The sequence below is a fragment of the Haemorhous mexicanus genome, chromosome 2, assembly GCF_027477595.1.
Source record: "Haemorhous mexicanus isolate bHaeMex1 chromosome 2, bHaeMex1.pri, whole genome shotgun sequence".
Classification (NCBI taxonomy): Eukaryota; Metazoa; Chordata; class Aves; order Passeriformes; family Fringillidae; genus Haemorhous; species Haemorhous mexicanus.
In genome coordinates, this window is record NC_082342.1 from 96,080,276 (window position 1) to 96,220,364 (window position 140,089).

Here is a 140,089-nt window from a genome sequence, read left to right on the forward strand (position 1 = left end):
GGTGCTGTGCAAGCCCTGCCCAGCAGTGGCTAACACATCCTGAGTTATCAACACTGCTTTAGCCATAGCCCCAAACTGGCAGCTAGAGAGAAAATTAACTCTACCCCAGCCAAAACAGCCCACCAAACTATGAATTTTTGAATTTAAACCAAAGCTGAAATTTCTTTCTGTTGCTTACAACCCTTTGAAAGAACGTAAGCAGGGCCCATGACTGTCTTCCCTGCCAAAGCCCACATCAATGTCACCTTTTGTTCCCAGGACTTCAGAGGATGGCTCGCCCCTCCTTTTTGCATGCTGCTTTGGGTTTTTGCAGGCATTCTCCTTTCCTCCAGCTTTTGAAACTTTTCAATGGAAACTTCATGGCCGTCAGTACAGGTTGCCCAACAACATATGTTGAAACCCCTTCCCTCAATGATGACTGTCTTACAGTGGGATAACCCTCTGCTCTGGCCTGATCCACACTTCCATTATAATTTGTCTCCCACAGAGATGTCAACAGGCCTCATTCAAGTCTCAGTCCCTCTCAAACTGCACAACTAGAATTTCCCTTCCAGAAAAGAAAGCAGAACTCCTGTTTTAGAATTAAACTCAAACCCTTGTTATTTTTATTATTATTGTTATTATTATTGTTATTATTATTGTTATCAATAGGTAAATAGATGCATATCCATTTGGATGGAGAAATCAGCACATCAGATATATTATTTTCCATTCAAATATGAAATATAAGTGTTGATATTTTAATACATATATTTTCCTACACTTTCCAGAAAGTGAATTTTTGGTTTCTTGGTTCTGTTTGTTTCTTGTGTTGCTCTGGTAAAATCCCCTCTGCTATCACCTTTTCCCCATCCTTTACACACACCAGAGGTTACACCACCAGCACTCCACTGACAAATCTTGTTGGAACAAGAAGCTGATCAATACAAGATTACAGAGAGCTCTGTTTCCATTTTGCAACATGGACCTGCTAGAGCTCTACTGCAAAGACTCATGTCCTAAACAACTTAGAGATGCCATAACATTACTCCTATTTCATTGCATTAAACCACAAATTATAAGTTAGGTTTCTATTCTGGTATTATTCAGCTCCTTCCAATGCAGTTTAACAGCTGGAAATGAGAAGGCAGCAGCTCCTTGTTACCAGGCAACTCTTCCCAACCACCAGCAGCTTGCCCCAGGGATCAGGGCTTGAGAGCTGCTCTGCAGTGACAGCTCTTCTCCCTTCCAAGCCCAGACTGATGCGTGGAGGCCGCTTCAGGGCAGAGTTCCCTCTAAGAGCTCAGAGCATTGGCAAGAGCTACATCTTGTTAAAACTCTGTTTTTGTCTCTCACTGTCCCGTCATATTGTGTTATACAGCTGGGAGTTTTTATTGCTTTGAGTTAATGAGAACAATAAAGAAACATCATGGTCTTCTGCTAAGAGGCCCTTTTCACAGTCAGCAATGAATATCAGTACTCTCCCTCCTGCCTTGGAGAGACAGATCCAACTCAAGTAATGTCTCAGCAACTCCACTTGTCATCTTGGTGTTTGTATTATTCCTAGCGAGGTTTTGTAGAATGTATTGTATGGGCTTATATTTGTTCTTATTGTTTTGCTGCAATATTCTTCTCCTCCTCATGTCATCCTTGAATTTATTTGCATTAATTTTAGGCTTTATTCGAGCAACTAAAACTCCCCTAGGACTCAAGCACATGTGAAACGCATAGGAATAGCAGCTATGATGACCTCATGGTATATTCATATACCAATGGCCTAATGAAACACCAATCCTGTCCACCAGCAATGTTTATGACATCCCTTACATCACTCAAAAGTTCATTCCTACTCACAATCTGGTTTGGGATTCAGGCTTGTTGAATTCTTGTCCTCAGTTTAAGTCAGAACCGGCTCTATCTGCTGACACTGCATTTTCTCTCAACATTTTCCTGACAATCACGCAGGTCGTGATAACTTATCCATCATCGGGGTGCCCATTATTTTAACTCAGCACACCTCCTCAGGGCCGAGGACATCAGAGAAAAGAGGAGAAGAAACATAAGTGTCCGTGTTGGTGCAATGCTCCAAAGCAAGGTTCAGTCGTCTCAGCTGCAGAGCATCCAGCAGGAAAGCTGATGGCCCTGAAGAGAAATTGGTCCCTTGCAAAGGCTGTTCCTCCGGTCATTCAGTTCAGCATACAGACATGGGCATGACTAGCACCTGAAGAAAAGAAGCTTTTCTCCTTCTCCCTCCAGCATAATGTATCACTGCCAGAAAATAAGGTTTGGATCCCTTATTGAAGAGAGACATTAAATGGAGAGTCTTTTATGAAATTTCTTTTTAAGTAAATGACATGTGTGAAAGATGAACAACATTTTTTCTACATCTCTCTCCATGCATTCAGCTCCACTTTTTACCCAAGTCTTTGATTCTCTCTCTAATCGACATCTACTTATTCTTTTCATCCATTTCATCATCACTAGAATTAAGCATATTTTGAAAGTTAATCCTTTTCTTCTTGGCTTAATATATGCCAATCACTCAAAAGACTTGTTCAGTATAAGGACACCTTTTCTGTGATTGTTTTTATTAGAAAATGTTAGAGTTGAGCACACCAGAGAAGAGGAATTTTATGCCATTTACATTATTAAAGACCTGTGGATGAAATTTCACATTCTCAGACAAAAATATTGGCCTGATCTAAACAAAGGCACTTGTTTGTGTGGCTCCATGAAGGACTTATATTTGGAAGAGGAGAAAGTAGTTCTTTGTATTTATCCCTGAATATGAAAATAGCCTGAATCCAAGCATGGCTTCTAATTGCTTTTCGTTGCGGTTTCTCATCCTTCTGACATTCTTTTTCATCACCACTTTCATTCTACATCAGTGTGTGTCTTGGAATAAGATTTCACATATGCATCAGTAACATCTTTCAGTGGAGCTGCATGACTATCCAGCATTACACTGAGTGCGTGGAAATGTTCTTAGAAGGCTTGCATCCCATTTTTGTTACCCTCCCACTTTCACTTCTCATCATCACAAATACTTTACAATTTTAATTTATTTTGACTCACTTAACAGCCAGGCATCAAATGAAGCTGATGTGTCCAAAACTCTGTTTTTAAAAAGGAAAGTGCAGGCTGTGCAAAAAGCCCCAGCTCATCTGCAGCAGTGGCACATTAGAAGGTCCAGATGGATCTACCAAATGGGTTTCCCAAGCAACAGGGATTGCATTGGTACCATGAAAGGTTCCTGTCTTGAAGTCTGGGTTCAATTCCTGCTGATGACAAAAAGAAATCTTAAATTTTTAGTGTGGGAACCCATACTTTGTCTAATTAACTGAAGCCCACCTGGTCAAGCTGCACACACTGCTACAGGAGCTTTTTCACCTTTGGGTGAAACAAAATTACAAATCCTCAGATCTTCAAAATGACACTGTTTCAGTGAGGAATTTTTATGTGATTTTTCCATACAAACAAGATGCGTGTGTGTGTGTGTGTGTGTGTGTGTGTGTGTGTGTGTGTGTGTGTGAAGACAGTAGGATATCTGGGATTCTAGTTTTTTTATATAAGTTACCTGCTAGGGGCATTCTAAAGTTATTTATGGTCTGTCTGCCCACAGTAGTTCCAGTTTGTGAGCTCCCTTCTTTGCCTTGTCACACGTGTTGAAAATTAAGGTATCTTTCAACCTCTACAAAATTCTTTTTTTAAATGGCAACATAAGGAGACGCTCGAGAGACATTTAGTGATGGCACAACAGGTGCTTAATCATCAAGCAAGAAATCTATTAGAACTGAATTTATTATCCTCAACTGGATAACAGACATGTGAAGGCAGGAGTGAGATAAAAGGAACTGGTGTTCCTCCACAATGAAGGTAAGTCCACAATCTAATGCTTGTATCCCAGAGGTACAGAGGTTGTTTCAAAACGGAGAAAAGCAAAGCTATTTTTTTAAAAAGGGAGTAAGAAGTAAAAAGCAGAGTCATATATTGAAGATCTTCTCCACAACATCATGTCACCATAAATCAACAGCCTCACTGGACTCCCTGCCTCCAGGTGCTTAGTGGTGACTCAGATTCACACAAAACAGACTCTTTGGTCCTGCACCCCCACCTCAACCCTTTGGTGTCCTGCAGAGGCATATAATAAACCAGGAGCTAGATGTCCTGTAGGCTCTGGCAGGAGGTCTGTGCTGTTGGTTGGTGCCATTCAGTCTGGGAGCTCACCTGAGGATGGCAGTGGCTGGTTCTGCCAGGAGTTTGCTCGCTGTCTGCATGCTGAAGAAGGAGTGCCACTGTCCAGGTAAGCAATTTGGTTTTGCTAGTGCCTAAAGACATTTTCAGTCACCATTTTAGCCTCTAATGAAAGGAAACCTCATTCACCTGAAACCAAGAGAGGCACAGAGAGAACAAGATGACAGTTCAAAAACTTCCTTGCCCTTGAAACATGCAGTTTATTTCCTGGCATCAGTCCGTGAATTATAGTTGACAACTAAGCAGCAAGTTCCAGATCTTAATGTGCTGAGTATGTTTGGCGTATGGCCAGCCTGTACTGCACTCAGGTCCAGGATCATGGAATCAGCTCTCTTACTCTCAGAGGGATTTTCTGATTAACTATGCTGCCTTCCATAATCATTTAATTTCTTAAATATTCTGATGTAATCTCATATCCTTCTACTCATAAAATACAAGCAAAAATAGGAATGACACTTTAGGAACACTTTCAAAAGAAAAAAAAAAACAGGAAATGAATGTGGAATGAGCATGTGAAACAGTCACTTGCTCTAAAATCTGAGATACCATGGGATGTGAGACAACTCATAGGACATATCTAACCAATTTTTCCTTGAGGTGAGAAAAGTGCTTTACACAGAAGAGAGGGTCCTTCAGAAGTCAAGAACATGCACCTCACAGTGTCCCTGGCTAGAAGACTGATAGAAGGAAGGAAGGACAGGCTTGGAAATCCCTTCCTCTTGTCCACAATGAATATATAGAATCATAGAATTATTTAGGTTGGGAAAAAACTCTACGTATCCCAGCACTTCAGGTCCACCACTGAATCATGTCCCCAAGTGCCACACCCACACATTTTTTGAACACTTCCAGAGATGATGATTCCGCTATTTCCCTGAGCAGCCTATGCCAAAGCCCGACTGTTCTTACCATGAAGAAACTTTTCTCAATATCCAGTCTAAATTTCCCCTGGCACAACTTGAGGCCATTTCTTCTTGTCTTGTGTTTTGTTAGCTGGGAGAAGAGACTGACCTGCACCTCACTACGACCTCCTTTCAGGTAGTTGTGGTTGTAGGTGCCCCCTGAGCCTCCTTTGCTCCAGGTTAAACACCCCCAGCCCCCTCAGCCACTCTTCATAAGACTGGTGCTCCAGACCCTTCACCTGCTCCATTGCCCTGCTTCTTCAACTCCAAAGTTGTGAGGCCTGTATACTCTTCTCAGGACATTTTAGTTTCATTCTGCAGTTTGGTGACTACAAATCGGTGGCAGGAATCTAAATGAACTTTGCTGAGTTAAACCTTCTGCTACACCTCTGCAGCTTGTCTACACACTACACTGGTTTCTTTTGGGATTAATTAAGGAAGAGAAAGCAAAGGACATCAGTTGGAATTTGGAGTAAGTGTCTCAAGGTCTGTGAACCAATGAACCACTTTTAGATTTTTGATCCTTAACAAACACCTTCTAGCTGTATTTTTAGTCACTTCTCTCAAAACTTGTTAGATTTGGTGCATATTTCTGGTTGGTGTCTAAAAACCAATGGAAACTAATCCTACAGATTCAGATTTATATTTGGAAACATCTGTGTCTAGATTACTCTAAAATCAAATGAGAGTCTAAAATGGGACATGCTGAGAGTACAAGCAGTTCATGTAACATTGTTTTAATATTTTCAGCATTATTTTTCTATGCAGTTTTTCATGTTCCCTAAGACATTACTGGGACAGCTGATACCAGATAACAAAAAACCCCCATGAATTCTGAAGAAAATTAAACTGCTACTTTATTCAACTCAGTGCTTAATTCTGCCTTAAAAGCTACCATGCCAGAAGAATGGAAGGTGGAAAATACAACTATTGAAGAGACTTCTGAGCTCACCAAAATCAGTGTTTGATGTCTGTGCCAAGTAACTTACTGGAAAATGTAAGAAATAATAGAACTGGTGAACTGAATGATGTGTTGGAGAAGAATCAGCATTGCATACCAAGAAGGATGTCTTGTTTTGCAAATCTATTTGAGATTCAAGGAATGATATTTATTTAGACAAGGATGGTTCTGATAATATTAGATACTTGGATTTTAAAAAAATTTTTGAGATGGTCTTTTACCATATGCTCTCAAAGTGTGATCATATGGGATAAACAGAAAAGAATAAAAAAAATGTGAAAGAAAGAAAACTCATCATTAGATTACACAATATAATGCAGTTTCCAGAACCCACAAAAATTTCTGCTGTTCAACATCTTCAGAAATTTTATGGAGAAGCTTAATGCCATGAGGTCAGTTGGCAGATAATACAAAATTCATCTGAACAGACAAATCTTAAACTGGTAATCAAGAATATCAGGAGACTTCTGGCAAAAAATCCCAACTTTTATCTTGGCTTAGTGAGTTGAATTTACTTGCTGAGAGGTCACATCAGTGACAAAGTTGTACAAAGATTGTACATCTGGGGATAAGGTGGAAGCTTAGAGGGAAGGCAGAGTGGGACAACCTGTTTTGGTAGCAAGAAGCTGTTCAGTTGGCTTGGCTGTATCACTTGATAACACTCTTCATGTGACAGGGTAATAAATGACAAGAAAAATTTAATATACAGATACACAAAGTGACACATCCATGAAAGACAGCCCTTACCTTCTGTATTCACTGGTAAATCTGCACTCAGGAAAGGCCTTTCCACTCAGGAAAGAGATCTCAGACCTCTCGTTCATGGCTCTGGGGAGAGAACAGGTCAAGATGTGACTCATGCAATGTTTGAATATAGTAAGAAAAAAACCAGAAGTAAGAAGGAAGCAGGACACTGTTGCTATAATATTGTATCTTGAATATTGCATGTAGTTTTGTCCACATTGTCTGAAAAGAAGTATAAATAGAAAACATGCAGGGCAGGATAAAAAGGTGGGGAATGGCTTCTGTTTGAGGGGCTCAGGCTGCAATCCCAGAGCAGACTATGGATTTACTGCTGTAATCCCACTCCACACCTCTTCATGCTGTCACTGAGCTGGTTCAGCACAGTAACCTGGTAAAACACACACACACACTCTCACACTCACACACACACTGACACACACACACACACACACTCTAAAAAACAGAAGAGTTTCCTGCCAGGTGACTGAGCTGAAATGGCACAGCCACATCTGTGGATGTGGGCAGGGGGATACACGACAGAGGGAGGAAAGTGGCAGCCAGTCCTAGGAAATCTCTGCCTGACAGCTGTAGCTTTGTAAACCATTTTGGCCAGCTCTGCTGATGAAATTAGGCCCAAGCTCCTTTGCCTGCAGCTACTCGCTGTCACCCCTGAAAGCCTCTCCCTTTTGGTGTTTGTGCAGCTGTTCAGCAGCTCAGTGGGGGAACTGATCTGAAACAAAATTAATCATTTTTGCTGGATTATTCTGATAGAGTTTGCAGCATGCTAGCACTAGAAACGGATGTGGCCAAAGGACAGGGAAAAGCAACAGGGACTGGAAGTACTGCTCCTTTGAGCAATGCTAGCTCTAAGGGGTTTGGAAACAAGTAAAAGACCAAAGCTCCACAGATCAGGAAAAAGGATGGTTCTGAAATCATGTGAGAGAGGTCTATAAACTGGTATGGTAGAAACAAATAGGGCATGATCATTCACTATTTCTTAGATTACAAAAATTCAATATCCTGTAAAATTATTAAGCACTGGATTTAAAACCAGTGAGAAAAAGTTCCTGTCTAGCCTTTGTGCAAATTTAAGACCTTCCCACCACTCCTGGAGGCCAGGTGTACCAACAGATCAAAAAGCTATTTGACAAATTCATAGAGAAGTGGTACATTTGTGGCTGCTAGGGTTGCAGTGGATTTCACCTGACAGCTTTTCCTCTGCACTTCAGGATCTGAAAACAGAAAGAAAAGGCCACTTAATGGTGTTTTTTATGTTTTTATACCTCTTACCTGTACCTCTACTATTGGCCATTGTCAGACAGAAGATACCAGCCTAGGGACATTTGCTTTGAATGAGGCTGGCTCTTCTGTTTTCACCTACTTTACTTCAACTATGTGATATGAATACATTGTTTACATTTGTCATGCTGTAATTGAAGTAATTATTGTGGAGATGCAAAGCCTGTATTAGATATACCTAAATAACAAAATAAAACCAAACAAGTTATTTTTCTGAAACAAATTATGTCACTGAAGCTTTCTCGAAGAATGGATAGACATGGTGTTACTGGAGCTATCTGTCACACTTAGCCTTTGACAGAGCAGCACAGATAAAAAGCACGGCTTTAAAGCAGTGGCACTAGATAGCCTAAGAGCACCTCTGAGCTCTTACCCCACAGCTCTAGGTTACAGCTAACAGGGTTTCCCACGGTGGAAGTGTCGGATGGACAAAGGACAGTAAAGCGTGGCTTACTGTGGCTTGCAACATGTTGGTAACAAAAGACATTAATCTCTTTCCTGGGGAGTTCATCCTAAAATACTAGAACAAACTGAGAATGCGTTTCTGACGAAAACCTATGCTGGTATGTGGGGAGAGCCCAAGTTTCTAATTTACGGCAGGACTGGGTTGGGTTTGGTGCCAGCTTCTCCCTTCCTAGTGATGAGCCCCGGAGCTATTAAAGAGATGTGCCTAGAGGTGAGGGCGCAGTCTCCCCGCCCGCTCCCCGCGTCCTACCGGCCGCCCATCGGCCCGACTGCCCGCGACCGCCCCCGCCGCTCGGCACGGCCGCTCCCGGGCGGCCGGGCAGGTACGCGGGGCCGGGCCGGGCGGCCGCTCCGCCGCGAGGTGTGTCCCTGAGCAGCGGCTCGGCGGTGCCTTGTGAGGATTGGGCAGGGCGGGCGAGCGGCTCCGCGGCTCCCCCGCCGGGCTCCGCCGCCGCGCTCCCGCAGTAGCAGCGCGCTCGCCGCCCGCGCCGCTCCCGCTCCCGCCGCTCCCGCCGCGCCGCCAGCGCCCGCCCCGGCCCCGGCCGCCGCCGCATCGTGATGCCGCATCCCGCGGCGCCCCTCGGGGCCGCCCTGCTGCTCGTCCTGCTGGCGGCGGACTCCTCGCAGAGTGAGTACCGCGGGGGGGTCCGTCCCTCCCGCACACGCCGCCGAGCATCCCCCGCCGCCCTGCGTGTGTGCGGGTGCGGGCTGTGCTGCCGGGGCGGGGTGGGGTGCGGGGGGATGCGCGGCTTCGCGGCCGCGGTGAGGGCGGTGGCGGGGTCAGGGGATGCGGGCGAGGGGCCGCGCTGAGGCCGCGGCGACCCACGGGCGGCGCCCTGAGCAGGGAGAGCGCTCGGTGCCCCTCGGAGGGGCGGTCTGGTGTGCGGGGTGGGGGTCGGGGGATCCGGGGCGATCAGGCGGGCTCAGCTGTTCACCGCTGCCTGCCCTTGCTCCTGCTCCTCTCCTCCTCCTCGTCCTGCTCCTGGCCTCCCAGCCGTGCTGCTGCGCGCCCCGGAAGCCGCCCAGTTCCTGCGGCAGAGGCAGCGGCGAGCCTACCAGATCTTCGAGGAGACCAAGCAAGGACACCTGGAGAGGGAGTGCGTGGAGGAGCACTGCAGCAAGGAGGAGGCCCGGGAGGTGTTTGAGAATGACCCAGAGACGGTAAGGACACAGAGCCGCCGCGGAGATTTGGGGGGGTTGTCCGGCTCTGCGCTCCCGCCCACCCTCTGTCCGCGGCTGGATGCCAGCTACCGGCACAGCTGGGAAAGGCATCTGGAGGAGGAGGACCCCGGGCCATTAGGTGAATGACTGGAAGACACACTGTGCTCAGCCTGCACAAGGGCAGTGCCAGGGCTGTCCAGTCAGGAGCGTGTCTATGAGTGTGGTCTGAGTGAGCAGCCCAGCCCTGGCACCGGCTGGCAGGACTGCCACTGGAGCATAGAAAGGTCCTGTTCACCCATGGTCCAAATCCAAGAAGCAAGACCAGTGCAGTGTAATGATGCAGACTGCTTCTCTGTCTGGATACCCTGCTCTTCCCTCCAGCTTCCCATCCCAGCTGTATTTAAAATCCCCTTAGTGCTGCAGCATATGTTGCAACTGGGCCTTCTCAGATGAATATCCTAACCACTCTTAAATCCGTGGGGGCCAATTCAACTTGGTCAGCATCTTGGAATCAGTAGGTTCAGGACCTGTCACTACAACAGCAGGAGGGCACACATATGGGAACGTGGTGCTGCTGCACTTCTAACACTGTGGATTCCAGTCTTACCAAGGCTGACTTTCACTTCAATCTTCTCTCTTTGAGCAGCAAGCAGATGCTTACTAAGCTTGGCTTACTCCTCCAGCCACTTTACACTTCCTCTCAACACTGTTTTGGGTAGGCTGTTCTCATTGCAAGGACTATCTGGCATTGATTTAGCAGTGGGAAGCGGATTTTCTTGGTGTTCAAACTGAAGCTCCGTTCTGCACAGCATGTTCCTGTTAATGGTATGATGCTCTAGGGAGAAGATAGGACAGAGGCAGGGAGAGAGAGAGAGAGAGAGAGAGTGAGCACGTGTGTGTGTACACAGAGGCACAAACCACAGGGAGGGGAGGGATTTAGCAGAGGAGATGTTTTATGCTTCAGTAAGACAAGTCTTGACACGTGTGCTTCATTGGCAGCCTCAGCACTGGATAGACAGTGCACAGTGCAGTAGCTTGCTGTCACAAGACAGTAGTGAGCACAGCAAAAGCAAAGTGATGTGGTTTTGACAGTCTTTATTTTCAAGATTAATATGGAACACTTGCCCAGGTGGTGTTTAATGTTGCACCTTTTATGTGTACGTGTAGTCACATCTGCAGGTAGTAGTGTTTGCTTCTGCTCTGCAAAAACTGAGCTCCTTCAGAATGTGGATAACTGTAATGGGGTGAGAGTGGCTGGCACAGCTACCCTATTTGTGTTGAGTAATATAACTTTAAACTCAATATAAATATTTATCACATAGCAGTGAGTACAGGGAAAACTACGATGAGTGTGATTTTGCAGCCTTTTGGAACAAAGGTGGTCTAAGGTCACTACTTTTACTAACTGGCTGCTGGCCAAGAAGGTAGCCAAAGGCGATGTATTGATAGATTAGTTTAAGGGTAGGATAGAGTACAAATATGTCAGGAGTTTTTAACAGTATTTGGTACTGATTTTGTAAATTGTAAAGAATACACAATTCTCCTACTGAAATGACAATAGTGAAATCATTTTGGTTTAAAATCTTTTCACATATAAATTCTTTAAGATAGCATTATACTTTCAGTGTGTTTTGTAGGACAATGCTGGCTTTCTGTTATTGCAAATGATTTTGATTTTTTGGTGCATTTCCTTTGCTATTGCTGCTAGGTTTCACTCTATTCTGAAAACATGAAGAGTGGCTAGATGGGCTTCTAGTGTCTGTGCCCCCTAACATGTCCTTCTACACCAGGACACTTAGATCTGCAGAGACATAAGGTCCTACCTTTTCTGAGACACAAACCTCCCAAGAGCTGTGAAGTTGCTTGTTATGTCCTACTCCTTGCATTACTTTGCTTCAATTTGATTGAGAAGCAAGTGTGCTGTAATATATCAAGGGGGATTTATGGCCCTTCCTCTCCCTTTTGCAATCAGTATGTGACGTGAAAGCAGCAGAGCTGTTCAGTAGCAGCTTTCTAATGCATGGTGGCAGAGGTTATGTATGTGGGCTGTTGCTGCTCTGCACTGGAAGACTTCACTGTTTTGTAGTGCATAGGTGACTGCTCTTTCAGCAATAACCGTGGATTTCATGGACAGAGTATTAATTCACAATGGAAGCATATTTTAAACAGTAGGGAGTTGTTGTGCTGTCATTTCACTGATGCTGTGTTGTACATCCAGTCTTAGTGACTGACAGAAGAAGGAAGGTAGTTGAGACAGACCTGACCTAGGAAAGCCAAAACCTGTTGTAAACAACACCAAGCTTTTTGAAGAATTACAGTAATTGCAGTCATGCTTCAGCGTATTGCCAGGCTGCAGCTGATCCGTGCTGGTAGAGTGAGCTTCTATTGACCAGGGAAATGAAGAGATTGCTGTTGACAGAAGATTCCTTGTAGTTTAGGAAGGATGAAATTTCTGCATGTGCCTGCTGAACCTGGTCCCATGGATTAACTCTTTAGGTTGTAGCAGAAAGAAGCAGCTACAGTACTTTTTGCCCTGTGCTAAGCTCTGAGGCTGTGGAGGCAAGCCATGACAAACGCAGCAGTGCAGTCTGCCCTGTTGCATCTCCCAGGTTTTATGCTTTAAGTCACCAGATGAGCATCTATGTGGGCATTTGGCTGTTTACTGTCCCACAGGAGCAATGGTCTTGCAGCCTTGACAACTGAAAGTTAGTTTCAGGTTAGTTGATCAATCTTGATGCTTCTCAGTTCAGCCTCGAGGAAGGGTTGTGATGTCAGACCAAAAGTGTTGTCCCTCTTCCCTTTTCCCCTCCATTAGATGCTAATGAATGAGTATGAGTCTTCCTTACCAACCTTGCCATTCTTGACTATGCTGTGGTTGTGGGAGGAGAATTTGAAGGCCTAATTTTAAGACCTATGACCTAAAGATGTGATAGGAAATTTCATTAACTGATTCAATAAAACAGTTCCAGAAGTTGAGGTAAGATGAAGCAAGGTTGTAACAGCTCATGTGATGCTTCCCATGCTTCCCATATCTTTATGCAGCCAATTGTAACATCTAGCCAAGAATTTTGTGGAAATATACCGATTTCCTGGACAGAGCAGTAAATGCAAAGACATGTCACATACCTATACCAGAGCACCCTTCTTCAGGGCCTTCCATTGTTTCAGTGATCAGCTTTCCATAACAACATCTGCAGGCAGTCAGCAGAAGATGCACATTCTCTGAAACCTGAATGTGGATTTTGCCACATGTGAGATTACTTACATCAGCTGCTAAGAATAGTGTATCAGGCGGGGCCCAGGAGCCATTCATGTGCAGGGCAGTGCAGCTTTTGTCTTTTATGTTACGGAAAATATAAATATCACCTCGCTCAGACTAGAGGAAGGAAGATCAATTGAAACATTTTTAGATTGTTTTGGTTTTTTTTTTTTAAGAGGCAGAACAAACTCAGTCTGTGCCACTTGTATGACTATACATGGTAAAAGCAAGTAGCCTGGATTAATGAGTCTTGCAGCCTACCTTTTTCATGAAGCTCATTATAGCATCCTTTAACATTGCTGCAGAATTCTGGGATGGTTCCTGTTTTGTAATTTCATTTTGTAATTTCATTATGCTAGAGGTGCCAAACAGAAAAATTAAAAGATAATATAGAGGTAAAAAAAAAAAAAAAAAAAAGGATGGAAAACATCTTGATGGGAGGTATGCAGGCTGTTTCTGAATGTGATCTATTCAAAATTCATGCTAGGTGTGATAGATGGGATGAAGTTGCAAAATATCTTGGATACAGAGATAAGAATGTTATCTTATTTAGGATGCTGACAAGGCCTTATAAAAGCAGCACTGCAGAAATATTTGACCTTGGTATGCAGTCAAGGTATTACAGCTTGTTAAGTGGCTGATAAACTGCTCTGGAATTTGGTTGACCCGTTCTAAAAAATCTGGTCATCCAAGCATGTAAAACAAAGGGCAGAAGGGAGTGTAGATCCTGATCTTCTTAGAAACATTTATTTCACTGAAGAAAAAAGTGTCCTTGTGCAAGGAGTTTCTCTGTTTTGAAAGGCTCAGCATAGGGAAGATGTTTGAATGCAGCCTCTTACCGTTTGGTACCACAGGACGGCATCTGTCCCTGCACATCTTGCTTGCTGTTGTTACTGCTGAAGAACTACTGCTCTTCCTGCAGCTCACCATAGAAATCGCTGTGCTGAATGCATTGAAAAGTGCTGGGCACACCAGAAACGCTGATGTAGGTCAGCCTGGCCACCTGTGTTTACTGTTTATGGATTTGGCCCTCGGTGGAGCACTGTGGAAAGCCAGCTGGTTTCCATGTGCGTGCAGAATGGACATCTGATTCATAGGCAGACACATGAAATTCTGGATTTTGAGGGACTTGCATCCAAAATGTTTTTTAAATCTACGGCTTGTCAGATACACAAAACACTGGCAGAGAATCACAGCATAACTTGGAGCTGTAGAGGAATCTACTCCACTGTCCCACTCATGGCAAGGGCAGCAGTGACACCAGACCAAGTTTCTGGGGGCTTTTAGCAATCTTGTCTTGAAAATTACTGATCCTAACAAAACATCCAGCAAGGTCAGCGTTCTTTCTGCTAGGCTGGGTTTATTGAGAAGCTGAAATGCAGATGAAGCAATTTATAGGGTGTGGTAAGGGTCAGTTTGGTTGGTTTTCAGTGTGTTGACGGCTCACTGGTTTTATTTTTTATGTGTTCCATAACATAACATGGTCTTGGTAACACAGATGAACTTCATCCATGGACTAGGGTCATCCAGACTTCATTCTGATCTTTTAGGAGACATGCTTGTCAGGCAATGTTTAGATGTTATTTCTAAGAATAACAAGGTAGACACACGCTTGTAAATATTAATCAGTAAAGTATGAAGGCATGTAGAGGGAGGAGAGGAGTTGCTGTGAGAGTAAAGCAGTGTAAGATTTCTTTTAGTAATTTAGTGAATGTTGTATAGTCTAGACATGGAAAATACTGATATCATCTTTAGATACAGATGTCATCATCCCTGTATAGACTATTCCTTTAATAACCAGACAAAAATCTGGTTTTATTTGCTGTGACAGTTCTTCTCAATATACTGATTTGTTTTGACATTTTGGCAGAGCATGGAGAAAGGGCTAGATTTATAGCTGTATAAATTTCTTTATCTCTTCTTGTTGGTGCAGAGAGAGAGAAAGAGTAATTGGAAAACTCTGTGCTGATGTTTTAACCTGCTTGGACTCAGTACATGTAAGAATGGATTCCCAGGCACAGTGATACCTCCTTAATAGCTTATGAGAAAGAAAATACAGGGATACGTAGACTTTTGTCCAGGAATGGGTTGAAGGAGAGAAAAAGGAAGTAAAAATCTGAGTGCCCAGTGTATGCCACGGTGGCATCCCAGCCTGCTGGGATGAGGTCTGTATGTCCATCAGGTGCACTCCCTTCCCCTTCTTTCCTTCTCCCTGTAGTTTGGTATAAAAGACAAGGGAGTTTTGTACCAAAATCCAGTGGGTCTAACTGATCTGCAAGGCAAAAGGATTGGGACTGTGGACCAGGATGCACCCATTGCCTTGCAGTACAGACACAGTATTTGTTGGCAGTGGTGGTGTTCAGTAGCAGGAGGGTGACAAAAATACTCCCTGCCTGCCTTAGGAGGCAGGTCAGGCATTTATTGGCTAAATGCTGCTTCATCAAAAGGTTTTGAGAAGGGTGAGTGAAGTTTGCCATTGGTGGAAGCAGACACAACTCCATCAACTCTACTGGACTCATACCTGCCTGATCTGTATCAGTTTCCACTCATGGGAGAGCAGCCCAAAAATTCAGAATAGACTTGGAAATACTGACACGCCACATCACAGACATAGAGCATGCTAAATGTCCTGTGTAGCAGGAGGGAAGGAGCAAGAGAAGACAAAAGGGACTAATATGCTGAGGGGCTGTTTGAAATTAGGGTGGAAAAAGATGCTAAGATTGACAGATTGAAGGGGGGGGTTTATACTGGTTTCAAGATGGGTGACAATGGAAAACGCAGATGAAGTTAGGATAAGTCAGTTTTCTAGAGCAGTACAATAGGTAGTAATAAGTACATGAGAACGGAAAAAAGTCAGTTAAAAATTAAGAAAACAGTTTTGTGGCCATTAACTCATTAAATTTTGTTTTTATTAAATTAAAAAGAAAATTACTGGGAATTAATATTTTTTTTTAGTGCAACTGCTTAAGAATCAGGTAAGAGAAACATTGAATGTGTATAAATTGGCAGCTGTGATTCGTGTGTGTTCCATACTCTGAGTGAGCTTAATGAATTACAAGCAGTAATTTTCCACTAAGTATGAAGAACAAGGATGGAAGCATGACCACAGATTTAGAAGAAAGTGAGACGGAGCAGAGCAGCAAGGTTTACTTCTCCCCTCACATTGCTTTTCAAGGTTTGGTTTCACACTGGGGATTCAGCCTCTAGTAGAGATAAGCAACTCCTTTGCCTGTTCTTTTCACCCTTCTTGCACAGCAATTTGGGGGACTGCATGGACCAATTAAAATAACTTAACCTAAAGAAAAGTAGTCTGCAGAGAAAAATGGTAATTTTGCAGCTGGATTGGTTCCCCATTCCAGTGGGGACTGGCACGGTGGAAAGGACAGCCTGAATTAGGATGGGAAGGCCAGGTGCTGGAAGAGAAAGAGAAATGGTTGTCACAGCTCAGCCTGTCAAAGCAATGAATGAACAACCAAGCCTTGGAGAATCTGATTGAAGTTTTTCAGCAGGCCTTCCTTCTGTATCTTTGCTTTAATCACAGTTTTGTTATGACTGCTGTTCTATAGGCTCCCCACATGTGTGTGAAATTTACTTATTGATGGGTTTGTGTTTTCTCCCTGTTCCTTTGAGCATCAGCAGTGGGAACTAGAAGAAGAGCAAAGTTGGGAAGTAAGGAGGATACCCAGAAAGGGGAACAAGTGTTGGTGTTGTCTTCACTCTACATACCTGCCAGGACAGAAGGGTACATAAATGAAGAGATAAAAAGAGAACTGGTCATGCTTGCACTGCACAGAATCACATGTTCCTGGAAAGCACCCATATTGGCTGATTCCTGGAACAGGGAGTTGTAGTTCAATTCCAGAAAATATTTAGGACATGAACAGAAAAGCAAAAGTTTCTTAATCATGAAAATAATGAACAGGGAAGTATGAGATCAGATTCTGTCACAAGGGCCTGGTATCATCTAAGATGTCACTTCCCTATTCCTTACTTGCCAGTGCCCTCTGAGTCTGAGTCCTTAAATGCCTTAATGTGATTGAGTGCTGCTAGTGTGAGTTGCAGCCTCTGCAGATTAAGCAAGATCCAAAGAACCAGTGTGATTACATTATAAGGAGGGGAAAAACTAATGTGTATGAAATGCCACAGAGCCCATGAGAGATCATAGATATTTAAATCATGTTTGATAGGATATATGACATGTTCTGTTTTAAATATGGCTAAAATAATTTCAGAGTAAATATAGATGGTTTTGGAGAGACAGCCTTTTACTTATGTTACATGTTTTGTCAGACACTGTTTTCCTTACTTTGACTAAACTGTCTGAGCAAGTGTTAGTTTACCACATACAAATACTGTAACTCTTGCAAAAGTAAAGATTCAAACAAGCAACATTGAGTGAGGTGACATTTGTCCTCAAATTGAGATCTTGCACATTATTGCAGCAGGAGGGAAAGTAGCTTTTCAGTTCTGAAGAGTGGAGGAAACCTCAAGGCATTTGTGATCAGATTTCTGTCAGAATAACTTAAAATCACATGCAACCAATTGGAATCACACTAAAAATTATTTTTGTTGAAGTATTTGGCACCAGTAATATCCATTTCACACTGTTTACTGTCTCTAGTCAAACCCTGCCTCAGGCCACCCATAGAAATCAAGTCTCCATGTCCCTTGCATCTTCACAAAATGTAAAGTCTCTGTCATATATGTGAACTTTTTTTTTTCTTTTGTTTCCTTTCAGCATTTTTTTTCTCCCCTTTAATTGTGCATTCCAATCATTGGTGGGTTTTCCTTATTGCAGAGAAACAGTTTTTGCTGAAGTGGCACCTCAGTAAGCTGTTGGGAAACAGCCTTGCTGTCCAGAACAGAGCAAAGGAAGTTATGACAATAGATGGGTTTTATTTCAGACTCGAGGATTCTGCAGGGGTACCAAGTGTCTATGGAAGATGTCATGCTGGAGAGTATAGTCTTGGATGCTTCTATTTTGGAAACTTCAACAACTTGGTGGAAGGGGCAGTCCCAGTCTCTGTGCACCTGAAAAGCTGGACAGTGTGAAGTGGATACTTGACAAATGGACAAAACAATCTAAAAACCACCCTTAGCAGCTGTAGCTTGGGTGGTAGGAGATGAGACTTGGAGGCTGCTTTTGGGCTGTAATGTGACCTACTTGCTTCTCTAATGCCTTGCTTGCCAAATTGTGGAGAGGAATTCTCTTTGCTCTTCATATGGAGAATACAGATTGCCACAAAGCACAGTAGGAAGCATATTACCCTGGCTGAGTGGTGGGTCCCTCATGGTGAGAAGGAAAGCTCATGCAGGCAGCATGGCATTCATTTGAGCACAAGTTCTGAAACTACTGATTCTACGTATTTGAAATTCTGCATTGCAGAACTGCTGCATGCCCTGATAGAGGAGGAAGGCCCATATTGTTCAGTGTGAGATTTGCTGTGCATCTAAAGTCTGGGGCTGAGTTTTAAAAAAAGGAGGAGGGTTCTCGAGCATCACTGAGATTTGCATTCTCAGTTGTAACAGTTGAAAACTAGCAAACACTGAGTCACAGCCACTTATGATTGGAAGCAGTGGTTTCTTCAAGGATAATGCAAGCCCATAGTGTGGAAACATGAAGAACATTTATAAATGAGGTCTGGCCATGCCCAAGGCAAACTTTCAGTCCTGAAGGAAAGAGGAAAAGGGAGAGTCATTATATGGAAATGAGGAAAGGGCATAATGTGGGAGTTGTTGCTACTCTCTTAGATGTAACTAGGTAACTAAGAAAGTGCTTTTTAGAAATCACTGTTGCTAACACAAGTCAGTGAAATGCTCCAGTGTTAGTGGCACTGCAGTCACAGAATTACGGACTGGTTGAGGTTGGCAGGCACCTCTGGAGGCCCTTTGGTCCATCCTCCTTGTCCAAAATGATGCACCAAGAGCCAAATGCACCAAGAGCCAGATGTCCAAAAACATGAGCAGCCTTCCTATAAACTACATCTTTTATTTGTGGCCTCTAGAGCTCAAACACGATTTTAGTAAGACTGCGTGCCTTACAGCCTTACCTGACCTGGTACTCCAGCAAAATAAACAGAAGCAGTAAGCAGGCCCTTTTTCCTGAGGTCTCCAGTGTTACCAATTACTTCAAAGTAAAGCAACAGTGAGAACATTTTCCTGGTGTTGACAGGGTCATTGTTATGTTTTCAGAAGGGCTATTTTTATACAGTGACTCATGTTAACGCCTGCTCTGATTTGGTGTTTTTCCATCTTCTCTGAAAACGCAGCAGGACTAATGCATGCCCTGTATAATTACAGTAACTTCTGGATTTTACCACAGTGGACTTCATGGAGTTGAAAACAGATGGTGACCCCATCCCAATGTAGGTTTCCTTTGGCAGGGAGGCTGACACAGGTGTTTCTGCCCCTTCCACTCCACAGCTGTGAATTCCTACCTCCATGTTGCTGTTCTCCTCTGTTGTTTCAATGAGAGGCATTGTGGGGGTGGTGCCAGTGAATCCATTCTTATCATTTGGAAGGAAAAAACTCAAATGTAAAAATGGACAGCCTGGACTTTTGGGAGGTCATTTGCTTGGGTTAGTTTTTTTGAAGACTGGTATCCAGACCAGGTGTTGTAGTAGCTGATTTATCAGGGTTATAGTAAGCTCCAGCTGCAGGTGGGAGAGGAACACCTTAGCCTCATGAACAGAATTCTTATGCCCATGCTTTGTGTCACTTTACCTTGAAATAAAAGCATGCACTCTCAGATCTTGTAACACTGTTGTGGAAGCAAATAATTGTATTTAATGCATCAGAAGACTTGCTTCCAGCATATACATATATTTGTGTGAAATGGGTGGGGGCCGTGGAGCTTAAATCTTTTCTGTTAAAGCACAGATCTGTCTCTTGGGCTGCAAGAGAAAGATCCCTGGAACTGAGCTGAAATAAGCAAGCCAGGACCTGCCTGGAGAGACTGGCCTGGTGCCCTGCTTTCCACCTCACCGAAAGGGTGGAGATGTGCAGATCTCAGGCACTTCCCAGTCTCTCCCGTTTCTTCCTCTTTACCTGAGATCTCTGCTGAGCTGTACTTTGGGTGGCACACGCTGTGTAACTCATGGGTGAGTTACAGCTCATACCACAAGTTTGACCTGTAGTGGCAGCAGATAAAAGATGTCATTTACAAAAGGACCGCTCATGTCACTAGGGCACCACAGGCTGCCAGTGCCTGCTGCCAGGCCCTTGGCTCTTGTGGCTTCTGCCATCCCAGCCATACTGGTTGATAGGTAGAAACCAGACAGACAGAAAGTTTGGTGGGTCACAAGGAGGAGAAGTGGAAATACATTTAAGTTTTCTTGGGGACAGTCACAGAGGTTGGAATTTTGAGGCTACATTTGGTGTTTGGTCTCTTGTGGAGGTTGGAGCTTCTGCAGCCTTTGTCTTCCTTCTGCCTGCCCTGGGGCATTACTACTGGACAGAAGGATTAGAGAGCTTGGTACTGCCAGTGTCTGTGCAGCAGCCTGTCCAGAGGATGTTTATGTCCAACATGTATGTGTTTATAGCTTTTTATTTAAAAAGCCAATTGCTCCTGCTTTTATTTTCAGCAGTAATTAGGAAGCAGATCTAAAGGGGAAGGGCTGACCACACTTGAATGTTGACCTTTTTCGTCAGAATCCAAGCTGAAAATTTAACACTTAGATAATTCTGTGGTGATTTTTGCCACCCTAGTGGTAACAGTTAAACAACTCCCTGTGTTTTGATCCTGTGAACGGTGTGTGACTTTCTGGATGGTGAGAAGTTTATTGTGCCTGAAATTGAAAGTGGCTTGTTGAGAAATCAGCAAAATAGTAACAGAGAATCTTTGCCAACAACTTCTTCGCAAGCCTCAAAACATTTCTCTTGGCATAGAATCCTGAAAACACAATTGAACACTTGTAGTAGAAAGATGAGTTGCACACTTTTAACAGGGACCTAACCCTGTGTAGGATTTGCATTTTCTCTGACATCTGGGGGTCATTAAGCCTTAGTACATCACAGAAGACTGAAAAGACATTGAAGAGCTGAGTGCTCACATGAGAAGTAATGTGTATCTGTATCAGGTTAGGCACTGCTTGAATTTTTAACCGAGAAAACTTCTCATCAGTGTTTTTTGAGAAGGGACTGCTGTTTAAGTAGGTTCCTTTTCTCAAGGTGTAAGGTCATTCTTCATCAATCTTTTCTCTGAATGTAAATGCATTGTCATTGTATTTACAGAAGCCAGGTGTAAGAAAAATTGAATATCGCGAAAAATGAAAAGTGAATCATACAAGAATGAGTGATGTTAGAGCCTGTGAGCACGTGTCTTTATTTGTAAACCTGGAGAAGTGCTGCTGATCAGCAAGTGCTTTGTATGACATAAGCAAATGAGAAAGGGAAAGAAGAGCTAAATTTCTAGTAATAGCCTCCTGTTTAAATCACTTGGCTACATACTTTGTGGAATGAAACTTGTGGTGGTACAATGCCTTGGAGTTTCACTTATCTGCTGTTCTACTGGCATTGAATCAATACACAGGCAGTCTGAGTTTGGAAGTTATGTTTACAAAAGTAAATTCTGTACCACTTTTCTAGTACTCAGCTCATTCATCAGAGGTCAAGGAGAAAATGCCTTTGCCACCACTGACATGGAGCAATTAGGCTGATAGCCATGAATATGAAAGCTCCTATTCATTGTCCTGTGAGTGCCAAAATAGTTGTTCTTGTCAGAGTCTGGATTATCCTGTTGGTGGTTAAATACATCTACACATTCTTGTGAAGTACATGGAACAAAGGGGAAATAATGAAAGAAATGTTTGGAATATTGTGCCCCTGTCTTTTTCTCCTCAAGTGCTTGTGGAAGTTCAGTTTGTGGTTATATATGGCATATGAGCACCCATCTGAATATTTAGACTGCTTAGATTTATTTTTATTTTGACTGCATTTTTATGACTTGTCTTTTCCAAACTAAACCTTAAAAAAAAAAGAGTGAGCAAGGACCATAGTGGGTTCTGAGCTCATCATTCTGATGACACATTTCAAGCTGAAGAAACATTTCAAAGCTCAGCCCCAAAAGATGCCAAGCATATCACTCTCATATCAGAATTGAAAATTAACAACAGTGTAAGCTGCTGCTTCTACTTCTTTGCTGATGCTCTCATAATTTAGGCTGAATATTTACATGGTGTATTTAAGTAACTGGAACACATTTGCCAGAAGCAATTGATTCTTCTGCTAAATGACAGCAGTGCCATTGATTGCACTGGACAGTCCAGATCAAACTGAACCATGGTGTGTGCCTGTCCCTGTTGTTTATACATGCCTGCATAGATTCAATCCAAACATCTGTAAAAAGAGGAGAAGATAAAATAGTTTCTTCTCTTGCACATTGTATAAACCAACTAAATTTTGTAGAATGCAGGGTATTTACTGTCCCAACCTCACTGAAGATAATGTTATATGGAAATTGCTCCTCTTGCATAAAAGAGAATTATACTGTCCATATGTTTTCATAATTAGCTGAGAAGTGGTTTATTTTAAAAAAAAAATTAAACACTGATACAATGCGTAAGTTTTTCCTCATTCAATGCCCCAATTGCCATTTTAACAGCACTTGAATTAATGACTTATATATTATGAAAAACAGCATGAAGGTGGAAAAAATTGCTTTTTTCCTGGCCATGAAGTTTTGTATTTTTTTAAGAATGTGATACAATTGTCAGCTTCAGCCAATCTCCCATTCTTCCATCCAGAAAAACTGCATTTTTCTGCTGTTTCCCTGTGTTGGTACAAGCAGTCATGTGGCTTGCCAGGCCTCACCAGGCTGACTATTCTAACATGCAAGGTTAGATTCACATCACAGCAGCACAATGATGCTGCTCTCACTGTATGGCTGCACTTTGTTGATGCAAAGTCGGGAGCAGTAATGCATGACCATGTAGCATGGGAGGAATGGCAATGCCCTTTGCAGACTGGTTTTAGAGAAATGGATGTTAATTTGCAAAGTGTCATTGCTCCCTTCTGTGAGCATCCAGGATGGGATGTGTGGTACAGCAATGGGTGCTGTTTGAGTTGTAGGGTGCTCCTTGCAAGAGCAAAAAGTACTTTTTCTAGTGCCTGTGGTGTTCAGGCCCATGTCCTGCATCAGCAGAATGCCTTCGAGGAGGCACAGGGTGACTGAATGGTCCTGTACTCTTCCCTCTAGGGTTTTGCCCCAGATTCCAATTCCTTCCCCTACCTCATGCCCTCAGCAGCAGCTTTATCTCTTGGAGGGTGTCTTCATGCCCAGTCACTGACCAGGTCCGCTGCCATCAAAAATACCTTGAGACAAACTAATGTTTCTTTGCTTTTCAAATTACAAAATACATGTTTAATACTGTGCTGCTTCTGGTTCTGAATAAAAGGAAATTAGGTGTTTGGAATTGTTAAACAATTGCCTTAGAAGACCACTAAAGTAGCAGCAGTTCTTAAATAGCATGAAAATAGAAGCAAATACAATTCAATAAATCTTTGCTTTTTTTGGTTTTCTCCCCTTCTACAGGAATATTTTTACCCGAAATACTTGGGTGAGTTGCAGCTTTTATTTCCACTTTGTGGGAGTGCTGGTATGTGCCTAACACTGGAGCTTGTCACAGCTGAAGTCTCTGCTAAGGAAAGGGATGGAAATCTGATTGCAGTAAACATGTATTGCTAATCTTAAGATAGACTTTATGTTCCTTATTGTACTTGGAGGTGTGTGTTTTTACTTATATGTACATTTGCAGACAGAGATGCTTTATGTGTTTTCTGCATGTTAAAATCTTGATGTTGCATGTATATCAGTGGCTTGCAGTGTTATGAAATAATTTGTAGTTTTCTACCTTTTTCCCTTTTTAATGAAGTTAGTTTTCAACTAATCTCCTTTTAAAAAGGAGATTCTTTTTTAAAGAGAAGAGGAAAAGGTTTCTTTTTAAAAAAGAAACAAGTGCCTGATTGAACTACTGGCTTATTCTATTGACTGTATCATAGTCGTGGCATTGTACTCTTTTCTATTTGTGTTAAAAATTATGTATTTAAGATCACAAATGCCACAGTGGGAGAAAAAAAAATGTACTTTTTAGATATTTTAAGAGGTTTAGATGGTCAAATTGGAGTAGCTACTACCATAGTTTTAGAATCCTAGTAGCATCTGGTTAAGTGATCATCTTCTTCAAATGGCTCTTAACTGTTGTACATCAAAGCTAAAAGATTTTAATGAACTTCAGAATTTCAAGGCATCTGGGAGATGATAATATTGCATAGATTTTGCATCCACCTTCCAAATCCTTGCAGGCCAGGTATCATTTTGCATGCTTTGAACAGCTGTCCTTCACCACTGCAACAATAACAATTTCATTTTCTGTTTTTCAGCTTGTATTCAGAAATATGGGTCGCCGTATATGAGAAATCCAGATTTCCTTACATGTGTTCATAGTAAGCACTTTTGGTTTTTATATTGTAGTTAAATGTTCTCTTATTCTACCTGAAGGTGTGGGACTAGCTCAGCCATTTCTGGTTTTGGTAGTATTTCAGTACTGGTCTTTCTATTTTCCAGGCTTAAGACTCCATACCACTAAACAAAATCTCTCCAGTTTTATAACCTAATGCCATCTTGCTGTCGTGTTTTAGTGCTTAGATATTTCATGATGCAAGTTTCTTCCCCAACAGTTTCCCAAAGTTTGAATAGTATGAGAAGCTAGAGGGACAAGAACTAGGAGATGCCATAAGGCTGTACACAATGTTTGGCCCTTTGTTTTCTATTCCCTTGAATACTAGCTTTGGCTCACCCCATTAAGGAACCTCAAGAAAAGTATAAAGTCAAACCAGGCTTGTCTCAGCCTTCTTAAGAGATCAGTTTCATGTATCATGTGACTATGCTTTGCATATTGCTGCCCTTAAAACCTCAAATCAGTTTGGAAGCCAAACTGATAACTTTGTTTTGAAGGCTTTTTTTTTTGTCCTTCACTAACACTAGAGAAGAAAATGTAATGAATTCTTCTAATACCTTTCTAGTTACCTTTAGTCAACTTTTTACATTTATAAACTGCATTAAAACAACCTTTTTAAAGACTGAATTCCAAGGTTAATAAGTGGTATGTGAAGAATTTCTCTCATATATTGCAGCAGTATCACTTATGGATGTTGAGTCCTTTGACCTGGGAATTCTCAGACCTGTGGTACCTGTGTTGGCTGCAGTATGCCAGCTAGTCCAAAGTGGGATGTGAGGCTGAATGCTTACATTTACTTGTGCACATGGCACAGCAAAGAGGCAGGAGTTTCTGCTGAAAATGGTGATATCAACTGGGAACACTTGTTCCAGACAGCTAATCAGGGTCTCAGAAATGAGAGTCTAAAGGGTAGTGATGAAAAAATCTGAAAAAATAAAAGCTGAATAATTGTTTTTAGGGATTTCTGCCCATTGCAGATGCAGCGGTTTGGAAAGAAAATGATAATATTTTCCCCCATTAAAATATTAACAGGTTTTTAAATGGCTGAGTTTTGGCTAGCCATCATCAATTCACAGGAGAAGTAACAGAGAAGGAGCCTGAAACGCGCTTGGAAGAGTGACAGGCTTCGTGCTTGGCCAGTTCCAGTGTGTCTCTTAATTTTTCACAGATGCTGCCAAAAGACTATGTAGCTCTATGGGTTTGCAAGACTCTTCTAAACTTTGTTTCTTAACAGCCTTTCTCCTCTGAAAACAAGGTAGTGGAATGTTCTTTTAACCTGGTGTATAAAGCTACTGAACAAGCTAAGGGCTGGAGGGTGATTGACTGCACAAGTTTGTACTGGAAATAAGGCAGAAATTTTAAGTATGACAGTGATTAGACAGGTTAGACAGAATATGTGAGGACTCCTAATTTCATAAACTCTTGAGATCAGGTTACAACTAGGACTCCCCTCCAGATTCAGAGGATTTGATACAGTGTGTAAATAGGTATTTCCATCATGGGCGCTTACATGAGCAGTATTCCCATCAGAGTTAGCAGAGAGTTACTCTCCTCTGGTTCTAGAGGGATTCCCCCAGCCAAACTGTGTCTGCTCTGAGGAGACCTGAGTCCCTCCACAGACTCTGGTTTTTGTACTATCTCCACTGGCTGCAATGAGTATTTATAATTGCTTTGCAGATTGGTGCTTACTTTACACATGGATACCGATACTTTCTCTGCATATCTGGATCTTCTTCTAAAAGAGATCCTTCAGGTCATCCAGGGATTAAGGATTTGGTTCTGCAAGGCTTTGGAAAGCTCTACAGGATTTTTGGGAAATGAAGCTACACATGGCCTTAAAAAACACCATGAGATCTTTGTTATATATGTGTGCCTGCTTTTTACTATTAAATTACTGAGTGTAATATTATTTGCAGCCTAGCATTTTATGAAGTTTCAATATGAACTAATTTTTTGGGTATCAAGAAATAAATTCACAGAAGAAAGTAAAGAACTGAAAGTGACAGTCAGTGGGCATAGGCAAAGTCTTGTTTCCATACAGATTTCAAAGATGAAATTGGTAGTTCTATTCTGTGTCTGCACTTAGGAGCTTCATAGGTGCTATCAGACACAGCTCAAAGCACATGAAGAGGTCATGCTCATCACTACTTTTAACAGCTTTGGTAAAATCTGTCATGTAAATGAAAGGAAACAAAAGTTCAGTTTTTTTCTTTTGCAATGGTTTCAATCAGGAGCACCTTCTATGAAGCCAGCAGAATAACACAACTGTGAAGCCACCAGAAGAGTATAAGAGTTTGTCTTATGTTCTCAAACTCTCGTGATAAGAGGGAGCAAACAATCAGCACAGTGCTGATGTGATAGAAATCTCCGTGGTTGATACCCATGGATTATACCCTGGGTTGTTACCCTGCAAGGCATGTCAGAATCCAGTTTGAGGGGAAGAATCAGAAACTTGTGGATATACCAGATAAACTGTGCATAACCCTGTTGACTGGATTTGCTTATCAAATGACTGGAAACACTGCCATATTTAGGAGGTTTGGTGTGTGCTGCTAAAAAAACCCAAAAAACTTGCCTTACTATACCTAAACCATTCTGTTTAATGCAAACATTCTGACCTGTCTAGGACAAGGAACATCCAGGACAGGCTTGCTCTATTGTGGCTCATTGCCACCTTAACCTGGCCTCTCCTTCCCCAGCTCCTCCCCCTCCAGCATGTGTCAGCTGGGCTGTGAATTACTGGGAGCTGTTCTGGCAGGTGGATGTTAAGACAGCCCATGTAGCTGTGTTTTGTGTGGCTGTGCCTTTGCCCCAGCTCTGCACATCTGGAAGGTTTTGTCTGAACATCAGGAAATGCTTTTTCATTGTGAGAGTGAAGCAGAACTGGCACAGGTTGCCCAGGGAGCTTGTGGAGTCACCATCCCTGGGATAGTCAAAAGCCTTCTGGCCATGGTCCTGAGCTGTAGGTGGCCCTGCCTGAGCAGGGAGGTGGCACAAGTGACCTCGGAGATGCCTGCCAACCTCAACCACCTGAGATTTCAATCCAAGTCAGTGCAAACAAAAGTGCTGTTCAGTGCTTTGGGAGACATCAAATGGAGCTGCTACTGCCTGCACTCCCAGAAGTGTTAAAGTTCTTCACAGCAGCTGGTCATGACAGTGACTTTCAGGATCACACAGAGGAAGCTAAGAAGAGACATGTAGCAGTATAATAATCCTGACAAAAGTAGGAGTCTTAACTCTTCTCAGTTTGAGAAGTCTGATGGGGCTGCTAATCTACAAACAGTTCCTCTCCTAATAGCCTCCCTGTCATGCTACAAAGACATGTTTAGAACATCAAGAGTCCATACTGGACTCAGCAGAACCAGTGCATGGAAACCAGTGCAGGTCTTCTCTGCTGCTGCTCATTTAGTGTGTACACACTGGGCACTTTGAAATGCTGAGAGGAGATATGAGAAAGGAAAGGCTCTTGAGCTTTTCAGTCTGCAGAATGAGCTCCTGCACTGTTCCTTCTGGTTAAAGTTGTGGAAACAGTTGACACATTCATGTTTTTGAAGACCACTGATCTAGAACACTGGTGTTAACAGGTTACTACTACATGATAGCTACCAACTCATTTTTTGTGGAAACAAGGGTGTTCTCTCATCCTTCCTTTAGCCACCTCTGTGAAGCACTGTCCCTGGGTGTTGTGCAGGTAAGTGGGTGGGCGAATTTGGACAGGTGACTGCAGTTGGTGAGTAGTTACATGATACTTTGAGATTCATTCCTTCAGTCATTCCCAAAGTGTGGTGACTTCTCCCCTGCTTCTTTCCAATGAGGAAACTCATTGTCAAATCCTGGAACTTGGCTTTAAAATCCCCATATGAGCATTGTGCCCTTTGTAAACTGGATTAATGGTTTGCTATTCTTTGGCTGTTGATATATGGGTATTTCTTTTTTATTTTCATTCTATGTAATAGAAAAGATCAATCAATAATGTCATTTAAAAACTTTTGCTAGCTAGAAATCTATCAGCCCTGGTAAGATCCTCAGTTTAACTGCCAAAGGTGATTGAAAAGAGTACCTATCCTTTCTTGAGTACTTGAGTTGATAGTACTTTTTTTTATTTTTCTCAAAAATTAGTGAGAGTAGAAAAATGAGCTACTTTAAGTTATTTCTTTCAAAATGTGTCCTTCAGATATGGGGGTGGTAGCTCACTCCCTTTTGCAATTAAGTGAATTCCACTGCATGTGCTGTGCAAAATTCCTGACACAGTTTGTTTGGCATGTGAGCACTAAGAATTAGCTGATGCTAATAAAAAATAAAATAAAATACTAATAAAATACTTGCCAGGTGCAAGTATTTTTGAGTGATTCCCCAATACTGTTTAAGCTTCCCATCTTCTAATGAGAGTGAAACACCTGGTTGTCAGTGACTTCAATGTATTGTTCTGTTTTGTTTTGGTTTTTTTATTCCTTGTGTAAATCAGATTTGCCAAACCAGTGTTCTCCCAATCCTTGTCACAAAGAAGGGACTGTCAAATGCGAGGATCTCAAGGGGGATTTCTATTGTGAATGCAAGCGTGGCTGGCAGGGAAAGATATGTGAAAAAGGTAATTTGGTTTCATTGTCCTTTATTCTTGTAACAAAGATATTTTTGCTTTTGCTGTATTCTCAAATGGTCACTGATACTGTGCTGCACAATTCAAAAGTCACAGAACTGAACCTAGGTTACACATTGTTCATGTTTTTACCCTTCTGGGAAGCAGGTAGTTTTTTCACATCTACATTTTTACATGACTCTAATGGAGCTCAGCTTGGTCTTGGCAAGGTAATCCAAGTAGCTATGGTCCAGCATTCTGCTCCACCCCTCTGAAAGTAGCAGGAGAAATAGAGTAGTAGTGGCTTTTCAAGCAGAGCTGCATCAGCTGCTGCTGTGAACCCTGGTGTAACACACCACAGACCACAGAGCCCGAGAAGCTGGCCCATCTTCCCATCTAGCATCCCTGCAGTGGGAACAATGACTTCCAGTTGGGAAGTTGAGGTTTGAGTCTGATGACACACAGATTGATAAAATTAGTCTGTGGAAGCCTCCTTGCTAGTCTGACCTTATTCCATGTCCACTTAATTCCACATATTCCATTGGTGTGTTTCCATCACCTCAAAAGAGAATTTCAGGCAGAAACTATTTGTGCAAGAAGTTCCAGCTGCCCACAGAGTTTTCTCTACAAGTTATCTTCCCTCCTCTTGTGTTCTGGTTTCTTTGGTTCTTTTTCTTCTGCCTGCAAGGCTTCCTGTCAGGGCCACTGCTTTTTTGCTTGCCAGTAGTAAGTAATGACTAGAAATTTTATTCAGCCAGTCCAGAATTGTGGCAACCAAGACAGCAGGAGATCCAAGCCTTTCCTTCTCATGTAAATATTGTGAAGAGTTTATAAGATCCCTCAAGCATCTTATTTAATCAATTCAGAAAGCAGACCAGTCAGTATCCAGTTGGCTTTGAGAGCTCAAACACTGATCAGTCTGAAGCATATTCCTTTTTTTTTTTATAAAATGCCATGACATGCTGTTCTACCCATCAGCTAGCTCTGGAGTCCCATAGACAAGCAGGACATAATGAGCAGGTAGGGTAGATTGAGGGTGAAACTCAGGCTCTGCTGGATTTTACAGGCTTTTGCTGTCAATTTCAGTGGGGCACACTAAGCTCCCAAATGTTCAGCAGGTGTAAACTTGGGACTTCCTCTGTTCTCATAAGTTCTGTAATAGTAACAATATAGTGTTCCTGTTTTATTTAAAGCTTTTGTCCTGAGCTTACTGGCCATAGCATAATTTTAGCACTTAATTATGATATAAAATACATAAGTAGTTTGCTTCTGCAAACAAGCTTCTTTGCCTCCACAGTGACTAAAGATACTTTTATGTATTCTCAGAGCTGTGAAGGAGATGCTATTCTGTTACAGATCCTTCTCTCTCCCCCCTTTTTTTTTTTTTTGTAAGTTAAACAAACTTGAGCTTATACGCATGAAGTGCTTGAACAAAATCTTTGTGCTTTTTGTTATCACTGTGTTGCATCTGTAATACTTTTCTTGTTTGGTCTTTCTCCTTCCCAACGCCTATTGCACTGTGACCCCGTAGATTATTTACAGATGTGAACAGCTGACTGTGACACTCTCTTTTGATGTAGATATCGATGAATGCAGAACGCAGAACGGCGGCTGTAACCAGCTCTGCCTCAACAAGCTGGGCAGCTACCGGTGCTCGTGCTACAGTGGTTATGCTCTTAAAGACAACAAAATATGTGAAGGTAAGCTTTGCTGGGACTCTCAGTTTGCTTCAGGGGGTTGCTTCATGAGTTGTGTCTGTATTTTGGAGAGCTGGGTTGCCCTGAGCAGTCCTGGTCTGCTCCCTAGCCCAGCAGAAACTTGCTGGTAGCTCCTCTTAGATTTGCTCCACTGGGGTGGTGCTGGGTGCTCCAGCCAGCCTACATGCCTGGGCTTGTCAGCAGTTGCACCATGATGCTCTCAAGAGCATAACAGAGGCGTGATTCACAGACGATTTGTGGCTTGGATTGTGCTAAATTGGTTTAGTGGATCAGTCCTCATATCCTGACACTGAGAGGAGGAAGCACTGGCCAGATGTGTTGTTATGATTCTTTCCAGTCTCACAGTGCTGCAGTATGTGAGCCATTTGTTTTTCTTTTGAGTGTTTCTTATTTTATTATTTTAGATTTGTATGTGTGCAGCAGCTAATGAATTCAGATAGATACAGATGGCTAAATTCACTGCAACTCAATATTAGTAGGTGTAGAAAGGCCCTAGTGAAGTTTGGCAGCTATTTTACATACCAGCTGAAAACAGAAAATAAGGACCTGAAGTTTCTGATTGAAATTGCCAAATGAATTTACATAACCAAAACTTAAGCAACTGAGATTTTAAAAGTGTTAAGAGACTGCATGCTGAGACAAACTCAGTAACTCAACAACAGGTGGCTGTTAAAGTTACATTCATCTTATGAAAAAGGTATATATGAAAATGAAAAAACAGGTATATATCTCTTAGAGATGGATGTGATGACATTTCTAAACAATTTGCATACATGGTATGAACAACTTATTAATGCTACCAGGAAAAAGAAAAAGAGCAAGATTTTGTTTCTCTGTCACTTCCACTCTAAAAAGTGATGACTGTATAAATTACATGGTTCCTAACGGGAGCAGCAACTTAGAAGAGCCAACTTCACTTTTGAATTGTCCTCTGGTGCCAGTCAGCATGGACAGGTGGCTGGCAAGGGGCTCACACATGTGCTTGTTTTCCTGTGTACGTTCATTTGTTCCATACCCTAGTACTGTCTCCTAGAGCTGCTATATAAGCATTCTGTAGCTTCAATATGTGACCTTCCAGCTGCTGAGATTACTGTCAGGTGTGGTTATTGATAGCTGAGATTTATCATTGCATTTTGACTTTTTAAATGTTTGCTACTGTCATTGTGGGCATACACACAAAAGTTCCCTCTTGTCTTGATTTGTAGGCTAAGCTACATGGGGTACTCAGCCAGTTCACTCATATGTGGGAAAATCAACAAGACTAATGAGTAACTGTAGTTTTAACACATACTAGAAAGCAAAAGTAAATATTAAACTCTCAGTACACTAGAAATGTTTTGTCAACACCAGGATTCTGCAGGGTATTAATTAACACATGAGGAAAACAGTCAGGTTTTTTTATGGACTTCCAGTTCCAGTTCATTGCCTGCCCTTATGGCAAAACCCCACGTCTCTCTGGCATGGTTTGTTCTCTGTGACAAATTGGGCTGCTTCAATTCTCCCTTGCCACTACAGACCAGCAGATTCAGATCTTAGCTTTGTAAATATATGAAAATGTATTGTTTGCCTGAGGACACAGAGCATTATTGGATAATATTCATGCTGCTGCTCCTAAGTTTCTGCCTGTTATTTTTTTAAACCTGCAATTTCAGTCCCCCAGGCTGGAGAGAGTGGGGCTTTTTGGTTTTGTGGTAGTTGTTTTGTTTTACAGTTTTTCTCCTGGTTCACCTTGCATTGCTTTTTCCAACAGTGGCTAATGGCTTAAGGTAAAAAAAAAACAACTGATTTTTGAAGCCTGAAGTCACTTCTTATAGCTAGTTTACCCTAAAAGTAGATTCCTAAAGATACTGTTTTTTTTCAGTTTGCAAAGTTATGCAGGGATCTCCTTGCCCTAAGGTCACTCTATGTGAACAGTGAAGTGATTATACTCCTCTGAAGTTGTGTTGTTTAATTGCTTGTTTTGCAGACATAGATGAATGCACAGCATCAGCACACATCTGTGGAGAAGCTCACTGCAAAAATTTAATAAGCTCATATGAGTGTCTTTGTGATGCAGGCTACCAGTACGATGATGTGAGAAAAACTTGTCAGGGTAAGCTCAAGAAATGTGTTGGCATTTATGGTATAATCTAAATCTGTAGAACCCCAGAAATTTATTTTCAGGCTTCAGTAAAAGCTTTTTTAATTTCTTTTTTAATCTTGCTTACACACTGGAGTTCTGTTCCCTTTCCCTAGTTAGGAGTGAGTTTGCAGTCTGCAGTCACCTTTGAGTTCATTGGGCTTGCTGTCATCTTTGAGTTCAGTGAGTTTGCAGTCACCTTTGATGACTTGAATCGAGTTGTACAAGCCAAAGTACAGAGACTTTTTGAAATTTCAGCAAGTGCAAGATCTGGTAAAAGCTCAGAAGCATCTGTGCATGTTGCTGTCTCTCTTCATAGGACAAGAAAAGTTACAAAGCAGTAGCTCTTTTTTCAAAACCTGTCTTGTGGTATTACTCTGAACTAGGAATTTAATATGTACTGGAACCATGCAGAGTTCTGCTGGCTGCACTGCCGCAAGCTTTCTCAACAGAGTAAGTTTTGGAAGTATTCCAAAACCATCATTGTTCCCTGCCTTTTGTCTAAGTTAACTCAAATCACACTCCAACCAGTCCTGTTGGGCATTAAGTGTTAAACTCTGCCTGAAGTGATCCCTGTGGGCTGTCACAGTTTGCTTTCCTGCATTTGTTTGCAAAGATAAAAAATAGCTGAAGAAAAAAAGAAAAGAAAACAGTGAATGAGAAACTCAGGTTTTATATGCAGTCCCTGACTGCAAGGGGCAGAAGCCAGTCACTACAGGCATAGCAGAAGGGGCCTGAAGGGAGGAAGTCTTGTCTAGAAGTTAAAGCCCAGGGCTCTGCTCCAGCAGACAAGTAGTTGAGTTCTGCTTCCAGCCTTCCCACTGACTTGCTATGTATCTTTGGGCAGCTGGAATCTGTCTGTGAAAATAGATTTCACAGAATAAGCTGAGTTGGAAAGGACCCACAAGGATCCAAGGATAGAATCTGACTCCCAGCCGTGCACAGCTCCATCGCCAACAGTCACATCATGTGCCCAAGGCCATTGTCCAAATGCTTCTTGAGCTCTGTCGGGCTTGGTGCTGTGACCACTTCCCTGGGGAGCCTGTTCCAGTGTCCAACCCCCCTCTGGGTGAAAAACCTTTTTCTAATATCCAACTTAAACCTCCCCTGACACAACTTCAGGCCATTCCCTCAGTTCTGTCATGTTTAAACAAACTCAGGGTTTTTATCTCTCTTCTTCGCTGGTCTTGTGTAGATATAGATGAATGCAAAGAAAAGCTCTGTGAACAGACCTGTGTCAACTCACCAGGGAGTTACACCTGTCATTGTGATGGCAGAGGGGGAGTGAAGCTTTCCCAGGACATGAATACGTGTGAGGTACGTCAGTGTTCATTGCTGTAACTGCAAGCAGACCTTTACTTCACAGCACTCTCTGATTCTCTTTCTCCTGTGTGAGGAGAATAAGCGCTCAGAAATGTGTTTTGATCATAGAACATCATCCCATGCGTGCCTTTTGCTGTTGGAAGGAGTGTTAAGTCCTTGCACCTGGGGAGGATGTTCAGCGGCACTCCTGTTATCAGGCTGCGCTTCAAAAGGAAACAACTGACGAGGTGAGGACAATTTAGAATGACAGTCAAATGCTCTAACTGGCTTTGGTGCATGCAAGGGAGTTGTTACAATAATAATTGACCCCGCATTCATCATTATCTGCTTGGATTATGAAGTCCTGTTAGGCTAAACATTACCTAAACCAGTAATTGAGAAAGGCAGCCTTGACCACAGAGCTGTTAGGATAATTACTGAAATATAGTATTGTATTCTTTATTCTTGATGATGTTTCAAAAGCTGTACTCACATCTTAAGGCTTTCAGGAGTGCATTAAAAGCTAGAATATTTTAACAGAGCTTTAGAGCTGCTAGAATTGATGCTATCTGTATGGAAAGTACTCTGTGGTTTTGAACTCTGCATAACTAATTTATTTCTTGGCACCTGTGCGGTCAGACTTGTGGCTGAGTTCGACTTTAGAACCTTTGATCCTGAAGGTATCCTTTTCTTTGCTGGAGGCCATCAAGACAGCACATGGATAGTGTTGGCTTTGCGCAAGGGCCGGCTGGAGCTGCAGCTGAAATACAGCGGGATCGGCCGCGTCACCAGCACCGGGCCGCTCATCAACCACGGCATGTGGCAAACGGTGAGCCCAGAGCCCTGCTGGGGTCTCACTCCTTCCTGGCCTGCTTGGGACGCACTCATCAAGTGCAGATGGACTCTGTGTATTCCTGGGAAAATGCTTTTCCAACCTGTCTATCTGTTAAATGCATGCCAGTATGTTATGCATTCCAAGGTGCAAATATTTTTCGTAAGAAATTGAATTATACTTTATATCCATTGTAATATACACCTCATCTCTAATTTGCACAACCAGAGCAACCACTTGCACAAGCAGTGCCTTTGAGATGCAGTAGGGCTAAGATGACTTCCCATCAGTTCAAGAAGATGCTCAGGGCTAGAAGTGAGTAAGAGGGAAGGAACTCTTTATCAATTCTTTTAAGAAAGTTTCCAAGTGTGTTTGGAGTGGGGGGATGTGGTTGCTTTTGTTTGTTTTTTCATTTGTTTAGTCACAGGCCTCAGATTTTCTGAGGCCTTGACAAATCTCTTATGCTACAGTATGCTTTTTATAAAGTCTTCAGGCCTGTTTATATACAAAACAGACTGATTCCCTTGTAAAGATATTGGGGTCTACTATATCAGGGAATTCCAAAAAAGGTTGGAAGAGCCCTCTAACACCATGAAGTCCAACTGTCAACTCAGCACTACCGCTGTAAACCCTAAAGCATCTTTTTATTGATACCATAATCCCAGCAATCTCATGAGATTGTAAGGATTGTAAGGGCTCCTGTTGTTTTTAGCACTCTCACAGAAGATCAGCTGGTGATTTTTGGGAGTGTTACAGTTGTTGCCACTTGTGCCAGGATCATGAAAAACATGTTGCAGTATGATCTAGACTAGATGAGCAGTTTATACATGCCTTCTCTCTTCTGCTTTTTCCTCTCCTTTTATTTTTTCTTACTTAATTAGTTCTTTTAACTTTTAAATTGATGTGCCTCTTGGGAAGTGGGTGGAAGTTCTCAGCTAACTCACATATGAGACAAATGCAGGTACTGGTAACTGTCAATCATTTTCTGGTTTACATTTTTTAGTATATAAAAGCTCCAAATTATGCATTAAAGAAATAAGCAAAGTGGGAAAAAAATGTTTCTAATTAATGAATGAAGAAGTCCTTGAATACATTCACTATCAAACACTGACATTTGGTAATGATTCCAGCAGATGGGGTGATGTTTGGTTCAGTTCCTTTAATGACAGTGAAACAATTTTAGATTCCACATGGAGAACTGTAGAGGTTCAGTGAAGCTGTAGATAAAATGTGTGACATGCTGTGTATCTTTACACATAGGAATAGCTTCAAGCCAGTTCTTACTGAATTTTATGGTAAGAGTTGTTCTGCTAATTTGAAATATGGCAATTGTAATTGCCTGCAAAGAGAGGATGGTGACAGAAGATGTGAAAAGCAGAGTGGATGCCACTGGAGTGACTTGGGAGTCACAAAAATCAGCAGTTGTCAAGCTAATTAATTTAATAGAGGAGCTAACATACTTGCCAAGTGCCTGACCTCATTATGAGATAATTACAAACTACCCCATATTAGTTTGAGGGGGACACAGCTGAAATGTATTTTCTTTTTTCAGGGAGAGAAGGCAGTGTGATGAAAGTGTCATGTTTAGCCAAGAATTAAATGTCTACTGCCAGCTATCGGTGTCAGGGCTCTTATCCCCTTGGTTAGGTACCATCCTAGCCAAGAAATTGCCTGGCAGGGTGGCTGCAGCAACGCACCCCACACATTTTCTGAGGGGTTGTGTAAATCCCCCAGAAACCCTTCCCCAAGGCTTTTTGGGACAGTGAAGACCAAGCTGTGGGTGCTGTGTGGGGCAGGTGGGCAGGAGCCACACTGATGGGGTGGAGGCAGAGGTGTCCCTGCAGCCAGGGGTGCTGCCCTGCCCGTGGGCTGAGATAGTATGGCACGAGTGGAGGAGAGAGCATCATGCACTGCTGCCATGGGAATGAACCTGGAGCAGGACAGTGGCCATAATTCTGGTAACTGTCTCCCAAAGTGAAACAGTGCAGTGCTGATATTGCCCCAAAGCAGAAGGATTACCCATGGATGAACAGCAGCAGGAAGAAGGAGCTTTTAGCTTTTAGTCTTCTGACTTCCTATTTTACACCTTTGAGATCTGGGACCTTGCCTGATTTGCTGGGGGGCTGTTGGTTTCTCCTTTCTCTGCTGTATTTTCCTATCTCTTGCTTTCACCCTAGAGATACTTGGCTCTCTTCTGCTTGACATGTAGTGTCACACACCTCTAAATGCCATTTAATCTATATGGCTGAGTGATACAACTGTAAATATGTTCCTACATTTTGTCCCCTCCTACAGTTCTCCATTTTTCTCTCTCTGGCATGGTTTTTGATTTAGGAAATCCTGTTTAAGGATTTCTTTTTTCCTGTCTCCTCTTATAAAACATGTAGCCACACATTTCATTTTGAGCATGAACTTGTGTGTGTACTTTGCAGCCTCACTCTCTATGAAACACAGCCCCAACAATCTTCAGATGTCACAGTCTAGGCTAAATGCAGTTGTGAGCTTTAGTCTGCCCTTCAGTATGCACAGAATCAAGCCCTTAGTTTTGGCTAGATCTTAACCAGAGGATATCTTAACTTTGGAGAGAACTTCATATGGGTTGTGAGAAAATAGCAATTTTACTATTTAACTTTCAGCAGATGGAAAAACAATGAGGTTTTTAAAAGCAAAAGATATGAAAAAGCACCAGCAGTGTTCTCATCTCTTGAGCATAAGTTGCATACTTTTACTGAAATACAATGGCATTTTCAAAACTTCAGGCCAATATTTCTATCTTGGTATTTTCTCTGGTGTTAATCCTTCCTAAAATATTTTGTAATGAGCATTGAACCAGCATTGAAAACACAAACAAGCAAACCTCAGGAAAGACTTTGAATGTGGTTATTTGTGTGTAATTCAGCTGGATGAAGTGGTACGTATGAAATGATGATAGTAGAGAATGCACTCGCCTTCTGTTTGTTTTGCATTTCCAAAAACAGTCATCATTTTGTCTTATTTTCAGTGTTCTGAGGACACAGTCTGGTTAGCAAAAATAATAACTTACCTGCACTGTTAAATGTCAGGGCTGAAAGTTAAGCAATCACAAGATTGGTATTTGGTTTTAACCCTGCAGCTGACTGTAGGTCTGTCCCTTTTCAGTGCTGTCCACTTGCTTTTCAGCAAACAGTGGACAGGCTGGCTATGTGCTGTGAGCTATCCAGGGCATGAATCCAAAACACAAAGCTGACTGCCCTTATGCCTAAGCATATGGGAACACTTAGCTATGAGAACTGTCCTCCTGAATGTCCCTAAGCCATGGTGGCAGGCAGCAGGTAGTTTCTCCTTGCCACAAGAGTAGGGAATTGGAGCAGGATGCTAACTACTGAAATGCTTCCTCTTTTGGTTTATATGTGGTGGTGGTGCACCAGCAATTAAGCTTTGACTATAAGAAGCAGGAGCTTAAACAGCCAGAGGACATTGTAAAGTAGGCAGAATGTAATTTCCCAACCTGGAATCTGTTGAGAATACCCACAGGGATTAACCCCTTGTCTTATGGAAGTTTTCACTGATTTCAGTTTGCTTGTATTAAAGATCAGATGCAGCTAAGAACTCAGAATTTTTTTTTTATTTATATGTTATTACTTGCTATACAATCTAATAAAATTTTAGGAGGCCCTGAATTCTGGTGGCCCTGTAAGTAGCAGTGTTTCTTCACAGGGTGGGCACTGCTGCAGCCAGCTTTTCCCAATTCCCATTTGCTCTGTGTCTGCCCAGTGTCTGTGCCAGGAGCAGGGAGATGCTCTGTGCCAGCTCCTTGTGGCACTCCACAGCCCAGAGCATTAGGGCAGTGGTGACCACGACACTGGGCAGAGGTGTCTGTTTGAGATTTTGGCTACACAGCCTCTGTAGCTCAGCCAGCTGGGCTGAGGCTGCCACAGCCTGTGGGCTTATGTTCCCACGCACTGAATGGGCTTCACAGCCATCCAATACTCAAAAAAATCTGTTGGAGACTGGCTGGTGTGTCTCCATGAAATGCAGTCTGTAGATGTAGGTGCTACTTTAAACCAGCAAGCTGCAGACAATAAATTCATGTCCTGTAGGATGTGGCACAGAGCAACACACCAGGTGGAAACAGTGTTGTAGCAGTATAAACCAGATTGTACTGGAATTCACAAGAGAAGAAAAAAGGTTCATGAGAGGAGGAAAGTCTGTGAATAATCTTTACTACTATCAAATTCACTTAATCTTGATTACTGAAGACTACAACCCAAAGGGAGTGCCCAGGTACAAACCTGCTCAACCCTGTCCTCCTTTATGTTACAGCCACAGAGCAAGAGCTCAGAATGGCTGATAAGAGCAATTTTGGGACTGCTAGTCAGAATACAGAGAGAAAGATGCTCAGGACCTGGCCTGCTAGCAGGGAGAGGGCAGGACATGTCTGAACATCCTCTGAAATTGATAATTGGTTTGTACAGCAGCTCACTGATGGAAGCAGCTTCTGGGTGTCCCAGGGAACAGAGCTGTACAGATGAAGAGTGAGTAGGTGGAGTATCTGTCATAGAGTGGGAAGAAGATTATGAAATAGTGGAGGTGTATTCCTTTCTTCTTTACAGAAGGATTGGGATTGTCTTCTACTACAGCCACAGAACACCCCACTGGTAGCAGGACCCATGTCCCAAGGCAGCAGAATCTTGGCTGCTGGTCAGTCTGGTGCATCAGCTTTGGGCTTCACCTTCCCTCCCTCCACAGAAGCTTTATAGTGCTTCTCTGTGCAGCCTGGTCATAATCAAAATGATGAAATCTTTTCGAAATTTCAGGTAATAGAATCTTCCTAGAAGTAGCTTTTCAGAGACATGGAGGGAAAACTTGCAGATGCTTTTTTGAGAGAAAAGTTATTGCCTATTACACATTTTTATTACCCTCTCAAAAATTCCATTCCGTGTTGTGCTTTTTGAAGAGGTTGATATTAAAAGACTGGGTCTGGGAGGCTTCTGCATTATCTTACACTGATCCAACAAAAGACATCTTGGTTGTCCTTCCAGCTTTTCCTTTCACATGCTGTATCAATAGGAAGTTTCTCATTGATAACTCATTATTGCATTTACATTTTGCATAAAGCAGCCTACAAAAGTCATGTATTTAATCCACTCACATTTTTCTGTAGCTGTTTTGAAGTAGGTGGAGTGTCTTCACCATTAAGGTTAATCACAGACTGCTTTCTAGAGTAGATTTACATACCAAGGTGGAATGTAACTTAAAAGGTGAACAAAAGAGGTTTGGGGACTGAAAATATTTCTTTATATTGGGGATTTCACTGAGGTCTGTCCTGTACCTGCAACTGCAGCTACTAAGTTCTATTCATACTTAATAACTCAGTTTGGAATTTTTCTTTTTCAGATCTCTGTTGAGGAACTTGAAAGAAATTTGATTATAAAGGTCAACAGGGATGCAGTTATGAAAATAGCTGTCTCAGGAAACCTGTTTACACTAGTCAAGGGAGTGTATCAGCTGAATTTGACAGTAGGAGGCATTCCTTTCAAAACAAAGGACCTGATTCTACCCGTAAGTATAGCATGATAACTTGTGTTCCTTTGCATGCCTGAAGGGCTTGAGATCATCTTCTCTTGGGATAATGTAGGTCCTTCCTGAGAGCTGTTCAACCTGCCCTGAAACAGGTGGAATTATCACCTTCTGGATACAGCTTTCTGTCCATTGACTATAGCAGAAGCCTAAGCCAGTAGCAAAGTTGAGTCTCCAGATTTTTGATTGGTAAGTTTGGGTGAGATGTATCCCACCTGCAGAGTTAGGGCACAGCAAAACTGGAGCACATGACTAAGTTCACAGTGGTCATGCTGGCTTGGAGAGCAGGAGTGGCCTGGGGAGGGGTCAGTGGGCACACTGCTGTGTGAGGGTGCCACTGCTACTAAGTCTGGAACCAACATTGGGGCACTCTTTGTGTTGTGACCAAAGTTTGTTCTTCACATGTAACAAATCACAATTTGCTGCATGTGTTTGCTGTGTCAGTATAGTGAGACCCAAGGAAAAACAGAAGCTTCTTTTTCTTTATTTCCTCCTAATTGAAGTAGATACAGCATATGAGTAAAAGTTAAGGCAGTCCTTGGGTAAGATTGGATGATTGCTGTGTTTCTGGAATAGCTGCTGCTCAGGCTGGTCTGAATGTCCACCACAAGCAGAGTTGGCACGTGTAAATCCAAATTTGCATCTATTTAGTCCTAAATTAGGTGACAAGCTTGTGGCTCTGTGACTGGGAGTGCAGCAGCTGAGCCTCTCAGCTCCTGTGCCTCACAAGAAATCATTCAGGGCCACTGCTTGTCAGAAACAGTAAGCCCAGGGTGTAGTCAGAATCTAGGATTGAGAGCCAGAAACTCCTCAGGTTTTTATCCTGGCTCAGACACTTAATTTTTTCTCTCCTTCACTTAGCTGGGGGTAGTGGTGCTGATTTAAAGACTTTGCAAGGAGCCTTCTCTTTACACACTGACTCACATTTTAATGCTGCCATTAGGTACAGGATAGCCTAACTAGAAGCTGGAAGGAATAAGGTGTATACAGAGTGGTGTGCCAGCCTTGTGGTGCAGGCACCTCTCCTTGAGCCAGAACCCAAAAACTGATACCATGATCAGCTCCAAGGTCTGTCTTGTGTGTGCTGCAGGCTGCTTGCAATGACAAAAAGGATTGGGATTTTCAGCCTTAAGTTAGCCTCCAGCATTTGCAATGCTGAATTATGGAGCTTTGGCTACAGAGCTCTAGAAATAAGTTGTATTAATGATGGGCAACACATAGAGGAGTTTACAGAACCAATACAACCAAACCAGCACCTGCACTAGCTAGTGCCCTTCTGGCCTATGGAGACAAGCTGAGCTCAGGGGAGTTTCCTGGGGAAATACTGACCACTCACTTGCTTGGGGTCACAGGATTGGGGTTGCTGCCTATTGGTTTGCATGTGCATAACAAATCAAAATTATTTCTACTGTTTAGTATGATAATATAACTCAGTATTCCTTTGCACACAATTCCTCTTGACTGAACAATCATCTGAGGCATAAGATGCTTCTTTATCTTCCCAGATAAACCCTCGGCTGGATGGTTGCATGCGGGCGTGGAACTGGCTGAATGGGGAGGACACCTCTATCCAAGAGACCATAAAGATGAATGAAAAGATGCAGTGCTTTGCTGTAGCAGGACGAGGCTCTTTCTATCCTGGCCGAGGTTTTGCTGTGTTCAATCTGACTTACAGTAAGTAGGCTGGGTTTTTTTTTATTTCTGACCTGTTGTCCTGCCATTAACCATACCTGCTTAATAAACAGTGTTAAAACTTAGGTGTATGCCAGACTCACTGTTGATTGATGCAGAAAAGATTAAACTTGTGGTTCTTGGTAAAGGAAGGCCTGTAAATCATAGTTCAGGCCAGTGCAAATATGCCCAGCAGGGATTAGGTTCTTTCTGTGTAGCTCCGGTAATACATTTCACAGCCAGACTGGCTCCAGCTCATCCTCAGCCTTAGAGGCTTTACATCTCTCTGTCAGCAGCTTAGGTGCTTCCAGTCCTTTACCATTGTTTCCTGCTCAACAGGGAGACCTGAAAGCCATACTGCTGTATCTTGAGATTATGATAGACGGAAAAATTAATATTGTCTATTGTCTTGGATTCACTTTTAATCATGGGGTGTCATTACTTACACTTGGACAAATGCAGTAAGCATATCTCTGATAGAAGCCAGTGAAATTGGCATACAGTAATAACAAGTTTCAAATCAAACTTGGACATCTCTGAGTCCATACGAATGTAGCACTCAGAAAAGCACCTTTTATTGCTCTATTATTGTGTTTGCTTATCTGTGTAATCAGCTATCAGTATTTCTGAACCCACGCAAATGCTGACCATCTATTTTGGTATGATGGGTAAGTTCTGCTCTGCAGGAGCCATCTGTTTAGTGTTATGTGGATTTTTCTGCTGTGCCATGGTAAATTAAGGAGTACTGTCATATTACTTAGCACATGGATTTAAAAGTTGCAAAGACAAGGCAGCATCTAAAATGCAGGTGAAGTGCAGATAAGGCTTCAGCACCTGCATTTTTTTCAAACAACCATTCTCTTTTCTTTTTTCTTTGCAGTGGTAAGCTCTATAAAGAATGGATTATTGTATTTCAAGATGTGGTGAACTAGCAAAGCTAATTGTACTGTGAAGGGAGGTTGCAGGAGGAGGTTGATATCTTCCTGCATTACCTTTTAAAATATTAGGGCACTGAGGCAGTGAGTAGATACCAGAAAATTTAATGCAGGGTTCAACAGGTGAAATAAAACATGCCATACTTCTGAGAGGTCAGTGATCAGGAAGAGTTTGAGTAGGGGATGAGTATTGAATGCTTATACAATTTTTGAGTTTAATACAGGCTTTCATAGAAATGTTTCCTGCATGTCAAATTTCAACTCAGATTTCTCAGTGATCTTGGGACAGATTGGTTCAAAAAAACTGGTTTTCAATCGACCTATCTTGCAGCAGTTCTTTGAATGTGTCAGATTGGCAGCCATGGGAATTTGACTAACTCTTTGTGATAAAAAGCTTTATGTTATCCTTTGACATTCTGAAAAGCAGCAGAATGCATACGGTAACAAGAGGAAACTGATGCCATTTTCTTGTCCAATTTTATGTTCAGGTGCTTTGGAATTATTTTTTTTTTTAATTAAAATAAATGTGGCAGTCCCTCCAGATGCTTATCTGCCTATGCTTTTCTCCAGGAAGAAATTGAACAGCTTACCCATTTGACACATTGTCCTTCTTTTTCTGCAGTGCAACCTTCTTCTGGAAATGAAACCAAGACAAATTGGGAAATTGAAGTAAATGCTGTAATTCAACCAGCAACAGATACTGGTGTGCTGTTTGCCCTAGTTACAGAAGAAGCATCCGTCCCTTTATCACTGTCTCTGATTGACTATCACTCTACAAAGAAACTGAAGCAACAGGTACAAACAAGTATTTTTGTAGAGAAGTTTCCTTGCTCTTTCCTGCTAACTGGAAGTCAATTTCAAAAACAGTTGTCAGGTTTGCTGCCTGCCTCATTATTTGTCCCACCTGTTCAGAGCACAGTCTGAAACAACAGTGCTTGCCCGAAGTTCTGCCTCTTACAGGTGTGTGTCAGATGCTCATAGGGAGCTTTTTGCAAATGTGGCCTAGGTAAAAGAACTGCTCTCTGGAATGCAGGCTTTTTTTTTTTTTTCCCAGGCACAGAAACTGTTTAGTGCCATAAACCAGGGATTTCCATTCTTGCTTATCAGTAACTGTCCGAAAATAGCCAAGAGACAGGCTTTAGGTGTGGGAAAGATGCTGGGAAAAGCCAGTCATGGTGGAGTGTTGAAGCTACTATTTAATGGCATTCATAACAAAGGGCTAAATTCTGGCATTTCACATGGGTAAACCAGGAAGGATTTCACTAAATCCCATGAGCCAATTTTCATTATAGTACAGCAGCTCCAGTTGGTTTGTCCCCAGTGCAATATAATGACTTCTGCAAGACCCACTAAGAACTCTCTCTGAGAAGACAGTTTCAAGAATTAGTCCCACCGGTTCATTGGTTTTTCATCTATGCAAATGAGCTTAGAACACAATCAGCAATAGTAATAAGCCTAATTCTCTGGAGGCTCTGCAAAATATTTGTAATAAAGGGCACATTGGGTTCATCTTGGTACCGGGTAAGTGTAGCTAGGTATTTTTCTGCTCATTGCCTGTTTTTCTTTCTTTCCCTTGCTGTTCAGTTTGTCATCGTGGCCTTGGAGAACACAGTTGTTTCCAGACTGGCAGTAAATCTCTGTGATAAAAAGGAACACTCTGTAGACGTCCTCCTCAAGAAAGATCACTTATCCCTGAGGGTAGATGGGGTAGCAGGAGAGAGTGAACTAAGCATCTCTGACTTGGAGGACAGTCTGTCCATCCTGGAGAGCTCTTTGCAGTCAACGAAGACATACGTGGGAGGATTGCCAGGTGAGCCTCCAGTTTTGTACCATGGGACACAGATTTCCAACTAGCTTTGCTGAGCTGGGAGTCAGGAAAACTGTTTCTGTTCAAGCTGTGAGAGTCCTTCTCTGTTTCTGCTTGAGCAGGCTTTGTCTGCAATGCATGAACGTAGTGGATCTGGGGTTGCACTTTCCTTGAATGATCGTGTCCTTCTGAGGGCAGCTGGAGGCAAAAATAGAAAGAGGAGGTTTTGCTTGTTCAACAATAAGAATGATTTAATCTGAAGGATTGCTGTAAACTGGGTTATTATCTTAAACCTGGTGAAATCCATAGGAGCTGGGCTACAGGTTCCTGCAGTGCTTCATTAATGTAATGAATCCATGGGAGCACTCCTTGAGGGGAGTACTAGGGCCTCAAGGTGTTTTGCCTGAAACTTGGGAAGCCCAGTGTGAGGATTCTCCCTGGAGAGGATGCTCTCTTTGAAGTGATCAGAGCATGACACAGTTAACTGACTGCCTCCCAGCAAGGGGCATGTGAGGCACAACCAAGGGGTTAACACCTTTTATAGTCTCTGGCTTTTCAGCAGCAACAGGGTTTCTTCTGGGAGGTCAGTCTGCTCCTCTCTTCTGAACCTGTAAGATCAAACTTTCTCTGAATCGTGAATTTTGGCCAGGTTTGGGAGTTTGTTTCTTGTTCTGCCTGAACAGGTTTATCAGTCCCTTCTGCTGAGAAATGCTATTAAAGGAACACTTATGTCTCTGATGCACATGATGCCAGCAGCTAAGCAAAATCTTGCCCTTACTTGCCCAAGCAAGGGAGAGGTACAAATGTTGGCCTCTTGTGAGGCACTGAAGCAGTCAGGCTGGAACAGGGTGGCTGAGGTGCCACATGTACTAGAATGCATGGTGGGGCTGTCCCCACCATGGGCAAGAGTTTACAGAGGATTTATGCTGATGATACAAATGGCTCCCAGTCACACCTGAAAGGGTGAGGCCACATACTCTGGGACATTCACACAGTGGCAGGAACAAGGCTGAAATCCCAAACATGGCATTTTCTACTCTCAGATTAAATTATCTAAGCTGGCCATTGCACAGGCAAGAGAGGTTGCCTGCTTTCTTTTAAGCTGCTCTCAGATGCACAATAGAGCTCAGAAAATCATCCCATTCTGTCAGTATCCCAGGTTCTCTGTGGTTTGCTTAGACTACCTGTGCTGGGTGCAGCCCTGGTTTGAATTTGCCAGAGCTAAGGGTGAGATACCATGGCTGTGGCACCTCAGGCTCAGCTGGCTGCTGTAGGTTTAGCTGCTATCCCCTCTTTGATCTGTTGTGCTTAGCAACTGGAATTTCTGCCAGCACTCTGCTTTTGCCATTGAGAGGAACCCGGCACTTGCATGAGAAACGCTGTCATCTGCCAAATAAATAAACATTTCAGCACTTCAGTTGGATTAATCACTCTGGGTTAAGTAACAATACCAAATGGTCAGATCTAAGTGAGTTTGGCTCATTCAGATTTTGAAAACATGACGTAGTTTTTAGTTTTTCCATGCTTCCATACCCTGTGGAAAAAACAGTATAGTGGTCAAACTTCATGTCTTTATTCCATTTGCCACAAAGAAAGAAAGAATTCTGGATCGAAATATGTATTAAGTCTGATCCTAAGCACAGCTAATGTTGCAGATGTGGAAGAAATACTACTTAGAGTTTCAACAGATAAGAGGAAACATGTAGACATTAATTACATTTTCTATAGGGTTTTCAGCTCTGGTGAATTCTTAATTATGTAATTTATGTGATGCATAGGTGATTTTTCAGAAAATATGCATTCTTCCAGGTGAAGAAACCTTTAAACTAGGCTTCCAAATTTTCACATGACCACATTTTGGACAGATCCATTTCTAGTCATAACAGAAAATGAAATATTTCACATAATTTACAATACGATGAAAAAAAAATTTAATTTCTTTTTAATCTCTTACAAATCCATCTGAAAGCCCACACTGTCTTTCAGTCAGCCCTGTGGCACAATTAACAGCAATCTGCTTTACTCCTTAGACGAGCCTTCAAGTTGTTAAGTCACAACTTCAACTCTTCTGACTCAAAATTTAGTTTACATTCATGTGAGATATTACGACAGAGATGCTGCGTTCCTTTAAGCAGTTTTCAGATAAACTTTGGTAAATGGGGAGGAATGGGAAATAGATAACATCACTAAATAAAGCAACTACCGAGCAATGGTAGCTCTCCCCCAGGAAGCTGAAGAGGTTTATAGTATTTCTTTGTGGCTTACAGATCTCCCACAAATGTTCTCTCTCCCACTCAGTCCTAGATTCTGTCTGAGCTGTGTCTGAGCACATCAGCCCTGCATATCTCCAGGCAGAACACTTTAAATTTCATATAATCTTGGGTCAACAGGACAACCTATTGTTCAAGTTGTCCTTGCTCCGATGTAAAGATAAGCGATTTATTTAGCTACCTGAATCACGGTGAAGTTAAATATTCTTTGAGGCATTCGTTATTTTCCATTGCACAACCAGTTTGATTGGGTCAGCTTTGGGTTGTAAATAAACTAAAGACCTTTGGGGAAAGGTAAAGGACAGAGCTCATGTAGATTTTCTTGTAGTTATGTTACTGTGTTGGGTTTTTGTTTTTTTTCAGTCAGTGTGTATATGATATTACAGAAGTTAGTAGTAAGATTGACTAATTTCCTCTAGTCTATTGGATTGGACTTAGTGTCTTCTTCCTTGCCATCTGTTTTCTGTCTCTGGTAAACTGATTAAAAGAACAGTGGATCTCCACAGTAAAAATTAGTCTCATTAGTCTGACCAATTCCACTGATGCATTCCAGCACCTTGCTGATGAAGGCCAGCAACCTTCCTGTGCTCATACACAGCAAAACTATGGTAAAGATGAGTCCAGCAAGTGGTAGAGGCAGCATATAGGAAGTGCTCTCCTGTCATAAAGTTCTTCCCATAATCTTTTGGAAGCTATTTTGAAGAGAAAGAGCATTAGAGGAAAGTCTAACATCTCTACCAATAACAAAGCAGAGGGTTCAGAGATGGAGGGGGGGAAACATGGGGCTGTGTGAGCACATTGTGCCACTGCAGTGAAGCCTTGCTGCTGTGCAGCACATGGTTCCATGGTTTCATCCAGTCTGGAGGCCTTGCAGAGGCACAGAGCAGCTGAGGAAGGGTTCAGCCTGGGAGAAGGGCTTTGGTGCACCAGAACAGATGGTGTTTTCCTCACGTCTGGGATTGTGCTCTTGCCTTCTGGCGAGGGGGCAGGGGGAGGTAGAAACGCCAGCATGGAAAGAGGTGAGCATGAACTCATGGAAGTGATAGCCATCTGAGCCCAGGCAGGGCAGGTGTTTATTTAAAGGCAGCTGTCAGAGATATTTATCTCCCCTTTCCGACAGACGTTCCTGTCACCTCCACTCCGGTCACCGCCTCCTACCACGGCTGCATGACCCTCAAGCTGAGCAACGCGGCACTGGACTTGGATGAGGCTCTCTACAAGCACAGTGACATCACCTCACATTCCTGTCCTCCAGTCCAGGAGGGTCAGTAGGTACCACTGCAATGAGAAAGTTTTATACTCAGAAACTTTCAGTGCTTTTCTTTTTTTAAAAGATATAAATTATTCAGATCTACCGCACTGCGTGTATAGTTTCTCTTAAACACTGAAGTTACGTAGAAGCTACTGATCCTTATGTCAGATTGATTATTGAAATACTCTTTGCTTTGAGGTTTAAAGGTTGTAATATATTTGTAAATAGTTCAGAAGACTAATATTAAATAAGTCAAAAGTACAGAATGTACTGAAAGTGAATACTATCTTTAGACTGCAAGAGACAGTTTCATCTGTAATGTGGGAAACCTGGTAATATATGAGTGTGGACTGGAAGAAAAATAATAATTCTGTATTATTTTTTATTACCAAACACTGCTTTCTGATTTGCAAAATATGAGAGAATAAAATATTTACATACCAGTTTTTAATTTACCTGTACTGAGATTATTCTGTATTCTGGTATTTGGAGACAGTGACTCAGACTGGGCCTGATCTGGAGGATACACTGGGAGAGGGTGGGGGAAAGGGGAAGGGCTGCTTTTGTTTGAGGAAATGGTGGCTGCTATTCTTACTACTAGAGCTTCTCTTTCTGGTACCACAGAAAAAAGATTCAGTTGTGACCTTTAGAAAAACTCTTGGTCAACAGAAAATGGAAAATTAAGTTGGATCAGCAGGAAACATTTAGAAGAAAAGACTCAAGAAGTTGAAAGCCATACAGTTTTTGTGTCAATAGCTGTTGGAGTAAATGATGAGGTGTTGAGAATTGGGGAATATTATCTGGTGATGACATATTTTTGCTGCTGCATTTTTAGGTTGGCTCATTCACTGTGAGCCTAGTGGGAGCAGAGAGGCTTGAGCTGAGAGAGTTAGCCAGGCTGAGCTGCATGAGGTGAGAATATCCGTGGGGGTTTTGTAGGAAAGGTTTTAGAGCCATAAAGTGTGTACAACTTTTCAGCTACCCTTCTGAAGTTGGGATGGGCTTTGCCTAGTCTCTCTTGAGTCACTTAAATCTTGTTTTGTTTGGTCCTTGTCTTGCATCAAATTAGTAAACTGAGTAATACTCGTATATGCTGTGGCACAAAATCCAAGTATTGGGTGGCTAAGGTTACAGCATCCTTCAGAGGATTAGCATGAAAAAGGTCTAATTCTACAAGGTCTTTTATAAATTATTCTTGGTCAGTCATGTTATGTTTTCCCTAAACAGATAAGGAGATAACACATTAGCCTAATAATCCTCATGTGCGGCAACATCTGCGACCAAACTGTGAAGATACAACTGTCCCAGAAGAAAAGAGGCAAGAAGGGGAAGACTATTCCAAGCATATTTTCTAGCAAGGATCCCTGCTTTACTTAGCAGAGAAGAGGAAGCTACTCTATTAGCCATTAGACGTGGCATCGTAGCTTCTTATCAAAAGTAAAACAATCAGCAGTAATGCAGTAGGGCAGAAAAAAACACTTTGGACCAACCTACTCATTTATACTTGGAGAAGGACCTACTGTCAGCTCTGACCAGACACAAGTTTGAAAGGAAATTTCCCACTAGACAGTAATTACTGACAGACCATGCATGGATAGGAAAAGCCAGGAGTAGTTCTATGTTTTTGCTTTTTTTTAGTTGAGCAAGGGAAACCACCTTGTTCCTGAAAGTGCTTAATGTTACCATGATTACTCTGGATCAATTTGTGATTCAGTATGGGGCTGTAGTTTGGGCTTGTGCTGGAAAAAAAGTTGATAACTCTGGGATGTTTTAGCTGTTACTGAGCTGGGCTTGCACAGTGTCAAGATTTTTTCTGTTTCTCACCCCACCAGTGAGGGGCCTGGGGATGCACAAGGAGTTGGGAGGGGACACAGCTGGGACAGCTGATCCCAAGTGACCAGAGGGCTATCCCACACCATGTGGCCTCATGATCAGCACACAAAGCTGGGGGACAAAAGGGGAAGGGGAGGGACACTTAGAGTGATGGTCTTTGTCTTCCCAAGTCACTGTTCCATGTGACGTTTCCCAGCTTTCCTGGAGATGTCTGAACACCTGCCTGCTCACGGGAAGTGGTGGATGAATTCCTTGCTCTGCTTTGCTGGTGTGTGTGGTTTTTCCTTTACCTATTAAACTGTCTCTATCTCAGCCCATGAGTTTTCTCACTTTTACCCTTCTGATTCTCTCCCCAGTCCCAGCAAGGGAGAATGAGTGAGTGGCTGCCTAGGGCTGGGCTGCCGGCTGGGTTTGGACCTCAAAAATCTCCCATCTTTTAGATTTGGAGTAACTCCACTGAAAAAAATTACAGATTCGGAAGATACCTATTTTTAAACCAAGAAGATGAAACAAGCCCTGCTTTCTGTTGTTCTTTTCAAATGAAACAACCTAGCAAAATAGCTTCATGTCTGGAATTTTGGTAAAATCTCTGTGGTAGTCCCCAAAAAACTACCGTGTGGTATAAATGAATCACAAACATGTCTGACTTTTGTGTTAATGTAAGAGACACTATTTATGTGGCCAGAATTATTTTGGGTCCTGGAAAGATGAATCCTGTGGTATGTTACAATACTCTGCAGTTCCACACTAAATGTCACGTGTACAAGAGCATTTAATTCTCTAACTCAGAGCAGAAGTTGCTCCCAAAGTTTGCATATGTGTGCATGTATGTGTAGATATTTTGCATAGACCACAATGCACCCTGACTCAAAATGTGGTTTAGAAGAGAAACTCCAAATTTCTCAGTCTGGAGAATGACAGAAGAGGTGGGAGGGCAAGGGGTGGGGGGGGCAGAATCTAAAGATGAATTTTTTTAATACTCTACTGCAGTACCATACTGGAGAAAGGTTTGGAAGAAGAGGTTGCTGCAATAAGCATTCCTTTATTCCTTCTCAGTCACTTGCTTCAGCCCAAGAGAAACATTGATTTCATCCTTGTTCAGTTAGTCTAGGTGTTCAACCCAAAAGAATCAAGTCTGTTCTGGACCTTGAGTCCTCAAAATGGACCCAGGTGGTTCCCCTGGTAGTATTCATAGCAAGTAAAAAGAAGTAAATGTGTAGCTTCACTTCATAATCAGAGTGACTGTGCTTTTCACAGCATGTACTTGCACAAGAACTAAGCATTTGGGATGTATTAAATTAATGCTTAAAACAAAACAAATTATCTCTTTTATGACTTCTCTTTTTCTCAGCCACGTTCGTATAACTCACCCTGTCAACAATACACATAAGACACCTCATCACTGGCCTGAAACTTTGCATCTCAGAAAAAGCTTAATTGAACAAAAGGTGGTTTTTATGATCCATATAAATTAATCTCTCTTCTTACTGAAGAGAGTACTGAATCTGCTTTTTATACACAGAGGTAAGACACATTAATTAACAGATATTTTTTGCAAGTTGCAAAGTGTTATGCAAAAGGATGCATAACACTTTTTCCATTTTAAGCAGGTCTGATGGTGTCTCTTCCTTTCAAAGGAAACTGTCAAGTAAGCTGGTTTTGTTTATTTAGTTTTTTTCAGTATCTTTATAATACAGAGCAGCTGCTTAAAATGTTAATGAGAAATACCTTCCATTCCCTGTTTTACTTTTTGGCATTTCAGGAAATTTCTAGAGCTTCATTGCTGTCTAGACTGTAAGATCTATGGAGCAAGCAGCACCAACACCCTTCCTGCAGGAACAAAATGCAGTGAAGGGATGCAGCATTTAGATGGGTTTTCATGCTGTTTGCAAGTACCCCTGTCCCAAAATATGGCAGGTGTGTGCCAAAAGGAATCCCAGCTAATGTGGTGCATGGTGAGGAGGCAGGGTGCAGACAACAGACATGGCTTTTTTCCTGTCAGTGGCACTGCCAAAGGTATTGTTGCCTAGCATTTGGATAAAATAAATACGTTAAAAAAGGAATTGAGCCCCTTCATTCCTTTCATCCTTTCATTCACTCTTTTTCAGTCATTGTGAAAGACCTGCATTAGGTCTTGGATTAACTTAAAAATAAATAAGAGGCATTTAACCTAAAATGGTTTTGCTTGTGGTGCTCTTTTGACTAGAAAAGAATTAATTTGAACACTAAAGTGTAGCCTAAAATACAGGCCTGGAAATGGTATTTTTAGTACATTAACATGACATTTTATTATGAAGACTAGACTGGCACAAAATTCAGCTAAAACAGTCCAAACAGAATTAGCCCTTCTATCTGAAACTTGAAAAGAGAAACTATTTGATAGAGTGCTTCTTCCTGTGTTCTTTTGTTTCCTTGCCTTCGAAATATACGCAGCCTTAGGATTGTATAAATATACACAGGGAACTTTATTGTAAAATAACTGCCACACTTTATTGGTACAACACTTTCACCAGAAGAGTTATTAAACACTACAAGCAAGCAGACTCTTGCTACCCAAAATTATTGACTCTGGGAGCTCCCAGCTATTCACTCAGACAACACAGGCTAAAACCCCTCAATACTGGTTCATGAAAGCAGAACACATATCTGGAATATTTTCTTCATTTTCCCTCTTGAAGAAAATCTATTCTGCAGTGGACTGGGAGGGAAACATCTCATGCTTACAGTAGCCAGAAAGTTCTACTACATCTGACTGCAGGCACACTGAGTGGTGACATGCCTGCCTTCACAGCTCCAGGGCTCTGCTCTGCTCACAGGGAGATGTGGGTACAAGCAGAGTGGCAGTAACACTCTGTGCTGGGCTCCTTTGGGAAATCTAGTGCCTGCAGAGCACAGTTTCCAGAAGTTTCTTCAAAACAAAATAAAAGCCTACCAGCTACTAAAATAATTTCTTCGTTCTATGGTGCATAAGGTGGAGGCTTTTCCCCAGGCAAGCAGTAAGTTGGTGTATAGAGGGCTGGAGCATTTGGGGGAAGACCATAGCTGGAGCTGGACTGAGATGGAGGCTGAGTTTCTTCTGATAAAGAAATGTCAGTAGATGATGTTCCTGGAAAATTGCTGGCAGGCTGTATCAGAAAAGGAAAAATAACTTCTTCAGTAAAGGATTACAACCCCATTGCAGCTTTGTGTTGTTTGCCATGTGTTACATAATAATGCCCATGATTAAACTTCTCATGCATTGCAGCACAACATTAACTTTAGTTCTAAAGCACCGGCTTAAGTGTAGCAATGATGGTGTCTAGTGAAACAAGAGATTCCATTTGTAACCCAAGTCATTTTTAATAGACATTGTGCAGACAGCTAGGCAATACTGCAGAACAGGAATTTCTGCAGGAAAAGATGCTTGGCTGCCTGGGTGAGGCACAGCACCTGACTGACTGATTAGGTTATGTGTAGCTGCTCCTCTCCAGGCCTCACTGTGAAATTTAAATTACCTCAGATGTAATTAATCTCAGTTATAATACTTGCATAATTATTTGCCAAATGCAGATTCCCCTTAAGAGAAAATTTTACAGGTGGGCACGTGTTTCCCTCTTTGGCAGTCAGCTATGATGGGGTTTTGCCTGAAAAAGGCACATAAAATAAATAGAGTTTGGGAAGCAGCCCATGTTCATAAACAAGCAGGGTTCATTAAAACAAAAGAATGCATGTAGGGAATAATATTCTGGATAAAATCCTACTACTGGTTTAAACCAAGTTTTGTCACTGATTTCCAGAGGGTGAGGATTTTACTCCTCATATGCCAGCACTTGCTATATGTGGGCTTCAACTGAAGAATTGGGCTCAGCTCCCCTCAAGTTCAGACTTTAAGTGAACTTAAAGTGACTGGAATTTAAAAACAAGAAAAAGTAATCACGGTTCTTTTTCAAGGGAAATGAAAAATCTGGGCAAGTGATGTTCCCTGCTGCTAAAAAAAATTAATAGCCACAATCTAGAAGGTCAGGACCAGGGCTGCCCTTGGTCAATGGCATCTCAGAGCTGTCCATCTCAGGGCTGGCAGACCCTATGCCAAGGTGTTTGCTTCCTCCATGGGGCTCCATGTGAGCAGGGGCTGCTGGGTCAAACCCTCCAGGCAAGGAGAATGTTGTCCTGCATTTGTACCACACTTAGTGAGTGAGAATGGGGAGATCCCAACAGGAAGGCTTGTTTATGCCCTTTAACTCTCTGAGGCAGTGCAGGTACACTGAGAGACCTGCTAGATACATCACCTCCAAACTTAGGTATTGTGGTTTTGGGTTGGCTTGGGGCTTTATTTATTTCAGAGTTGTTGCTTCCCTCCCCTCTCAATCTTCAACCACTGCTTCCATCTTTTTGCCTGGAATTGTTTCTGCAGTGAGTTCTCTCTAGCAGGAATAACTGGCACAACCCATAAGTGCTGTCATCACCACCAGTCCCTGCCCAGCTAATCGGGACCATTACCTGCCCAGCTGGCTGGCCTGTTACCAAGACCAGTTGTGGCTGAACTGTACCAGTAAGGGATGTATTATTTCGTTGACACATGTCACAGTAAACAAAAGAAATGCTGGTTACATCCTTTCCAAATGCATTTCTGCTATCACCATTTCTTTTTGCCATAGAGACTTTGCCTCTCTGGCAAGCATTTTTTCAGTGAGATACTGCATTCAGCAAAGGACCAGGAATGAATGTCATAAATCTTTAACCTGAGATAATCCACTAGTGACTCTAAAGGGTAGACCAGCTCAGTCAGGGTCTTCTACTCTCTGGACAGCTAAAACTTAATTCAATTCCCCACATCTAAGTGTGCAGCCCTTTTGGGATGCCATGGGATATCCCAGATGTCCCTACAGATGTGACCTGGGGACAATGGGACCTGAACCTGGACCCTCTCAGAGTAGCAGTAGGGAACAGGTGGCTACTTGATCTCATTATCAGGCAGTACTAGATCCCTACATGCCAACAGCCCCTGAGTTCAGTCAGATGAATCCCAGACTGGGATTAAGGATTTCAGCCATCTGAGCAGGGCTTGTGAAGGTCTGAATCCAACAGCTTGAAGCACTTAGATGGAACCTGAAGACCTCCAGCCCCATGGATTCAGCCCACAGCTCTCAAGCAGTGGAAGCAGATGACAGTTAAGCTTCTGGCTGTTCCTAATCATTCCTGCTTCCATTATTCACGATTTGTACCTCTGGATAAATTTATTATTTTTTAAAATTCATATACTGATGCAGAAATTACTTCTCTCCAAACTGCAACATAATGATCTCATACATACAGGGAGGTGGCTTGCTTTTACTTTTTGCCCCAGGAATAGAGTTAGATTTTCCTATTGTTTCTTACTAACCATCCCAGTGGATCCCAGTGTTTCTTACTAACCTCCTCTGACTTGGGGACCCCTCATGGTGTCTGCCACTGAATGTTACGAAAGTGAAGGAAGAGAAATGAACAGACTTATTTGAAAAAGTAGAAATCTAGGGAAAAAACGGTGTTTAACTTGGAGTACAGATAAGAATTTGGGGTAAATGCAATGTATTTCTGTTTCTCAGTGCACACAGGACTGAACAGTTACAATGGATCCTCATGACTACTTACATGAATCTTTTCAGCCTGATTTCATGTGCTTCTATTCCCTTCTCTCTCTACTCTTGGCAACTCTTACCTCATCAGCAGGTAAGAGTCCAAAAGACAACCAGAGAAATCCTGAAGTCTGAGAACAGACCAGAAAACTAGGCACAGACTAAGTCATCCCACAGACAAATCTGGGAGCTGGGGTCCAGCTAAGACCTACCTCTGCAGAGTTTGTACTGAGTAGCAGCTAATGCTTTTGTGATGGTGTGAGCAGGGTGTGTGTTTGTACTGTACCTGAAGAGGCAGTGGGTAGGAGGGATAGGTAGAAATTGTTGCTGCAGAAGGACAGAACCCCGCGTAGGTCAGGATCTGCTGGGCAGGATTGTACAGGATCTGAGGAGGAGGTGCAGCACTGAAGGCAATTTGGGACAGAGGTACCTGTTGAGCACACAAGACAACAATATATCAGTACAATGTAGAGGGGGCTGGAGCAGGAGCTGCTCCTAACACAAGCAACAAGACAATTTACCAGCTTTCTGCTTCCCAACACAATACCAGTAGTACAAAAACCAGCAGACAGAATGAGAGGAGGGTGTATCCGGAATGAATTTTCTGAGTAAAAATACACAGCTATTTTAATCTTCTTCCCTTGGAAAAAGGCTGCTGGTGCTTCCCTAGCAACAGTTACAGAAGCACTGGCAGGACTCCAGATCCGAGACACCCTGAAGTGCACAGCACACAGCTTTGGCTGCCTCTTCTTATTCATCCAGCACCAAACAACAAGTCCTTCACCATTTGCTGCTGACTCCTTCCAATAGCAACTATCTGATGCCCTCAAGTCTTTTTTCTCTGCTTTCCTACACAGATTTACCTAGATCTCCCTTTCCAGATGCTCTTCTTTCACAGCTCACTCTCACTTGGGAGTTTGCTGCTGGCTCTCCAGCATCATTCTCAATGTGCTTTCCTCATTCCTACTGCAGAAAATCCTTCTCTCATGGCTTTATTGGCATGTCTTTTAATTACAATGCAAAATGAAGTTTGAATGAAGAAGTAATAGCTCACATTAAACCAGCTAAAAAATCTTGGTCAGGAAGAAAGATCAAAAGCTGAATGTGAAAGAGGGTTTGTGTTAAACCCTAAAGCCCTGTGCTATATAACAATTTGTGGACAGCAGAGCAACAGAGCTTTGTGAAATATTTTCATGAGATAAATCCAGTGGTTTCTTTTATTTCCTTTGTTTTTGTTAGCATATTCCTCCACATGAGAGCATGGAATTTTCTTTTCACTGAAATAATAAAATATGGTAGTTGCCAGACAACTGCTGAAAGCAGCAGCCAGGATTTTTTTTTTTTTTTCACTTTCAAATTTATCAGTGGGAGATATAAACCACTGCATCCTCTGGAGACAGTGTGATATCTCTCTGTGACTGAGAATTGAGAAAGAGGTATATTAATTGTGTTTGTACATGGAAAACATCACCTAGGTCACTGATGTACCACATAAAGTTACTGTAAAATCTAGGCCTTAGTTTCCTGGAGAAATCTGGCATTTCAGGAGCTGGCATGGAGAAAGGCTGGGATCAAAGGCAGAGAGCTTATTTCATAGGAGAAGGCAAATCTCTCATCTTCAAGGCACCCTCCTCAAAACACTCTCATCTGCAAGGTACCCCCCACATTTCTACCTGCCCTGCTGGATGGATATGGTGGGGAAGAGACACTGCCTCAGGAGTAGGGAGGAGCAGGTAACCTGCTTGCTTCGGACCCAAAGGTTTGGGGCCAGTGCTCAGCCCAAGAGTGCACCCTTCCTCCCTCAGAGGAGGGATAAAATCAGATCCCTCTGACATAAATGAGTCAAGAAACTTTACCCACAGATGTGAAATATAGGTGCCTGTTCTGCATCTGTCACCAATTCTGGTGTGGGTCTCTTTGGGTGCTGCTGCGTGACCCCTTTGGCTTCTTCTCTTAAGAACCTCTCTCAGTCCTCTCACATTCCATCCACCCACAGAGCAATGCTCTCTAATTGCTAAGGATGAACATCTCATCAGTCCTAGAAGACAATTTTGGGGAGTCATCCATGCCACACCTACTAATTCAAAGCACCTTATTATCATGCTATCTGGTCTCAGCCCAGGGCCAGCAACAAGTTGTGGTTACTGAAGCTGGTTGGATGCTTTTATCAAGTATTCCAGTAATTACTCTGTGTTAAATTACCTAAAATACATGGGTGGGTTGAGACATTCTAAACTGCACCAACACCCAAGTCAAAGAGATAAGGAGCTATGAACTAGCCAGGGAGTGCTAACAGTGCCAGCTCACTCAGCTCACTGGCCTCACACAGACCTGCCAGAGCACTTATGTCTGACCTCCAGCTTCTTTTCACATCAGACTGCACCTGTAGTTGCATGAGTGCTAAGACATGAAGCTATGGCAAGTAGCTCAGTAATTAGGGGTTAATTTCCCTTTCCTTTTTAGAGCAGGGTGAAGGAAGAGGAGAGGGCATAAAGCAATGCTATTTAATCTGTTCAGATTCCTTTAAGGACTGCAAGAAGGAGACTAATTAAAACAAATTTTCAAAAGGTATCCCCTTCCCACCCCCCCCATCCTCCCCTCAGGACTATCAGTAGTTCAGATTAATGCAGCCCTAAACTCAGGGCAGGCAGATTCCTTGTCAAGGTGTGTCAGAAAAACATCCAGAAGTCATCAAATGATCACTGGGACAGGGAACGGAGTTTCTAGATTAACTCCTCATCAGCAAGTGAAATTTTCCATGTAATTCTTTACCTGCAACTTCTGTAAGAAATAATTACAGTGTGTTATCATTTTGGGTACCTCAACTACATCTCTTGATGCAATATCTTGATCTGCTTTTTTGTTAGAGGTGACTTTAAGGTAACTGCCTCCGTGTCCTATATCCAAGCACGCTGTAGATCTTAAAAGGAGATCAGGGGAACATGCCAGGATCTGCAGGGAATTTGTCACAAGAAAGAACAGCCGAAATAACCAAAACAACACTTTTTTTCTGTCCAGGAAATATGATGGGTTTAAAGGCAAGGGCACTGTTTTGCAAACTCTCCCCTTTGTAACATGGTTTGGCTGCCGGCATTCCCCAGAGATAAACATGATGTTTTTTGTTTGACTAGTCAGCCTGGCCTTGTGTTTTCTGGAAGTCAATCCCAAAGCAATGCTGTGAGGCATTTCAGGGGGCTTTGCAGTTCTCCCTGCAAAATGCCAGTGAGCATTTATGTGAGAAGGTGACATCTTAAAGCAAAATAAATAGTTCTCTCACATACTTAAGAGGTTTTTTTCCTCTTTTTATATCAGTCCCATACCCCTTTCTTTTCCTCTTCTATTTGATGTTTTCTTGGCCCCTGTCTTCCCTCAAGAGTTACTCCTTTTGTAAGGAAAAGGAGCAGCAGATTAGCAAATTATTTCTGGTACTAACTCAAAAGAACCCTGAGAAAGCACAGGCAGGAGCAAGGAGCGGTCATTGCATTTTGGATTGCTGCTTTAGTAAGGCTTTCACAAGCATAGCCGAGGTGACTGACACAAACTCATCTTTCCCTTGAACTATGACATCCTTTTCCTGCTCACACTCAGTGGAGACACTGAACAGCTTATTCAGATGAGGTTTTTAGCTGGAGCCCTGACAGACTCACTCCAGCTAAGCCTGGGGTCAAGCTGCACATCCACTGCTACTCTGATTTCCCTCCATGGTTTTATGCCACCCAGTCGGAGGACCCAGACCATGACCCAGGGTCTGCCTCCCAGCAAGGGAATGTGCCAGATCATGGAAACTGCAGTTCTCCCAGGAACATCTCCTTGGCTTGATGTTTCTCATGAGCAGTGCAGTGATAGCCCTGCAATGCACAGAGCTGTATCAAAGCATCAACCCAAGTCTCATGTAAGCTAAGTTTGAGCAAGACAGGTTAAGTGTACTCAGGCTGGCTCTCTGCATGCTTCCCACAGCTGCACTCACACCCATCTGCAAGGAAGAAGAAAACATTTAGGGGCACTAAGCTGCAGTGCTCTCCCAAAAACTTACTGTAGATGATAGCTGACTTCACTCCACATGCAACCTGCTCTTCCCCTCATTTCCCACTGTGGTTGTTTCTGGTCCCCTTCTGCTGCTCTCACAGGGAGGGGATGAATTAAGATGGGAAAACTGCTTTCTACTCCCTTAGGGCAGCTGCAAGTCTTCAGTGGCTGGCTGCAATCTGTTATCAATTCCTTGCAGGAGTCCCCTGCATAAAGGAGAGCTCAGCTGCACATTTCTTACATGAGATAGCTCAGGGCGCTTGTTTGGCTTAAGCTGGACAAAGGAAAATTTCCAGGAAATGTTGCAACTCTTAACAAGGGTGAATTTCAAGCAATTCACATGGCCCTGCTCTACTTTGAACATGGTTATAACCACCCAACATATGTTGCAAATAGTCTGGGCATGCTTCGTAAGAAATGCTGGTTGGTCAGACCTGTCAGGCCTGATGGCCTCCAGTCTGACTGGAGCTTTGGCTCTGACTGGGTGCCAGTTCTGAGTAGCCCCTTCCTGCCACTGTGCTCCCCTTCCTGTCCTGATGTACAGCTCATCTCTCTTGCCTGCTCTATCTCTCAGCTATCTTTCATGCCTTCTCTTGCCTTCTCTCTCTTTTTTTCATGGTACCCATCTTTCATTCAGTTTTCTCCTCTGCAACAGTGACCAGACACATCATGGATCTAAGATGCCCCATGCTGCTATCACACCTCCCTTTGGTTTCTGCATTTCACCTCCATCTCCATGCTTCTGCCCATTTAGTTCTACTACTCTCCTAGAGCCTACTGAATCATGAGCCCCTTGCTTGATCTTTAGGCATTGCTTTAGCAAACAGGGCCACTGACAGTAATAATCCCAGGAACAGCAACTTCACCCTTTAACACCAGGCAAATGAGGGACTTTGTTGGAGAATCCCTTTCACTGCACAGTCTCTTCTGAATGCTGTGGTGCACACAAGCACAGCACGGTGGTGTGGCACAGGGAGTAGTTAGAAGGCAGCATTCCTTAGTGAAACAAAAGAGGATGTTGAAGTGTCCTGAGCACACAACTGTTTAAATAAAAATTTAACTGGTACTTCAGAATTCATCCCTATTCTTAGGGAAAAGAACTACAAAAGGCTGAGCAGTCACACTTAGGACTTGACTTTTACATGTTAGCTACAAACTAGCATCCTCAGACTCCGTGCTGGCCCACACATTCAGTGATGAATTAGAAAGGAAAAACATATGCCACTAGGTGAATTGCCAACATTTGTTCACACTGTTGTGGTATTTTTCCTCCGTTCATGTATTTGACTGGGCTTGACCCACTTAGCTGTGAACAGCTGGCAAAAGCTTTGCCTAAAGGTATAAATCCATGAGAGAGGCTGAATTGTTAAGGGACAATGACTCAAAACATACCTCCATTTGTTGAGACCCCATTTGTTGAGACCCCAAGGCACTCAGCTGAGCTGGAGGAGGTGAACTTTTGGGTGTGTAATGGCCAAACCTCTGATCTGATAAGGCACAGGGTGAATGATGGGCTGTAAGTGAGATAGGAGCTGGATCCTGTGGAGATGGATTGTTCCCATTGTCATGCTAATTTCTGGTCTCTAGCACAAACCGCTGGGTTGTGGGTGTCCCCCTCCTCCCCCTGGGGAAGTACCAGGGAATTCAGGACATATGCCTGTGGTCTCAGTGTCTTTATTTCTACTGATGGGACAAAACTGACTCAGCTGCTGCTAGGATGGGCAGCTATGCTGTCTTAGAAGGTGTCAAAGATTCCTAAAGCATCCCATAATTCACATTATTGTGTCAAGCTCCCCACCTAGTAGGAGGTACCTGAGCATTCCCACCTGAACCAGAATGAATATAGACCCACTAGATGCTGTGTTCTGGGGATTTCTCTCCACCACCAGACAGATGTGGTCAGTGACCACCATCTTGACCAAGACTGCACAGCAACCAAGCCTTGTCTCTTGTGGGTGGTGAGATCCTCACACTCCTGTTCTCTCTATCTCTTTCCTTCTCCTTGTGTGTGTCCTTGGGTGATGTTGTTGCACTTTCACATTGCAATGCTTTAATCTTGTATTACTGTAGATAATAACCACCAAAACGGCTCCATAGCTGTTTTCCTTTGCAACCAAATTGCTTTATAATAAACCCTATATTGTTTATTTAAAAGCAGTGACATTTAGTATTTTTTCATTCTAATCTGCTCCAAGGGAGCTATTAACAAGAACCTGGGTTACGCTCTTGCTACCTTCTGCGGTGGCTCACATTCCAGACTCCCACAACACCCTGGAAACACATTTAAAGCATCTCCATTGTACATTTATACTTCCTTGGTCTTAATTTGCTAATGCCAACATGCAGAAAGCCCTCACATAAGGCAAAAGACTGTGAGTTTTACCATGTCTTTAAATGCCCCAAGAATGGCTGCTGTGATAATCCCCAGGAACAAGCCAATGATGTTGAGGACTGTGGAGGACCACAACAGTCTGTACAGGTGGAGCACATCCTGACAACTGCTCACACCAAGAAATTCGTAGTAGCTGGAGGACTGGTCTGAACTGAAAGAGAAGCAGAGACAATGTCACTGCAGTGGCAATGGTTTCGCACACAATACAGGATCTGACTCCTCCCTGCTTGCTTTCCTCTTTGGTGAAGTACTACACCCATGCTCCCACCAAAAAATGCTCAGAAGACCTGGAGAAAGCCCTGCTGAAAAACTGGCTCTTCTAAGGCCAGCATCAAATGCAATCCAACCCTAGTTTAGCTGATTGGTGGTGGTTACCAGCATGGACCCTTCTTTATTTTTTGTTCAGTGTCTCTAAACAGAGACATAATCTTGGTATAGGGAGACTGCCCTTTCTTATTTAGCTACCAGATAAAGCTTGCTTAGATTTGCTTTTTTTTCCCAACTCACCTAGAAATCTGCTGGCATCTCAAAAATTGGGGAAGGCAAGTTGCTTAAGCATTAATTCAGCTACAGGAAGGGAGATATTGCCACCAGCTACATTTGTTTATGGTGTCTGTGGTTCCAAATTAATGCAACACAGATAAAAGATGTCTTTACACTCAGGATTCTACTATCCAGAAATGTTTGTTCATATTTCTACACCACATTGGTTATTGTAAATCAGATGTGGTGAAGTTACACCTCATTGTCTTGCCAAAAGCCAGAAATATCCTACTGCAAAATTTGAAACCACAGGTTCCTGCAGTTCTTTCCAGTACCTACCTTAACTTGAGCCCACTAATGATCTTCTAGGGCAGCTATTTGAGTAGGAAAGATTGTTTTAAATGCCAAGCCTGTTTTTCCACTGTTAGGAAATTGCCAAATTGCCATCAAATTATGGTGGAAACCAGAAGTGGGCAGTTGGTGTTCACTCTTCTGTTCCCCCATCCCCAATGCATGTGTGGTTAGGGAAAGCTCTGCAGAGCAGTCCACAACATTTCTGGGAAGAACTAAGCCAGGCACAGTAACTTCTGGAAATATCCAATCAATGGCTTCAGATCATGGTTCTGGCACTGAAGAACCACTACTGTTGAGTTCACCTGGGCCCTGCCATGAGCCCATCTTAACTAAATAAACCTACAGCTTCAGCTGCCATGAGACTGGGGAAATTTGATTTACAATCCTGCCTTCATAGCAGTCTATTCTAGGCTGACAACAAATCACTTTGTGGGCCTGTGCCTCTTCCTACTTCTCTCTACCCATACTGTGAACTGGAATTGCCAAGTCTCCAGAGCAGCATGACTGCTTATTTATCCTGGATTTGTCCATGCCAGTGCCATAAGATCTTGCTGTCCACTGTAGAATGTTGACAATAGGAGAACACACACATTTAATATATCATTGGATAATGTCACAGCAGTGCGCAGTCCCAAGTGTTTCAGACAAACTCAATGTCTTAGAAAAATGGCACTGAGGATCTCCATCTGAAAGGGAAATATGCCTGATCTTTCCTTGTGGTTACTTTAAGCAACAGTTTCAGTCACTTTTTTTGACAACTGCTAATACTTTCACCCCTTTAACAGTCCTGTTCTTTTCTGTGTTGAGTTGGGCTGGTTGGTTCAGTGTTAACATGCAGGCATTAGCTGTGTACCACGGAAGGAAGCACTCTCACACACTGCATTGCAAACATGATATTCCATCATCTGTCTGTTATAGAAAAAATAGCAAAGTTGAGCATTCTCTTACTTTCCCACTTGTTTTGTACACCTCCATCATGCCCAGATTTAACATTTCTTACATAAGCAAAAGACTCTACAAAAGATTTTATTCCATTTCATAGACCTTCATTCACTTTGTGTCTCCCATATGCATAAATCACTTCCCTCTAGTCCCAAATGTTCTTTTACTTCTTTAGTTGAGATATCATCTGGCTAAAAGCTACCTTTACATGCAGAAGCCTTGTGTAGATGCTTGACTGCTCCCACCTTGTTTCCCAGCGCCTAAAATGTTATGTCTGGCATCACACTAGCCAAGTCCCACAGAGGACTGGGGTTATTCAGGGTTGCTAGCATGTGAAGAGGAGGCAAAATCAAAATAAAATAGATGTAGGAAGGAAGAAAGATGAGAAATACACAGGGGGGAAGAAGGAAAAGTGATTGTGGCTGAACTGTAGAGGATTGCAGAGGTTGCATGAAGAGTGCATGGTAAAATGATATACAAAAGCAGGTAGAGATAAGACAAGGGAGAATAGTTTTAAACAACAACAGGGAAGATTTAGATATCAGGAAGAAATTCCTCACTGTGAGGGTGGTGAGACACTGGAACAGATGGCCCAGAGAGGTTGTGGATGTCCCATTAGTGGAAGTGTTCAAGGCCAGATTGGATGAGGCTCTGAGCAGCCTGGTCCAGTGGAAGGTGTCCCAGCCCATGGCAGGGGACTTGGAACCAGATGGTCTTGAAGGTCCCTTCCAACCCAAATCATTCTGTGATTCTATGACAGTGAGATGTGCAAAGAGTGAGCCAAGCAGAAGATTCAGTAAATCTAATGGGGAAAATGCATTGCCAGACCAACAGTATATCTGAGCAGGGATATAACTGAGTGATCAGCTTTGATCACAGAGCAAAAAGCTTATGGACATATTCAAAGAAAAAGAAACTGAAATAATACAAACACCAATGAACAACTCGTGGCATACTTTGTGCTGGCATCAGGACTTCAGTTGCAGAGAAACTGGATTTCTCAGCCTACAAGCTCCTTGTGTTACTTCTTCAGGCCTTACCATCTACAAGTAAGGACAACCAACCACGAATTTCTCAGAGGCCACAGAATGCACACAGGTACTTACTTTTCACAGTTGTACAGATCACAGCAATAGCATGTGTTACTCTTCACTTTCAGCTGGCACCTGCTGTTTAAGGTATGACATGTAACCTGCCAAAAAAGCAGAAACTTACTTTTATGGTCAATGTTTCAGTGTTGTGTGAATCATCCTACTGTACTGACCACAAAAAAACCCAGCTACTACAACATTGTCAAGTTGTATTACCTGTTGTGCAGAAAGATCCTGAGATTCCAAAATTCATGAGTGGAAGCCAGAAGGCCACCCCTGAGCTCACAGGAGTCCTGAGTCTGAGGGCATTTGCACTATGGAGCCCAGAGCTCCCAGGGCTGCCAGAGTTTTCAAGCACTTTGCTGCATGGCCTGGTGCTATTCTGCTGAGACCCAGAGTGTGCAGCCAGGAGACTCAGATCTCTACAGCTGTGACAAGCTGACTGTGGGTCTGGAGAGATACACTACAGCAAACACTGAAGAGGATAAGAGAATCAGTCAATTATAGTGGGAAAATGGCAAGGGAGCCGATTTATCTGAACAGCTTCCAATAAATGGGAGCTCTCCCCTTTCAGTGAAACCCTCCTGAAGAAGGAAGTAATTATGAATAACAGCAAGAATAATCTTCAAACCCACAAACAAAATAATTCAGAAAAGATCCAAGCACTCCAGCAAATAAGTACCATTTATTGCATGCTCTTGAATTCAAAACTGAAAAGGTTTATTTATGTAAGAAAGAATTGCAGGGATGGACAGATGTTAGAACAGTAAAGGCAGGCACACGTAAGCCACTCTCCATCCAGACACAAAATCATTTTAATGACTTCTTAAGTATGGTAAGCATTAATCACTCCTATTTGGCACTACAGACCAATTGAAATACTTTATATATAAGGTTTTGGGGTTTTTTTCCCCCTGAGAATTTTAGCTTATTGACTATGAAATCCTGGAGAGCTATCAGGTTTTAAAAGCTAGCAGTCAGAAAATACATTCTTTCTATAGTTTTTATTTGATAGGAAAAAAATCTCTGTAACCACTGAGAACCACTTTGTTCACAAAATGCAATTAAAATATATTATTGAATGGAAAACTCCCCATAATGAAAAAGTAGAAGGAGCATGCTTAGGAATACATGCCTGCTTTTGACAAGTTTAGAAGACTCAGGCTAAGCTCTGGCTTAGCCACAAATGTGTTTCTCTATGGAATAGTGTCCACAAGATATGTTAAACTAGATGTTTCTCACTTCCTAAGTCCTGGGTCTGTGTATCCTTTTAGTATGAAAACTGTCACTGTTGATAAGTCTGTACTCCTCACGTGCTTGTTCCCAGCAAAAAGGAAAGCCTTAAACACACACACTCGGCAACAGAGCAAGTTCATCTCACAACTGGTCTCCAACTTGCTACACTTGTCCTTAGCAGGATTTGATCAAGCAGTGGAAGATGGGTGACAAAACTAATGTTAGAAGGAGATTAAAATGATTCCTTGGGATTGCTTTGCTGCTCAGGACAAGGCTGTACCTGTGGTTAGTGTCTCATACAAATCAGGTCTTCTAACCTAAAATGGAAGTACAGTCTCAGTCTAGGTTGCAATCTGGAAATGGAGCTCACAATTTGATACAGGCACATCCCACTTGTCACAAGGACATCTCACCCTGAGACAGGACCTTATTTCATCACCATTGCTCTATTGTGTCTGAACCTACTGGAGTGTAACCTAAGGGCTTTGCTGGCCTGAAGTCACATTCAGCTGCAGCTGTCAGCCTGAGCTGCAGTTGACTGCAGAAGAGGGGCACTTACTGTCACTGACAGCATCAGCTTAATCAAGGCAGTGACTGAACCATCCCAAATGGCTACTTCTCAAAGCAAGTTGAAAACCAGTCCTGGAGCACAGTGTGCTACCTCAGCCATTTTATGGGATGCCCTACACTTTTGCATTCAGTGGATCTTCAGACTTTGGTTTTGACCTCCTCTATACAGTGACAATGGCCCAGGATGTGCAGGGTTAAAGTACCCTTTTCCCCTTACACACACATGATTGGGATAGGAGGGCTTTATAAGATGGAATGGGCTGCTAAAAAGTGGTTCGTTCTGATGCATGGTTTGGGGACCACTTCCGTTAGGAAAAAAAAAGTAGTTTTTCTCTCTCCAAGCATTAATAAAGCCAGTCTGCCTATTTTAATGGAGAAGGCTAGAAGTACAAAACAGGGAGATCAGCATGACCTTAAACATGGGGTTTTTTGCTGCTTCTACACTACAAGGCACATATTATTGGCCAAGGAAGTTAATGTAGTTATCTATTTTTATCACTGCATTTTTAAAACATGCATAGAACAAGACACTCCTTTTTAGGAGAACAGTGAATAAACCAAAATAAACAAATTAGTGCGTAGTGTGAGCAAGGGTGGTGGAAACAGGCCGTTTGTGGGTGTTCTGCATGTCAAGACCTATTACTTCATTTCAGTGACCAGACACACAGCTTTTTCATGTCCTGGACATTTGTGATTTATTATCTCCTCAGCACCAATTGAAGATATGTCCTCCCGTCTTGGTAATTGCCAGTAAATCAAATTCTTTCTGCTTTGAGCAAAGAGAACTGAAACAGGCAGACCAAATGAGCTAAAGATCACTTACAGGTGAGAGATGTCAATCAAAAGGAAACTTGCAGTCAGTAAACAATCTGCTTTCCTAGTTAAGTGTCTGCCTGTCATGCAGAGCATGCCCTCTGCTCACTACCTGGCAACTTTTGGAAAAGCAAAAGCCAAGTATAAATGCTATGAATTCCTAACTCTGAATTAGTATACACTGACTCTAAATCAGTGAGAAACCAGACAAGAATGTTATTAGAAACTACCTACACTTCTAAAAGATACTCTGGTTTTTTTCCAGAATAGAGGAAGGAACTCTGGGTGGCCCAAGTTTAGACATTCCCAGAACCAGCAGAGCTGTGGAAAAGCATCTGGCCAGAAGCCTCAGTCTGGGGTCACCTGCAAGGAATTGTGGTCAGTGGGATGCCAACCACATTCTCATGACAGGAATCAGAAGCATTTCTCAGGCCATGTCTGAGTCTGAGTGTGGATGCACACTTTAGAAGAGGAAGGAGTAAATGTTACAGGAAAGGGTGTTGTCACACTTAAGAATTTTGTCTGGGTCGGTCTTTTACATGAGATCAGTGAAATATTTTTGCTATACATTTTCTGGAATCAACAGCAGGATGCCCTAGCAGCAAGATTTAAGGAGCTGCTTAACCTGCTAGTACACTTCACTAAGCTTTCTAGAAATATTAGTGGTATCATTCCCCATATGCCTTTTCCTTGCCATGGCAGGAATGGGTTCTTGAAAGTTATACCACTGTTTATCTGTTCTTCATTTCACTTTTCTATTCACTCCCACCAATTTACCGCAATAATAAAACAGGAAAAGAAACTAACTCTGGACTTCTCAGGAAGCTAACCATTTGGATATGGGCACTTTCCTGACCATGTTAATGTCACTGAGATAATAAAAATGCTGCACTCAAACTACTGATGTTCTTGACCTGTGCTGGATAAATAAAGAGATTTGAAGTATTCTGGATAATACAAATGGATTAATTTAGATATTTCCCATTCCACTTAGAGTCTACAAAGGCCTTCTTAGAAGAAGATGCCAATGTGACAAACACATTCCAGAGAGTTATTCTACAGCATGGATAGACTAGGAATCATTCCAACCCCAGAGTAAAGTACTGGATACAAACACTGATGACTCAAAACCTCACTGACTGTAGTGATTTTAAATCATCAGAAGCTTGGACAAGCAGAGAGTCACTTGTGGGAGAAAACAGTGGCATTTCTATCTACCCATGATCTACATGCACAAGCATGCTCTCAAACCTCTCCCTCACTCCTCCCCAGCACAGCAGAAATGAACACATGATGAGGTGAGTTTGTTTACCTCAGTCTGGTAGGCGTCATATAGGAATCCTATTCCACTTGAATAAAACTGGCATCTTTTGTTATACAGAGGTCTGGGTTCCTGTAAAGAGAAAAACAGCCAAAAAAGTGATTGGTTTGGAGGAAGTGGAAGGCACTATGTCCATGTCCCCATGCGGATGCTTACAGCTCTGTGCAGCTGAAGCAGTGCAGTCACTTGGGTAAAAGGCTCACACCCCCTGTGTTGACTTTCTTTCCTGAATAGCTCTCCTCGGGGTTACATTTTCCATCCTCATTCCACCTCTAAGATATGTGAGTATTATCTATTTTTCTCTAAAAGATATCACCTCTGGCATTTAACCACTTGATATCATTTAACCACACTCGATGTCAAATAGTACTGCTCTGACAATGGTCCAGTCATTCTTTTTCCTGGTGCAGTTTCTTACCTAAGAACCAAGATTTATTTTGCAGGTTGTTTTCAAGATACTGGACTTTCTTTTTAAAGAATTTCAACAATGTCCATGGTGAGAACAAAGTGAAATAGCTAATCGTTTGAGTATTCCACTTACAAAACACACTTCAAACCCCAGAAGTAAAACAAAGAATAATTAAGAAATTAAGGCATAAATAGAAAGCAATTTACATTGTTTGGTTTTGCCTTATTTTCCATTTATGCAGTTACATAAGATCCATTCACTGCTCATATTTCATATTTTGCTTGTAACAGTTCCCACAAACTGATATAAAGGAAGAACACAATGAAATATCCTTGGCCAGATGGAAAATGTGTGCTTCTGACCTTGGCAAAGAGCCACTTCGAAGCCTGGAGGGTGCATACCTCCGTCAGTTTCAGGACTAGACCATATTTGTTTTGGGAGGATTTGACAGCTTGAATCCTCTGTGATCCAATGTCTATCCCAAAGCAGTCTTGGAATTACTTATGTTTGCAAAAAAAAAAAAAAAAAAAAAAAAAAAAAAGACTTTTTCAACCTTCCATCACTTATCTAGTCCTGATCTGCGCCTTCAAAAGCATGAAGAGCTGGGAGCATGTGTCGATCTGTTGGAAGGTAGGAGGGCTCTGCAGAGAGACCTGGAATGGTTGGATGGATGGGCAGAGTCCAATGGGATGAAGTTTAATAAGTCCAAGTGCTAAGTCCTGCATTTCGGCCACAACAACCCCCTGCAATGTTACAGGCTGGGGAGGGTGTGGCTGGACAGTGCCCAGGTGGAAAAGGACCTGGGGGTACTGACAGCCGGCTGAACAGGAGCCAGCAGCGAGCCCTGGTGGCCAAGAAGGCCAAAGGCATCCTGGCCTGCATCAGGAATAGTGGGGCCAGCAGGGGCAGGGAGGTCATCCTTCCCCTGTACTGGGCCCTGGTGAGGCCACACTTTGAGTGCTGTGTCCAGTTCTGGCCCCTCAGTTTGGGAAGGACATTGAGACACTTGAGTGCATCCAGAGGAGAGCAGCAAGGTTGGTGAGGGGCTTGGAACACAAACCCTGTGAAAAACGACTGAGGGAGCTGGGGGTGTTTAGCTGGGAGAAAAGGAGACTCAGGGGTGGCCTTATCACTCTCTACAACTCCCTGAAAGGTGGCTGTAGTCAGGTGGGGGTTGGTCTCTTTCTCCAGGCAGCAGCTGACAGAACGAGAGGACACAGCCTAAAGCTGCACCAAGGGAAATACAGGTTGGCTAATAGGGAAAGTTTTTTACAGAAAGAGTGATAAAGCACTGGAATTGTGTGCCCAGAGGTGGTGGAATCATGATCCCTGGATGTGTTTAAAAGAAGACTGGATGTGGCACTTTGTACCATGGTTCAGCTAAGGTGTTTAGGGCATGGGTTGGACTCTATGATCTTGAAGGTCTCTTCCAACCTAGTGATTCTGTGATTCTGTAATCCTGTGGAAGCACACAAGTGCTCATTGCTCCTCAGTAAATCAGTCAGACCAGATCCGAGACAGAAGATGCAAATCCACTATCTGCCATCCCCTCTTTCCATGCCAACTTACAAGCAAAGGACTATTTAAGTTGTTAGCAGAAATCTTCGCTGATTAACTTACACTGCATTTTAAAGCTTTAAAATCCATCCAGGAATAACCCAGATTTTGCATAAAGATCTGCACTACTTCATCTCACAAGCAGAGTATTCTTTGCTTGTTGGATAATGAAGTGTGAACTGTATAAATCTGCTGATCCAAAATACATAATTAGTTAAAATGCAGAGCTAGGCAGGAATGCAGAGAGATCAATGAATAAAGCTTCTCCATCAGCTTGTTTGCCTTTCTGATTACTCCAGCAAACTTAAGCAAGTTTGGACACCAACTCTCAAGGGTTAGAGAAAGGTTAGCTTCCTGCATCCAAAAATATTTATTTATACTACACAAGTGTAAGGAAAAAAAGCTTCAGTAACTCTTCTTCTCAAGAGGAAAAGCAAATACCACACGAACAGCATGCCATGTCTTGAACTAGGTCAACATTCTTCCACAGTCCTGGGAAAGCATTAGCCTTTAGCCATGACTTCCAGGGACAGACCTGGTTGGGAGGTCTAAGTGAATTGCAGTTCATCTGCCAGAACAAGGAGCTGACAAGGAGAGGAGCTCTGCTAGACTTCATAGTCACAAGCAGGGAAAGAATGCTCAGGGATGTGAAGGTCAAGGGCAGCCTTGCCCCTAATGTTTTGTTGTAGTTCAGAATCTGGAGAGGATGGAGCAGGATTCCAACTCTGGTCTTGAAGAAAGGAGACTTTGGCTTATTCAGTGATACGTTTGGAAGACTCCTATGGGATACAGTCCTGGAAAGCAGCAAGCCCCAGGAAAGTGGGTTGATAGTCAAGGTTCATCTCCTCCAAATTGAGAAACAGTTCATCCCATCTAGCAGGAAATCAAGCAAAGGCAGCAAGAGGCCTGTGTGGATAAACAAGGAGTTCCAGAAGTAACTCATGCATAAAAAGGAAGTCAACAAGAAGCTCAATAAAGAGGAAATCACCAGGGAAGAAAAGAGAAAAATTATATGAGCATGCACAGACGGGGTTAGGAAAGCCAAAGCTCTCTTGGAATTCAGTCCAGCAAGGGTTGGAAAGGGCAGGAAGAAGGGCTTCTATTGGGTGTATTTGCAGCAACAGAGAAATCAGGAAAATATGTGCACATTACTGAATAAGGCAGGCAACAAAGTACAAAGACATGGTAAAGATCAAAGTATTCAGTGCCTTCTTTGCCTTGGTCTACAATGGAGACCAGTGGGAAAATCTGGTACAAGAAAGAATTACCCTTGCTAAAGGGGGATCAGTTTAGAGAACATGTAAGCAGACTGGGAGATACATCCTGTCTTCAAGGATGACAAGAAAGACAATCAAGGGAACTACACACTGATGGGAAGGGATGGAGCAAATAATCTTGGAAACAATTTCCAAACATCTCAAGGACATGAAGGTGATTTGGAGTAGTCAGCATGGATTTACAAAGGGAGAGTCATGTCTGAACCGCCTATTGACCTTCTACAAGGATGTGACTGGCTTGGTGGATGAGCGGAGCTTCTTGCTCACCTGCTTCTGGATCTTCATCTCCACTAATCCCTCCGTCAGTCTCTCATTCTCACAGATAAGCTGATGAAATAAGGGCTAAATAACTGGAGAGTGAGTTGGACTGAAAGCTGGCAGAACTTCTGAGGCCGTAGTGCTGGGAGAAGTGACATGAAGTCCAGATGGAGGTGACTTAATAGTTGTCTACTCCAGGGGTTAATGCTAGGATAATATTGTATAGCATCTCAATTACTGAACTGGGTGATGGGTAGAGGGCAGCCTCTGCTAGCTGGCAAATGATACAAAACTGAGATGAGTGGCTGAAACACCACAGGACAGTGTCATTATTCAGAGAGACCTGGGCTGGAGAAATGGCCCACAGGAACCTCAACAAGTTCAGTACAGGAAAATGTCAAATTCTTTACCCTGGGAGGAATAATGCCATGCACCAGAAAAGAGTGGGGCCTGACTGTCTGGAAAGCAGCTTTACAGAGGGTTCTGGTGGGTAGCAAGTTAAAAAAGAGCCAGCAATATGTCCTTGTGGCAAGAAAAGCCAGCAGTATTCATGACTGCATTACAAAGAGCACCACCAGCAGGACCAGGAAGTTGATCCTTCTTCTTAACACTGGTGAGACACTTCTGGAATACTGGGTAAAGTGCTGGGCTCCGCAGTATGAGAGACACCACGGACATGGCCTGTGAATTAACAGACTGGAATATCTGTCACAAGAGAAGCAGAGCTGGGACTGTTCAGCCTAGACAAGAGAAGGCTCCTGTGTACCTTATCAATATGAATCAATACTTGATGGAGAAGTGAAGAAGATGGAGCCACATTTCTCTCAGCAATGTCCAGAAAAATGACAAGATGCAGTGGCACAAAGTGAAATATGGGAAATCCCATTTAAACATAAGAAGAAACCTTTTTTATTCTGTGGGTGATTAAATACTGTAACAAGTTTCCCAGAGTGGTTATGGAGTCTCCATCCTTGGAGATACTCAAACTGGACACAGTTCTGAGCCACCTGTGCTAGCTGACACTGCTCTAAGCACAGGTGGTTGGATTAGAAATCTCTAGAGCTTCTGCCCATTCTCAGCAACTCTGATTTTGTTAAGAGGGTTGGTGTCTGTGTTAGGCTATGAGCAGACTAACGAGTTCTCTCAAATTATCATAGGTTATGAGTTCAGCACCTGGAAACAGATGCTCCCTGGCCTTACCTTCGGGGCATTCACATCTTGCTACAGATTGCTGATGAGTGACTCCACCACATCACACTATGAGGCTGTCTGACCCTGAATGCTAAGATACACCCCTCAGACACCTCTATATGTTATTAAAGGCAGTGAAAGAGCTGTCTAATCTGCCTCCATCAAGTAGAGGAAGATCCTCATTTTTGGCCCTGATCTCTTGGCTTACACAGTTTTTCTACCTGTTACACTTTCTTCCTCTTAAAAAATAAATTGGTCTGTTTATTAGTTTGGTCTTCAACGGAGAAGACAAGCACACTTTTCATCAAGGTGTGATGGTGACTGAAAGCAGCACTGTTTTCTGAGGAAAGAGGTGATTGATTAATCCATACCAGCTATTATGGCTTGATATTGCTGTGCAGCAAAAAGGTCAGAGCTCTGACTTGGAAGCAACCACAGTGAATACAGTTATTACATTTGCATGCACAATCATGGCAAACGAGTACGTTCCTTCATGCACCTAATTTTGAACAGCAAGCCTGCTGCACTAGTACAGCCAGTTTCCTGCATTCAGTCCATTCTCTAAATGCATCTCTATGTGCAATGAAATAAATGAGTGATGATCAAGAGTACAAAAATAACAAAGATAACATTGGCCTTGTCCAGACACCTACAGAATTTAACACCTAAAGCACACAGCTTTTAAGTAAAGGTACACTGGGGATGCCAAAATGTTGCATTGGTAAAAGCTTCCATTTTCATGTTACAGAGGTGCTGTGGTCTGTCTGTCTGTCTGCTAAGGTGTTTATATGAATAAGGCACCACATAGATAATAAAAATGCTTAAAAGTTCTCCAACAGTATGTCCCACCACATAAGCACCTGCTGGACTTCATAGAAGTGTCTATTACCAAAGGCAAAGGAGACATACTTTAAAGTTATAAAACTATTCCTGACAGACTGGTCTTAAAATGCTTCACATTGCTCATAACAGATTGTGTATGAATATAGTATAAACCTACCAGTCCTTGATTCTTCCTGATTCTACTGCTTATAGCAATAGTGGTTGAGATGGAGCTACTTTTAAATACTGTGTATGTGTGTGTATGTATATATATACATTTCATCTATGAAGAGTAACTTCAAAGTATATAGCAACAATATTCTTTTAAAGTGATTTAGTATCATTTGGTACCAAGAACTTCCTCAACCACTATTACTGAGACAGAGTTATGCAATACCTCCCACTAGTGTATAATATCAATATATAATACATAATGTATTCCCTTTGCTTCTTTCAGTAAATCCCTTTAAGTGGAAATGGGCAGGTGGGAAAGTTCTGTTGGTTAAAGCTCGGCTGATACACACAGAGGACAAAATATGTAGGCTAGTAAAGAGAGGAAGAATTCTCTATTAAAATGTTGTTGTATTCTTGGGTTTGTTTATTTATTGGTGCAGAAGAAAAATGGACGGGTTTTATTCAATCCTTCGGAGCACTGGAAAAGATGATATCTTAACTATGTTTCAGTGTGTTTGTGTACACCAGGCAGGTACAGTCAGAATGCCATCAAGCTAAGTTTAGAAAATTTTCAGATGTGTCAGAAAATCCCCCCAAAACCAGTATTTCCCTTTAATTTCAGACAAATCAGAACTGCTCAGCCTTGAACCCTACAAGGCAAACTGTAGTTTTCCCTCTTCTTGAATTTTTTATTTCAATAGTTTTCTAGTATGTGAATTAAAACCTGAGAGTGACAGACAGGCAAGAGGGAAGGCTTTATGCCAAGGAAGAGAAGATATGGTCCAAATATAGTGGGTTATGGTTTGGCTGATTGCTTTATTTTAAGGGCATACAATAGAAACCCCACATTGTCTTTGATGGTGGGAGCATTGCAGTAGTACATTTTTTGTGTAAGAAAAGTATTCTTTTAACAGTATCTTTGGTGGATTTGATAAAATGCCTGTGGAGAGGTTGAAGGGCTCTAGGATAAGGTATGAAAAGAAGCTTTTTCTACGCCAGTTTTTGTTTCCTTGGAGAACAGATATATTTTGGATAACATAGGGAAAATTCCATCTCCCTTATGTGTAAGCTCTTTCAGAAAATGGAGATATAGCTTAAACTGTATTAACTGAAATGTATGCCATACTTTACAAAACATGGCTAATAATTTATTGAAATAATTATACAGTGAGGGCTAATTTTTTCCAATTACAGTATTTATTTAGTCTTAGTTGCATCAAGAGAGGTGTAGATTGATCAGTGCCAGGGAATGTTCCCAGGGCTGAAATTCAAGCATCAAGCCCATTAAATTGTTAGAACTGTGCTGGTGATGGCTTTGGCCTGGGCAAACTATCTCTCTTCCAAAATATTTTCTGGGCATGGTTTGTAAATTAGTATGGGCCAAGAACCATTCCCAGTAAGTAATTTGGACATTGCCATTTACATTCCAAGAGACTTTGAGAGTGAAGACGTGGGTTTCACCATGCCAGTTGGCCTGGGGAGCAAGGAACCATCCTGGTCACATAAAAGAGATGAATATGGATAAAACTGAGGAGTCCAAACCCAGAATAATGTTTTCAGTGTCTCATTAGCGTCAAGTTTTAATTCTCTGTTTTCAGTTGTTTTCATCTACAGCAAACATAGCAATGAATAGGAGAGGGATAGCTGCCAAGATTTTTCAAGTTTAATCCTAAAAACAAACTGAAACATCACCCTTCAGTGCCAGCTCAACCTTGTGCCAACAGCTGGGTGTTCTGGAGATTATCATTCCCTTCAAGATCACACTCTCTGCTAACGTTCTCAAAACAGGCATGCAAATGTGAACAAATAGAAGTTATTAGTAATTAGCTTTGATGCTTCTCTGGGGGGCTAGATGGAGCACAGGTATCTGTGTCTGCCCCACACTGGCTGACAGCACATGGCACATGGGAGCATACAAACCTGAGAGCTTTCAGACCAAAGATAAAGAAGCTCCTAAAAGAAGGGGCCAACATGTTAGGAGCCTGGGAAAGCAGGCAGACAGGATCACTATCTGGGGCCCAAGCTAAAGTTGGTTGGATACTACCCTGTACAAACAATGAGAGGAAATGCTACAGGTCTTTTGTAATTCCTGTCTCCCTCTGACCAAGGGCTATTTCTCCATCTTTTTCAACAGCATTCCCAATGAGAAGGGTTTCTCCTGAGGAAGACTGCTAGAAAATCCTAGGGATTCACAGGAGTGATTAATACAAAAATTGCTTTCAATCACAAACAAATGAAATATGTCAATTTAAAAAAATTATGAACAGTTTCCATATTGGTTCTGGCCAGTTTGGTGTTAGGAACTTCTGAGTCCAAGGCCAGTATCATCAACACTGCAGTGAGGGGGTGTCAGCTTTGAAGAACAAAGCATTTTATAGCTCAGTTTGCTCCCAAGCCTTGTGACTCCCACATAGAGCACATGACCATTCCCCTCTAGAATCAGAAAAAAGGGTGGGTTTTTTTGAAAAGTGTTTTGAGCTTTTATTCATTGGCAGATAAACCTGCAATTCAGTTTTCAGTTTGTAATTTCTGAAGCAGAAATGTCTTTCATTTCAGAAAACAATTTATCTTGCAGTATTTCACTGTTTTGTGGAAAAAGAAGAAACAAAACCCCCTGAAATCTCCAAGTCCATATTTCCAATTATTGAACCCACATCAACTGCCAGAAAACTATTTAAAATAACAATTTAAAAACTGCTAGTTTCCTAAAGACCTGTATCTTCTCTTGTGTTGTTAAAGAATCTTTAACTATCTGGTAGTCCAACAGAGTGCCTTAGTCATAATTCATGAGATATAAATTTTTTGTATACATATAGTTACATACAGTTTGTTTTGTAAACTATTTGTTTACATATAGTTATTAACATAGTATTCCTCACATGCCTCACTAAAATTTATTTCTGTAACTAATACCATTATTTTCAAACCTTTCTATTTCAGACAGCAGCTGGGCAGAGAGGAAGAGAGGGGTCACTGTTCAGTGTGAGCCAGGGGCCTCTGGGCAGGACAGATCATGTGTTCCCACAGGAAATGCCTCCTTGGACAGGCCAGTGTCCTGGGCTGCCCACCACCACCATGGGGCTCAGTGGGCTTCTTTTCCCTCCCTTCAATAGCTGGGACAGCTCTTATGGGAGTGCCAGGCATCAGCTCCTGCCCTCTGCCAGGATGTGCTCTTTCAGTCAGTGCCAGGGATTCTGAACAGGCTGCCATTGCATCTCCACCTCTCTTATTTACAAAGAAATTCAACCCACATAATAAATTGGCTGTAAGCATTTGGCTGGCAGCTATCTGGAATGCTGTGGTTGCTATAAAACCTCAGGTTTAAAAACCATTGTGACCCTGAAAGGAAGTCCAGGTGCTAGAAAATAAAGTTATGGACATCATGGAGAGATGATTGAAAGACAGAAATTGTAGCTCAAAAACAAACAAAATTTTTTTTTTTTTTTTTAATTAAAGAAGTTGTGAAAATACAGTTATGGTAAAAAAATTAAAGGTACTACTGGATTAGGCAGTGTTAAGCTTACATTGAACTTGATCATCTTAAAGGCCTTTTCCAACCTAAATAATTCTACCATTCTACAATAATCCCTTCCTATTTCACCCTTTCACCACGCACTAAGACAGTTTTTTCTGGAATTATTAACATAGCCACCAAGGTCATAATCAGCTTTTGAATCCAAATGTGTCAGTTCAGTTTCACTTCATCAAGTGAGCCTCCAGGCCTTTCCATTTCTTCATTTCAGCTGTTTTCCTCCTCTGTGATACTAGTGATTGGTCCCTACTTTTTCTGATGTTTTGCTCTCTCGATACCATCATATTGACTACTGACATGGGAAGTCCTAGGCTGTCAGGGTGTGCACAGTGCATGCTGGGTGGGATTTGGAAGGGAGAATGCTAAAAAAAAAGTGAGCCATTTCTGGACTCCCACAGCCCTGTGTGAGTGCAGCAGCCCAGGTCTAAGGTCATGCCACTGCCAAGGGCTGCAATGGACCCAATAGGCAGGAGTAGAATGTTTTCAAATTTTTGGGTTTTTTTTTTTCAAAATGTATACAAAAATTAGGAAAGTATATTAAGAAACTTTAAGCCCTAGAATTAGGTTTTCAAGTGTTCTTTTTACCTAAGCTGCAGACATAGCTAGTGTGTGTTATTTCAGTTTCTACACATATTGCCCATGCCTTAGGAGTCAAGGGCTCCCAAACATACAGTTGATCAAACGCTTCAAAGCAAGGCAGTGAGACAGAGACATGCTTCTGTCCATGCCATACTACTACTGTAACTACAGCACTTTAGTGATCCCCTGGTGCAAATAATACATCCCCAGTGTTGTTTAAGCAATTCAGAGGCAGCCGCCAGGGTATCTGGTTACATTCTTTGGGTGAGGTCACACCATGAGAGCAATTCTGCTGCAGACTGCAGACAGCACTTACCCTTCCTGCACTTCTACATCTGCCTTGCATGAATTTAAGAGCTAATCTTCTTCCAGAAATGCTGCACTCCAGCCTAGAGACCCTGCCTATTTTGTCTGCTGTGCTGAAACAACCCAACTTCAGTGCTGAAAATAGGAAAGGCAGCTGGTGGGGCTTAAAACTTTACTGTCACAAACCAGATTTACTTCACATTTCCAGGGGTTCTTTTTAGAATTTCTATTTAATCTGAAAGACTGGATCCTACTGAGCCCTCTTCTCTTAATATTAGGTAGCAGCACATATTCATTTCAGGTCTTTCAAACCAGTAAATATTCAGAATACCTGTAAACTGCCATGGCTGAAAACCACACAAATTTGCTTCTGTCTCACTTTATACTTCCTCACTGATTTTTTTTTAATTTATACTTTGCAGTGGTAGCCTTAGTCTTACTCTTCTTTATTTTGGTGAGGTTTGTGCTCTTGTAGTACTGCTACAGTCAAAGGAAAAGCCTCCAGATGCTGGAGCTGCCCCATTGTTGGACAATGGGCACAGACAGAATACTTCCTGATGTGGACTGACAGGTCTGTTCTCAGATGGATACAGATCTATTAGGAGAGGTTAAGACCTCTTCAAACAGGTGATTTTCTCCCATGACTTTTGGCCACACTCTCTGTGGCACAAAGGTGGGAAGAAAGGCCTGTCAGCCTTCACAAGCGGGTGGAGTGTAGAGGAAGAGGCAAAAGAAATGGGAGCTGACCCCCCGGCACATTCCCAAAGAGGTTCAGTGCCTTCAGTGCCTTTGGCTGAGCAGGCTTAGGTGGTGGTAGGAAGGAAAGATGTTTGTGCAGAGCTGCTGAGTGACACAGCGCATGTCTGCTTGGGGGCTGCTGCTCTGGCTGCTCTGCGGATAAGGCCACCCAAGGGTCCAGTGAGGAAGCCTATTCCTGCTTAATACAGCAAATGCAAGCCTGGCTCTGCTTTTCTTTAGTCAAGCCTTGCTGGCCAGTGTCTCTCAGGATGAAGCTATAGACCCCATAACACCTGCAATAGCTATGTTGTGTAGTTAAAAACTTAGACTTACCACTGGCTTTTACGCAAGTTTTTAATGATGCAATTAGCTGATACTATTCAAGGCTGTAATTTTAGTTATTGCTTGATGCAGTTAGGTATTTAATTGCTTATTATAGCTGATTACTTCCATTGATTACATTACTTTGATTATAGGGTTTGTTATATGAACTGATTGCTCTGACTTGATTGTAATGATGTTGTGCCGTGTGAGTAATTAACGTTTCCACAAGAATGCAAGACCTGTTTATTCTGTTTCTGGTAATGTGACTCAAATACATGAAAAACTGCTCCATCTCCTTCGTATAGCCTTAATGCTATCAGAATATGTAAGAAATCACTGAACCACAGAATATTCTGAGTTGGAAGGGACCCACAAGGATCATCAAGTCCAACTCTTAAGTGAATAGAATGATCCCAAACAGGGATCAAACCTGCAACCTTGGCATTATGAGCACCATGATTTAACCAACTGCACTAATCTCATATAAATCTCTTAGTATACTACTGCAAGAAGTGTCATTTTGGAAGACATTAGCCTTTAGGCACCTGAAATACTGAATATCCTGCTGACTGAAATGTACAGGGGTTTAATTTATAATGTTCTTTTGTATTTGTTTTATAGCAAAGGGAAGGAAAAGAGGCTGCACTAAATACACCTAATTGAGCAATATATAAATATATTGAATATCTACATCTACAAATAAAATGCTGGAGGCTTAATAAACATTGGTTTTGTGTTGGTTTTAATTTTCAGAGCATGGCACAACATATCCCTACTATAATTTAATTAATGTATTAGGTATTGAGCAGAAAACAGACAGAAAGCAGGTGTTTATGCCCAGCAATTTGCCATGAAAAGTCCCTATCATTCCTGTAACAGGGAGACCCCCACTGCCACATGTCAGCCAGGCTGACAGGCCTCATCTAAATGGGAGGAACTGCAGGACTGGGACCCAAAATGTAAGAGAGGAAAAAGTCCATGAAAGAAACCTCAAGAGGAATAAAAAGACATGAGTTTCAAAAGTAAAACAGTCTAAACAATTAGTGAAATGGTTCATGAACGCCCAGACTGCTCAGGTACAATTTTTCCCATCTCCACTGGCTTGTCATTTTGAAGCTCACATGCATCTCAGAAGATCTTAGAAATGTTGAAATACATGGCACTCAGTGCTCCAGAGGCGAAAAAGTCACTGGATATACTGATGGCTGGGAATGTGGAGAGAACTGGCACAGAGCCATACAAGAAAACTCTAGGCTGATTAGTAAAAAAAAATTTCTTAAGTATGTTATCTTCTTGGAATTCATCATAAAAGACTAAATAAATATATTACATGTGTGAAGTTCCATAATCTAGCAGCAGTGATGCAACACATTTTAATAAGCTCTAAACAGAGCCATAAATAATCATAAATCAAAACTTTGTTGAATACCTGGGAACATACTTTCCATGGACAATATATGCAATTGAAAAATCATCCACCCACAGAGAGAGAAATTCTTGCTCTGTGATATGATTATTCATACTAATTGTGGTTTCTTCTTAAAGGTGAAGCAAATAAAACCTTTTGCTAGGGCATATTGCAGCATACTGAAACACCTTTCATTACACCCTTAATTTTAACTCTAGTAGAATTTAAGGACTTCAGATCCATGTGAATAAACAGTGCCTTTACTTTTTTCTTTTTTTTTTTTTTTTAACTCCACTAGTTTCTGCACTGGGCAACTGAAAACAATGTTTTTCCTTTGAGAAATGATGAAAAAACTATGAAGTATTTTTGCTTCAATCTGAAGTCTGCTGGTGGTTATTTTCGCTCCCTCTAAATGTCTGTGTAGAAGCTTTGATTTTTTTTCATAAAAAAGAAACATCTGTTGTTAGTCTAGAACCATTTCTGAGAATAGGAAACAATAAAGGAAATTATCTTCTGCAGGCAGCCCATCAGAGTGAGGTAGAATATGCTTTTCAGAACAGACTGCAGGCCCTTTGCCCCAGTCACCCACCTTTCTGAGGATTAAAGTGTAATTAACTTGCTTTGTACACTTTGCATAAATTCCATCATGGCCCGTGCTTTGCAAAGTCACAAAGTAAAGATGGAAGTAGAAAGTTAATCTCCCCTGACCCAAGCTGCTGTTCTGTATTGCTGAACAAGTTCCGCTGTCTCTGCCACTCACCTGGTTTTTGGGTGTATAGAAGCCACACAGATGCAGAAGACAATATCTATGTACAAATGTAGGCTATAAGCTGTGAGAACTAAAATACCAGTGTAATTTTAAATTTGGATCAAATCCTTCTCACTTTCTCATATTATTTCTTGCATTAATAATATGATTATTAATACCAGTAAAATGTATAGAATTTCCCTATCCTATTTCCTTATTTCTGGAGCTGATTTACAATATACTCAATGGAATTCATGCCTATCTAAGTACACTAGAAGCAAAGCTAAAATAAAATAATTTCATTTTCAGAGCCAAAGAGATTGGAAATGCCAGATTTGCTACAACCCCAATGCACTAAATATTCTGCCCAGTTGTACACTGACATCATGGTCTCTGTGCAACAGGATCATGCAATTAAATGGTAGTGGCATTTAACCATTAGCTTACAAATATTCAAATGCATGGGTCATTACCTTAACATTTTCCCACAGTACAAACTTTTTATTTTTAAATAAAAGAACAGTCTTCCTCCCTCCCTATTGCATGTAATTACAGTAAGATAGTCTTACTGCATCTTCACAGAACTCTTCCCCCAAAGCTGCCTTGCTGCAGTTTGAATGACCAAAGCAATAACATTAATGAGAGTTCTCAGTTTGGGCTGTTACATCTCAAAGAGAGAAGCCAATGGACCAGTGTTTATGTCAGGGGGCTTCGGAATCCTGGACCAATCCCTTGGTTTTGTCAGCAGTGAAGGCATTTGTTCTACAGTGGGCAGATGGGAAAGGAATTCGAACCCCTCTTTTCCCTTTTTATCAACAAGTGAGTTCCTCTTTGTTATCCAAACACAGTGTGTGTGCTGCTAATGGTTTAGACATTTCTGTTTGGTTGGCATAATACCAGCCCTTTTCCCTCAGGAGAACAAGTCGCAGCAGGAAAGGAAAAAAAAAGGATTTTAAAGAATCTGCAATTTGGCTAAACCTGAAAGGAATTTCAGGGATTTAAAAAAAAAAAAAAAAAGCTTTGTCCCTGCCAGTGTGAGAGGCTCTGCAAACTCAAGGGGGAATCATAAGAGGTTCTCCAAAAAAAAAAAAAAAAAAAAGCCATTATTTTTCTTACTGCAAAATAACTGGCAACCATAATGCATACTACCAGCTCCTCTGTAATGTCAGTATATTTGGGCTGTATACATAATACTTACCAGTCTGGAAACAGGGGAATATCAGATTGCAGATTTGTGGGTACAAAACCCCTACATCTGTGTTCTAGACCAGAAAACATTTGCAAGATGGCAGTTTTGGCAGTTTTGCTGACAAATCCCTGGATGCATCCAATATATTCAATATATATGTACTCATATATATATATATATATATATATATATATAAATATATTGAATGTATTCATCATTGAGTCGTCTTGTATGTTATCCAGTACATGAGGAAGAGTGGTTTTAGTAGAGATAGTTTTTAAGTTATGTTCATGTTAAAGATCGCATTTCCTCTGTTGATTTGAAGACCAGCAAACCTATATCAGAAATCTTGATAAAAAGTTTTCAAGTGTTTTTAATCTATCAAATCCTTAACATTTTCCAGCAGAGAACAGGTCCTGGCACCATACTGACAGGTTTAACAAGACGTAATAGAGTTTCTACCTGAATGGAAAAATAGTTCACAGGAGCCTTCCTTGAAGACCCTACTCTAGAATGAGCTCCTGAATAACAAAGCCTAAATAATTTCATCCCAATACATATGCTTCAAGTTCATAACCTCTGGATATGCTTCATAAGATTACATAAAAAGAAGTTTGGAATTTAGATATTTCAGTGATGTAGAATTATCCATTACCTCAAAAAAGCCGCTTCCATAATTCATTACTGTCAAAACCATGTCTGCTCCATGGTTTGAATCTCTTTAGCATTGACTTCAACTCACTGCATTTCTTTTGTTTTTGTGTCAGAGACTAAAAGCCCTCTGCTCTCAGAAAAATTTTGACTACACAGATACCTTAGAAAGGCCATGATCAATACACCTGTCAATCTTTTCTATGTTAAATAAAACAAACTCAGACTTCTGAGTACTTTTTCTAAAAGCTACCACTTCAGATTTCAGATTTTTCTCCTCCAAACTCTTTCCAAGTCAATCACATCTTTGGCAAAGCAACAAGAAACACCAGAGCTGGATTCAGTAATCTAGCAGTGGTCCCAGGTTATTCCTGTGTTGCCAAATAAAAACCAGAGACCAAACTCCACGCAGTCCCACCACTTTGCTCACACCAACACAGCTTAGCATTATATGTCTAGTTCAGATCTGGCTTCAAAATAGCTTGTGGGGGTGGTCTGAAACTCTTCTGTGATGTCAGTACCTTCTCTTCTACGAGATGTCCTTCTGACTTCTGTTGTGAGGCTTTTGGCTTATGCACCTCTGAACTAATTTACCTTTCACAGGTCTGGGCACTCCCAAGGTGTAATGTGCTTCACAGGGAAAATATATCTGAGTAAAGGGAACAAAAATGATAGTACAACAGGCTCCAAGCTCTTCAGGCCCTCCAGGAAAATCCTTTTCAAAGTATTTGCCCTTTGATTTAAAGTATAGTCAACAGCATTTGGATGTGTGAATGGGGTTGTCTTGCAGTACAAAAGAGATCTCTTGGCAGATGGGCTTAAGCTGGTTGCAAGAATCCTCCTTTGCTCCAACCCTTGAACTAAGCTCATAAAAAAGAATTAATCCCACCCTGTAAATGGCTGGTGCTCTAAGAATGCAATTTGTGCTTCAGTGTCAGATTCAAGGTCTAATACTAGAATTAACACTGTGGGATAGTTGACCATTGGCATCAAAATGTACTGGTTGCAAATTTAAGCATTCTGTATTTAGGAAGTTCACAATGAAACAACGCTTGGTGGACCATCAACATAAAAATCACTACTGAACTAGTGCTAGTTTTCAGTTAAAAATGTTTAGTACTTACTCTGCTAAAAGAAAAATACAATTGCAAAGCCTTTCAGAGAATCACAGTTTGGTTAGGAAGAGACCTTTAAAGCCCATCTTATAGCAATGAACATCTTCAGCCAGACCAGGCTGCTCAGAGTCCTGTCCAACCTGACCTTGAATGTTTCCAAGGATGGAGCACCTACCACCTCTCTGTGCAATCTGTTTCAGTGTTTTATCACCCTCATTGTAAAAAACTTTTTCCTTATATCTAACCAAAATCGACCCTCTTTTAGTTTAAAATCTTGTCCTATCACAACAGGCCCTGCTAAAAATTTTGTCCCTATCTTTCTTATAGGCCCCCTTTAGGTACTGGATGGCACCAGTCTGGTTTCCATGGAGCCTTCTCCTCTCCAGGCTAAACAACCCCAGCTATCTCAGCCTGTCTTCATAGGCATGGTGCTCCATCTCTCTGATCATCTTTGTGGCTCTTCTCTGGACTCGCTCCAAGGAATCCATGTCCTTTCTCTGTTGATGAGGATTCCACAGCTGAATGCAGCACTCCAGGCGGGGGTCTCACCCAAGCAGAGCAGAGGGGCAGATCACCTCTCCTGACCTGCTGGACGTGCTGCTTTTGATGCTTTTTATGGTGTATGCTATGCCATGCTATTACGTTAATGAGTCATACAGGATGGAAACAGAATTAAAAGTAATTAGGTGTAATTTTGTCCCATGTGGCAACACGGAGAACACAAAATGCATTTAGTGTTGTTCTCCAGAGAATCTACCTAATTTCATTCCAGTGAGAAATTATTCTTTGAGTTGTGTCAGACATGGAATAAAACTATTTGGTTTTTTCTTCAATGGGAAGGCCAACAGGCTTGATCAAAAGAGTTTCAAATGGCTTTTTAGAAGATCTGGCCTAGAGTGTGAAAGACTGTGGCCTGTGTTTTGTGCCATGGGCATATGATGCCATCCTGTAGTAAAATGCAGCAGTGGTCAGCAAAGCTGCCAGTCACCCCTGCTGCTGTCCTTGCCTGAGTGTCTGTAACCTGCATGAGAAGCTCCAGAGATGGGAAGGGGATTGACATCCTCTGTCACAGCACGTGCAACCACTGCCTGTGGCTGCCGGCTCCTGAGGGCACACACACAGCAGCACCAGCATCCTTGGGCCCAGGCCTCAGGGAGCAGCTGGGAGCGTGGAGGCCACTGCTGGGAGCCCACAGCCACTGCTGGGAGCCCTCAGCCACTGCTGGGAGCCCTCAGCCATGGCTGGGAACCTTCAGCCACTGCTGGGAGCGTGGAGGCCACTGCTGGGAGCCCTCAGCCCACTGCTAGGAGCCCACAGCCATGGCTGGGAACCTGGGAACCTTCAGCCACTGCCGGGAGCATGTAGGCCACTGCTGCGAGCGTGTAGGCCACTGCTGGGAGCCCTCAGCCACTGCTGGGAACCCTCAGCCATGGCTGGGAGCGTGTAGGCCACTGCTGGGAGCCCTCAGCCATGGCTGGGAACCCTCAGCCATGGCTGGGAGCGTGTAGGCCACTGCTAGGAGCGTGTAGGCCACTGCTGGGAGCCCTCAGCCCACTGCTGGGAGCCCTCAGCCACTGCTGGGAGCCCTCAGCCACTGCTGGGAGCCCTCAGCCACTGCTGGGAGCCCACAGCCACTGCTGGGAGCCACAATCCCTGCTGGGAGCCACAATCCCTGCTGGAAGCCCACAGCCACTGCTGGGAGCCCACAGCCACTGCGTGGCAGGGGTCTCTGCCAGGGAACCGCTCTTAACACAGAAATAAGCAGATCTTCATCACATAAAACGTGTTTATAATGTAGCTATTTGTTCACTAGGTTGGGGCTGCCAACTTTGCATTGCTTAATACAGCAGCTTTGGAGTTCTACCAATCAGAGCTCAATCTGCATGAGCATCCCCCAGATAAAAGACTCCATTTTCCCATTGCCTTGTCTCTGTGCTTCACAGAAAGTGAGTTTATATAATGCTCATCTTATCAAACAATATTTTGAGTTAACATTATAAAGAGAAAGCAAATATTTCAAGTTTAATTTCTAAACTCCCAAACCAGTAGGTAATTACCCAGCTGATGTACTTCAGCAGTCCACAAGCTGCACTTACACCATATGGGTGAAGATCCAAATCTAGGAATATTTCAGTATCCTCTAGTTCAGCTAAGTTCGTTCTCAGGTTCATTTCAGGGCTTAGCACCTGATGACATATTCTTTTTTAATTAATTCCTTAAGCCATCACTATCAAGAGGAAGAAACTAGGTCAGCTGAAAATTAAATTAAATCACTGTTACACAGAAGTGGCTTTGCAGAAGAGGAGAGGAACAACTTAACACTGCTTGGTTTGGTGTGCATTTTAGATGTCACAATGGACAAGCAACTCTGCCTTCCAGAGCACCCAGCTTTTCCTTCACAGAATTACAGAATAAACTCGGTTGGAAAAGGCAATTTCTTCACTTCATACCTGGATTTCTTGCGGTTGGCTATTTTAGGTTCCACCTGGAGCACAACTGCAAAGCTAAAGATCACGTGGCAATGGTCAAGGCTTGCAGTCATGAATAGGAGGTCATAGCTACTGCAGAGAACATGTACCTGTGGTGGGACAGGGCATCTCCATTTGTGGTAGGAGGATGTTGTTGAATGATCTCCAACAGAAAAACTGGACTATTCTCATGTGCTAAATAACAAAATGTCTCAAGCAAACACAAATGCACATAAATTCCTTTAATCACCATATTTTTCTGAAATAACATCACCGCACTTTAATTTCAACTTTGATTTATTTTTCTTGATTCTGGTTTGGTTGTTTTTTTCTTTTTAAGGTGAATTATATCTGCATTATTTCTTAAATAAGCTACTGCTATTTTAAATCAAGCTACATTTCCTTCAGTGTTTTTAACTTTATAAATGGTGTGATCCAGAGCTTTCTACAAAGCAAAGTAAGTCTTAAATAATTTAAGCATCTCTTTTCTGAAATATATCCATTTCCTAGAAGAATTTTTGTCAATTTCATGCCTTCTTGGGAAGGAAATAAAACAGAGGAAACTATTTTATTATTCTATTCACAGTTTTATAAAAGCAGGAGAAAATGTGCGACAATAATTGTCTCCATTCCACTGCAGGCACATTCTAAGAAAAATATGTAATTATGTGATTTGTCCTCTTCACATCCTTTCCAGCTTGAATGAAGCTAAAAATAAAACAAAAAAGGGGGACACATTTCTTATCCCAAACTGATATGAACGATGTTGTATTTGTAGTCAGTCTGAAGACTGCTTGGCTTCAGCTACCATTTCTCACAAAAAGTAGATGGCTTTAGTACATGCATCTGCTCTGACATGGCTGGAATTTGTCCTTTCCCTGACTGGAGGACAGTTTACTCCAACTCCTCAGCAGCTGTGCCCCAAAGGCAGTGGACAAAATGGCAACAGCACAACCCAGGTCTGAAAAAAGCTGGTACTGCCTGTAGGGAGCAGACTGAATGTGGTGTTGCTGCTCTTCCTGAAGGAAATGAGTTGTGATGCAAAGAGTATGTAACACAGTGGCAGTGACACCATAGTCTGCATGGCACATGTTCTTCTGATAAGGCCCCACCATTCCTGTAAATTAAATTGGGAGCACACTTACACTACTTAACCCTACAGACCTTCCCAGGTGTGTCAGTCAGAGAAACTTGGTAATGTACACCTTTACTTCACCTGATCCTACCAAGTTCCTTATTAGACAGAGGAGAATGAGTTGAAGTGAGTGTGATCATGCTGAAATGCAAATTAGTTTTCCAACAAATGGTGCTACTTAGTATTTCTTTGCTCTGTCATAGGTGAAGGAGACAGCAAGATACAGATATGACAAACAGAACTAAGCCCAAATGTAAACAACTGGTCATGGATTTCCATGAAGCCTGTCATGATGTGACTGAAGCAGGATCATGTTACCGGGTTGTACATCTCCAGCACTCCTGGGAGTGGATGGATGGTGACCAGCCCATTCCAACCTCCAGCTCTGCACAGGAGATGCAGTCATATCCAGTCACTGACTTGACCAGATATAGAACTGCACTCCAGACTGTAAGATGCTTTTTTCTTGGGTGGGTGCAATGACTTTGTGCCTTGGTGTTCTCCTACTGAAAACACCTAGAAAGGTGTGAGGTGCAATGGCTGTGTCTGTACTTGAGACTGAGCACACACTGTCCCCTGACACAGGACCTCACCTCAGAGAATGTGTCTATCCTCAGCACTGGGGGGCTGTGGCTGCACAGCTGCACTGCAGTTACAACATGTAAGACTGCACAAGTGCCATCTGAACATTTCCTAATGATCACATTAAAGCAGGACAGAAATAAGTCAGGTTCCTGGGAAATGACAGAATCACAGAATGCTCAAGGTTGGAAGATACCTTCAGGATCATGCAGCCCAACCATTAACCCTAAATTGCCCTTACACCATATTCCTAAGTGACACATCCAGATGCCTTTGTGGACTTCCAGAAATGGTGACTCTGCCATCTTCCTGGGCAACTTCCTCCAATGCTTAACTACTCTCTCAGTATCCAATCTGAACCTCCCCTGGCTCAAGTTAAAGCCAGTTCTTCTCAAACTTGCAAGTGGGTCATAGCAGAAGAGACTGACCTTCACCTCCCTGTAACTTCCTTTCAGATAAATAACCTCTGCTTCTCCAGACTAAACAACCCCAGTTGCCTCAGCCTCTCCAGAACAGGTCCAAAATTTCATCAAGGGTCACTGGTTTTCCAGGGCACAACCACTGAATGTTCTGGAGCAGGGAATCTAAATAGGAATTTGCTCTGCTCCTCTTTTAAGCAGCTCCCATGGAAAGGCTCCCTGGGCCTTTGCTAATCAGAGACACTTAAACCAGGCGTCATCCAGACCAGCTACAGGGTAAATCCAAGAAAAACCAGGCCACTTTGACATCCTGCAGGGTCTGTATACCACAAAACATGACTACAATCCAGAACATTTATCCATGCTCACATTGCACACCTCAGCTGTTTACACCAACAGATGTCTTTTGTCTTGTGCAATGCATATAAAGCTCTGAAACACACATTTGGTTTAAAGCCATCTTCAGTAACAGTAAAATATAAATCAGTTTTTAACTTTATGCTCCAGGTGATCTAAAGCCTAATTATTCTGAGGTATTTGCTAACAGAAATTCAATAGTCTCACTGATCCAAGTGGAGTTATGCTGCCCCTCAATGAACATAAGCAGAAAGATGAGCAGGCTCATGGTATTTCATAGCAGAGAGAGGCTCATATACTATCATGCTGTATTATTTAGCATACTACATCTGACCTCTAATGTCTGTTAACACATATGACTACTTACTTCCTGATGATTTTGGAAATCAAAGCTCAATTAAATCTAGGGTTTAGACTGATTTTTTAGGTATTCTATCACAAAAGATAGAACAGCAAACAACACATTTCTAACATATAAATTGTATATTCAAATCCCATCTGGTGATGGTGCTTCTCACTGGGTGCATTCCTTTTCTAAGCAGAAACACCTTTTAGCATGCCTTTCATGACATCATTTTACATCACCTTTTTATTTAGAATCTCCACCAAGAACTATCAAAAACCCTAACATACTGCTAAACATAAACCAAAAGAAAATACTTTCCTGCTAGAAATGGCCTAAATAATCAAAATTGAAAGATGACAAAATCACTGTACTTACTATGTGTCGTGCTGCGAACACTCCGTCAACTATTGCACAACAGAAGGCTGCTACAACACCAAAGCTGATAAACACAATGGAGGCCACCAACTGAGAAGAGAAAAACAGATTGAGCAATCTTTTCAGTATAATTCCTTAAGTAAAACAATTACACTAGTTTTTCTAATATTCTGAAACTATGGTTCCTGCTGCTGTAATTCACTTTAGATCAGTGAATTTAGATCAGGATGACAGTCGTACACTAGTAAAAAGGCAGAAATTCTTGATGCTGAGTTAACAGACCATCAAGCCTACTAGAAAAGTTTAAATCTTTCAAGAGAAAATTAGGTCAGCTGCAAGAGTTAAATTCAATGGTGATTTCTTCCAAATCAACTTAATAAAACAGCAGTGCTCCCGCAGGGACATGGTAAAAAGTCGTCTTCCAACAGGCTTACATAAATCTTTAGAGCTTTACTACATGGTAGTATTTCACATCAATAGATAAAGGCAGCTGTAGTAAGTTAATAACTAGCCTGTGAATGATCAGAAATCTTTTATCATCCCAAATAGCTTATGCCAAAACAAAATCAGAGATTCAGAGGACTGGTACCTGTGGAAGGGCTGGAGTGTGCTGCCTTGGCCCCCACCCTTGTTGGGGTTTCCAGCCTGGCCCTTAGTCTCAGAGTGGACAGAGCAGAGCACAGCAGAGCTCAGTGAGTGTCCCAGCTGCAGCACAGACAGCACAATGTCTTTATCAACCTACTAGCCATAGCTTCAGACCTCGTTCTGCCTCCCAAAGTGCTTCATTCATTAAGCACTATTAATTCTCTCTCAACAGGACTGCACATGGTGCATTGCTGGAGCACAGCTCAGGCACAAGCAGTGGTGGTATAGAGGCCTTGGTGGAAAAGGCTGTGCACTTTGGGTGTGCTGAGCCCCCTGCTCTCTGTGCTGCAGCTCTGACAGCAACTGCAGGGCTAGGACAACCCCAGACGCCATGAGCTCCTGCCCAATTCGCTCTGGAGAGAGCAACAAGACTTGGAAAAAATGTGGAATGCACTTCCACCAGGGACCAGTCAGTGTGCTGCTGGCACACACTTCTGAGGTGACACTGGCTTCTTCTGAGGTCACATCTGAAGGGTGCAGTGCTGTGAGCCAGGTGAGATGAAGCCCTGAAAGACCAACTGTACACTTGGCAAGGCACTCCCCTGGGTTTTCTAGCCCCAATGCCATCAGATGAGGGAGATAACCTGACAGTCCTTCCTCTCCCAGATTAAAGGATTTTGTGATGTTGAGGACTCTGCACCCTGAGTTTGAAGGAGTGAGTTCCTGCAGGTGAACCTGATATGCACTATCTGGCTATGCTTTTTAATGTAATGTAATGTATACTTCTCATGTCTCTGACATTTCTCAGGCAAAGTCCCAAGAGGAACCCTTTGAAACATCCTATATGTTGATTTTAATTTACAGTATTAAGTTATAGTTAATAACAACAACAGATTAAAAAAAAATCTTGAAAACTGACAGAACAGCATTCTTTTTTTGATAGGGCTCATGGAAAAGGGATCCAGTTAAGAATGTGGAACCTTTTTTTTTTATTTAGTAGTTATTAAATGCTCCTTCACAGCATGTATTCCTGAAATCCCCAGGTACAGATTACAAAAAATGTATCCATACAGTTTGTATATTCTTTTGCCTATATAAAATCTGCATTACCTAGATGTCATTTTCACAAATTTGTAAGGCATCACTAACTCACTTGAAAAATGGACTCTTTAGCTTGTGTTAGGTTAAGAATAGTACAATATCAATAGAGCTTCCAGAGGATGCAGCATTGTTGATTTTCTCAAAATATTTATATTGGGCAGGTAAGAAACTACAACCATATAAGCCCACAGCTTGGATGCACAGATCAAAGCAATATCACCCACTTGGAGGTAAGAGCTCTTGGAGAATTCGTAAAAAGTACAGCTTAAAAGCAGAAGAATCACAATGCTTACTGACACACTCCTTTAATCTCCCCTTAGCTCATGTCTCATGCAATCAGAGATGAGCCAGCACTGCCATAGGGATTGCTGTGGAATTGGAATCCTCAGCAAGGGGAGAAAAGGGGCACACAAATGTGGCTGAGATGATATTGGCTGATCTTGGGAGCCTGCTGCATTCCCCCTGCAGCCAGCTCCAACTTGCTGAAACCCTAGGAAAATACTGTTGGTTGCATCACCCTTCAACCTCTGCTAGGCCATGGCTCTCCAGGGTGGAAGGTCATGTCTCATGAATCTGGCTGTCTAAAGATCTTGGCATGCAATTCATCAGATTGAGAAGGCTGTGGACTCCTATCACTGCAGGATAGTAGGCTGTGCTGCCCTGTGGCAGCTGCATTTGCTACAGATCCTGGTCTCTTTATTTGAAAAAGCAGTAGTGTTTAAAAGTTCTGATTAAGCCATTATTGTCTGATACCTCTATCTTGTTTTTCAAGTCACAGCAGTCAATCATATAATTACTGGGCTAAGCCAGATGTTGCAAAATTGCCTGAGCCCAAGATGAATTTACTGGAAGCTGACCTCAAGGTGGCTTTTCATTTCACACGTGAACAATTTATTGATGATCTACAACCCCAAACCAACATTTTCCACTCATTGAGATAGCTTAAATCACTTAATGAGAGTACTGGCCTTTCAGTTTCACCATATAGCCTTAGGAGACCACATAAAAAGGTGCAGTAAATCACAGTATAGAAAGGAGCTACAGAAAAAAGCTGAGGAGCTTTGCACTCCTCAGTCATGTTGGAGATCATCTAGGCTTCCAAGGAATTTTCTGCAAGTCAAAGGTTTACAACCAGAGCCTACTGTTCTTATCCACAACTACTAGCAACTACTTCAACGAGCAGTCCCTTTAGAATCAATTTCATTTCTTGACTGAAGTAATATTTATCATGATGCCAAAGTGGCAGAACATGACACTGAGAGCTTTTTATGACTGAAATTGCCTTATATATATTTGAACAAATGAAGTGCTAATACAAGAGCACCACTAAAAAAATTCCTTAAAATAAAATTACAGATTTATATTCTCTCTCAAATCTCTCATTGCTTATTAAGAATGTGAAAAACATAAAAAAACAAGTACAAAATTAATTACTTCTGAAAATTGCCAGGACAACCAAATGAAGAGCTGTTGTAAATTCAAAAGCTAATTTTCCTCAGTAGCAGGTGATTGCTGGAGCAGTGAGTTCACAAGCCTAGGACTGTCTAGAAAGAGAAGAAGTGCAGTTCATTTAAAGATAGAGAATGTTTGATGACAGGTAAAAGAAATAACACTTTAAAGAAAATAAATACTCATCCACCACATCATCTTATCTCCATTTTCAACAGCATTATGTTTTTTCAGGGCAGCTATTCATTATTTATAGCAATATATTTGACCAGTTATTCAAGAAACAGCTTTGCTCTTGCTTTTCCCTTGGTGTGCAGCCAGGCTTCTCTACAGCTTTTGCCATCAGAACATGTTTACTCCTGATTCTTGTATGGAATACAATAATTTGATTATTTACAAGGGAGCCATAAAACCAGCTATTAAACACTGAAAACTGTACTGTGTGAGCCTAACAATCAAACTCAAAAGGCAGTTGTTTAACAGAGGGGTTTTAGCAAAAGGGAGAACAAGACAGCACATGGAATGAGGGACTTTTGTACACGGTATTAACTGAAGAGCTGTAATCTATCTTCAGCTGTGTCACAGAACTATGAAAACACTCAAAAACACAAACCTAGTGAAAGGCTAGACTACTTAATTCTTGCCTTCTTTCAGAAAAGATGTGCATTCTTTTCTCAGAATTCACCTGTCTTGGACAACCTCCTGTCTTTCAGCAGGCATACAACACCACTGCCTGCACTATCACCCTCCAGAACAAGTGAAGGCAACAGGGGACACACAGTGGCCAGAGATGCTGGTCACAGACTCTTGCTCAGCTGCCAGAAATGCACCTGGCCCAGAGAGTTGGCAGCTAAGTATCCCACAAGGATTTCCATAAGAGTTGTCCAGAAATCAGACCTAAGAGGATTTTTGAGTTTGATGAGGCCAGCCTAGCTGCAGGCACACTCATGTACAACTGCACACAAACACTGCTCCTCAGGTCCCCAAGCACACTCTGCGCTGAATGACACACCGATGGCGCCGCATCCCTGCTGTGTGACATGCAGAGACCTGCAGCCAACGTTTGCCAGCAGACCCACAGAAAACCACATTGCTTCTCAGCATAAGCCCATGCTGGCTACAGGCTGGCACCTCTCTGGCTGTTTCCAACAGCCCTGTGGAATACTTCTGGGAGCTAGCTAGACTCAATTCTGGCACATCTCTGGTTTCTTCATGATTCTAATTTAGCCTCTACCTATCCTCAACAAAAGAGCACAGCTTCTCAGATAATGACAGTCATTTCTAGCACCAGATGCTGTGTGAGATACTTCATTCTCTTGATCTAGACCAAGTAGATCTGAGACTGAAAAATGCATGGATTTTTGTTTTCAAAATCACCTCAGTACTGGATGCAAGTTGCATTACATCTAACAGATTCACTTCCCTCATGCTAAATGGCTACTTCTGCCATTTCTGGAGACAGCCTCCAATGTTTCCAAGCACTATGCTATTCATCAAGCCTCCCTGGGATTCTTTTCCAGGCAGAGAAGGAATCAGAATTACCCTAACTGATGTAAATTGACAACCACTGTCATTCAATAGTTTTTGCTCTAGAAAGTTGTCTTTGCAAAAGGGTGTGTAAATGTTATGCCATAGGTTTGTAAAGTCCTTTTTTATTCCCACACAGGTTTGAGTATTTGGAAAAAAAATGCATGGGGCAGTTTGTTGCAGGCTGCCCCTAACATTACATTCCCCAAATTACAGTTTAATTCTGTAGGCCTTTTTATTGGTTTGATTTCCCCATGTCCCCAAGATCAGAATTGTAGGCTTAAATAAATCTGCTGCACCTTTTCAATGGGGATGATGATGTAAGAGTAGAAGTTTACAAAAACTCATATCACAAATCAAAAACAGAGAATGGTTTTTCACCCTGGTGCAACCAGGGATCTGGAACAACCAATCTCAGCCAGGAGCTGCATCTGTTACCATGGTACCTCAGCGGGTCTATAGATTAATAGCCTACAAAATTAAGATAATTAAACTCATTGCACTGCATTGTATTTCAGATGCTGCTGTCAACTAAGCACTGCCTGTCTTGTGAAATGGGCCTGTATATAAGTACTTTAATTGTGAATTAATTTTCTCTAATTTGGAATGCCCTCTCCTGTGTGGCTGCTTCTCACACAACAGCCAATTCTTCTTCCTGCCCTGTGGACAGATATTTTGCTGCTGTGATGAAAATGAAGCATAGACAAGACTCCTACAGTTTTCACAACTGAGCTAATTAGGAGGTTTCTCACTACACCAGGTAATATGCTCCACAGTTTATGGTCTGAGAACATATTCTTTCCATAGGCCAGTTCTTAAACAATGGCATAGCTGTAACTGAGGCTCTGTTGGAGGGTTGTCACACCCCAGTGGGGTGGGATGACATCATGTTCGTTATTCATTAATGCCAGCTCCAGTCATAGCTGTGCACTGGTTACAATCACAAGAATTCATAATGGTGAAAGACTTTAATGACTGCCCAAACTATGTATTCTAGTTCCTAAAGGAACCCTACAAAAAAAGCTGGAGAGCAAATTTTTATATAGGCCATGTAGTGAGAGGACAAGGGGGAAGAGCTACAAACTAAAAAAAGGCGAAATTTAGATTAGGTATAAGGAAGAAATTCCTTACTGTGAAGGTGGTGAGGCACTGGAATAGGTTGCTCAGAAAACCTGTGGATGTCACATCCCTGGAATTGTCCAAAGCCTGGCTCAATGGGGTTGGAGCAACTTGGCCTAGCAGAAGGTATGCCTGTCCATGGCAGGAGCACTGGAACTAGGTGATCTTCTCTTTAAGGTCCTTCCCAACCTAACCCATCCTGTGATTCTATGATTGTGTTGTCATATGTTTAGATCAAGTCCCATCCTTAGATCAAGCGACCAAGTTAGAAAACTACGGCCTTTTCACAGTATAATCACTGTTGAATTCAGCAAGTCCAGTCATAGTGTTCAATATTATCAACAAATAATATTGTTCAATATTATCAGCAAAACCAAAGATCTTTGATTCAGATTTCCTTCCCTCTCTCTGTTATTAATAGCACCTTAGGGCATAGACTTGAACCTGTGTGATTGCTTGCTCACTGCCAACTCAAAGGGCACCTTCTTCTCCAGTCCTTAGTTAGGTTCCCTGCTGTCCAGCCCTTTCTCCTGCTCTCTGTCCCAAAGGGCTGCATCCCTTCATCCCAGCTCCTGTGCCCACCCAAACACACAGGAAGCCAGTGTAATTCACTCCACAGGCAGAAACTATTTATTCCCTCAAATGAGTTAAATCAGAAGACTGCACAGAGAGATGAGCACTAGATTCAGTGCAAGTGAAAAGGTGACACCATGTAGCCATGAGAGAGGGGAAGGAGGCAGAAGTGCTGACAGCAACTAATAGATTGTTTCACCTGTTCCATGTAATTTACAGTCCTAGGGATTATCAAAGGAAAAGGTAGGTTTCAGCTGTAATGAATAAATCATAAGGACTGGGGTTATTTTGTTGTTTGTGGTCAAGGAGACTTTTGGTTTACTGCCTGTGATGAAGTCTGCTGTTTCCCAGTATCGTGTCAGGGATAATTAGGAAAAATAGCAACATGAAAAGGCCAGTTGGTGTAACACAGGCAGGAGAAAAGTCCCATGAGACTTTTAAGCAACCTCACATGCATAAAAAGGTCAAATTAATTAGATAAACAAAGGGAAAAGAATACAAAAACCATATGAGAGGCATAAATTATTGTGCCAAAGAGAAAAAACAAGATCAAAATCCACTTTCAAAATCAAAGTGGCATTTTCGTTTGGAAAATTTATCTTTTTTTTTCCTTGCCGCACATCCTGAAGGGCAAAATTGTGAAAGGCAGGATTAGCAACATCTTTTGTTATACCTTAGGTAGTCACAGTTAATTTTTAGCATGCATAGGCATCAGTAAAAAAGTAGACACATTGCTTTCTCTTTTTCTCTTCCGGTGGTACTGCTGCTCAACTTTTGTAGATAATTCATCATTTAGGCTACACACAATGGCAAGCGACTGCAGAACTATCCAAGGATGGGAAATGTGCAACAGGGTAACTGAGCAGTCCTGGCTCTCGCCCAGCCCAAGCAGGTTTATGCAGCACAATTGAGTGAGAAAAGAAAGGGAGTACAGGTCCTGAGCCTGCTTACTCCAGCTCCTAAAGACACACACAGACATCTTTAGGACAGGGACTACTTCTTTACTGATCAGATGAACAGACTGCTCAATTGCTGGGAACTTTCCTTGTGCCATTTGCTGTGGCAGCTTGTTATGGAGATGGGAAAATTGAGCATCTGAGCACACTGACACAGGCCCGGGGTTGTGTGATGGCTGTGCTGGGTCCCATGGCAGGAGAGCTCACCCACGGCAGGAGGGCTCACTCAGCCAGCTTTGTTTGCTACTTCCCTTTAGGGCATGAAAGCCCCTAGTTCAATTCTGTCCCTGGTCCTTGAGGAGGAGCATGGAATTTTGGAGCATGGAATTTTGCCTTAACATTGTACTGTCCAAATAAAACCTTGTATGCTAGCTCTAATAGTTCCCTGATCTAGGGTCCCTCTGTTGTTTTCACCCTCTAGAAATGTTGTCTTGAGCATTAATCCTTAACTTATGCCAAGGCATTTGCTTTACACTTTCTGTAATTCATCTTGCCTTTTGTTTTCTAACTTGAAGAACACATGAAGATACAGTTTCTGTGAAAAACATTATATGAAACGCAGACAAATTTTCCCATATTTTTATCTTCAAGCAATGAAAGATTGGTAGGAATTATATCAATAGCCATTACGAAACATGAAATAAAATTACTGGGAAAGGTTAGCTGATTAATACATTATTTCTTCTCTCATAATCTAATATCAGCTACAAAACCAGACTTAGAATAGCTAGGAAATTATTTCAAATTGTTTTAGCAAAGCAAATCTTTACTAGAATGACCAATCTACAGAATAAAAAACCTATATCAAGCAGTTTCTGTGCACTTAAGAATTTGAAACTGGAATCACCATTACATTGCAATCAGAGAATGAATATGATTTATGTGTAAATGAACACATATTAAATTCAAGATAATTCATTCACTGATGAGTAAAATGCTTGTCTTGATTCAGTTAAAAATGTTACCACTGATGATGCACTATCAAGTCTCCTGGGATTTTGGTAGAATCTGAGACTTCACTGTACTCCAGCAAATATTACTAAAGCAATTGTAAAAAAAAATGAGATGGACCTGTACATTTTCTAAGACAAGAAACAGAAGGAAACTAAAAAAAAGGATTTTTTTTTCTGGTGCAGGGTTAGCTTTATTATCTATAGTGCTCTTTTAAGCCTTCACAACATCTAGGAACCCCAGATCATCCTGGTAACCATTACTGCAGTTCCTGATTTCCGTCTAGCAGCAGCACATCTCAGCTTTACTGAGATGCTTTACTATCTTTCCTTCTAACTTTACACATCTCAACTCATTCAAACAGCAGTGCTGTATTTTGTCCCAAGTTTGAATTGATCCAACTCCCCTACTGGCTGACCTTCTCTGCTTCAAGGAGGTGCTGTGCATATGCCCTGCTCCTGTGTTTTCACTCCTTTTAGAGAGATTTTTTTAAAATAGCTGCTCTACTTTTCTTCCATCCCGTTAAATCAGGTGTGTGATCAGCCCCCCTTCCTCTGTTTCAGACTCTTATTGTTATGTAGGGCAGCACTGGGGCTTCTCAGGGCAGTTCAATCTAGTGTGCTTTTCCAGATAGTGCCACTCTCTGGCCACCCTCACACAGAAAAGAGAAAAAAATTCTTCTGGAGTCACAGCTAGAGAAATGCTAATGGTTTTGGAACCAGCTTAATCAAGTCTTAGTCCAGTAGGCACTTCAAACTGGTAAGAATTCCCCTTTGCAAACATCAACTAAAGCACTTAGATAAGAACAGTTAAAAATTATTACACATTTAAGGACATCAAATTCACTCTAAAAGAAAAAGCTAAACACAGCATTAAAGGAAAGGGAACAAAAGTGAAACAAATTTAGATTCACTGATTAACAGTGCTGACATTATAGGAATTCATCACATATTTCTTTTTATGGATGCTCTTTTATTGCTTAAGCTGGAACAAGGTCATTTCATCGCTTAAACAGCTGTTCTGAGTGGTATAAGAACGATAACCCAAAAAGATACAGCATACCATGTGTCATAAAAGTTTATGCTTCCTGGTAAAAAATGGTGGCATTTACAGAGATTGAGACTGTCAGAGCTGACTGTTTTAGCAGCAAGAACTATTTTTACACCAAAGTCTCTGTTTTGACAAATCCTCTTTCCCTATACAGTAATTGCATGCACACACACTCTTTATAGAAATGCATGAATTACAAGGGGGGTTTTTTTGTGAAATCCTACCTGAAGGGTCTGGAAGATTGGATCTGTCCATCAGGGATATTCGGCTATTTAATTTGAGCTAATTCTTCTACAAGAGGTTCAGAAACTGGCTGTCCTTCTCACAGGGCACATCCCGCCTCACCTTCCTCACCATGCGCACACCAGAAATTAGATTCCTTACTGACACTTTCTATCCCATGCTCCTGCTTGCTAGGAAGAGTAATTGACATCTTTATTGTTCCACAAACACATTTCATGGGTCATAGGGTTTACTTTTGTTTTCAACTGTGTGACAGAAACACCTTCATTACATAAATGGCACATGAAAACAAACTGGCAGTTAATAAGAGCCCTATTATGCACTTAATCCCATGTGCTGTTCCCAAGCAAGATCTGAAAGGAAGCACATCCCAAAAGACTGCCTTTTAATAAGATAGAGAGCTTAAACTGATTTTGTGGCTTGAGTCTCTGACTCAAAAGAATGCTGACAGCCTTTAAAGAGTTCAGTATTGGAAATAAGCTCTGGTGGTGGAAAGACATTTCCATTCATATAGGTATGCATCTTCTTTCTGTTTCTATTGAATTTAATCTTCCAGAAACAAACTAAAGTAATTCTGCTTGCCAAGTAGGCTCTCCAAATAGAAACCAAAGAATCTCTTTCAAAATTTCTCCCTTTGTAACCAACATTCCATTTCTTTCTTCCAATGAGATGAGAAACCCGAGGTGGGTAAGACCTGACACTGGTACAACCAGAGGACCAGCAGAGGGCTGTGTGGGAGGGAAGAACTACAGTGCTGGGCTGCAGGTGGAGGTACTTGGTGGCATTTCTCTAGCTATGTCAGACACAGCCCTGATGATGGAGCACAAAGATTGCTGCAGACATGACTGTGTTACCCATTACAGCTTTGCCAGCTGAAACAGCCTGGCACACACATCTATGAACAGTGTAAAAAGCATTTTTCACAATAAAGACATAATGTCAGTGGCTCAGTGCCACAGACTTCTTTGTCATTATTACAGCTATTTGCCAGGACATGTCAGCTGTAAATACATAAATGTACATGTGCAAGCATATATTACAGGATATGTATTATATGGTTATAATTTCATAATAGATTTCTATATTAAAATATTTACATATAAATAAATATTTGCATGTCTAGCTGATGAATCTGTGCTGGTAAAATCTGAAAGCATACACCTGTAGACGTGCAATATGAAATGCCAATCCATAAGGAACTAGATCAGGGAAGAGCTGAAACACCTCCCACACTTCCTTTCATAAATCGCACAGTGAAAGCATCTATTTTTGAGTCTTTGAGCTTCAAAATTCTCCAACACTGTTGGGAAATTTATGCTATCTATCTTCAGGCATTTAACTCACTGACAACACTTAGATAGTGGTTTCACACCACAGTGAGTTGATATAACAGATTATTCCTGGCAAAAGGGACAAGTCTTGTTCCTTCCTTCCACAGATTCCTCTCCACCCTTACCCATGCAGCTCCACCAGTTAACTTGTGCTATGTCTGATGCTCACTTGGCTGGGAACCTTTTTACTCACTTCACTAGTGGAGAGTATTTTTAGCCAGGGCAGGGAAGAGGAGCAGAAGGAGTCAGCAAGATAGAGGAAGGAGCAAAGAAGGGAAGAGAAAAGAGCTCTTTGTGGCAGTGGGTATTTACATTTATTATAAATTGGAAATCCTCACATTAAATGCACAAGGTCAAAGAACTGCATAAAGAAATCAAAAATATTTTACTAAGTCTTTATTCATGGACTATATAACACTAATAATAGAAAAATGTCTCTCATAATATTATACTATTAGAAACAACTTTTCCACTTCTTTACATTTTACTTGCCCATGGAACTTTCTTCTTTTAATTTTACTTGTCTTCATTTTGGAAGGTGCTTTCATACCCACTGATATATCACCTATGCTCCTCCTCTGCAGCTGAAATAACTTAGCCTTCAAAATATTTCCAGTTATTCATCTCACTTCTATTCCTGTTTTTTGTGGAATATTTTCCTGCATTACAGGGAATAACACAGATTTTCCAGACCTACCATGGATAGACCACATTCCAAATCCCTACCAAAAAGGGTTAAAAGGGGCCTCAAAGCTGATTCCTGCAAAATAAGGCAGCTAATACTCAAGATTTCACCATGCTTATGGGCCATAAGCACTTAGGCTGGTCTGCTCTCAACTCAAAATCAGACAGAATTATAGTATGATATCTTCTGTAATATCCTCAATATTATAGAAGAGAAATGTAATTGTCACTTAACACAGGATTTTTCTTACCACACTTTAGCTAATTACAACTCCAGAATGTAGTGTAAACCACCCTTCAAGGTCTGTCCCAGAACCTAAGGCCTCCTGTGATGAGGCCTCTGAAGAGCACCTCATCACAGACTTGAAGAGTTAGTCATGAGAGCAGGAAGACATTCTCAAAGAATAAGCTACTTGAAGTTAACAGCTAATAAGATGCTGTTATATTTTGAAAAAATGAAGATTCATAAAAAGGAGCCACTTGAGCTCATTCAAGAGTCAGTGTCAACCTATTCTGATTATCTTTATATAAATCCTGTCTGTTTCTGAAATGTGCAGTAAGATCACACCACAAAACCTAGCACACATTTATGGCTGAAAAGGCATCAGTAGGTCTTTTCCATTTCAATAATTTCAAAGGTGCTAAACAAGAGAAGGATAATTACTAATTTCTACCATTATTAACGTTTTTACCTCAGCATTAATTGTTTTTCTCTGAACTGTGTGAAATATGAGCATACAGAAAATCAGAACTGTTAACTGCTGCTGTTGTTAACTGCTGTTAACTTTGTCAGAAACTTGAGTTTAGGAGAGAAATAATGCCTTGGTAATTACAAAGATAACCTTTACATTTTCTGCACTTCCCCTGCAACGGTAAAGGCTTCTTCCATTTATTTGCACAGAAACATCAAAGATAGTCTCAGGGGATCTGCAGAATTTCAGTGGTCTTTCTTTATTAAAACAAGCCACTTTAATTAGCCTAATATGTGACATGAAATCAATCAGTAATTAGTATCTTTGATCAAAATCTGCACTAAAGCTAATTTCTTCAGAATGTTTGATTTGCAAACAGCAAATGAAACAGAACATGTTTGAACAGAGCTAATTAGGTGTATATATAGCAGTATTTTTTGGGGGGGTGTATATATTAATAACCATCACCTTTATATAAAATGCCCACTGGGCATTTTCCGATGGGTATAATTTACAAGATATATTGGTTTTGAAAAAAGTGAAAGAGGTTTGCCTCTTCTAAAGGCTGGCTCACACATGTACCTGCTTCAAAAAATCCTCTATTCTGAAACAGATGTAAAAGCCCAGTGCTATGAAAATAATCAGAGATTATACTAAACTCCTACCTCACACAATGTCAATGCAGGACAGGGATGCTTGCACTGTAAGGGAAGTCTATCAACTGAAAACAGAAGAATAAATTATTGCTTTGTTTCTCCAACTTCAGCTATAGTGTCTTTCCAACACTTCATTTGAAATCTAACTCTTGTTGACAGAGGCTGGGAAGCAAGTATATTAAGGGATCTAAACTTAGCATCCCTTGAGAAGCCTGAATAAATAGCTTTGCCTTTTCTGCCTGTGTGCAGAGCTCCGTGTTCGTATCTTCCTCATGTTTTCAAATTCTGCTTTGTTGGAAGCTTTGCCTCCATTTCTCTGAACAAGTCAAGGACCAGGCTGAGCACTAGGTTTATATCTGAGTATATCCTAGACATGTCAGCAAGAAAACAAAATGTTTTAGCATGAAGAATGCATGAGGAAGCCTCAGCAGTGGAGGACTTTGGGTGTCAGACCTGCTGCACACAGCTGCTTCCATGCTAATTACCAAGGTTTGTGCTTACTCACCATCTCATGAGGGGTCACTCCTGCTCCAATGACCCCTCCCCATCCTCCCTGTGTCCTTTTTTCTCCTGTACCTCCTCCCATGTCCTTCCTGCCTGCTGTCTGCCACAGCTGTGCTGCTCTCATTGTAGCTCCCAGAGCCCTGGCAGCACTGTGATACTGCAAACATTCAAAACCCTAGCAGCTATGATGCTGCCCTTGAATCTCCCCACCACTCTTGTAGGCACCACAGCTTCAGGGTGCTCATTTCCAGCCTTGCAAACACTATGGCTGGGTGAGGCTGGCACTGGAGAGAAGTGTGAGTGGAAGCTGTGAGCCATTGCTTGGTTTATGCATTGGCTTAGCTAAAACTGCATGCATGGTGTCACATCAACACTGCATATTCAGGGAGTGATTCATTTCTGGGTGCAAGCTCGTGCCACCTCCTCAGAAAATATGTATTTTCTGAGGAGAAACCTCTTACAGCTCTCCCTCAGCACTACTCACTGCTCTCAGCTCAACTGTATTGCCAGGAGCCCCCTGCACACCCAGCCTCCCCCATTCCTGTATGTAATTTCAGCATCTTACTTCCTACCTGGAAATACTTTGTACTGTAATGTGAGGAGATGGCAAGCAAGCAAACAAGCAAGAACACTTCATGTCTAACAATCAAATCCATTTGACTTGGGCAGTATCATGTTTTTCACCCATCCAGCTGGACTAAGTGTGCCTTTGGAATGAAACAACATCCAGCTTTACACTGCCCTTCAATCCATAACCTGCTTTGCAGAGTGCAAGAGAGGCAAAAAGGGAAAGCAACACATTATGCTCGAAATGCCTTCTGTTTGCCAGTTAGAAACATCCCAAATCAGTGCAAATCTTTAGTCAAAGGGAAATTTTGTTCTGCTGGTGCCAAGCTTTGCATATCAGAGCCAAGCACAAATGCTAAGAGCTGAAGTGAAATCATGCTAGTCAATGAGGCAGAGCCTGCTTCTTCAAGCAGCAGTTCCTTTGAATTAAGGGTTATACCTTGGTCAGCACATTGAACTCCCACTGCGGGCTCTGGGATGCCAAGAAGGAGGTCAAAGAAGTGCAACATTATTAATGTCATGTTTTAAGAACAAACCATTGTCCACTCTGCCTAACTGCTTTTGTTCTTTCTCAAACTCCACGCTCATCACTTACTGAGTGCTGGGGTTTTGCTGTACTGGTTCTGCTAATCATTACATATTTTATGTTACATTTAGGATTTCATCAACCATGAAAGAACCTGGACTTAAAATGGACAGGTCACAGTGAAATAGAACTTCAAGACAAAAAGAGAAATAGATCTAAGTAGAATGGTCAATTTGAAATAGACTTTTTCCCCTAGTGCAACTAAATTTGCATTCATTTTCAATTTAAATAACAAATAAAAAATGAAGTACTGAGTCATTACAGGGGCCAGATAACTGTCAGAGCTACACTGGGTTAAATTCAAATTGTACTGCAGTAATTGCTCAAAGGTAATCTAGTTAAAATAGAATGAACTGAATAGGCAATTTCTTTTCCTTTCCACTCCATTTTGTCCTGCTACAATGCATATAGTTTTTAGGTACAGGAATATAACATTTATTCTACATTTCTGTGCTTACTTTCAATCTTCACAATCTTACCAATGGTTGCAGATTTGTTAAAGCTGCCCTAGACCCTTCCAATCAAATATACTCAGTTATGTCCCAGGGAATAAATACTGCCTTCCATTGTAAACCCTTTCAATCTCATTTCCACCATTTTTAAAACCATCAGCTCAGCCCCAGCAAAGACAGTGTTAAAAAACCCACTGTGGATGGTTCTCAAAGCAAGATGCATAATTAAACTTTCTAGTTATTCTCTTAGTCTGTTCCCCAGAAACCAAATCTTCCAACAGCCAAATCATCTGTAAATGTTATAAGAAGAAAGCAGTTTTCCTTGTTCCATGCTGGGAAATGCAAGCAGGCACTAATCCTAAGCATACTGGACACTTATGTCTCCACAGTCCTTGTGTAAATGACACAACATGTCAAGGAATACATACTTTAACTGCTGCTTACCCACCTTATGGCTTTTCAGACATTTTACTTTTGCTAAGGACAAAAAGAACCATAGAAAACCACGAGGCAGATTAGAAAAGTGAAAACTCAAACAATCCTAAAATGTTATGCCTGTTAGTAAGGTAGTATGAATGCTGTGGAAAATAAAGCTATTTTCATCTGCCCAGCACTGAGCCTGCAACTTGGAACCTGCTGTTCATCCTGGTCTCTGATGTAGAAACCAGGAGCATTAGTTCTTAATTAAGCTGTTTCATTAGCAGCAAAATCAATGACACCTGACCTACTGCAGATTTTTGTCTCACAGGTCATATCCCATTTGGATTCTCTACTTTTAAATAGTGGTGAGCTGACATTGCAGCCTTTAACATTGTGGGGGAACTAAGTTGCAATTCTCTCCTCTACCCACCTGTGAATTTTCATTAACTTGATGGAATTGCACACCTTTGAAGTTTCTACCTCCCTCTTGAATTTGCCTGAAACTGGTCAACATGTTCAAAAAATGGAATAGGGAACAGAAAAAGACAGAGACAAAGATCACAGCTTTATAAGTCTTATTTCTTTGTGAAACTCAGCTAGAAACAGAAGTTAAAAGCAAGGGAATTCTTGCAAATACACTACTGACACAGGTAATGCAAAAAAGGAGTGATCCTGTGAAGGAGAGATATTATGACTATTTGTAAGTAAAGTAGTTACTTATTAGTAAAATGCAAGCTAAATCCATCAGTTCCTCATCTGAGCTTAACACCACTCATGGAAAGCTCTGCATTATGAAATTAATAATATTTCATAATGCTTGGCTATAATCAGTCTACTGTGAAGTGCCCATTGGACATGCTGTTATTCAACCAAGGTTGTTACTTTTTGCAAAGAGAGAAAGGAAATTGTTAAGAATTTCTACAAATTCCTTCCTCCTTCTTACACCCGCCTTTACCTAGATGCCCCAAAGACTTTCTATGACTTCCTCATACAAATAAAAGCCAAGTATTTGGGAAGCCAAGCTAAATCTACAAACAAATCACACAGTATCTCAGATCCTGTCTGACATAGCCAGGCAATCTTAACAGCAAGAGCTCTGGATTTTTTCCCTTCTATTTAACAAATATTGTTTCAGGAAAGTGTTTCTGACAGACTTCTTGGTCAGGATGAGATCATCTGCTAGGGTGGAGCTGTTCACGTAGCTTGCTGCTGCTCAAACTGCTATTTTGCTCTCTTCCCATCCTTTTCCCAGTTACATGGTCCTGGCCAAGCTCTGGCACTTAAGTGATTCTGCCCCTGGTCAATTTGACTCACTAAACCAGCAGGAAAGTAAATTCAGCAAAACCAAGTAAGCTGCTTTTGTTTTGCTTGTACAAAGGAACTTACTGGCCCATTCATCCTTCTCTAAAGCTTCTCAGAAGTGGTAAAACAAATGACTAACATTTTGAGGCTGAAGCAGTTTTAAGTCAACTGTAAATCTCTGCTTTTCATATTAAATACAATCTGATAAAAAAAAAAAAGAAAAAATTAAATTTAATTTAAATGTAATTAACATTAAAATACTTACTATTTGTCGTCTGTTTTCTACCAGGTAGATGCCAACAATCCCTAGGAAAGATCCAAAGCCAAGCTAAGGCAAAGAACAAAACCAACAGAAATGCATGAGGTCAGCTTATCTGGACAACATACCAACACACACAGTGATATCTGAGCTAATGCACTACACAGTTGGCTACATGGGGTGGGTCAAGGGAAAAGGTGGAAGTTACTGTTGGACATAAATCATATAATGTAATGGGAAATGGCCAGGACTGCAGCTCTTTCATAGTTCAGCGCAAATTTTGTCATGCAGTAAACAGAAGTCTGTTTAGACACACATCTATAACCTGACTACTGTTACCATCATCATGTATAGTTTTACACAATGTAAAGCAAAAAACTAAGTAAAGTAGGAAAAGAAACCACTTACATTTAGTCTACACATCATAATTTTTGAAAATTGCAAAACTTGCCAACAATTTTCCTCAAAAAATTGATGTGTTCCCCAAAGTTTAAACCCTTAGAATTATACCTGTTTGATTTTAATGATTAGACACTCTCACACAACCCAGAAAAAATCCTTGCTACAATGCTAAAAGGACCAGTACAGCCACAGGAGAGAGAGAGAAAGGGGATGAAGGGACACTAAAATAAGCTGGCCCTAATGTTCCAGTGTTGCTTCAACATCGGGATGGTAGGAAAAGCCTCCTCCTTACAATGGGCCCATGAAGGTTTGGAGCAGTAGAAACTCCTTGGATTCCCAGTTCCAGCCCCTCTCTGTAATGAGGCCTCTGAACCGAGCTCAGAGCCTCTCCTCCAAGCACAAATTAAGTTTTTAAGGACTACATGTCCCAGCCAAGGGCTTAAGCAATGCCCATAAATTCCTTGTTGTTCCGCACAGCTGCTCACAGCAGAAAGCAAATCCCCTGCAAGCACTTTACCCGCTCAGTATCACAAGAGGAATCCGTCACTCGCTTTCAGGAAAGCGACTGGAGGGAAAGGAGATTTGCTCTTGAGTGCTTTGGGAAATTTATGGGAAAGGGAGGCAGAAGGACTAAAAGCAGAGACTTTGAAAGAGTGGGCAAGTGCACCCATGCTGACAGCTAAATAGTAGAGATACTTGGAACAGTGAGCAAGGACACTCTGTTCAGGGGACAGCGACTCTGCAAATTAAGATAACTACATCAAAATGACATCTGGTTCCAAGCCCCATTTTTCATTCCAACAGGAACAATCCATAAAGCCTCATTTATGGCTGATGCAGGGAACACAAATGAGTAATATCCATGCAAACAAAAAGAATGACCAAACACAGAACAATAACAATTAAATCAGAAGGAGCAGAATCACAGAGATCATGATGAAAGCCACAGCATTACTGAGATTGTTTTAGGGTCATGTGAGCTAGTTTTTTGTCTTTTTAGACAACAGGCTATTTGGGAGCTCTGGGAGTCCAGGTCAGTATGGTGCTGGGGACCCTGTTGAAAGAGTATAGAAATAGCAAACAAAATAATACAGTAAGTAGTCACAGAGAAGTAGCATTAAATATTTAAGTATAAACAATATTTATAAGGAAATGAGGCTGAAGCAGTTCTGACTCTGTCTTTGCAGATCATTCCAAAAATGTAGTCCAAACAGATGCTAAAGCACTAGTCTACTAAATGCAGACACCTTCCAAAGAGTAATATCATATTAACTCATCTCACACAGAAATATTTTATGTTAATTACTTTGGATGCAAAAGTATGGTAATACCTGGCACTATAAAGATGTATGTAGAAAAAGATTTTTTTCAAAACAAATTACAAGCGACCACATATGCAGGGAAATTAAGGCACTTAACTCTTCATGAAGCCAGTGGGAACTTGGCAGAAGCCAAAATGTATTATGGATCTAACCCTGAAGACCTGTTCTGTAAATACTTCTAGAAACAAGTAAATCTCTGCCAGTGGATAGTGTTACTCATCTTTATAGCTGTCTTCAAGGCAGGGTTAATTCTGCATAGTTTTTAACACCAAAATTGCTTACCTAAGGTCAGTGGCGGTTTCACCTCATCTACCAGCTGTGAAATTAATATTTTACTACTGAAGTCTATGAGAACTAGACCTTATTTTAAATTCAAATTAACATTGTCTGTCCTCATATTCTTGCTTTTCTCTGAGCCCAGCAGTTAAATATGTAGTGACGAATTCACTCTCCTGGTTTAGCTAGCTGAGAATCTGGGATCAGGGCTATGCTGGTTTTCTAAGCTCCCTCTACTGTCAGCAGAGAAGAGAAGCACCTTTTGAGGGCGATTCAGGTGATTCTGAAGGAGGGGATGGTGAGAGGGAATTCTGCCCTTCTGCTCTGCTGGGATCCCACCTGGAGTGCTGCCCTCAGTGGGGCTCCCAGCATAGCAGGGACATGGACATGCAGGAGTGAGGATAGAGCAGGACCACAAAGACAATCAGAGGGCTGGAGCACCTCTCCTATGAGGGCAGGATGAGAGAGTTTGGGTTGTTCAGCCTGGAGAAGAGAAGGCTCTGAGGAGACCCAATTACTGCCTTCCATTCCTAGAGGTGCCTTCCATTCCTAGAGAAAACATGAAGACATAGGACAAGAGGTAATGCCTTCAAACTGAAAGAAGGTGGGTTTAGATTAGATATTAGGAAGAAATTCCTTACTCTGAAGGTGGTGGGACCAGAATAGGTTGCCCCCAGAAGTTGCAAGTGTCCTGTCCCTGGAAGTGTTCAAGGCCAGGTTGCATGGAACTTTGAGAACCTGGTCTAGTGGAATATGTCCCTGTCCATGGCAGAGTTCAGATAGCCTTTAAAGTCCCTGCCAGCCCAAACCATTCTATGATTCTGTGACAGTTGATCTGCCAATGCTGCACTGGAGTCAGTCACTTCTGGCAGTGAGGCAGAAACATAACAGTACTGTCACACACCTCTGACCAGGCTTTTGGCAAGATACCATGTAAGATTTGCACAGCACTTTTAATTCTTGCTAAATGTTTGTGATATTTAATATCTTGATGACATTTACATTGGGAATTACAAAGGAAAATTATTAATAAAAGGTTTTGTTTTCAAAGTATTCTAATAAATTCTCCTTTTCTGTTTATTAATGAAAACAAGATTTTCAAAAAATATTTTAGCAGTTGATGTTTTTCAGATGAGTGAGTAGACATTGCATTATTCCTACAAGAAACTAAATGCTGAAATAACCTGTTTTGTACACATGGGTTTATTACTTATTCAAAACAGCAGTTTAAAAATGAAACTTCTTTCTAGGGATGAATGCAGATAATGTGGTCTTACAAAAGATTTTATGTCAAATTTTGGAAGAAGAGACTTTTATCAATAACAATCTATCTATTTTAGGTTAATGAAAGAGAAAATCATTCTGTTAAAGTCTTGTTCCTGGAACTGCTTTTTGCTCTATTTATAGAACACCAGTCCTTATAGATCATTTTCCTAAAATTATCTTTCTGAAAGTCCTGCTCTCAACATAACACTAAGATGTAAGAGGAATTGTTTAGGAGGAACAGTTCTAACTCACAAATTATTGATGGTGTATGCACAGTATTAGAAGATCCATATCCCTCTTCCCTGGGCATTCCATTCCATAGAGAGCAAGAAATTATGGTACCTTACAACACACTTTGGCAGTAGTGGAGCCACACACCTAAGTAGTGGCTAACTGTAAACATGTGAATTTCTTTCTTCACCTCTACCTCCCCTCAGTTGACTCAGCCCTTCTCCGTTTGCTGCCCACACTCCTTGTATTTAAAACTCAGCCCAGGTTTTTGTTTGGTTTGGTTTTTTGTTTGGTTTGGTTTTTTGGTTTGTTTTTTTTTTTTACTCCAGTGGTTACACACTTTGGGATATAACTGATCCCTTCTCCTGAGATCAGAAAGGGCCCGGAGATTGAACCAGCAAGGGGCCGGCAGAGCTTGAACCTTGCGGCTGGCAGAGCTTGAACCCAGAAGCCACAGAGACACCACAGGGCAAAGCAGGCAGAGCTTGAACCTTGTGCCCACTGCAGGAAGGCTTTTAAGCAGTCTGTTCCCAAGGCAAAACAAGACCAAGGATTTTGGAAACAGGATCTTGTATGAGAGGGCTGAAAGCAAGCCTGCAAGAAAGGATGTTAGGGATTAGCCTCCACCTGTCCTTTTGCAGGGCTTTCCCTGCCATGGACACAGGAGAATTCCTGGCACACAGACACAAGAGTGGAGCAGCTCTTCCTTCCATCAAAGCAGTAAACTTCTAAAAGGTTGTGCAAATCTACCCCGTGCCTACTGTCCATCACACAGACACCCACCTCTCATGGAGACCAGTGGGAGTCTAGCACAGGTTTTCACACAGTTCCCTGAGCCCAGCAGTGCAGTGCAGTGCAATGCAACCTTGTCCTCCTTCTACCCCCCAAAAGCCTCCCCTTTGGGGCACTTCAGAAAAAGAGTTTACCCCCCTGCCTTACAACACACTAGAACGAGATCAAAACAAAGCAGCATCTCTCCTGTGAAATGACACAGGACTAATGATCTTTTTTCTTTTTCTTTTTTTTTTTTTTTTAATGTATCAGAACTTTCCATTTACAGCTGATAATAATTTATTTAGATGTACCTGATATTCTAAAATGTGTTTTTTACTTACAACAATGCCTGGGTAGTAGCCTCCCACAGTAACATTTTCTGTTCGTGTGGTAGCTGCCAGACCTATGGTGAGTATGAAAACAGACACCACCAGCAGTGCGACTGTGAACCAAAGGGAAGTCTTCTTCCTTTTTGCAAACTGTCCTGTAGGGAGTGAGGGGGGGAGAGGGGAAAAAGAAAAAGAGCTTTTCATTGCAATCATGGCAGAACAAACACAAAATTGTGAAAGATTTTCTTTTGTTCTGTAGATAATCCTCTGTTGTTCTCCCACTAAGGAAAACTGCTGCCAGACAACAGAAGGAATTAAAACCTGCAGAGTTAGCTAGAGTATAGCTTAATGCACAAGCATTGGGTACAGGCATGAGATGAGTTTTTATTAAACTGAACTGTAAGTCAGTGACAATGATAATTATATGATAATTATGCCTTGTCTTCAGTAACATTTTTAATGGTTGTTCACATTGGTGAGATCCTGCAGGCCTTATATTCTTACCTGTGTGAAGTGCCAATTTGACTCTATCTGGCCTGAACACAAAAATGAGTATTTTAAACAAGATTAGCAGGCGGTCTGCATGCTATCATCAAAATGAATGTGCTCTTCATGTTTAGTGGGGTAAGAAATCTGTACCCTTGAAGCAAAGCTGTAGTAGAGTTTATCAGGTAATGATACATGAGATTTTCTAGCAAAGGCTGCTCAGTGAAATCCTTTCAGTCTCACTGGGATTTGGATCCAGATACCCCAAAGTGAAAACCAGCACGCTCACCTCCAACTTCCAGCCTGCTCCAAGGCACTTAACCTGGTTATCCAGTGGCAGATCTGAGCTGTAGCCAGAGGTTACTCACACCAGGGCCCCAGCCCATAGCACAGACTTATGTAAGACTGAAAAAGCCATTAATACATGACTCTAACAAAAAAAAAGACACCCAAGTGATTCAAACTGTGGTCCCCATTTTTGATGTTCTTACTTTGGTGTGTGCAGGATCACCCGGTAGCACTGGGCCATGTGATGCCATGGTACCATACACTGCACCTGGGCAGGATGGAGCTCCTGAGAAAGCACAACCTGGCCACAGCAGGGCCAGTCTCTCTCCCTCTGTGGCCTCAGGAAGCTGCCTGACTGCCCAGCCCCAGGAGAAGGCAGAGACTGTGATGTTGCACTAAAGCCTGGAGGCAGCAGCCCTCAGCAGGAAGCAGGAGGTGAGAGGGGAAGGCAGGCTTGTGTGGCTCAGGCTCTGGGGGCACTGCTGGAAGCAAAAGCAGGGGAAATGCAGGAAAGACAAAATGAAAGCCAAAGCCATTTGCAATGAGTCACTTGAGGTTTGTGGCCATTTTAAAGTCACGTAACTCAGTTAAATGTTTATAGTTCAAAAGCCAGACTAGATTAGTGATGTTTGCAAACCAAGTCAAATAATTTCAATCAGTAAAAAAATTAGTTTATAATAACAAGCTGTGTTTGCTGACATTTCTCCAGTAGAACCAGTCAAAATGATTCCAGTCTTTTAGTATGAAATACAAGCAACTTTCCTAAAGACGAATACCATATATTGAGCTTTCAAAAGTCTCTTTCACCTGCATGTACAAAGGTTTCCTGCTAAAGATAAAGAATTAATTCCTGAGACTTGCCCAACACCTCTCCTCCAGCCTGTGTCTGCTGTCTTCCTCTGGCAATTCCCTGTTAACCCATGGAGGGTCCCTGGGCACATGGAAGCAGAGAGGTTCTTTGTTAGCAACCAGTTTTTCACCAAGTGTGTGGAGTTGAAGATAAATCTTTCAGAGAAGCCAGTTCACATGGCCAAGAGGGAAAACAAGATTTCAGATGTGCAGCTCCCCAAATCAGCTGTCATTCCTACAGATTAAAATGAATCATTCAATATAGCTTCCAGATTGTAAATAATATCTGATGCCCCTGCCATACCTTATCATCTTTGAAAAGTCATGGAGATTAAAGAATCCCCAAACTGAAGAAAGGCAAATGCTCCACCTGTTTTTAAAAAGGCCAAAATGAAGATTCAGGGATTTATAAACCAATCAACTTCACCTTGGTTCCTGGTATGCTGGGACCAAAAAGGTGGAGTAAGACTTCTTGTTAGACATTTCTGGGCACAGAAGGAAAAGGTGATTGGCAGCAGTCAGGATGGATTTACCAGAGCCAAGTCATGTCTGACCAGCCCAGGTGCCAGCTATGGCAAAAAGACTGGACTTGAGGAGCACTGGATGTCTTTTGCCTTAATTCTAGCAAGGTTTTTAACATGATGCCAAGTTCTGAGCAAAGGAAGGAACAATGCATTGCAATGATGCAGGTAAGGAACTGCCAGGCTGCAAAGCAGCTCTGCTGGAAAGGACCTGGGGGTATTGGTAGATGATGAGCTGATCATGAACCAGCAGCGTGCCCCAGCAACAGAATCCTGGGCTGTACTAACAGGAGCATCACTAGTGGATCAGAGGAGCAACTACCCCCATCTATTCAGCACTTTTTAGATGACAATATTGCACTCAGTTTTGGGCCCTCAATATAAGGAAATACATAAATTAACTGCAATGAATTCATCAGAGAACTGCAAAGAAGGTCAGGGGCTGGCTCTCTCTGTATGAGAAGAGGCTAAGGGAATGGGACTTGCTCAGACTGAAGATGAGATGACTTTTGGCAGGGCTAGTTGCAGTCTTCCAATTTCTTTGAGCTGTTGTCAAGAGAACAGACTCAGGCTTTTCATAATGGTGAACAATGGGAGGAAAAAAAACAGCGGACAAACTGAAATACAAAAAAGTGTTTCAGACTGGGTATAAGGAGGAAAAAAAATCAACATTAGGACAGTCATAGGAACAGGTTGCCCAAATAACTTGTGCCCTCTACAACTTTGCAAGTTTTCAAGATTCAAGCAGAAAAAGCACTAAGCAACCTGGCCTGACTTCATAGTTAACCCAGCTTTGAGCAGGGCTGGAATTGCAGCTGAGGTACCATCCTACCTGAATTCTTCTATGGCTTTATGATAGTCAAGACAGCCAGACTGAAAGTGGGTTGGGTATGTATGCTCCTATACTCTGATATGAAGCTGCAGCTGCAATGTAGACATACTCTGAAGGGATATAGGAACACAAACCTTCCCAAAGCCAGTGGGGCACATGCTCCTCAGCCACTGAAAAGTGCCTGAGCAGCCAAGCCTCCTCAGAGTAGCACCTGTACTGGCAAAGGTTGATAAGACTGGATGGAGATAAACTATTGGTCACACCCACCCTCCTGAGTTCTGATTATGAATAATGAAAGGCATGAGTTTGATTGCCCTGAGTTGCTGGAAAATGTCTTAAGAAAAGCATGCTCATATTTGTAATTGGAATAAATCTGATGTGGATTTAGTGAGACAGAATAGAAAAAGATGTCATTATTTTTAGGGACATTTTTTGGTAGGAACTACATTTTGACATTGAAATTTACACATGCCGGAAGAAATTTATGAATGCAATACTCTTCAACCCTCATATTTATTATCTTTTAGCACCTGCATCTCAAAATAGAGGCAAATATCCGATTGTATCTCCCCTTTTGCATAGTCTAGGAAACTCTGTCAAATAACCATGTTGTAAGCTATGAACTCCACCCTTAGGAGAGATGACTTACATGCAGGAGCACAGAAAGGCCCTTTCTGGAGAAGAGGCTGGCACACACAAGGACTTATTAAAAGACTTCCACATGCTCAGAGAAGATGGATAGAAATCAGCCTAAATTGTTTTTTATCATGGCTGTTTGGCTTTCCTTAGTCACAGCAATAAAAATCTTTGCTCTATCAAAGTATGTATAATTGCATGCATATAATCCACCAGCATACTGGGAGGCCAATGCAGTATTTGTAAAGCAGTTTAATATCTTCAGAAGTTACTGCTGCAAAGCATTCCCACAATTAAAAGGCTTTCTTTTGCAATTTCAGTCATGTTGGGTCCCAAGACTTTTCAAGCTTTTGTTTGCTTCTGTTGGTAGCAGTTGCCATGCAGTTTTTTTGGGTCTGTTTTTCATGTACCTGCCAGCCAAAGCCCCAGGCCAGACTCAGAAGCCCTGTCTCCAGCTCAGGCAGTGTGCCTGGCCCAGCCTTCTTCCCTGACACTCTGTGGCAAGGCTTGGACTGAAGGCTGGCCATACACAAGAGTAGCAATTAAAGAGCAGAGGAAACATTGCAGTCAGTATTTGTAGCCTGAATTTTCTTCCAACACCAATGTTCCTGGACTGCAGGAAACAGTTAATGGAGGCTATTAGCTTTCTGATCTTTTAGTACTGAAGTAACTCTCAGAATAATTTTGACATTTATTACCTTCAACTTCTTTAGCAATGATTTGGTATGAACATTATTAAGCTCCTAGTCTGGACCTTAATGCAATTTAATTATAACTTTAAGTTCTTATATTTAGGATACCAAAATCCAAGCCTGTAGGAAGAAACCTTCTCCTATCCTTATCAATATAAGCTTGAGGCTGGGGTCAATAGAGGGTGTGAATATGTTATTAATATCTACTGGTAATATTCTTCAGCAGTGAAGTATTGACTGAGCCTTGGGCACTGAGTTTTTTGCAGTATTAACTGCAGCAATAGGCACTACAGATGAATTAGAGAGGTAACAGAACTTCCACATGACAGGCTTGTGCTTTGCCTGGTGCAGACCTAAGCTGTGCACAAAAAGGGACAGTCACAGAAACACTCTCTGCTTTGCTCACTAAACATCTGTGAGGAAAAATCTGGAAAAATATTTGCTTGAGCCCTGCTTCCACAGTGGAAGGTGACAAAATGCCACCAGGACAAGGGAGGGAGTCACTGGACTACTGCCTCCTTGGGACAGAGAAAGGCCTGTGAGGAGGGAAATTGGGATCACCCTCCAGAGAGCAAAAAGAAAAAGTGCCTGCTGAAGACCACACTCTGCTGCACTCAGAAAAAACTTCTGCCTGTTCTGCCAGAAAACAAAATTGTATTACAATGCTCTGTTTGCAACTGGGGGGGGGGGATTAAATTAAATTTATAGGAAGACTATGGAAAAATAAATGGTTTTGTGGGGAGGGTATGTGTGAGATTGCAAGGTGGTGGGTCTAATCATGAATAGGAGGGTCTGGATTTGAACAAAGCAAAGAGTGAGTTTAGGAGGGGAATGAATTAACTAATGATGAAACATGTCCAGGGCACAGAATGTGTCCAGGGGCCAAGGGAAGGAAAGAATAGAATGAAACAGCATCTCTCCACCTTGGAAAACCTCCATACAATCTGCAACTAATCTAAAAAAAAATCTACATTTAGACCAAAGAAACTATACTTTGCTAACTTCCCTACTTCTTCTAAAATCTATCTTCAGACAAAGTTAAAAAGTGTGGCATAATTTTTGGTGAGGAAAAAAGTCACTGTAGGATGTAGCAGTTAGCTGGGATTACAACCACATTTGCTGAATATTAGCACTACAAAATTCCATACCTTCTTCTTTGATCTAGTTATGGTGATCAAAATGGAAACATTTCTTTCAATGCCCCAGCCTGATGTTTATTAGCATCTTACCATGAGAAAAAGAAGGAAACTTTTGTAACAGGAAAATATAGTGCATTTTTATTATGTAATGGATACTACTAAAAACTGTGACATGTTTCAGAGAGTGGTATTAAGTACACAGAAAAAGATAATTTAAGTGGAAATGCACCACAGACAAACCTTAGTACCAAATGTATCCACTGTTTTGCTGCTATTGAGAAAATTTTTAGGAGATTTTTGGAGCTAGATTATAAATTTTTAATTGCTGCAACACTCACTTCAGTGCCATCTCTCTCTCAACTACAGTTTTGTGTATTTTAAAAACTGTTTCATGCCAGTGAAATTGAATTAATCCTACACTGCCTCCCAAAATTAAACGTGATGGATTGAGATGCTTAAAAGAGATGCTCACACCTGCTGTTGGTGATTACTTTCCCTTTTCTGATTAAATGCTTGACTTGTCCAGAGTGCTGAACTAATTAAACCAGATGCAACAGCATTCATTTCAAGCCACAAGACAGCAGCTTTTATCAGGCCCATCTCTTACCTTTTTTATTAATTTGTTGAGTAAGCTTCTACAAGTGCATTATATATTCAAGACCATGGAAAACATTTTACAATTCTACTACAAAATATCCATACTGAACAAAATGAAAAAGCAATCCCACAAGCCCTGATACACTATGTAGTATGGCTATAGTAAGTGATACCGTGCAGTGACCTCATTGTTTTGGCAGCAATTGTTTCACCAATAAATAATTTAAGGAGCAGCTAATCACTAGTTTAAAGCTGGCATACAGATTCTTCTTTTCCCCATGACTACCTGAAAATGTTTTTAAGTTACAGCACATCTTCCACAGCCACAGTATCAACACCAACACAATTTTTCTTCCAAGTTTAAGACAAAAATTAAGATCTGGTACATTTTTCACTCAGCTGTTAAGATCCTTCAGTGCATAGCAAAGTCTCTGCTTACCCTTTCAAATGTTACACAGAGTAATTGCCAGCAGTAAGTTCTGTATTTTCTAAACTTTAACAATTTCCGCTGGAATAAGGAAATACTTGACCTTTCTTTTGCCTATGCGTTTGTATTTCAGGACGTACGCTGTAAACACAAGCCATACAATTAGGAGAACCAGGAGGACAGGAACGAACCCAACACCTGTCCCCAGCCCGCCCCGCACCTGCGGGCACCGCCGCCTGCTCCAGCGCAGCCATCGGCCAGCACGATGGCTCCTGCATTAATTTCCTGTCCGCGTCCCGCACCAAGCTATTCCTCCGAATGGTAAACCTCCAGCAGAGGGATTCGCCCCGCGCAGCTGAAAGCTCTGAAGAAGAGCCGGTATTTTTAAACACCTCGGCGAGCGAGCGGATGAGCGGCAGCGCGCACCGCGCCGGTGATCCCGGGCTGAGCCCCCCTGCACCGCCGCTCTGCGGGGCACAGCCCCTGCCCGCGCCCTCCCGTCCTGTCCCGTCCCGTCCCGTCCCGTCCCGTCCCGTCCCGTCCCGTGCCGCCGGCTGAAGCGCCGGGGCAGCGGCGCCGAGCCCGGTGCAGCCCGGCCGTCCAGCCCCGCCGCCGGCTGCCGATCTGCCCCGCCGCATCCCGGGGCCCACGCACCCGGCGGGGCAGGTGCCGGGCTCACCTGTGGGGTCCAGCACGGCCAGCGGGCCCGGCACGGCGGGGGCGGGCGGCGGGACCATCCTCTCCCGGGGCGCCTCGCCCCGCTCCGCTCCGCGCCGCGGCCGGCGCTGCCCGGGGCGCGGCGGGTCCGCCCCGCGGGGCGCGGCGGGGCCGGGGCGGGGCGAGCGGCGCTGCCCCCGCCGCGGAGGGACCCGGCCGCCCGAGCCCGCCCGGCCCCGCTCGCCGCAGCTCCCGGTGCCGGTCCTCGGGGGAAGCACGGACCAGGTCTTTTCTTGTGCCGCCGTCAGCTGCTTCATTCATTATATGTCCTACCCGGGTCTCAGCCTTGGCGTCGCTTCTGGATTTCTTCTTGGCCAATCTGACACCTGGTAGACATCAGAATTGTCCCAAACTTTCCTTTCAGCTTTATTCTTCACTTAAAAATATGTATGTATATATAAAAATCCGAAATAAAATGCAACAGCAATCAGAAATACTTAGTAAATGACTAAAGATGGCATCTCAGAGACATAGGTTAAGGAAGGTGTAAGACAAGAAATGTCAATAGCCAAGAGATGCTGCAGGGCTGTTCTTTTTCTTACATGGTGTCTATCAATTTCTCAACCTCACTGTCTCAGTTTTTATTCCTTCTGCAGATCCTGACTCTTGTCAGAATCTTACCCAGGAACTGCCAGCTGTTGCTTCTAGTGCTACTTACTGCAGGGTTGTATGACTTCTGTCTGCAACAGAGTCTAGCAACAACTGAGAAGAAATAGCCAAAGGCACTGTGCTGTTTTGATGTCCACTGTTCCTTTTGCCTGACTTCCCTACAGCAGAGAACAAAATGAATTTTTTCTGTGGAAAGTGTTTTTGATAGGCTGCCAAGCTCTTTGCTTATGTTGTGTTCTCCCACTTGAAAAAAAGCACAACTCTACTCAACATTCTTGTTTTTCTTCTGCTCCAACCTCTAAATGTATATGTATATATGTATTTAAGTTCTTCAGTCTTTGGCAGATTTCCCCAGGAAATGGTTAGATGAAAAGAGACAGCTTTCTCAGGTATTAGCCCTGTAGTGTATAAAAATAAGTAAGCCAGGAGCTAAGGCTAAACACAAATCCACTTTTTTCTCTTTGCATCCTCTAAGAGGAAGAGGTAGAAGAAAGGAAAAACAGGGTAGAGGTGGTATTTGTACTATAAATTACTAGCTTTTAATATAAATAAATTAAGTAATAGATTGAGAAAACAGAGATGGTGATGGTACAAATAACAAATTTGTTTGAAAGTGGTAGTGGATAAGAGTGATACAAATGCCCCAAAATCTGGGAAAAACTCTTGGGTTTGGGGATGGCTATGAATAGAAGTTTTCATCAACAGTAAATAACAGCAAGGTTGGGGAAGACTTCAATTCCCTAGACAGATGCAAAACAAAGACCATACACAGCATTTATTATCAGGTCTGATGGACAATAAACCTTTTATTTACCAGCAGTCACTGTTCAGACTCAACAGCCTAAAGGGAAACTGTTCTATAATTCTTTTCAGTAAAATATAAGGATATTATAAATCCTTTTAAAAAATCATTTGGTCATAGAAAATTAACTTTGATGAATGACTAACATTACTTACTGCAAATTTCTTGAGAACCAAGAATAGATCTACAAAAATACCCTACAGTCTTGGATATCAGAGGGAAAACATTAAGAAACAATGAAAAATGATTGAGGAGGCTGCATGGCCTAGCATTTGAGTGTGGAAGAATCATGGACTTACTTTAAATCCAAAATGGAATGTCCTGTGTAGCTCTTACATCCCATAAAAGAGGTTGGAATAGATCAAGAATAATTGTGGAGCTAGCGGATAAGCAACTACCTGAAAATGAATGGACCTACAGGAAATAGAAGTACAGTTTGCTGGGTTGGAAACTGCAGGGTCAGAGAAAAAAAATTGATAAAAATCTAGCTGAACCAGATGTTGCAAAGAAAAGGATAACAGATAGAAAAGAATTCTTCAACTACATAAGTAGAAGTGATTCAAAGAAGCAAAATATGTGGTGGATAAATGTCAGAGATGAGATGAAGGCTGTTCAAATATTGAATAAATACATTGCCTCAGTTTTCAATGAAAAGAAAAAATTAAGGTGAGAGTATTTACAGAGTGTATAAAGCAATCAAGATAATGTAAAAGATTATATTAGCATAAGTTAGGCTGTTTCTTGTGACAGGTCCCAGAAAATGACAACCCAAATGTTGAAAAAATTGGTATCAGTCTTGTAAAGTCCTGAGCAACACTTTTGATAAAGCAGTGGAGTTGAAGCACTGTTATTGGAGATTGCTGGAGAACAGGAAACCTGTCTTCTAAACAGGCAGAGGGAAGGAGAGGAACAACAACTCCATGTCCTGTTAATTTGACTGAGAAAATTCTTAGAGGTAAGTGGAAAATTGTTTCAGCATGATGGTTCATCAAAGCTAGATCATGTCAGACTACCCAGATGTTTGATAAGGTGATTCCTCAGGCAAAAGCATTGCCTTAGTGAAGCAAATCTGTCTGGATGTCTACACCTTAATGGGGTCCTTTAGAGGAAAATCTTAATGTGGAGAGGACAGCTGCAAGTATGGGTCACCATCAAGTATAGGCTCTGTGTGTTTGTGGCATATTTTTCAAGATAGTTTGCATTCTCACCCAAAAAGTGCCTTGTCAGCAGTAAGCCTGAAAGCCTCCAGCATGTCCTTGATTTCCTCTCCTGCTTTACTGTGGCACACTGCAGGTTTGAAGGATTTTTGCCTTTTTTCCTACAGGTCATCACTGTGGTAGTGCATTCTTTGGAAATGAGGTTGGTCACTCGTGAGATTTCGATCCTGTGTGTTCCTGAAGTATTTTTTTCTTTATTTTGAACATGATCAATCTGTTTGAGCTTTCTTTTCAGGTCATGTTTTCTGGGCTAACAGACATTCCCTTTGCTTCCCTCTAGTGTGTCATCACACTCTTTGTGGGTCACATCTTTCTTTAAGGATGATGCAAACTGACTGGGCAATATTCACACAATCACAGGTTGGAAGGGACCACAGTGGATCTCCTGGTCTGACCTCCCTGCTCAAGCAGGATCATTCTAGAACACATTGCACAGGACTGCATCCACACAGTTCTTGAATATCTCCAGTGTGGGTCACTCCACAACCAAAGCTTATAATTTTGAATTATAAGTCTGTCTAACAGCATAGTTCCTCTAAAATACTCAGCAGTTTCTCCCAACTTTATGTTCTCTGCAAAATTTAATGTACTTTATATCCAAGGCCATCAGTGACCATACTGAACATTACCAGACAGCACATCTGCACCTTCTGTCTTCCAGGACCATTGAGAGGTATGACTCTCCAGCTATTTATTTCATCTCCTCTGTGCTACTGTAATTTACACTGTTTCTCTGTAAAGGGTCTGGTACAGGCTCAGAAATCAGTCACAGAGACTACCAGTGTGAAGCAGCTTAAATGGCCCCAATGCACCCAGCTCTTCACCACAGTACTTGGACTACTACTGTACTCCTCAAAAAGTCTGGGAACTGTCTTCTCCTCTCATTATTTGAATGTCCAGCAGAAAGGTAAGCCAGTCGTTGCTGAGGAAAAGTTCAGGATGTTTAATTAGCTGGCTTGCCAGTCATACAAGGTCATGACAGTAAGGCAAGTAAATTTCCTTGGTTCGAAGTATATAAATAGTATTTATTGGCTTGGTTAGTGGTACAGTCCCTTGAGAAGTACATTGCATTAGTTCAGCTCAGCAGTATAAGGGAATCATGCAGGAAGTGAAAGGAGCAAGAGAAGTAGCCCTGAGGTTGAGATAAATGGCCACTGAATATTTGACTAAAATATGGCTATTAAAAAACAATTTCTGGGCAATTCTCTTCAAAAATTCTGCTTCCTGGTGCCAGTCAGTATCCAGGGTTTGTTTTATTAGTACAAGATTTAAAAGACTCTGTCTGACTTCTTTAAAAGAAACTTGAAAAGGTAAAGCTATTTACAGCATTGTTCAGAGGCACCAGGAATAAGCGAGTGACACATTCATTCGTGGTATATGTTTGTCAAAAGCAGGCTTAAATTCTTTAATTGCCTTCAGTGCACTTTTCACCTACTAATTTTTGCAGTCAGTTTTTGAATTCTATAAACTTTTAGCATTCACAGCGTGCTGTGACAGGGAGCTCCATGTGTGCTGTGTGAAGACATGGGATACCCCAAAGGGAACAAGAGGCAAACTGAAAAGAGCAAGATAAAAGTCAAGTTAAATGTCAGATATATTTAAAGTCATAGGAGAATATACTTGAGGACAGGTACATGGCCCTTACAAAAACACCCCAACAAAACAACAAGCAAACAATTGCTACATGATACCAGAAGACATAGTGTTATTTAAATGTTAATAAAGCCAGATATGAAAAGTGTGGATAATGTACTGCAGACCATTCTTGTGCTGTAGCTCATAGCCTCATCAAGACAACGAATCTCTGAAAACTGAAGTAAAGAAAAGGTTTTCAGAGAAGTATCTGGTTTTGAAATATTGTCATACTGATAGAGCCTAAGTTTATATAAGCAAATGTACCTCTGCAACATGGTTAATAAAGGTGTGTTTTTTTGGTTTTTTCTTCAGTCATGCTTCTGATGTGCTATTCTGCTATCAACAATAGCACATCAGAAGCATGACTGAAGAAAAAACCAAAAAAATTTGGTTGGTATTGTGAATAGTTACAGTAATTTGTATATGGGTAGAAATGTCTACACAGAGGTATTTATACCAGTCCAAACAGGAACAGATCATCAATTTTAGGAATGCATGAGGGAACTCCTCTGGAAAATGCCTCTTAAATTTCAAAACTATGCCATCACAAAGAGAATAAATCAATCTGGAATGCAGATGCAGTAATGAAATTTTTATAACAGGCATAATTTCAACTACACTTCTAAAGAGTTAACATAGAGTTTGATTAATTATTTTTCCTAGCTCAAAGCATCTTCAAAAAATTCCTTTGATAGCACAGTGAATTACACTATCCCTTCAAATAAAGTTTTTTGAAGCCCAGAACTAAGTAAGACACTCAGTACATTTTCTCATGTCAGCTGGTGCCTTATTTAGTCAGGTGCCATCCATCCATGTCTGCTGTAGTGACACCAAGTCAAGGACAATGTGTAGCACAGTCTTAGTGAGGGAAAAGGGCTCCTCGCCCCTCACTTGTCCCATCCAGGCAAGGTTGTTTGCACCATACATTCTGAGCAGCTTTGCTTGGTTGAGTTTTAAGTCTCACTTACGAAGTTCTCCTTTCCCTCGACAGGCAGTTTTACAAGTTTAATGGAAAATGAGGAGAGCCAAGTTCCACACTGACAACCCCTCAAGAGCTGTAATGTACCGCAACATTTGTCAAACTGATCTCCTAATTGTTTTACTGATGTACTCCTTAAACTTCAGGAACTCACCGTACTCTCCATAAACTCTGGACAATGAAATATGGAATTAGAGCCATATTCTGACATGCAGTGCAGTTTCCTCTGAATCAAAAATGTCTCTTAAAGTCTGTAGAATGTGGTAGAGTGGCTCAGCTGGGAAGAAGAGAGAGGAGAAAGAGGGTGAGCAGAAACATGTGGGTCAGCCTTGGAAGCCTGTTCTAGAAGAAAATCTACCAGCCATGGAGAGGTATCCCAGTAATGTCAAGTCAGTCTCTTTTTCCCTCTCAGAGGGTCCTTAGGAATCACCTACCTATTTAGAGGGAATAAGATGGCAGGCTCTTACTGCAGTCCAGTGTTTCAGCATTTTCACAGCACTGACATCCACTGAAAAGATCACAACTGCAGCATTTCTTTCACGTATGAGAGAAGCAGCTTGCCAATTCTTAAAATTGTGCTTGTGTTTAGGAATTAATAAAGATGTGAAGGTGTAACAGAAGAGAGACCATAAAACCTGACTTGGAGGCTGGGTCCTCCTGAAAGACCTTGTGTGATGCTGGGGGGATGAAGATTCCTGGTCATTTGACAGAATAAAGCAGTGAATGAGATGAATCACTGGAATTTAGCTGGAGACAGTACAGGACATGCAAACAGCCGGTGGGTTCTGAGTGTCAGATGCAAGGTTGTTCAGCTAGAACAGTGACTTACAGTGGCCACTGCTTTAGCTAAGCTGCACCTTCAGCCCTGTAAGAGTCACCTCTACATCATCCCACTTGTGACTGTAGCCATGCTGGCTCAAAACCACCTGAGGAACATGGCCTTTACATTTTAAAGGGAGGATATCCTCCATTCCCTGTTGATACTTCTGTGGGAAAGAAATTCTTCCATTAAAAGTTAAAATGTCAGCACTTTGTCTTCCCAATGCCTAGCTTGGTTCATTATGGCAGCACAAAGGAAGGGCTACAGACGAGTTATTTCTTCTGCTTGATTTGAAAGTACCAGAATTAATGGTGCATATGGTGACATGGACTGCTTGTGGAGATAAAGAGGAGATGTAGGGTTGAAATTTAAAAAGGTGACAGGTTTTAAAATGCATTCTCTACTGTCAGGGCTAAGACACTTTCAGCAGCAGTTCAGAGTCTTACATGTACTTTGTTTTGTAAAATGCTCTGTTGCCAATAAAGAAAAAAAGAGTTAAAAAGTAGCTGGTGGAAAATGACTTGCTGCCAAGGAGATTTAACTGGCCAGGAGATGGACTATGGCTTGCTGCCATGGATGTTTAGACATACAAGAAGATGACGAAAGATGTAGAGCCATTGCAGCCCAAAGTGTTTCACAAAGGAGAAAAGCATAGCAGAAAACTTTATTTGGAGATTTTTAATAGTGTTCTCCTTCCCTGGCCCTTCCCCATCCCTTTTTTTACAGCTCTGGGGCCCTCATATTCAGAGTGGCTAAGTGGAACATGTTACATGTCTTCTTCTATTGCCTTTTGATCTCATTGTCCAAAGTATTCTGTGAAATTATCACATTTTTATGCTAATAGTAGAAATAAACTCAGTCTAGGAAGCGCTTGTCACTTCTATGTTTCTTCCGCCCCTAATTTTTTTGTTTCCTTTGGGTGTCAGTCATAGACACTTCACTTGGCCACAGAGCTGTCATTTAAGCAGCAGAGTCCCTGTGCCTTGTCTGGTTAGACCACAAAAACAGTATTTTCAACTGGACAGGACAGCACACACAAGAAACCAAGAGAAACCTCTCTAAGCTGAGAAGATCTAAGGCATCAATAGATGTTGAGACTGGATTAAAATGACCAAGGGTTAGACTGGTGTTTGCAAGGCTTGCATCCTCAGTAATAAGACCCCTTTTCTGTCTGTGCACCCCCAGAGATGGAGCCCTCAAGTCACCAGATGTATTTTGTGCAGAGGTGAAGAGGGTGTTCCTGAAGGAGCAGGACAAAATCAAAGTTCTTCAGTCTTACTTGGCTGCCGTGGAGAACATTCTGCTGCCCTGGAATAAAGCTCTGCACAGGGGAGTGGGAGGGTCAGCTCAAAATGTGGCAAAGTGCCGTGCTGTAGGAGGAGTTGGGGACTCTCCATGTGCCACCACTGAGGAGAGCCCCATGTTAGTTGGCTGTTCTGTTCCTCCTCAGCAAACAAACTGCAGCTCTGGGGAGCAAAACAAGAGATATTCTTTGCCTATGGATGTATGAAAGCAGATACATAAGAGGAATAGAATGAGAGCAGGAAATCAGTCTCCCTAACGTGTTTTTTCTGTGTCAATGAAAAAAGTCACTAAAATACGGGTGGGGGAAAAGTAGAGTGAGAGGTGAAGCTGTGTGGGCTGGATACACTGAAACATCTGTGAACATAAACGTGCAAATGGAGCCCAGGCTGATTTCATAAACTTCTAAAGGAAAAAACAGATTGTACTTGGAGGTGAGGTGACTGTTGGCAGCAAGCAGATTCCATGATAAATGGGACATTCCTTTTGCCTCACAGATCATGTATGATGGTTTACATCTGATTAACTTTGTTCACTCACATGACAGTTCCTTCAAACAAGTGGGGAATTTGGGTGGTAAGTAGCCATTAGGGGTTTGCCTCCAGGGTCCCTTACAGGTCCTTCCCAGATTTTGATCAAGACACCATTCCCAGGCTGATTCCCTGGGACACTGCATCTACTTGATTCCAGCATAAATGCAACAGCAGCAGATGATTCACAGATTTCTGGCCCTTTTTCCTGGGGATCTACAAGACCATGGTTGTCTATCTGAGAATCGAGACTTTGTGTATGTTGATAAGGAAAATAAAGCTGCAATAAAGCTATTTTTTAAAAAAAAGTCATCTTCAAACATATTTTCTTTTTTTTCCCTAGTGGATTTGTTGTGCAAATAATGCAAGGAACTTTTAGAAAAAGATCCTGGCCACTTTCAGAAGAATACAATATAGTATATTTATTTGTGCTAATATTCACATGTCTTTCCCTTTCCAAGAGCAACATGGATATTATCAAGTTTTCATAAATAACTGGTATGCCATGTCAGCAGTTATTATGTTTTGCTGTATCTTCCCATCTTCTGTGAAACTCTGAGTTGATAAAACAGACAATATCTCTTATCACACAGTTCTGTAACATCTTGATTTCCTATATATATTTTTCAGGTCACATTTGAAAGTGTTATTTTTAAAATTATTTTTGTTATCACTGAAGCCATTGTAATAGATACTGAAAACTCTTGATACAGCAACCCAGTAGATGTCTGCTTAATGTCCTGCCCTACAATTCATCCCTTTGACATCCATGGACACCTCCCTATCAACTCTACTGTACTGTGAGGAAAGCAGATCCCTCAAACTAAGCAGCAAATTTTTCTGACTTCAAGTGGCCAGTGGGCTTCAGAGGGTGTGTAAAGTATATAAATGCCCCTTGAACACAGCTCAGTGCAGAATTGGGTCCTCTAATCTTAAAAGCTTTTTATTTTCACAATCTATATGGAAAGGACAGCCTAAGTGAAGTAATAAAGTTTTATTAGGGTGACTGGGCAAATGTCTGAGCCACTGGTCTGTGGCAAAGGCCTGGAGGCATCCAGGCAGGTCATCCAGAACATGAACCATCTCCCAGCAGTATCTAAAGGGTATGGTATATATAGCAGATGGTGGTAGGAAAAGGCAGTTCTCTGCAAAGATATTTAAACTATGCTAAGGGCAGTTTTCACTGCCTTGCTACCAAGGTACCAGAACACAAAAGAGTCTGGAAGCTAACCAGTAAGTTTCTTCCCTGACAATTATTTATACCTGCTTTTCCATGAGCAGTAGTACCTGGGTGTTAGGAGCTGTGCCATCTGTCAGAAGATCAGCTATAAAGGTGGGAATCTCCTTTTCCAATTGCACAGAGCCTTCAGTCCTGGCTTTGCAGCATGTTGTGATTCCAGGGAAAGGACACTATATTGCCCTGCTGCCTGAGACACCAGCAGGGATGGGGAAGGCTGTGAGGACAGGCAGAAAAGCATTGTGGAGATGGAGTCCATGAAAAATCTGTCTTTGGAGAAGGAACATTTGCTGAGAGCTCATGATAATGCGAGGGCTTTTCTTGTTCAGCCTCTATGGCAGCAGCAGTTTGGAAGTGTCAGGAGTTTACAGTGTCCACACTAGACCATGAGGATACTGATAACTGGGACAGGGTGCAGATGAGGCTTCAAAAATGCCTAGTGAATGAAATGTAATTTCACACAGCTAAAACTGTCACACTGCCATAAATCCCTTATATAGGCGATCTATTTCTATTTAAATATGTGTACAGGCATGCTCACATGTCCCATTAAAATGTGCTGTTGGATTCATAAAAGCATGAGCCATACCATAAGTCCTTAGCTGGCCTCACAGCAAATACATCTTCTTTTAACTGTAAAACTTCGAATTTACTTTGACTCTTTCTTCATTAATTGATCCTAAGTTCTGTACATATATTTTGTACCATAATTAATCCTAAGGATACAATTTAATATTAGAAGGCTCCCAAACCAAAGGTTTCAGCCTGCACGGCATAAATGTACCTGCTCCTGCCCCTGTGCCTCTGCACCTTGCCCAGGAAAAGAAAAAATTGAAGACTAACTCAAATAACAATTGGACATACTCCATATGCTATTCTTTGCCTATCAATCTGCATGTTTATTCAGAGAAAAGCCATTTCTTGAGCACCTGTGCAAACCAAACCTCACCCACACAGAAGTTACGAACACGTAACAGAAGATACACATTGAGCAGTTAAGAACAACCCAGCTGATCTTGAAACTGGAACCTTGCAGTAATCCTGAATTAGAATCACAGAATCATTTAGGTTGGAAAAGATCACTAAGATCATTGTGTTCAACTGAATTACCTCAATCATTACAAAAATTTGCTCTGATTTTGGGTAAGGGTGCAGTTTTGTGGTTCTCTGCATCTGTTGGGCTGCACAAGATAGAAAGGGGACTACACCTAATTTAAAATAGCTGCTCTCTGCATTTGAATAGCCAGATCTCAAACATGCTGTCTTTGGCCTTCATTTTAAATAATACTTACACAAGGGTCCAAACTAGATGTGATCACAGCTGTCAATATATACCAGCTTATTTCAAGTACAACAGGTTCTTACTGCTTTGTCCTTTCATAAAACTTCCAAAAGGGCCTTCATTTCACTGTCAAATTTAGATTTAGGTTCTTTCAAGTGAAAGGCATCCTTCTCTCAGCACAACTCCTTTAGTAACAGCCAAGTTTACTGATTCACTTGGCTCTTGTCCCTGGAGGGCTTCCTGATCATAGGTTGAAGATGCACATTTCCAATGTCACATTTTAGTGACTCAAGAGCATTTATGTCCTAAACCAAGTCTGCTTTTATTTTTCATTTCCTTTGCATCCAAATTCCTACTAAGTGTGATGGCATGCATCAGGGGAGTGGCATAAGTTCCAAGGGCTCTCTATTCTGACAGTACACTAAGGATAATTCAAGATTTTAATTCTGGCCCTCTCCCTATACTGGAGCTTTTATACATGATGTCAGTATTTGGCACACTTCAGGTTAGCAAAATGAAATGAGATAAGCCTAAATCTTTGGAAACCAGAACTTCACACAGGTCAGAACAAAACAGGGGAGGTATTGATGGTGTTCAGAGTTCAGACTGAACACAGGTCTCCTGAACACACTCAGACACATCTAAGCTAGAACACTAACAGAAGTCACTCATAAACTGTGGTATTAATGTGAAAGTTATTTAATATCAGCACATGGGAAAACCTCTCTGCAGGCTGCAGGCAATTATTTCCTCAAATCTTATACTTACCTCCTTATAAGAAGATATCTGAGAGTGACAGGACAATGGTTTGTACTCACCATTAACAGCAGGCACACATTGATTCAGGTCCTCAGTAACCCTGGGCTGTGGTGAGATACAGGAATACAAGAGCTTCTCTCTCCTGCATGCCTTTGGAACATGTCTCTGGCACAAGCATCTCTGGGCAGAAACTCAGCCCCATTTTCATTCATTTGTAGTACAAGAGAGGAGAAATATTAGAGTCTGTCCAGAGGAGGGTGACCAGGAGTGGTGAAAGGCCTTGAGTGCCAGACTCAGGAGGAGTGGCTGAGGTCACTTGGTTTGTTCAGCTGGGAGAAGACAAGACTGAGGCGTGACCTTGTCACAGCCCAGAACTTCCTCAAGGGATCAGCAGAGGAGGAGGTGCTGATCTCCTCTTTCTGCTGCTCAACTATAGGACACAAGGAAATGGAATGAAGCTGTCAGGGAAGTGCAGATTAGGAAAAGGTTTTCCTTTGAGAGGGTGGTCAGGCCCTGGAACAGGCTCCCCAGCAGTTAGAGCAGCAAGCCTGCCAAAGGTCAAGCAACATCTGTTCTTGGTCATATAGCTTGGTTTTAGGTAGTCCTGCAAGGAGCAGGGAGCTGCAGTTGGTGATCCTTATGGGTCCCTTCCAACTTGAGATGTTTTTGTGTTACATCTGAAACAGTGACTGCACAGTCCAACCTGCAAAGACAAATTCCTTCTGTTCCTTTGGCCATTTTAAGTTGGTCTTGAGTACTCAGTATGAAATGCCAAAGTCTTTTATGGTGAGGAGAATCAGCTTAAGGATTGGAACTGAATCTACATTGTGGGGTATAAACCACTCTACATGGTCCCTCCTTGGTGTGCTCGACATTTGAAATGCCATGGGGGAAGGTCTAACTCCATATACTCTGCACAAACGACCCTGAACTGCCTCTCTGTCAGAGGTCTGAATTAAATTTGGGCAGAATTTGAAGGATCTTCAGCTCATGGGGAAACATCAGGTTTACTATGGCTTGAACTAGAGTTTAAATTTTATGTGTGCATCAGATTCCTCACTTGTATCATGCATGCATTTGTTATCTAAGATAAACAAAAGGCCTTTCCAGCTCACTGGGAAAAAAAACCATTTAATTTGAAGACTTACATTAAAGAAATATGAACTATAGGAATAAAACAAAAGATGAGACCAAGGTTCTTCTATAATGCAAACAGCTTTTGGAAGAAGTCAAATAAAAATATAAAACATTTGGATTTATTTATGTAGTTCTTTCTGAACATAAACATTCAATACTTTTAATTACTACAGAATCCTTATAAATTTAGAGGACTTCCATACATTTTAACAAAACTGTCTTCATCAGTCTGGAAGATTATGACTACCTATTGGCTCAGGTAGTCATAATCATTCTAACCCAGCCTTCAGAGATTTTAATTATGAGGAAATTCTTTTTGTGCATGCATTTGGGTGTTCAGCTCTGCTTTGGACATCTGTGTCTTCCTTTTTATTGCCCTTTCAACTATAGTGGGCATAAATAAAAACATGAAGCATTTAACAAAATATTCCTTCCTAGAATATTTTGTTACATTTTTAACTTCTTACTTAGACTTTCAGTTTTTATCTAGAAGCTGCTTGTTGATTTATAAGACACAATTTTCTTCTTCTATTAAAAATGTTCTACTACACAGCATCCTGCATTTCCCCTACCAAGCAAGGATGCCAGGTTTTAAATCTAAATATTACCCTTTCATCTCTTTCTATATGACAGCTCTTTGTGGAAACTTCTTTTCACATTGAATTGCATAGAATTCATACATTCACACAGAATTAGTCTGCTGCTTATTTGCTGTACACGCAGCACCCAATATGTACTGATTTATTTTGTGAGGTTAAAAGGACCAGAGTCTGCTTTAGAACGCCTAAACCCAAGGAGAAACACAAATGGAAAGAAAGGAAATGGGACATGAAAATCTTAACTTGCTGCTGCTCACTCAAGAGGTTTCAAATTTGATTTTTTCACCTGGAAATGTGGCTGAAGCAGTCATGCTGCCTGTGAGTGCATCCTGGGAGGTGTTTCACTAAACATTTCTGAAGCCTGGCCAAAGAGGGATGCCCGGACTTCAGCACATAACACAAGTGGCTGAACACCCTCTGAGATATTCAGGGGGTACATGTGTGAAGGCAGGCACAGACATGAAGGACCAAGTGTCAAATGGGACAAGAGGCCAGGACAAGACCTTGGCAGGGAAGGAGAATGCTAGAGGAATGATTTAGGAAGAGGCAGGTGGGAGACAGGTAATAAATTCTCTGCTGTTTTAACTCCTCAAATAACAGCTGTGCTTTCAGCAAGACATAAATTGACCCCAAACTTACAGTGATTTTGCAAGTAAAAGATAACTTTTTAATTAATTGCACAGTGAATGAGAGAAATAAGCACTTCTTTCTATAATGATGATGTGTATTTGGTAGTGCTCTCCTGCTGTCTAAATAAAGGGAAGGCAGAGTGTTGTGGTGCTCTGGCAGTGCTTCTGGAATTGGATTATCTCCCTTCCTCCACTTGGCATCACAGAACAGTCACTCTTAATTGTACCTTCTATCTGATTATTAACTGATTCAGATCATGCTCCATCTCTTTTCTTATCTGCTTTTCATCTTCTGCATTGCTTCTGTGTAATTGCAACTGACCTGCTTCAAGCCCCCAAATTATTTCCTATTGTCTTTGAGTGCAACAGATCGTTTGGGGGATTTTGGTGGCTCCACTCATCATAGTGCTGCTCACCTCTTTCCTGAAAGTGACTTTGTTGCAATCCAGCACTGGCCAAGAGCAGAAGCAGCTCCTACAGGCACTGGCTATAGTGGATGAGGTTTCTGAACAACCTTCATGTGGTGGAAGTCTTCAAAGAGCTGGGCAGGCCCAACAGCAAAGTTACTGTGAGCTACAGAATGGGAGTCATTGCCCTGCCTGTCCTCAACAGGGCAAATACAAAAATGTAGTGGTGGCTGCCAGCCCACAGATGTTAGGTGAAGCAATGATTTTGAATCGTGGTCCAGAGGCTCTGGCACAGTGTAAGCAGTGCAATGCCACAGGTTATGAAATGCACTCTTAAGAAATGCTTCATATATGCAGTTATTGTCTTTGAAAAACCCTCACATCAACCCTCCACACAGCCAGACAGGAATTGCCTTAACATCATTGAAGTAAATACTTTTCTCTTTTAAATCCTAGGAGACAGACGGCTCTTCTTGCCAGGAAAATCATTAGGACATCACTTGGAGCCTGGAGCAGAGTAAAGGAATAAATGAAAGAGATAATAAATCCCTCTATTCATATTACAGATCATGAAAGGGGAAAAACTGGCAAGCATCTGCCATGTAAGAAACTGGTCTGGAAGCTGGGAAACAAGCAAGAAAGACTGGAGCAAGACTTCTCCAGAGGAGCAAAAATACCTCAGATCCCTAAGTACTGCAAGTATGCTGCACAAATAGATAGCAAATTCTCAGCGGAAATAAAATTAATATTGCTTATTAGATCACCAAATACCCCGTGGCAGCCAGCTTTGAGTTGCAGTGATGAGTACAGCAAGGCCAGAAATTTCAGACAGAGAAACTGAATACCAGGTCTGTATTGCTGCTATCAATTACTTTGCTTTCATTTATAAATAATGCTGGCTTGCTTAGGTTGCCAGTTAGGAGCTCTAAGACTATCTGGGGTGATATCTCATTCCTTTAGAAAACCTTAGTTTAATACTTTATATGCTCTAAAGGGCATCGCTGGAGAAAGAGGCTCCAAGGCCTCAAAGCAAGAATGAGCTGCATGGAAAAAATTAGTCTTCATCCTTTATCAGAAGAAACCTGAGATCTTCTGCCCTTTTCCCTGGGTGAAAACAGAGATACCTACCTCCCAGAATGTCAGTCACTGAGAAGTTGAGCTCACCTGCAGAAATGCTCTGGTCTTTTGTGTCGGAACCCAGGAAATTCCTCTGGCTGCCCTGGAGGACTCGAGCCCCTGCCCAGGGGGCTCAGAGACCTTGGCACAGAGCCCAAGACCCCTGTGCCTTTGATTTAGCCCTTGGAAAAAACAATTACCAACCTTATAGGAAGAATTACAAGTCAAAAGAGTTTAAGTAGAATAATTTGTTTGTCACAGGGTGAAAAATAGATTTTTTGGGGGGATTTTAGAATGGGGGCTCAGGGTCCCAAGATGGAAGAATTTGGGTGTGTCCTGTCCTTCTTCTTTCTTCTTCCTAGCCTCCGTCTTCCTGATGATGTTGGCATTTTTAGATTGGTTTAGAGTAGAAGCTCACTGTCTAACATAGGTGATAAGTATTACAAAGTAATTGTAAATATTGTACAGGTAGTTTTTAGTATAAAAAGATAACATCACCCCAGGGGCAGGCAGAGTGCCTCTAACTGTCTTGCTGAGCAGACCTCAGCTGGACAAGAGAAATAATTTTATAGATAAGAAACAATAAACAACCTTGAGACTGAGAAATGAAGAGCTCTGACTCCTTCTTCGAGTGCCAGGGTGGGAAAGGAGACTTTCTAATGTACCTCGGGGTCACTCTGACCAGCAGAGATTCCGAGAGTCTTGGACCCTGGTTCCAGACTCACATTGACAGAACTGAGAAAGCAAACTCATGCATTCTAAGAGGCCTGGCATGCCCCTGAGAGGAGCCCTGAGGGGTAGGACTGTTTGGTACACCAGCCTCTACACAGGCACACCCACACTATGCAGGGGTCGAGGGCTGGTGGGCTTGGGCTAGGTGAGGTAAAGAAAGTACAGGGATTTGCATGAGCAGCTACAAATGAAACTGCTCCATGCAGCTGATTTGCCTGTTGAAACCTGGGAGAGATTTGGCCCCTTTGAAATTGAGGTCCCACTAAGTAATATGCCTACTGTTCTTTTGCACTCCAAAACTGACATCAGAGACACCAAAGACATGGTTTTTTTTAAGTCTCTATGTTATGAATAATTCTTTGGCCCTTTACTTTTGCAGATTATTAGCTGGTATTCAGATAACATATTTGTTAATACAACATCTGAAGGTCTAGCCTAGTGTGATAACTGTCTTCAATGCAGGGATGTTCTTCCACTCCTATAAGTGGAAGTTGCCTGGGAAGGCCCTGATTTTAACCAATGAATGCATGGAGGTTTCTTAAATGAGGTTATTTTTCTCCTGTTTGTTCTTTCCATGGGATTTTTATCCTTGATTGTCCTGAAGCTGGAACTTATGCAGTAGTGCTGCCTATCAATCCCCTGTAAGGGCACTTGAGCCCAGTGACCAAACATAATCAGACTTTGCAGAGGGCTGGCAATCTCAAGGATAACATATCTAGGGGAAAAAGCAACTGGACAATAAAGGGAGAGGGAGCAAATGCATTCACTGCAGAAGGGTTTCAAGGAGAGGTCAATCACACTGGGAAGCACCAGAGATGTTTTACAGGGAGAGAAACGTGGGAAACAGCCAGTGCTGACTCAGCTCATCATGGAGCAGCTTGTCCGAGGAGTGTTAGCTTCAAAAACCCAGATGGACCATTCACACAGACAACATCTAGTCTGCACGTAGATGAACTTCCTGTCCAGCCTTCCAATCAGTTCACAAACAGATGGGTGTCCTGGAGCAGCTCAGTCCAGCTCAGTTTTCTTTTATCTACAAAATCAGTTTTGATCTTCTGTGAACAACTTTAATAGACAGCGTTCAGAAGGCAGCCCTGGCACTGATCCCTACAAGAATCAATTGCTGAGATCTTACAACCAAGCACTTCCAGAAAAGAGATAGCTAGTAAAAAGTAAGTCAGTTTCCTTCCATTCTTGTTATGGATTGTGTTTCTCAGTTTATCCCACTATACAGAAGAGGATGGTTTTTCTTCTCTACACAGTCCATATAGCATATGTTGAGGAAAAGTGGTGGCATAATGGGTGTTTTCCTGAATAGAAAGCAAATGCTGATTTGTGACACAGTATTTTATCAATGTCCTGAAAAAATTGTAACTCATCTAGAGAAATTATGGAAGTATAGGAAGGGAGAGGTGAAGTTTCCCACCAGGGCCCAGCAAAGTGAGCACAGCAGCTGGTGATACCTCCCAGGCATGTTAGAGCAGCTCTCAGGGGGCCCTCCTCCGAGCAGGAGAGAAGGCTTTACACTCCCTTGTAATGAAAGGACATCTGATAGCCCAGATTGCTCTGCTAGGCAATGTATCATTTATTTATTGGGATTTAATGGGATTGAATATCTGTCTGCCCCTCCTGGATGCGTCCTGCTTTCTGCTCTCTACATGGCCTAGAGGCACCAGTAATATTGCAGTCAGCAGACACATTGATTTTAGGAGCAGATGTTTCTAAAGCTGGATACTCTGTGCTTCTCCCCACATCCAGAAAGCTACAGCAGAACTGGAAAAGATGTGAAGATGCTCCTGATGCACCAGTGCATCATCAGGGAGGATAATCAAAGGTAATGAAAGGTCTCTGAACCAGAAACCAATAAATCCAGGAGGGCTCTTCTGTTTGAAGAGAAGAGGAGAGGGGGTGGCTTGAGGGAGATCAATAAGAGCACGAATGGCAGTAAGAAAGCCAGCAGGGAACAGTTGCCAGCTGTCTCTTCTAATCCAAGCAGCACAGGGCAGCAAGTGATCCTGTCAGGCAGAAGCTCCAAAGGATAGAAAGATACCTATACACACAATATGCAGATCATTTGTGGGCTGCCTTGGCAGAGACCTTTTGTTTGGAGGCTCCAAGGTCACCTGGGCTCAGAAAGACATAGACCAGTTGAAAAGAGGGTCATCACCACTGGTTCAGATGATGAGTGTCCATCTGGCTCCTTATCCCTTGGAGTCATTTGGGTCCACACCTTATGCCCAGACATGCTGCCTCTCACCCCCAGCCCAGCCTGCAGTGGCTGCTTGAGCTTAGGCATTGAGCAACCAGCTCCAGGGCTTACAACCCCATGGCACATAGGGGGGCTTGATAAGGCCAGAGGGGTCCCCTCTGTTTCTTACTGGAAGAGTGGTCTCAGGATGCAGAGCAGTTCCCTGTCTGGGGGATGTTAGACCAAGAATCCCCACAAGGCTCAGCCGCTTGAGCTGGGGAAAAATCCACAGTGCTCTTATGAGATTTCCTGCAAACCATTGGTACAAAAAACCCCTAAAGGTAATTTGTATGCAAAGTACGTGTGCTGGGCAGACTGTCCCTTCATCCCAGCCTCCAAGCCCCACTCCTGGCGCCCAAAGGACATATGATCCTGTTCAGCTCATTTGGCACCCCAGAAGTGCTCTGGTGATACCTTATATGCCCTGCTCAGGTTGCTCCTCAAATAGTCAGATTGGCATTATTTACTGATTGTATTGCTTTGGTTTGGCAACAGGAAAGTCTGTTCAGGATCAACCCTGAGAGCCAAAAGGTGCTGAGAGGCTGTGCTTTCAGTACTGTCCCTGAAAAGCTCTTCCTTTCCATATGGCTTCACACTGCTGTTGGAGGCTAGAGAAATCCACCCTGGTTGCCCCTATTCCTTGCTGCACAACACACACCAAGAAACTCTACCCAGTCTTTGACACCGAGCTCATAGCTTACAGTTTCAGAAGCTATCTACAACTGAATGGAAAAACTGTGGATAAAGTTCCCAAGGAGGGCATAAGCACATAAAATGTTGATACTCAGTACTTCACACCTAGCTCCAGAGAAATTCAATTTCCCTAGCTTTAAGACAGTAAAGTCCCCTAAGTAGCAGTAAAAGCAGCTTCACTGTAAAAAAAGGACAGTACAATTTTTAATAAGTATACAGATTTTTTTTTCTGTTAATCATGTCCTTTCTACGAGGTGACCAATAATTAAGGGTCAAACACACCAGTACCAAAAACCTGGTTTTCTTTTCCCTGCTCTGTGCTGAGATCACCTGCGCAGGCAGGCCCTCACCTCCCAAAGCAGGTCTGATTTTGCTGGAGGGTCCTCCCACAGCAGCTATCACTCCCCTGTTGAAAAAAAATTACCTGACAGGTTTCTCCATCTGTTGTTCACCCTGAACCTTCTCACTAATGCTGTTGGTCTGGAAGTACAATGCCACGTAACAGATGTGACAGTAGGTTACAACCTGCTATGCCATCCATTCTCACTGTCTAGGAGGAAGGCATACTCTATGTATGTATATATATATATACACACTATATACAGCTATATTCACCAAGTCACCCCTTAATCCTTCAGATCAGTGCAATTGCACATGTGCATCCCTAAAGCACACAGCTTGAAAGACAGCTTCTAGCAGCTGCCACACATGCTCAGCTCTTAGTCTCTGCTGTGCAGGTATGGGGGGGATCAATGCTGTTCAGGACACTGAGTGAGAGTGAATATTGATTGTCCTGTCTGCCTGGCTGAAATGACATCGATTTATAAATGTATTTGCTGAAATGTTTAGGGAGGTCCAGACACATGGGCATGCATTCCTTGTGGACATAAATAGAGAAGTGATGTCAGCCTAAATCCATAATCCCCCTCCCATACCTCCAGCAATACAGAATCCAAACAGCTAGACTTTTGGCATTTCAATGGAATGACACCACGCAGGAATCAGCAGTGGGTGTGTATGTATACACACAGCTGCCCTGCTTCTGTCCAGTATGTCCAGGGGGTGCAGCAGCTCTGGGTGAGTGTTGGCATCTGTAAGTGAGTCCTGCAGTGCACTGTCGGTGATATAAATAGATACTCAACTGGGAACATTCTGGATACTTCCAAAATTTACTTTAGATTACTTTCTAAATAAGACAAAGTTTCAGTGAGCCCACCTTTTTCAGGCACTTAGACAAGAAACACTTTCCATCAGAAGCCTAGCAAGCATTTCCTCACTTGCTGAGCCCAGGCACATCCTCTGTACCAGGCTTTTGGGTGGCAGCTTATGGGCAACACTGCCCACTGAGCACAGGTGATGCACTTTGCCCTGTGGTCTGGGCTCTGACTGCCCCTGGGACAGTTAATATGACTGAGATGGGAATCCCCAA

At 42.0% G+C, this 140,089-nt stretch overlaps 2 protein-coding genes and 1 long non-coding RNA gene across 4 annotated transcripts; 1 reads left to right on the forward strand and 2 right to left on the reverse strand.

Moving 5' to 3' along the window:
- Positions 1 to 2,530: 2,530 nt before the first annotated feature.
- Positions 2,531 to 8,998, reverse strand: LOC132323869 (uncharacterized). Of its 2 annotated transcripts, XR_009485443.1 has the most exons (3): positions 6,844 to 8,998; positions 4,207 to 4,362; positions 2,531 to 3,257 (listed from the first exon to the last, which is right to left on the reverse strand). It is a non-coding gene; the product is annotated as an uncharacterized LOC132323869 (long non-coding RNA). The 2 variants fall into 2 exon arrangements; XR_009485442.1 differs by having other exon boundaries at positions 2,531 to 4,362.
- Positions 8,999 to 9,087: 89 nt separating this feature from the next.
- On the forward strand, positions 9,088 to 48,972 carry GAS6 (growth arrest specific 6). The gene is made up of 15 exons (XM_059839627.1): positions 9,088 to 9,232; positions 9,599 to 9,765; positions 23,556 to 23,580; positions 24,404 to 24,466; positions 28,946 to 29,068; positions 30,637 to 30,756; positions 32,741 to 32,866; positions 34,089 to 34,210; positions 34,325 to 34,443; positions 34,835 to 35,024; positions 40,404 to 40,568; positions 42,092 to 42,260; positions 43,815 to 43,987; positions 44,777 to 45,002; positions 48,390 to 48,972. Exons 1-15 carry the CDS (start codon positions 9,163 to 9,165, stop codon positions 48,539 to 48,541), a joined length of 2,010 nt encoding a protein of 669 aa, XP_059695610.1. The 5' UTR covers positions 9,088 to 9,162; the 3' UTR covers positions 48,542 to 48,972.
- A 3,846-nt stretch (positions 48,973 to 52,818) lies between these two features.
- On the reverse strand, positions 52,819 to 120,011 carry TMEM255B (transmembrane protein 255B). The gene is made up of 9 exons (XM_059839630.1): positions 119,890 to 120,011; positions 112,756 to 112,898; positions 108,150 to 108,212; positions 91,137 to 91,226; positions 69,168 to 69,248; positions 65,252 to 65,337; positions 62,358 to 62,517; positions 56,235 to 56,378; positions 52,819 to 53,479 (listed from the first exon to the last, which is right to left on the reverse strand). Exons 1-9 carry the CDS (start codon positions 119,945 to 119,947, stop codon positions 53,312 to 53,314), a joined length of 993 nt encoding a protein of 330 aa, XP_059695613.1. The 5' UTR covers positions 119,948 to 120,011; the 3' UTR covers positions 52,819 to 53,311.
- Positions 120,012 to 140,089: the final 20,078 nt, after the last annotated feature.

Bases quoted from the DNA above. Each gene is read 5' to 3' on its own strand.
- GAS6 (XM_059839627.1), top strand. From the start codon at position 9,163: ATGCCGCATCCCGCGGCGCCCCTCGGGGCCGCCCTGCTGCTCGTCCTG. The intron at 24,467-28,945 runs GTAAGCACTTTT...TGTGTAAATCAG, and splicing joins TTTCCTTACATGTGTTCATA to ATTTGCCAAACCAGTGTTCT. The intron at 34,211-34,324 runs GTACGTCAGTGT...TTTTGATCATAG, and splicing joins AGGACATGAATACGTGTGAG to AACATCATCCCATGCGTGCC.
- TMEM255B (XM_059839630.1), bottom strand. From the start codon at position 119,947: ATGGTCCCGCCGCCCGCCCCCGCCGTGCCGGGCCCGCTGGCCGTGCTG. The intron at 69,249-91,136 runs GTAAGTACAGTG...TTCTCTTTACAG, and splicing joins TGTTCGCAGCACGACACATA to GAACCCAGACCTCTGTATAA. The intron at 65,338-69,167 runs GTAAACAAACTC...CTTTTTTGGCAG, and splicing joins ATGACGCCTACCAGACTGAG to GTTACATGTCATACCTTAAA.